The sequence below is a fragment of the Myiozetetes cayanensis genome, unplaced genomic scaffold (genome assembly GCF_022539395.1).
Source record: "Myiozetetes cayanensis isolate MyiCay16 unplaced genomic scaffold, myiCay2020 scf19, whole genome shotgun sequence".
Classification (NCBI taxonomy): domain Eukaryota; kingdom Metazoa; phylum Chordata; class Aves; order Passeriformes; family Tyrannidae; genus Myiozetetes; species Myiozetetes cayanensis.
The window spans coordinates 9,918,048-10,062,226 of record NW_026087400.1 but is presented as its reverse complement, the minus strand read 5'-3'; the positions used below and the strand labels follow the sequence as shown (position 1 = coordinate 10,062,226).

The following is a 144,179-nucleotide window of genomic DNA, read 5'->3' as shown; positions in this document are numbered from 1 at the left end:
TTTTCTTTTAATTCTTCTGTTGTTATTGAGACCTAAATGATCTTGTTTTTGTTTTTACTGCTCTGTAATGAGTCACTGGCTTATTTAATTTAATTTTATTGTAATTGTTATCTTTTCATTCTTGTTTTTTTCCAGTCAGTTACTCATAAGACCACAAGACATAAACAGGACACTGTTGCTTTGACAACTTCTGAGGGTAATTTTTTTTCACTGTCGCCCAAATGCAAAGCAAGTTACTGAATGGTCCTCACTTCCTAAGAACTTTCACCTTAATCCATGTATATTTTTCCCACATGTCATGTTTCTGTTGATCCTTAAGTTTTCCAGCTAAAACAGATCTGCCCATCTGTTTTGGTTGTTGTTTGGAAGCTTTCTTGGGCTTTCTAAATGTGCCTGATCTGAAACTTTCCATGGAAATTTTAGTGATAGAAAATCAAGTTCAATTTCATGTAATTTCCTTTGCAACAAATTAATTCTGCCAAAATATTTTGATTGAAAATTTGGGAGAAGTAGTTATCCAGTGAAATGTTAAATTTTCCTTTGCCATCTCCTCCATTTTCATGCCAACTCCATCCTTGGCAGAGTGTTCTGCAGTGACTCTTCCTTGCCAGCCTTCCTATCTTTAACCTGATTGCCCAAGGAAATGGGATTTATGTGGCTGTGCTATTTTTGCTGTGTTGCACACACGTGCCTCTTTACCCATCAAGTCTTTATAATTTCAAAACAACTGGCAGCTTTCCACCAGATCTGATATAAAGAGGTCTGAATTATGTTAACATTTTATGTTTCCCTGTAGTAGTCAGATAGAAAAGAGGTTGCACTCACCAGCACAGAGAGCAGATGAGAGAGAACAGCAAATGCCCAGCTATGGGAAAATGTCCCACTGGAGTTCACACCCATCAGAGCAGACACCACAGGGCATAAAGGCACAGAGAACCAAGGCTCTTTAGTCCTGCTGCCTTTTGTACTTTGTTTCCTACGAGGCTGGCGATCCTCAGGATCTGTGAGACCGACTGTTTGTAAATGTGCCACAGTTTGATTGAGGATGGTTCAGATTTTGGGGCAAAGAAATTGTGTAGCGCTCTTGTTTAAGGTGATCCCCAGCTCTGAAGCTGCATCACCCTCACTGGTCACCAGAGCAGACTTACAGACTTAGAAAGCTGGAATCTCCTCCAGTGTCCCTCCACTTCTCCCGTTACCTGAGCCACCTAAAAGGTGTTCAGAGGTCCCTGTATATGCCACAATTACAGCCTTAGGCATTCCCTAAGATGCAAACTGTCTGCCATGAAAAAACATCTATTTGCATCTTTTACATGAAGTAAAGTTTACAGACTGTTCTGTAGTACCCCAGAACTTCATCAGCCTCTGCAATTGTCCTGCATTAGACCAGAAATGATCAACATAAGTGGCCCAGAACTGCTGCAGAGAGTGACCATTTGTCCAGCAGCACCAACAGGCTGGATATGCCCTGTGCAGAAAGCTTCCCTAAGGAGGAACCTTGGAATAGCCCTGGCAAGTGGAGGCAAATTTAGGTAAAGGCTTTGAGAAACTCCAAGTGGTGTGGAAGAGCTTCAGAGATTAGTAACAGTGATTTTCTCTGAGTCAGCAATGAGCCAGCCCACCCCCCCACAGCAGAAGGTACCAGGATGTTTGGAATGCCATCCATAGGACAGGAGGTCAGACTGAACTTCTGACCAGTGTGATCATCGAAAAATTTGTGGCTGCTTTTGCAAGAGTTAACACCAGTTAACTGAAGTCAGATCCCAGCTTGGGTAATTCCATTCTACCTCCCTAAAATTCCCCATTTATTTCAAACAGATGCAATATTTTTCACTTCCCCCATTAAAGGCAGCTGAGCAGTTCTCTGTGTTTTGTTGAGCACTTGGTGTGTTTTACCCCAGGGGTAGCTACAGTTCCCAGGGAATGACCCAGCTCAGGGCTTTGGTGCATTCAACACTATTTGGGGGGATATTTGCTGTTCTGTCTGTACACAACCAGAACTGCTAAACATTCTCCCACAGAGCCATGGTTTGCAGCAAAAGCCAGCACTGAAGATTTTGTCCTGTGACAGATCAGTAGAACATGAGGCAGACCTGGCCTCTAGTTTTAGCTCCTCTATTTATTTCAATTAGCAACTTGGTCATGTTCCTTCGCTTTCAATAATGCCAAAAAGCATGGTAATTTTAGTTCAGAATAAGTTGGCTTGGACTCCTAATTTCTGTGCCTCAGTACTCATTAGTAACAGTGGAACAGCAATGCTCATTAATGCATCATTAATATTTACTATAATGGATGCTGTAGGGTCACTTTCAAAGGGAGATGAATTCCTATTTCCCATTTCTTCTGACACATATAAACTGATGAATGAACAAACTGATCAATTTATACCATATGCTGTGCTAGACAACTCCCAGTGCTTGATGGCAGCAAGAGGAAACACAGGAGCGAAGCCAGAAACACTAATTGAAAGCACGTTCAGTGAGACAGAACTGTAGCTTGGTCTTAACGAGTGTGTGGTGGAGATAATGTAAAAGCAATTACTTTAGCAAAGGCAATTTACTGAAAAATTGTTTTTTACAGAGCACCAACTTACTCAGCTGGTGGGCTTGGTGCCAGGAAACACAGCCAGTTAGTGCCACTTCCACTGGGGCCACGGAGATGTGTCCACGTGTCTGCTGGGACTGGCCCTGTATGTTCTCACCCCCTCGGTCCCTCGGTGTCCATCACGACCCCTTCCCAACCTGTCCTCACAGTACACCTTGGTATGACCTCTGTCATCCTGAGTGACAACCCTGCACACCACCAATGGAATACACTCACTGGGAATTCTCTCTGCTTTTACCCAGGGCTGGTGACGTGCCCACTCTGGATACTATAGTTCTATAAGACATACTGGTGTAAATCTAGGATTTCTCCACTCATTCCCGAATTTCCACTGGTATAACTGAGGCAAGAATACAACCTTTCAATCATGATGCACTTCTAGGACTGAAGTTTCAGATAACCCTGCAGTTTACCAACAAACTGGAAAGGCAATTGAAAAATGTAAATGAAATTACTGAAAAATGTAAATGAAGGGTGTGCTCAGGTTTCCTTATCGAGGACAACTGTGAACTAGCAGTGACATAAAAATCAGCAGGAAGAAAAGATAACCCTGAGCGCTTTTGCTGCCATTCACAGGATTTCCAAATTCAAGTAACACTCACAAAGTTTTTATTAAAAAAGTCAATGTGTAGCCTTTTGGTTGCAATTCAAGTTCTAATAAAACTGTTTATTGAACTCCTTGACCCCTTCCTGGAATCTGCTCGAGCTTCCCAGAACTTTGTGTCATGTGGTTCTCGGTCATTAATAACTAAGTATGACACAGCAGTTTAGACACACAGCAGCCTTTCCTCCGTGCGAGAGGCGCCAGGACAGAGCCCCGGGAGCACAAACAGCTCAGCCCGGGGCTCACGATCCAGTCCCAGAGCAGCGGGGCTGTGATGCAGCACCAGCAGAAAGGGCAGAGGCAGGAAGTGATTCATCCCAGTACAGTACAACGTGTGGGACATGATCACAAAGATCCCAGACTGCAGCCAGGACGAGTACAGTACTGGGCAGAGGGCTCTGGATATTAGATCCATCTCACAGTCTGTTTACACTGAAATCCTCCTCCACCAGCCAGCTGTGCATTAAAGGCAGCATCTGGTGCTAAAGAGGGTCAGTGAATCGCAGGACCTCTGAATACACGGCTGATCTATTCTGTCCACCCACTCATTTACGTTTATAAAGCCCTTCTGGCTTCTGCCTGGAAATCTTTGGCTTTCATACTAGAGATCTCTCCAGCAGTTCTCCTCCAGCTTTTGGCCTGCTTTACTGCTCCTTGAATCTGTTTAGCCATTTCCCTGCCAGTTCCCAACCCCTCAGCCCCCTGTCCTGCCCCATCCCCATGGCCAGTTAATCATCTCTTCTTATGACAACTGGACTGTACTAAGAAATCCTGACTGTCACTTTCCAGAGGGCAGAGCTGATGTGTGTGCTGCACCACGATACATTGCAGGTACATTCTGCCTCACCAATTATATACTTAAAAGAAAGAAAAAAAGGGCAGGGATGTTGTGTGGAGAAGCTAATCGCATTCTAGGGTGAGATGCTGCGCTTCAGCTACAGTGGAATAAATGAGACTCATTGTGAATTGATTCAAAAGCCTTATCTTTGCCAAATTTGGATTTAGTTCCACATATGCATTTCCTACAAAACAAAGAAAAAACCTGTATGGACCTACTGGGAAAGTGGGTTTAACGTTGATCAAGCTCCTTGTGCTGACAGTCACTATAATTTTACTAGAGAGGCTCAAAACTTGCTGTAGGAACATGGGTGGGAGGCAGATGGAGGAGAGAAAATTGAAATCTCAATTTAGGTGGGAAGGAGTAGATTAAATAAAAGTATGATTTCTTTTTCCTTTCTATTTGTGTCCTAAACTGTTTCTGCCCATCTCCCTTCACAGTATTTACAATGCATATGTGCAAACACTGGAGCCCTGAGTGCTCTTCAGTTAAAGTTCATTTGTTATGGTCCTGCATCCCTGGAATAAACTCTCCAGCACTCCATTATTACCTCCTACTCCAAGCATCAAGACATGCTTTGACCCACCTTCTCAAGCACAAGCACAGGGTAGAAATGTCATTTTCAAAAAAAAAAAAGGCTGCAGGAAGAAAAACATCTGCCTGCAAAGCCAGTTCTCCCTCTGGGGACAGATCAAGAGAATGAACTGGACATGCCAGGGCTGATCTGTGTGCAAGGCTGGAAGGTGTTCAGAAGGGATGGGGATGGGACTGGTATTGACACTACTCTAGAAAGGACCCAACATTCATTTCAGAGGAAAAAAGGCCTCATCTAAACACTAACATATTTAATATCTTAGTATGTCTGAAGACACTTTAAAACAAGTCAAAGGCTCACTGTCTTATCTGCTCTACTGTAAGCTGGTGTTGGCTAACACATCCCACACCCTGGTCTAGACAAAGCCTAGAAGCAAGGGAAGCAAATAAAGGACACAGAGAGTGAGGACTAAATGAAGGGAGACACAGTTAGAAAAGAGCAGAGAGAAAGGAAGACAATGAAATGGAAAAAAATGGCACTATCTTTATACTGAACAGGACAGCTGAGCTTTCGAGGGGTGCTCTTTTCCCTAATCCATAACACATGCTGGGTCTTAACTCCAGTGATGTGTTTGTTTATTTGTTGTGTGTTTTTGTAAAATGAATCACCCTTAGAAAAAAACCCCATGGATTTAAATTACAGAGGGCAAAAATCTCATTGTACGTCAGCTACTTTGGCAAAGCCCATAGGTAGTTCAAGAGGAAAAGCTACTTGGGAATTTTCTGGTGAAGAGTTTCTCTGTTGGTTTTCTTAAAGGAAAATGACACTGTGTTGAACCTGAAATGTTTAACAGGAAAGTGGCATTGGAACTGTCCTGTTTTGTATAAATATTAAGTAGGCATTGAACTTGGTCTCTCACATCCCACAGAAGTACTTTTACTACTGGGCTCACTCAAAGTGATCTCTTTATTTAGGTCCAGTGATCTGCTGACCATTTCATCAAAATAGAAGAGCACAACAGGAGAGCCCTAAAGCAACCACTGCTTTGGTGAATAATACATGAGACATGGGGCAGAAGTTCTACTCCTGGGTTTGACTTAAGAAGTCTCTCACATCCCAACTAATTGTGTGAGGCACTGGGCTGTATACTTATTTTGGGGTGACACTTGCATGTTCTTCAAGGAAAATTTGGGAAGGTGAACATTTTAACCCAGTGGAGAGAAGAAAATGTTTTGAGAGCTTGAAAATTTTAACTAGGCCAAAAAAACCCTGCTTGTCCCACTGGATGTGCACAGGCACAACCTCCATGTGAGGTTCCCATCCTCCAGAGGCACTGATTGTCCTGTGGGTTGTGTTTGCCAGGTTTGGTGTGTACCTGCTGCACACGTGCATGTCACGGCTCCAGGATGTGGAATGTGTGGCCAGGTGTTTGGGGACCCATGTCATATGGAATGTTTATTCCTCCCAGTGTGGGTTACATGCTCCGTGCTCCTTTGTGCATAGATGGTTTCAGTGGATATATCTCAGCTGTCCAGCACAATGACATAAACTGAAGTCGTATTTAGCTGATCTTGATCTGGATGGGTTAGTGCACCAGGCTTCTGCCATGGGCCCCTCATTTTTCATGAGCTCTCATGACTTTGTCACTCAGAACTTGGAAGTAAGAACTAAAAGCATACAAGCAATTGGCATGAGTTTCAGTGCTGAACAGTGACAGCTTGAGAGATAAAAAAATCACTTTTGGCACTTCCTAATTAACAGAAATGAGTAAATATGAAGCACCTGTACATAAGGGCAACAAAACATGCCTCATATGTCTAGATCTCTATCATAAACACATCTGGAGAAAATCTTCACGCTTCATTTTGCCTCTTTAATGTCACATGTAAAAACAAGTACAAACACATCATTCCATCCAATGTCCTTGCCCTGCTGATGTGAAACAAGCAATAAAACAACAAGCATGAGGTAAAACCACTATTTCTCTGTGCTGAATCCCTATTGAATAGAAGAGTTTGTCTTGCCACCTTTGTTAAGCAGAGTTCTGTCCAAATGCTCCAGTTCCTCTCCATCCAGAAGCAACAGTGTCCCCAGGTTTACTCAGAGCCACAGAAATGTATGTGGGAATTGAAAATAAAACTTGATCAAACAAGTACTCACTGGTGAATAATAATGGCAATATCAAGACTAAAATTAAAATAGGTAAAAATGTTTTTCCCCCAAATCCTTGGGTGTTTATTCAGTTTGGAGCATGGATGGTTATGGATTAGACCAGTCGATGCCCAGTCTCCTGGGCACGGTGGTTCCTACTGAAAGCTCTTGAGGACAGTCAGCTTTGGGCCTCTGTGACCAGGTGGCCAGACAGGTTTTCAGGTGACTGAAATGGAACCACTTCTTGTAGGTTAGAGTGGATCTTCTGTCACAAGATGGGACATATTCGTGTCACATAACCCAACTGAGCACTGCTGTGGTGTTGTGAGACACAAGGGACATCCTCGGTCATGTGGCAGAGAAACCTTCCTTTAATTTAACAGACACATGGCAGAGGACAGGCTGAAGGCAACAGGCTCATGATCTTCTCCCTGAGCCTGTGTGTCCTCGGGAGAAGTGGCAGCAGGAAGAAGCCAGGAGGGCACAGGAAATTCAGGAGATTTCACTTAACAGTTAAAACCTCTATGTGAATGAAGCCTTGAGCCTGTTTTGCTTCAAACAATGTTCCATTCAAAGTATGACTCAACTTTTGGGGCCTGGTCCAAAGCCCACTAAAGACAATGAGAGTTTTTCCATTGACTTGAGCAGCCTTTGGATGAGGGCCTTGATCCTGATCCTGAAAGCCTGATTCACATGAGAAAGGCTACACAGAAAATATCAACTCTAGAAATCCTTGTTGAGATTGTACCTAATCCTTCCCTAGGTAGGTTTTCCAAACTAAACCAATGAAACCAGTTTGGTCTGATGGTCTGCTCACTGTCTTGAAATTCACTTCACATTTGATGGTCTCAGGGATTTATAAGAATAAATCCTTGGTCCCACTCTTCTGCAGAAGTGTTCATGTTTTCAGAGCTGATAAACAGGTTTTCTTTCTTCTTGACTTTATTTTTCTAAGGGTTTTATCAGACTGTAATTCATGAACCATTTAGTGCAGACTTCGGTAGATACCACACAGTTCACGCTAAATCTTTTTCAGTTGCTTTGGAAGATAAAATTTATTATGTTTGAATAAGATGCCTTTAAACACCATTATTCAACCATAAAAGAAGAGGAAGACCAAACAATACAATATTTAGGCTTTGAGACTTCCTCCCCATACGCCACAGACCCCATAGGTCGTTTCAAAGCCAGTATCATCTGAAATTATTTTATTAATTCCTATACTATTCCCAAATTCCTATCCTCTGTATACAAACATCCTGTCCAAGTGCAGCTCTTTGTCTGGGCAGTTATCTGTTGTGACACCTTCCTTCTAAACACATCTGGAGAGCTCATTGTGTACCAAAACCTCTTGGATGCACTAAGCACAGACTCCACTCAGAATGTTTGGTTTGTGCCCGAGAAAGCTTTTCACACAAAAACTGTTCCCCCTTCTCTTCAGTTCACACTATATGGTACATAAATAATATTTGGTTGTCCTGGTGGAGCTACAACATTGAAAAAAAAAATGTTTTTATTCATCTGGTTTGTATTAACTTTACAAGGGAAACGCAGTATATGGGGAAAAATATTTTTTTTCAGCTTGTATAACCATGTCTACACCCTGGCTGCTGCCAGGCCCATCCTGGAGCACACAGGGAATGCCCCTGCCTTGGCACCAGCGGGGTGCAGTGTGGCAGAGCATGAGGGATGGAGTTGGGAGTGCAGGTGAGGGGAGTGGAGACACAACAGCTCCTTCACCTCCACACCCACCCTTGCCGAAAACCTGCCCGGGTGATTTCTGTCAAAGCTTTTCCTTGCAAAGCTGCCACATTTTTAAGCACAGCCAAAACCTCAGATTGCCTCACAGGACTGAGTGCTCCAGGATCCATAAACGTCATTTCCCAGGATAATCCTTGACTTTTGTTTCAGTCTGTTATTTCCCACTTAATACCCACAGCTTTTTAATTGGTTATTATTATTTCTTATTATATTTGAAATTTTTAAGAGTCTCTTAAGAAGCAAAAAGAGGGACATAATTAAAGAAAAATGTAGAGAATAATCCCAATCTAGTGTGACTTTACAGATGTGACGGACATTGACTTTTATCCCTGGGGAGGGAAACAGGAAGCTGTGGTGGGCCAGAGACCTCAGCCATCATTTGACTGCAAAATGTTCCCTCAGGACTAACTTTGCAAACTCCAGGCACACAATAACCACCAGCAGCTCCTGCACACCAACTCCCCGGTGCAGACAGACTCTTGCTGTGCTTAGGGTAGGATAACCCTTTCCATTATTTTGATGCCACTGTAATGTAACATTTATTTACTTGATTTAAAAGCAATCTCTGACCTGCCACATGGTCAGGTTACTTCAGTGTGCTGATTTTTCAGACTTTTAGCTCCTCCTCTAATCATAAATAAAATATAAACAGTGATGACCAGAAAAGGGGAAGATGCAATATGAATACTGTACATGGAGAATGAAGAAGGTGATACAACAATTCAATTTCCAAATGGCATCTGCACCCAGACGATACAAAATCAGACTACTTTTGTATGTGTGGTTTCTTTCACACCTTGTTTTGAATGTTTAGCTCTTGAATTGGTTTGCTACTTCAGTTCATACACTGCCACTACAAGTGGTAGATACAAGACCAAACCTCAGCTTTAATTTAGATCGTATTAAAAAATAAACAGAGATCTACACCACACTCTTGCCATTGACTGTGGTGGGTACTGAGTTTATCTAAGAATGGCATTATTACATCTGAACTGGTACAACATTTCATATGCTGTACTAAAGACTCTACTATAGTTTGTCATCACTGGACTTAAGGACAAGCACAGACAGTTCCTTGAATGCCAGATCTCCCACTCAGTGGGCTGTGCACAGGGACAGCCAGACAGGCTGGACAGCATCTGTAAGGGATCCTGATTGGGCTGCTGATTAAAATTCAAGCTACCTTTCAAAATACAGCTTTCAGACTGAAATGCTGCTTATCATGAACAGAAGATCTGTAAAAAACAGAACTGGGAAGATGAGACTGGTGAGCACAAAGAGTCTCCCAGTGACTCCCAGTGCTGGAATGACCCCAGTTTGAACAATCCAAGATGGGTGACTTGATTATAAAACAGAGTGGTAAACAGGGAAGGATCATGGCTGGAAAACACAAACATCAAGGGCTCCAATAAGGCTGATGCAGAAATGCCCTCACTGGCTGCTGTTCCAGCGCGTGTGACACATTCCCACCATGGCAGGGTGGGTGGGGTGGGTTTGATCATTGCCTGATTGACGTTAATGACATTCCCCCAATGGCTGTGGCTTTCCTCATACCACACCCAGGAGGGTCAGAGGCACATTCCTCATGAGTTCTAATGTGAAAAAAACATATTTTTTACTCAAGTTAAATGATGCCAGGTGTTTGTTCTGGTTGCCTTAACTAGGGGCATAGTCAAGCTCAGCCTGCACTTCCCAGCAGTGTGTAACTCAGCTCTTCAGACTGCCCCAGGTACCTGCTTGGAATCCAAGTCCAGCTACTGAAGGGATTAGACTCATCCCTATGATCATGCCTCCTGCACAGTGGGAGACAGCAACATCTGTGGGTGTGGATCCAAGCCCAGTGTGGTGTTGTGAACTGGCATGTTTATTTGTGTTGCCTGGAAGCCCCATTTAGGGATCAGGAGCACATGTGACAGACACAAACCAAAAGCATGGCACTTTCCGTGGAAGTGTTATTTACCTCTGTTGCTTTTGTCCTGCCTGTCAGGAAAAGCCTGACTTCTGCCAGTGACAAAAATGCACCAGCAATGGAAACGGGAGCAGGTCCCTTGCCCTAAATACCACAGTGCAAGATCTGAAGTGTCACCCAGTCCAGATGATCAAAGCATTCTGCAGAGGTGAAACCTTGCTATAAGTTAAACTCTGAGCTTCTGAGGCCAATCCCCAAGGCCACTGAACGCCTCTTAAGAAAAGAGAGGTGCATACAAATGCATTGCTTGCTTTGAAAGTTGAAGTTTTTGGAGGCTCTGAGCCTAAAGAAGAGGGCATATGGCCATGATAAACACTCAGCAGATCCCAGGAAAGCTAATGGCAACTGTTAAAGCTTAGAATTCCTGAAAATCTGAATCTTTCTCTGTTAGGATCCTATTTCAGTTTGTAAATAGTCGAGTGATGCCATCCCCAAACATAAGAGTGCCAATGTAAAGTCCACGTGCTGAAGGCTCCCAGAGACAGTTTCGTAAGAGCTCTGCAGGGTGTCTGTGAAACCTGTGTGCCATGGACTCACTGGCTGGGCTCCTCCAGCCTGGCAAGGCTGATGCTTGCATGTTCTGTCCTGTTCTCTCTTCCACCCTTGCAATCTCTCACTAGGATCAGCACCAGCCCTCTGGAAGCAAAACGCAGATTAGCCCGGATTGTTCCGATGTCTCCCGACGTGTGGCACAGCAGCGCGTGGCACGGCTGGAGGGGGCACAGCACTGGGGTGGGCACCTGCACTTAGAGCCACAGGAGGTCCCAAATCCCACCCTGCAGACCCTGCCCAGGGCACAGCCCACGGCCACGTGGGCCTGAGCTCCTTTCCCACCGACGGGTCCATCACTACACATAGACACAACCAGGAATCCTTCAATACGGAAACACCTCCGGGGTCCGAGGGCCTGGCTGAGGGTGTCAGTGCAGGTCTATTTATAGCAACATAAATATTTGTGTAAACACGTAGAGGAAAAGAGGGCCAATCTTTAAATTAATTAGAACACACCGAGAAAGGGAGATTAAACAGTGAAAAACTTTCATATCCATATTCTGGATTAATTTCCTAGTTAATATTTTTTAGAACAGAGATCTAAATCAGTCTTTTAATAGTCTACCTCTTTCCAAAATTTGCAAGAGCAATTTTTTGATTTTCTTCCATTTCCCTGGTGACCCAGTCACACATATGCATTTTCTAAGAATTACCACAGCGATTCCTTTGTGGTGATGGTTCTATTCTGTACTTTCTATTAGGGCTGAACAGTGAGGCTCAGAATGTTAATCATGAAAAGAAGAATAACAGGATAATCAGTAGTTGCTTGCAGAGCAGTGAAGCTGCAAATCAGCTGCTGAAGATAAATAACAGACACAAACAGGCTTCAGAAGTAGTCCTGAAATGCTTAAACACAACATATTTCCCTTAACATAGGCCTTTGAGGTCATAATCTTGTCTAAAACAAAACCTCTTCCATACAGAACACACTTGACACCCATGTCAGACCTCTCTAGAGGAAAATGGGGATGGGGCACAGGCTTTCACTGGGCAGTGGGTTCCTCTTGTGAGGAGCCAGCTTCAACAGGTCACTCAAAACACACCTTCTGTGCACATCACTCCAACAGGCAGCTGCAGGCATTTTTCAGCTGATCACAGTAGTTCATGTAGATCATGTTCAACCAATTAAACTGAACTCCGAAAGTAACGGTGGAATTTTGTGTTCATGTTGATATTAAAGAGGGCAAAAAACCCCAGGTTTTAACATTATTTCTATGGTAGAAGGATCTGCAGAGCAACAGAAGTCTGGGGATCATAAAATGGTATTTCATGCACACAGGCAGCAGTCAAGAATTCCAGGCAGCTTTGCTCAGGGTGCAAAAGGACATGCCAGCAGAGGCAAAAGTAGGAGAGCTGAGGGATTAGTGCCCACAGATTACAGCCAGGAAAAATGAAGCTCAGAGAGTTAAGTGGGTAGGAGCAGGATAGTCTGTCTTTAATGGCCTGAGATCTCTTAGTTGTGCTCAGAGTGATCTGGGTCTGAACAGAACTTGTTACAGAGCAGAACCAGAGCATGGAGTTGTGTCTTCAGACGGGTTTTGTCGTGAGAGCAGGAAAGAGCCTTCACCCTGAGCAGGGAACTCAGGGAGCCTGGGGCCAGAGTGGGTTCCAGCTCTTCTGACCCACTCAGAGTATCTGACCCCAGGAGTGAGGTCCAGCCAGCCCGCTCCCTATTGCAGCAACGTGCTGCAGAAAACCAGGACCAGAAATCATTCCCATCCAGTCCACACTCCCTGAGCATGGCTTCTCCCACACACCAAACATCTGTCAGCTGACATCGAGGGTGGAGTCACTTCCAAGCTACACTGATGACAGGAGACTTGGGGGGTTTGTGATCTGCCTTGTCTCATTGCTCTGCAAATCTGAGTCAGTCACAGAAATAAGAGGGAGACAGGAAAAAATAGCAAGGGAGAAGTGGTTAAAGGCATTCCTGTGTGACGCAAAAGGCAGTGATGTCAGAGTTGGAGACCACAGACACCTCTGCCAAAATGAATGGGATTCCAGCAGGCTCCAGCTGGTCTCATGGTTTGTGCATTCTGCGTTGTTTCCTGGATACAAGCGATTCCCAGCTGTAAACTGACAACCATTAACCCTTCCCTGGTGTGGGTTTCCAGGCAGTCACTCACGGGGAAGTTTTTCCCTCGCTGGTGAAAGATTCCCATATTTCATAACCAGGCATCTTGTATGAATCAATGGCCAGTTTAAAAATAACCCCTTGACCCCAACTGTCTGGGGGAACAATGGAAAAGAGAACCTTTTATACAAAGCAACGTTTCTTATCTGATCCTTCAAGTGCATCTCAGTGCCCTTGGGTTTCATTCCCCAATCACCCATGTGACTTACTATCTTTTTCACTTTTCCAAGACCTCTTTTTCTTTTTTTTTTTTTTTTAAATTTTTTCACCCTCCTCTTCCTTCAAGATGATTTTTTATTTCTTCTCTGGAATGAGTAGATGAGGTATGGCTTTAGCACCAAACTTACTCTGGGAATAGATCTGAAATCCTGGACCTGACATACAACTCCCAGAAATTTTTGTGAGGGAAAGCATCCAAATTCTTAATCTAGTGCCTTATTCCTTCCTGGCACAAACTGAAAACCTAATTTTGGATCTCAAATGCCTGAACTTCCCGAAAGTAAAAATCTAGGCATGGACTTTTTTGGCTGAACGAGCCCTCCCACTGCTGGGAGAGAACAAGAGCCTGAACTCAGGCCAGACCAAAATAATCAAATATCTGATTTGTTAATCACTATCAACCAAATTGCACCAAAGCTGCACAGGCAGGTCCTCCACTCGTCTCTCTGGGTACTGACTGAAAGAATAGACAGACAACAAAAAACTTGGCACAGAGAAATCAGAACAAATCTGAGCTGAGAGCAGAAAGTGCAAGTGGCTTTGAAAGTTGGTAGTGAGACGACAAATACATACAAAATCAGAGTAAGTGAAAATGCAGTGATTACATTGCTCAACGGGGAGAGTATACACTTGTCCAAAACATAAAGATGTGTGTAACTCCATTAAGGGCTAAATTGCATTCCCAGCCAGCCCAGCACAAACTGCTGCTGCTGTCCCAGAGAGTCCTTGTACACTGTGGTTGACTGATCTGACAAGAGAAGTGGGCAGTGATTCCCAGCCAAGGAGCATCACAGTCCTGCTTGGGCCGGGAGCTCCACACTTCCCCTTGCTCTGGGACACCACAAAGGACAGGCTGTCCCATCCCCACCTGCTTGGGTCACATTGCCTTCACCATCTGAGACTTTAAACAGGTCAAAACTTAGGTTCTTTTTCATTTCCTGGCCAAGTTTTGACATTTATGGTTCGCCCATTCAAATTTTTCTCTACTACCATGAAAATTGGTAATTGTCATGTGGCAGGAAAAGTTCAACTTTAAGAAAATAATAAAATAATGACATCTAGAAATGCTGACCCTGCAACCCCCTCTTCCTTGGCATGTGGTCAGGCCACAGGGTCAGTGGTCAGACCCCCATTCACTGAAGGGGCTTCAGCCCCTAGGGAGGTACCACGAGACAGCTTTTGTGGCAGCTGAGCACAAAGACACCCATTCTGGCACCACTCCTCAACCTCCAAAGCCTCCAGCTCATGGGGTGGCTGCAGTACAGTCAGGGAGACTCAGAGCTTTCAATTCCTGCCTGTGAACCACCAGGCACTGGCCTGTTTGCTGAGACCAGGGTCTGCAGGGCTTATTCTGCAGAACATTTTATTTCTTCCTGCACCACAACAGGGATGTGTTATTTACCACAAACTCAAGCAGTGGGGAGGTATAAATCCAGTCCCTCAAGACTTCTTCAGAAATAGTAAAGGTGAATTTTCCTTCAGCAAGAGAGTGGTACAAGAAAGAAGGTCAGTAAACTTAGCAAAATGGAGAGTGAAAAAGAATATGATTTCTAGCTATAAATGCATCAAATAAAAAAAGGAAGGAAAAGAACAGATTAAGCTAAATGCTATTGCTGGTGTAAGAGCAAATAGGCATGAACTGACTACTAATAAACTAAAGCTGAATGAAAACTAGAAGGCTCCCAATCAATTCAACAACCTGATTCTAAAGCTGTCAAATGTTGGAACAGCACAGACAGAACTCTAGCCTAAGAATAAAACTGTTAAGGCAACAAAACCAATTGTACAGCCTGATACCCCTTGAGTCAGCATCCCAAGCAGTCCTTTGTAGGGCTGTATTTCTGAAAGTTTCCTTTTTAGCTGCTTTAGCATAGTAGACAAGTGTTTCCCTTTCATTTCACTGGCAGTACTGTTTTGATTTCTGAGACCAAAGAGGAAGAGGAGAGGTTGTGTTACAGTCCATGGAATGCTCAGCCCATTGGGTTTCTATCCCCACCTCCTCAGTCTCTCAGTCACTGACTTCTTGCCTGTTCCTTATCATTGTTTCCACCCATTTTGACTCAGTTTATTTCAGGTCAGAGTTAAAAATAGATGCATCTTTAATCCTTCTACTGTAGCAGTGCTGCAGGGCCAAACACTACTTCTCGTGTGGAATACAATGCCCCCCCCCCCCAGTATTTATTAGTAGGTATATGTACTAAACAAATATTGGGAGTAAACATAAGTCATAAGGAGTTGATCCCCAACAATGTGATGAAGCTGCCTTATGAGCTTTGAAAAGATCTTGGGGACCTTTGAATCCTAGAAAAGTGACACCATTGATACAGGTTAAATTATTTCTACAGGGCCTAAAGATGCACACATATGACACTAGTAGTAAACAGCTAATGTTAAACACAACTATGCTAATGAAAACAGTATAAAAATCTGAACTGTAGAATTATAGGACAATTTAGGCTGGAAAAGGCCTCAGGAGGTCACAAGTCCAACCATGTCACTCACAGAGCGCCAGCTCAAATCCCCCTGAATAGAAAGGCTGTCTGACAAGGCAGACATGCCAGAATAGGCCTTTCCAGTTCCTCAGTTGCCAAGGAAAACACAGTCCTACATGGCATCAGCAACTCCCAACACAAAGCTTCTGGGATATTCACTGTGATGTTCACACAAATCTCTGGGTTCTCCAGCTTGGTGGAAATTAATTTCATTTGAATCTTTCGCTTAAAGTCATTGGTGGTCCTGTGATAATTATCAACATGGAACCTCACTGGAAGACCACAGAACCACAGAATGGTTGGGCTTGGGAGGGACCTCTGAAGACCATCTAATCCAAGCCCCTGCCAAAGCAGGAAGAGGCTGCAGAAGGCCACTCAGGTCAGTGATACCAAGGTGTTAGAGCAGCCAGCCCAGCACACCATGATTAATCACAGCAGAGATGAAACAAACCTGCTCGGCCTCTTTCCCCTTTGCTTTGTACTGATGTTCACAGATAAAGCCATGCGGGAGCAGCTGGAAAGAACTGCATGTCCTGTGGGAGCTCTTATCAAGCCCAGGGAGTGAACAGCCAATAACCACTCAGCAAGTCACCTTCTAAGTTTAAAAAGCAGCCTGATGTTTTAAAGTATGTAAGTTATCAACAAATTGGCTGGAGTGCTCTTCATTCCCTCAGTTTCCCCTCTCCAGTCTCCTCCCTCTGCTGGGATTAGCCAGATGTTTGTCCTTAGGATATTTTATAGACAAGAACAAAAGCCTTTTGCCCATTTTTAGGATCTAATTTGGGTCACCTTGTTTGGAAGGCTGACATTTGTTTTTTTCTAGCATTGTTTGCTCTTCCTCCTTTGAACTGAAACCTCTTGGGACAGGGACTTTTTGTCATCCACTATTTGTCCAGCACAACCATGTTCCTCAGAGCCTCCTTCCACTCCCGTCACACCAACAGCAGCTCCAGCCAACACAGGATTTGCTTCTGTGATTCTTCACCACTGGAAATAGACCCAAATCCTGGCAGCCAGGCCCTGCTTAGAAAAGACCACCATGCAGGTCAACTCCAGAGCGTCTCGGGAGATGTCTGAGACACAGGACCAAGTGCTGACCATGCCCTTCTCTCTCCATTCCCACTTGCACAGAGACACAATGGTACGTTTCCCAATATAACACAGTCACTTTTCTCTTTCCACATTTCATTACTTACAAACAATAGGGGACATAATCTACACAGGCTTGATTGATTGACACGTCTCGTCAAATGTGTATTCAAAAATACAAACATCAGTTTTTGGCACACAGCCAAGCTGACCACAAACAGCAGGACAACAGGGCTTCCAGTGTCAGCTTTGCTATTCCCAGCATAGCCTATATTGTTAGCAATTACTATTATTAATCATCTGTAATTTCAGAAGTACAGTTGGTTTGCTTAGCAAGTACAAAACACGGAATTGGCTGGGACAGTAGGAGGTAGATACTGAGCAAACATCTCTGCCCATAGTTCTTATCATGGTTAATTCTTCAGGGTGGCTTCTCACCAAAGTTGCAATCACTGATTATTTTTTTAGCTTGCCGGTTTGGTTGTAGAGTTTGACTGCAACGTGATTGCAGGATCTCTTAGGGAAAATGCCACCACTGCCCTCTCCTGTCCTTTCCTTGTCTCCTGTTTTCATTCCTTCTTTTCCCGGTTTTTCCTTAACTCTGGACCTGCAATCTCATGCATGTGGCACAGAAGGATGCCTAGGAAATTTTCTGTGCCCTGTTCTTTGTTATGTTTCAAAGCCCTCGAGACACGAATTGTCTCTTCCCTGTGTTTGTTATGCAGCACAGAGCACAAAGGTCTCGCCAGGGGCTCCGACTGCCAGCACAGCACAACACCCACTCCTGGGGCTGGAGCTCAGCCTGCCCAGCTTTCCAGCTCTCCCTCCTCACTGCTCTTAAAGTAAGTTCAAAATTGGCACCATTAGGTTGTTGTTTTTCTGGCATTTCACACCAACACCTACTTCTGAAAATTTCTTTACTAGATCATGGAAGAACTGTGGGCAAGCCTGTGTGCTTTATGGAGCAAGAAGTGCATTCCAAGAGTGAAGACAAGTTTTGGGCATCATCCCCTCTCCCACTGATCCGTAAAGACTTGGGTCTGTGCTCTAATCCTGAATTTTGCTGAGCAGTTAAAAAGTTATAACACCTGTGATAGATACTGATAGCACAAAAATATGAAAAATCATAGGCTAAACATGCCACCAAATCAGGGGTCAGTGAGATTGAGAGAACACAGGCAGTGATCGTAAGCACAGCTAAGCACACAAACAGCTCATTCTGATTCCTTGCACAGTGCCTTAGCTACAAAAAAATCTGGGAGTCACATATAAAACTGTACCACATGCATGTGCTGTGCCTGCCCAGGGGCTGCTCTGGGGAAAGGGGACCCTCAAAGTACACAACTGTCAGACTCAAAGATTTGTTGAAGAGCTGTTACACAGAGACAGACTATTGAATAATTAGGAAAATATTCTTCAGATGTAATATGACCAGAGTCTCATTTCATCCTACATAAAAAAGGAGAGATGCAGCATTTCAGTCTAGCCTCCTCCAAAATAGCTGAGAAACAGCAGATTCCACATTCCACCTCTATGACACTGATGATAAAACGAAAGATATGGATGTGCAGAAGGTATGTGAAGACACGTCCCTCCTGCCTGTGAGAGGCTGGACAGAATCATGCAAACCTTATTTCATGCTGGGACCAACTGGAGGTCAGGACATACCCTGAGCACCACACTCTGCAAGCAGCCCTTTCACCTGGAAGGACAAATGCAGTGAAACAAGAAGCGATTTCTGGTTATTCCCAATTTCATAAGCAGGAATTACTAAAGAGGAAAGAATGTTGAAAGATTGTTTCTGACCACACAAACAGCAAAACTCACTGCACAGGCAGACAGGAGAATGCAGCTGAATTCCTAACTACATTTCTGGGAATGGGAAGGATCAGAACACTATGAATGGCACCTGGACAAAGCCTCCACCACTACCATCAGCTCAGTTTCCATCAGTGTTACTTCTTGGATGGAAAACAACTGGGAGTAGCAGGGGAAAGGTCAGTCCAGTGGACACAAAATAGGATTTTAAGTTAGAAAACAAGGAATGGAAATTTTTACCTTTTTCTTTAGAGAAACCTTGTCATCCAGGTTTGGTCATATCATTTGGCATTCCATGTCAAAGGCAATGTAATATTTTGTGACATTTTAAAGAACAAAACATGACTTGAAATGGGGTCACTGTGTGAATGGACTCAGAGAAGGCAGAGCCCTATGACACAATCCTAAAAAAGTCACCTGCTCTTAGAACATAACAAGCAACGAGAAGGGAACAGAGCAGGGATTTTATCTATAAATCTTTGTGACTTGTTTCCCTCTTATCTGACATTTGAATCTGTAACATCTGTCACATCTCAGACCTTGCCCTCTGCATATGGCAATATAGCAATCTGCATAATGATGCGCACACCTACAGTTTGGGAAAAAAAACCCCAAACATTTTAAATATAGAATCAGCCCGTTGATTCTCCACCTACTTAATTCTTGTAGTGAGACAGACCATGAAGTCACTAGTTCACCATAAACACCTCTAAGGATCAGAAGGTGCAGAAGCCCTGCCCCATCAAGAGTTCCTGTAACAAAATCAAGTTGTCCTTCAGCTACAGAAGGAGCTCAGCTTCACAGGACATCCTGAAACTCCAAACCTTCAGCCTCCAGCCCAGCAGGAGTTTCTCTGAAGTAGATTTATAGATCCAAAGGCTGAAAGACCTGGAAGGGAATATTATGGTCCTTTAATTTGACCTGAATACAGAGGCTGTAATTCTTCTTAAGGCTAAACTAACACACATGTTCTTGAAAGGAATCTAATCCCATTGTGATTGTTCAAAACTGGGTGAAGCCACTGCTGTCCCTGATAAACAACTTAATTACCTTCACTGCTGGCAAGTTCTGTGTTGTTTATTTTAAAGAGAATTTTTTTTTCCTTTTCTTTCAAGCATGAAATCTTGTGTCTTTCTCTGCACAACTGAAGTGCCCCAACTATCCCAGGGCTTCCATTGCAAAGGTTACTCAGGGTGGGCAAGTAATTTCTACAATCCTTCCTTGGAGATGAATTTAGCTTCCAAAATTTGTTTACCAGCTACTGGATTGTTTTGTCTTTTCAATCCCCTTTGGGATTTTTGCATCCTGGCTTGAGTAAGTGGACATCAGAACGAGACATTGTGTTTAACTAAGAGCATTATTAACATAGAATAGTTCTCATTTTTCTGGAGGTCTAACGGCTTTGTAAGCCGTGAACAACTGTGTAACTTAAAGGGACAGCCTGGCTCTCCAGCCACCCCTGTTTCCTGATTCTGGGTGTTGAAATTATGTTGTTTTGGGGAGTTTCTTTGTTGGTTTGGATTTTTTTCCCTCCTTTCTTCTTAGACTTTTTTTTTTTTTTCATGCTATGAAAAGAAACTCTTCATGAAAAGTTAGAGGAGAACAATCTCCCTTGGCCTTTCTCCAGTTCCTGGAGGTAAAAGCATGACAAGCAGCTTTATTTCATAAAACTGACAAATAATCTTTGCCAGATTTTTCCCAATTAGAGCCTATCAATCTTTACAATGAAGCCCTTTATTCGCCATAAACAAAGTCCAATTATACCTCAGTAGGGAAAAGGAGGAGCAGGTGCTTCCACAGTCAGAATATGAGCACTAGGAAGATGGAAGGGCTTTGGTTTTAAGTGTTTTAACTCTTTGCATGCTGCAGCTGTGTTGCAATAATGATAACTTAGCTCTGGATAGCTGACCAGACAGTCACTGATGAACTTTGATGATCCCATCACCCAGAAGAGAGAGACTATCCAAACATTTCTAGTCAAGGGATCTCCAAAAGTTTCTGGCACCATTTACAGTCAATATGAGTGCAAAGCACATCTGGAAACACAAATGGGGCAGTTACAAAGTTCTGTTGCTCCAGGCACCCCCAAGATCTTCATCACATGAAGACTCACCAGTGCCTCCAGGGTAGATGCACCCTCAGAGCTGGACTCTCTGCCCTCCCTAAATGTAACAATTCTGGATGCCATGGGAAATCAGGGAAATGCACTTCAGAAAGTGGTCTGGCTCATGACTTCTCCTAAAAAGCATCTCTTTTCTCTGTTATCAAAGAATCACCACTGGACTGGCCCTGAAGGACATTACCTATGCTTGAACATTATATTCTGAGGTTATTTATTAAACACAAAGTATCCAGAGAGCCCTGTATCACAACTGTCATTTTTTTATGTCCAACATTTATTTCAGTGAAGATTGTTCCACTTTGAAATAATTTTTCATTAAGATACATAGTCACAGAACTTTTAGGGACTCTCTTCTGTCACGGAACGTGATTCACCACTCTACCCGTACAGGCCATGATTCATGTGGGCTGGTTTGTGTTATGAGTCTTATTTTAGGACTTGGCTGTCCTTAATCCATTTGGATTAGATTTGTTTGCCAAACTAGTGCACGGGATAACTATAACCTGTCACATATAACAACCACTCACCCTCACGCTGCTGGTGTTGTATTTTATTTCAGCTTATTGAAACATTACAGGGCATTTTCCCCCATTTTGTGTTTTCTTTGTGATGCATTGTAAAAGGAAACATTATGTTGCATGTGCTACTAAAATAAAATTCTTCTTGTTCTCATGTATATTCAGGAAGAAAGTTACTTCACTGGAAGTGGAATGTGTTCAGAGTTCCTAAGGTGCAAGGCCACAGGTTGGTATGACATACATGAGCACTTCCCGAGTTCCTCTGGGACTGCAGTAGATTTGCGTGCTAGCCCCCTGCATCTGGAACCACACATCTGGGAGACCAAATTAAAACCAGAAGTTAAGCAAGTTGTAGCTTCCCAAGTATGTAGTTAGAATTTTCCAGAGTGACAGGATGTTGTGGTATCTCCCTGAAAGCTGTCCTCACCTTGCCCATGAATTACAGTTCCTGTAATTTTTGCCCACATGGCATCATGGGATCCCACGGTGTCCAAGAGAATCACGGGAGGATAACCCAGCTTGGCTTCTGGGGACTGCAAAAGAGCTTGCTAATCACTGGTGTAGAACGTGCATGTCAAAGCATCTACTACAGATGGTGTTTGTGTGACTGGGCTTCTCCTTCTTAAGAAACTAAATATAGATTTAAGTGCACTGGGTACTTTACTGAGCCCAAGTAAAAGTGTCCCAAATCAAAAATGGCAATGGAATTGGAAACATAGCTATTTCCACTGACACAGTTGCATTTCTGTTCCTGCTTGGCTGGTAAAAGGAATAGTAAAAGGCAAGTGTTGAGATGCAGGCAGCTCAGTTGCTGCTCACAGCCTCACAGCAAGGGTTTCCACACATAGAGACTACAGGAGTGGTCTTGTTTTGTTTATTTTTTTTTAATGATAAATACTAGAAGAGGAGGGGAAAGTGATAACTTCTGTATTTAATTATTTATGTAGCTAAGCAATGGTCTGATGGCCCGGCTTACCTATTTTAAAAATCTGACTTCTCAAGACAGTTTGTTATAAAAACTGGACTTTCTTTAGAACTGTCTCTCTGATCAGCACACTGCTGTAACTGAGACCAGTGCTGCACTGTGTGACACCTCTTCAGGGCTCTGGACACCCTGCAGGAGCTGCAGCAGCCCAGATTGCCTCTGTCCAGGCAGTTTCAGGAAGTGATGTCTACTAAACCAGGAATGGAACACCTCAGTAGTTCCATAATTTTAACAGTCTACTTAAATGTTGGACACTTTTACAACAGGGCTTTGAATTCTGAGCCCCAGTGAGTGACACCAGGTTAGAACTGATGACAGTATTCCAGCTCTAAACAATTCAAACTTCTTAGATTTGCTTTTTTTATAACCAGTACTGGTTTCAGAAGAAGCAATGTGATCTAGCAGACCACATGTCAGTGTGGAAGCTGGCACAGGGATAGATTTGTGCCTGATCCTACCACTGAGCACAGCTGGACAAGTCTCTTGCCTCTCCAGCCCTGCTTCCTCTCCTGGTATTTTGGTACTAAGGCATGTGACTGTCTCTGCTCAGCTTTGGACAGTGATGAACCTCCTGAGGACAGGTCCTGTTTGGATCAGCTGGGGTCTCCCAGGCATCAGAGGACACAGCAGTGAGTTTCAGACTGCAGAGGTTTTGCTGCTCTTTATTGCTGAAGCCCAGCAGAAGCAGCCACAGGCAGTGAACAAGCTGAGGGGGTTTATCCCAAACAAACAAAGGTTTGAAATACAGCACACATAACCTTCCCTTTCTCTTGCCTAATAAACCCAGCTCAGGCTTCATGAGGTTTCCCACTCTCGCCAAAGCAAGGTGTTCATACTCTGGGTGTTTTCCTTTTGTACAGAATAGTGGCAAGACCATCAGGACTGAAGTGCTCTGTGTGGACATTGTAGAGCGTCACACAACAGCCTGTGAATAATTCCTCCAGACTTCCCTATGAAAACAGAATTTACAAAGAATCTTCTCACCCCCCAAGCACTCCAGGCAAGAGTATGGCATTATTCAGAGAGGAAGCATACCCACAAACCAGACAAAGGATACTGGCTTTAATCCTGCTTCTGCCATAAACACTTAGTGGGACTTCAGAGGAATCACTTAAATCTGATCTTTATTCAGTGTGCTATGGACTTCTGTGACAGCCAGTATCTGTTTGATTTGTCCCTACTTTGTGTGTTGTTTTCCTTTAAAAAATAAGTGACTGGGTCTGAAGAAATCCTGTGGACGGAGTGAGAAATTGCTTTTTCCCTCGAGGAGCAATTGAGCCTGGTCAGGGACAGAAGCTTCCAGAGCAGAAGAAAGAACATGACAGAAAAAAGGAGCGAGACAGTCACAGCAAGGAGCTACGAGCCTGTGGCTCCAACAGTGACACTCCTGAGGGGGATGATTGCGCAAGGACCAGGCTCGGAGGTGATGGGAAGAGAACAGAGGAGCCTCTGCCCATGCAGTGGGCAGGGGAATTTGTCTATAAGTTACTTCATTTCTATCCTGTCTCAGCTAATTTGGAGTTTTCTTCATTGAAAAGGTTAAGCATTATAATTCCTATTCTAACAGAACTTGGCTTTTTCGGATTTGTTTTGTTCTGGCTACTCTGGGTCACTCGGTAACAAGTTCAAAAAAGATACCACAATTTCCAGAGTAACTTGAGGGATAGTTGGTTCTTCAGTGATGTATAAGTTCTGCAGATGGAAGAGCCTGACTTCTCTGGCCCCTGCCTCTTGCTGGCAGCAGTACAAACTCAGAATGCTGCTCCTTATAGGAAGTATTAGTTTGTAACATGATAAGAGTCTTGGGTTTTAAATTCTTTTCTCTGAAACTGTTGATTATTTGCACTGGTTTCAATTACTAAGATGACATGAAAAAGCTGCAATAAATTTCTGACAGAGCTGAGTGGAACTTGGGACAAGGGTCTGGACTTTTCAAAGCCTTCTGTCACTGCTCTGTTCTCCCTTGCTCTTGAAGCTGACCAAGAGGCTTCCACTGAAATGGCTTGGAGCATCCAGCTCTGGCTGTCTTTTTTCCCTCAGTGACAGAGGGCACCATGTTGAAAGACCCATCATAATTTTATGCTCCATACAAACAAAATAATAAAGCATTTGAAGACCAGATCTCCAGCTGCTGTTAACAAGTGACTCCAGGCAAAAAAAGGAGAAGCAGTGCCTGTGCAGGGGGGTGGAACTAAATCCTGTGAGATGATTCAGCTCTCTTTTGGCAACTGCTGTGTTAGATCACATGTTTAGGCTCCCTGATGTCCCTATGGGCTATTCCTTATACAATTCCTGGAACACTTTTCCTTAACTAGTTCTACATTATTATATAGAGATCTACCATAGCTTTCTTACAGGAGCTAGTCCTTAGTTTCCAGTCTCCTTATTAAGAACTTTATCCATCTGATAGTAACGTCATGGTTAGGACACTTAAACTTATGGTGAGTATCATAAAAGACAAAATTAGCATTTTCTCTCCACAGCATTAACTGGTTTTGCTTTAATTCTATTTAATTCAATTCAAGAGAACTTACAATTTCCTTATATGGATTGTAAGTACCTGAATAGTTTACTTGCACATCCTTCACCTGGAAATATCAAACTCTTCCCTGTCTCCACTTCCTCCTTCATGTTTAATCTGTTCTCCTCCCCTTCTGAAGCCTCCAGCCCAATGTGAGTGAGAGCAGGACCTGTATCTGAACTGAGCACACAAGCCATCCAGTAATGTAGTGCCAGAGACATCACACTAGGGACAGTTATTACTTTTTATCTGCCAATCTAAAATATTTGGTAAACTGATAGAGCCTGAGAGATTAGGGAGGCCACGAGGGTATTTCTTTTTTGCTGCTAAACTTGCTGCAGAGCATTTCTGCATCCTCCATAAAAAGTGTGTGCTTGGTTCTTGCAGGTATGTTACTAAACCTCTCAACTTGCTGGAACTCCCACCTTTGTCTTGCCCATTATTAGGAAGACAGCATTAAAAATTCTAGCTCCTCTAATCTGCAAATAATTGTATAACATGAGAAGCAAAATCAGAGTGGAATTTCCAAAGAAATGGCCTGAGGAGAATTCAGCTGCATCCTTCCCTATCTTCACAATCATCTTACAATGGAATTCATTACGTTACAGGGGTTTATACCACAAATTACCTGAGCTGATATTTAGAATATTTGACTGTGTATTCAGCAGCAGCACTATTAAATGTAGCAGCATCAAAAATTATGGCAGTCTCTGCATAGAAATAAGAAGGCCACTGTAATTCCAAATGCACAAAGTGGCTGTTAAGGGTCAGTACCAATCTCTCCACAGAAATACACTTCACCTCTTGCTTTCTGATTAGAGACTGCTTGGATTCCTTATTCTTTTATTCGAGATGGAAGCAAAAATCAAACCCAGCTTGATTAACTGCAAAATAAGCACTGGATAAAATTAGAACAACTTCTGTTTATTCTTTCCTCAAACACCTTTAAATGTGGGGTTGATCCCCTTCCACAGAAGGGAGTGTTGAGACTGTGTGACAGGTGCTTTTACCTGTAACTCCTTATTGCCTGTCTGCTTTGCCACCTACACGCATCCTCCTGCCGGCAGGTGCCTCAGAAAGGTGTGTCTGAGCCCCAGCCATAAATTCACTGAAAATCTGAGATATGAAAATCCCATGAGGGCAGTGAAACAGCTCGTGCTGTCAGCACAGCAATTAAGCTGTCAGGGTTCTGATGTCTAACGCTTTTTACACGATCGTTAACTCTTTTGGTTCCTCCTCGCATCGATCGAAGTTTTACTGTGAACTGTAAGACACTACAGGGAACTTTACTCGCCCAGATTCAAAAGGATGAGCAGTTCCCTCTTCCTGGAGAAGAGAAATGGTGCAAGTTCCATTCAAAGTCAGGTCTGCTAGAGCACCCTGCTCAATATCCAGTGAAGCAGTAGATACTGCACTTGTATTTTATACATCCCAGATGAGAGGTGGAATGAATGGATTGTACAGCACAGGGGAAGACAAGCACACAAGAGCAAACACTCCCCTCTTACCTCTCTCTCTCTCTGTCAACTAACAGGTTCCATGAAATGCCTCAGTCAGCACATCCCAAAGATAAACAGCTGGGGTCTGATCCAACAGGATTTATCCTAGTAAGTGTTCCTTATTACTCTTCTGTAAGAGATCAGGACAACACCTTTCGTTCTGGAAATATCTGAAAGCACCCAAGTTGATCCTCAGCCAGAGTGAGAAAACATTGCTTCAGTAAAGCCAATTGAGCTAAACAACTGGAGTGGGGAAAATCTGGATAAGAAGATTATTTTTCTATACGAGCTCTGAGATGATTATCTTTTTAAGGATCCATTTGAAATTGAAGTGACAAAGCTCTTACAGGACCAGGCCCTAAGCGCCAGAAAAACGCTGCTGCTACTACCCAGCCTTACCCTTTGTGAATCCATTTAAGGATTGCTTTCCAAGGACTTTTTTGGCCATTGCTATAATGGGTGAGAAATTCCTTAGAGCGCAAATTCTTATATGCAGTTGTTGAGTTTGGGGTTTAGTTGTGACTAATGGCACTCAGCTGAAGCTGACAAAAGCTGTATATAATGCAAAGCAGAGCCCAGCAGTGAGGCAATGGGCAATAGGGTGAACCAAGTATAAAGAGAGCGTGAAACTGAAAACCTCCTGCCAGTCAAAACGAGAGTGAAAAGAGGGTTAAACGGCAAAGGAAGTTTTGGTAAGATTCACACCAAACCTGGGGGTGGGAAAAACTGCTCAGCTTTTTGCTGCAGAGTTTACCTCAAGGTGTTACTCATCAGTCTCCCATCCAGGGCTGTTCAAAGCTTTCTTAGAAAGCACCAAATGCAACAGCTAAAAAGTCCAGGACTAACAATAAAATGGGGATCTAAGATTTGCTTTCACCTGAATTCTTTGACCTCAGGTGAAATTCCAAAGAAAGCTGCTATTTTCTGTGCCATATGCCATGTAACACAGGATTCCCTGCTTGTGAGCCTAGTTGGTTCTTTATATGGAGAGGAACATTCCCAGAGGTTCTGCCTTTGTCCCTTGCCAGCTCTTTCCGTGTGCCAACAGGCTGAGTTCCTCATGCCTCCTCCAAACTCTCCCTACAACAGGTGCTCTGCCCTCCAAATTCATGTGAGCTGCTACATCTTTCCTTTTGAGCGTCACGTCGCTCAGAGATTTGTTTAAGCACTGGCTTGTCAGAAAAGCACAGAAAAGATTAGAACCCTGCAGTCTGTCATGACTCATTCCTGTGGAAAAACAGGGGTCACATCTTAGAAATGTGGTGCTCTCCAAATCAGCCTCTTCTTCCCTCTTTCTGTTACTGGTGTGGATTCAGGATGTGGTTTTTCACCCTTGACACTTTGACTACTCCTCTTGCGCTGGTTGTTTGTATGATGGTTACAAAAAGGTTTGGTGACGGTAGGAGACCTTCCCACATCCTCTCTGGGCACACCTCTGCTTCAGCAGGCTGGGAAACAGATTTGGGTCCTGGAAACCAGCCTTTTTGTCCTGGTGCTCCTGAGTCGTGAGAGAGGGATTCCTTCATGTCTGCTCTGCTTTCAGCGTTAATCTCCTGGATATATTTACTGTTGACTCAGCCTTATATTTATCTTATTAAACATGAAGATCTGTTTCTAAATTTAGACTTCCCCTCAAGCTGTTTTTCCCCTTTAAAACCCCCTTTCTTCTCAAATCCTGGAAAGAACTCCCTATCACTCTTCTCTCTGACTTCATGCTGAGAATTTTCTACTGTTGCATTGCAACCAAACTCACTGTTTGCACGACGGCAAACGATGTGCGTGTCAACTACCATAAACTTCAGGTGATTGCATCTTTTTATTTCCACGGGTTTCTTATCAACACACAGTATTTGCCTACTGACCTCAGGCCTGCCGTGTTGTAAAGCCCAGCAGTGAGTCCAGTCCTTGAGGCTGGTCTGTGTTCAGAGAGTGGCACTGGCTTTGCATTGCAGGTGCCGCTGGAGCTCAGCTCAAGCCCACTGGTCATTGAGCGTAGCTGCAAATTTAGGAATCACACCACTGGCACCTCCTTTGGGACTGTGTATTCACTGGCAAGACCTTGGATTTGGTGTAACTGTTTTGCAGAGAGCACTTCTTCACGGGAAATTCCGGGATTCTTGGTCACTGTACCTGGTGCTGCTTTATTTCAGGGGATGCTGCTGTGGCACTGGGACATAATATGACATAAGATCATTTTCCACATGCTGCATTCCTGCTGGTAAAACAAACATCAGCATCTCCACCTTCTAGACCATTTCCCATGGCACACATGCCAGAGCACCATGGATCCTCTAGGATGAAGCCTTTAAAAGGGTCCTGTGCTTCAGAAAGAATGGAATGCATAGGACCCCAAAATACCAGTGTCATTAGAGCAGGAGGCCAAACCCTGACTGCAGGAAGATTCACTGAGACCAAATCTTGCACATGAAGTGGAAATATCTGTACCTACTTGTCTAAGGATTTGGCTGCAATTATACACTAAGAAAAGCAATGTTACAAGAGTCTGAAGTTGAACATTTTGAACTTTGGGAGTCAGAGAAGCTGAAATGTGGGTACATAAATTTAATGTCACTGTTGGGAAAGGGCTGCAGAAAGCTGGAATTGGCCTGTGGCTGCCAACCCCATAATTATAAAGTCACCTACCCTTCATCTGCTGCACCACAGGAACGTAAGTATGAACATCCTCACTCTGCTCCAAGTAAAACACATTTGTTGCAGCCACCATGGCAGCAGTTGGGGACCACAGGTCTCTTTCCCTAATTCATGGTTTACTCTTTGTCTTAGTTTGAGGGCAGGACCTTCCACCTCTATCCCAGGACATTGAACCAGTCCATAAGGAATGTCATGCCCTTTGTCCAGCACCATGGAACCCTCCATCCTGGCTGTGTCCAATGAGAGAGGGACCAACAACCCTAATCATTGACATCAACAAACTATGATCACAATTAAATTTAAAGAAGATGTCTTGTACCACAAACACAAGCATGAACTTATCCTCGTTTGAACCAATAGTAGGTAAACAATGAAAGCATTTGGGGAGGGCTGCAAGAAGGAGGAGAAACAAAACTGAAAGGCCAAAACTGAAGAGGCTTTTTTTTGCAACGGCAATTTATAAGCACAAATTCTAATTAATGAGAACCATAGAAAGCCTGAAGGAAAGGCCAAGGCAAATCCAACCACTGCCAGTAGAATGAGGAAAAACCCATAGAATGCAGAGTGTCTGGTCTGGCTTTTGATTACATTTGCTGTTCTTGTTGTTTGCATCAGCTTAACTTTAATTGCTGGTTGCTGCGTTACTGTGGCTTCAGTGTGATTTCCCACAAACCAGGATTCCACCTAAAAGGCTTTTCAGTCAGGTGAGGCAGGAGAAATTCTATTAAAGGAGACGGGAAAGGAACGATACAATTCTAAGGAAACATGCTTTCAGTAATTAAAGACAAATTAAGTATAATTTGTGTGTATGTAAATGAGATGTTAAATCATATAAATCTAAACTGTCTGATCCCACGTGTCTAAAAAGAAAGCCAGAGATCAGGGCTTTAGAGTGTTGGGAACTGCGTGTGTATAGATATCTGTAGATATGCATAATACAGATATGCATGCATGTACGTATGCACATACCAGGTATATTTAAGCACGTACCTGATGACACTTCAGAAACCTGTGCTACTTTTTATCCTTCTATATTGCCTTAAATGCTGTTTCAAGATGTAACAGTGCATCGAGTGGATCATATTGAAATACAGAGAAATGAGAATAGAGTATTGCTTTGAATCCCTGTTGCTTGTGATGGCTTTTAAAACCATCCTGAAGAGAGTAAAATGAAAAATCAGCCATTGCATCAGTATTTCTGCTTATATTCTCTCCACTGTTACAGGTGAATTTTCAGGAGTGACAGGAATTATTGCAGCAATTGTCAGGTATAAAACGATACTCAGGTTGCAGGCAGTTACAAGAATGATGCAAAATCAGGAAATCAGTTTTGTTCAGCTTGTAGTTTTGATCTATCTGCCTTTTGATTTTTCAAATCCACCCCCTCATCCTTCCAAGCTTTGCATCACATTTCATATTGTCACCCCCCCAGGAGGTTTTTGCATCATGTTTCATATTATCAGCCCCCCAGGAAATACAGAAGGAGACAATAATATTCTGCAGGTGCTTATTCACACTTCTGGCTGCTTCAGAATCTCCAAATCAATCCTAATTCTGCATTTTCCCAGCGTATCAGTTCTGCTGTATCCCATCACATGCTCCTCTTCCCACAGCTTTCTCTTGTTTGGTTCTATTAATCCTCTCCACAGACCGTGTTGCAATGAGGATGAACACAAAAAGTGATCCCAGAAAATCTCAGAAGTAGGGAAGGGGAGAAATGAGCTTGCCTTAGATTTTGTTTTCTCTTTTTGTAAGAAAGTTCCCTAATGGGATGTTCCTGAAGGAATGCCTGCCTTGTCATTAAGCTGGGAGTTTACCCCCAGGTAGGTCTGATCTATTCCAGAGGGCAAAAACTTCTAACAGGACAAGTTGTGACTCGGTCCAGCCAAATCCTGCCACTCACAAAACAAGGCAATAAATCATCAGCATTTACAGCAGTGCTGTCGTTCCCTGGGCAAGAACTGTGTGGATCATAAACCGCCCTGCTGGAATCACAAGCCACCATTTATATTCCAGATACTGAACATACAGAGCAACTTCAGAAATGTCAGTATCACTGTTTCCATCAGCATAGACAAGTAGTGCTTACAAGAATAAAAATGAAATAAGAAATGTTAAAAATAATTGAGTTGACTGAGGAATGCAGCTAGATGAGGAATGAAGCACTCAGCACACAGATGACTCAAAGCTGATGGAAATAAACTAGTCAAATGAATACTTGCCAGCAGTATTCACCCAATTCTTGGCCAGATAACTCATGATTTTGTTTTCAGTTTGGCAATATTTTAGTATTTTTCTGAACGTGATCCTCCAGAAGTGTCCAGCTGGTTCTTGGACATACTTTTACAGTTCAGACTCAATCCTGCACAGGATCTGTCCAACATGTGATGTCCACAGCAGGAGCACATTTCTTTCTGCCAAGATGATGCATGTTTTGTCTATCTTCAGCCATTCTCACAAACCACATTAAACTCCTCGCTCACTCATAGGCTGGTGACTGGCACATTGGCCTCTTCCACCATGTAAATGTAGAAACAAACAGCAACCCTCGTGTTGCCCTTAAAAAATCCAGCCTTCATGAAGTGTGATACTTATTGTCAATCTTAAAACTGCAGCTACAGAAGGTAAGGAACACAACTCTTCAATTGCCATCACTGAAATATCTTAAGGCTTTGAACCCAATGAAAATATGAGAAGGGGCTGGCTGGCCATATTTCATCCCTGCCCTTGGCTGTACCACTGGTGGGGCAAGAGCAAGTCTTGACACACGTCTCAGCTCCCCCGGCTGTTTTGCTCTCCCAGCTACCAGCAGGTCCAGGCATGGGTTGTTTCTTTGTGTACAAAGGGTGGTATTGATGGAAACAAACAGTTGAGGCTCGTGAGACAAGTTCTTCAGGTGGCTTATGGGAAGGTGCTTGGGATTTTCCCTGTTCCTCTTCCTCCTCTTTGTTGGAACTGACTCCCTCTATCCCCGGCAGAATGTACCTGAGAGTCACTCCAGCCCAGAAATGCCAGTACTGTGTCTGCTGGAATTCAGAGGTGGCCTGTGAGAACTGCTACTAGATCTTTATCCAGACATGGCTGATTTTGCAGTTTAAGCCAGATGCTCAGTAAAAAGGGTTTTCTCTTTCACCTTCTTGGGTTTTCTCTCACTATAATTCTTTTTCACCATAATTTCCACAAATCTAATTCATCATCTCCCTAATGAAACCTTTTGCATCATATATTATTTGCACCTTTAAATTGTTTTGCCATAAATTCCAACCTGAAACTTTATTAGTTTACACTGACATGACTCAAAGACAGAAAGGGCTATCCCTGTTCTGGACTGACCCTAATAAATCTTAGTCCTTACATTACCCCAGTGACATTTTAACATGACTGGTAATATTGTTTGGCTACAACATGCCTTTCAGAAGGGTATCCAGTATTCCACAGAAAACAAGTCATGGAGAATCTTCCTCTGTGTTTGACAGTTCCAATGGTTTCAACAGTCACTGTTAAAATGTTCTCTCTGATACCTGGGTGTCTGCCTTCATCTTTTACTCAATTCTTGCTTTACTCAACTTTGCATCTTAAATATTCTCTTCACACTTTTTCCCCCTCCAAATTTCTTTTGTACCATGTTTGGAAACTGGAGGCAGAACATAGTACAAAGCTCCTGAGGTAAGAGGTAGGTGTACCCCTGCCAGCCAGCCCTGGGACATGAGCCCTTGTGCTCAATACCCCACGCAGCAGGGAGCAGGAGGATAACCCATGTGCCATCACATCTGTTCCAGCTGGTTCCACACCATGTGCAGTTACACCTTAGGTATGAAACTCTGCCCTACTTCCACATGTTCCGGGAGCAGTGGGAACAGACACCTCACTGGTGTGAGCAAGCGAGAAACGGGAAATGCTGAAGGTGTGTGCAGGAATATCTGAAGGACACACAGAGGTCAGCTATTTGAGCCCATAAATTAGATGACATTTGATATGCCAGCAGAGTATTTTCTTTAAAACAGAGCCCTTAGAGAACACACAGACTGAAACATTTCAAACTTATTTGTAACTGCTACAGAGTCCTGTAAGGTCTCCTATAGCTTCTGAATTGCAGTAATTTCCAGTGACTAAGTGATTCTTAATCATACAGGTACAGTTCTTTGGTGATAATGTTTATTCACTGGGAGTTACTTTGGAGTTTTAGTATGACATCATATATTCCAGCTGTAGAGACAATAGACCATGACTTTTTTCCTTTCTTTATTTAATGTGGACTGGAGATGTCTAAGGTCAGGTCCTCTAAGGAGAATTTGGCCTTTAAAGTTTTTTGTTTCAGACTCTGATTCCAATTATAGTTGTAGTTCCACCCAACTTGAGTGTTTTTTGTAAAAAATAAAGTTATGTGCTAAATTAATTTCTGGTTTAAATCAGTGGATGTGCACTGGGATAAATTTGCCTCAGTGCAATAGTGATGGCAAAGCAGCTGAGCCACATGATTTACTATGCTAAATACAAAGGTTGGATCTAACTGTTTCTCCCAATCCTTTTTTCTAGACGTGTGAAAGCAAGAAAACAAACAAGAGACCTGCCTGGCAGAAGAAATAAAGCTCTATCAGAGATGTCACATGCTGACTGCTGATTTTCATATTCTTCATATCTGTTTTTTCTCTTTAAAATACATGTAGAGTACAGTTGTCTCTGCCTTGATCCACAGCAGATTATGTTAAATTATCCATATTTCTAATAAGCTATATAAATAATTAGGCAACAGTACATGACAAGAAAATTACATTTTGAGCTACTGCTGACATGCCTTTGGTGTTGTTGGCAGAAGCACATTATTGTGAAATGAAATTAAGTTGAAAAACCCCAGTGAGAAGAACTGGAGAGAGCACAGCACGTTCAGTGCCAGGTAGTGCTGCTGCGAGAGTGGATTTCCTGGGAGCAGGTCCTGGAGTCCCTGCTCACTTCCAGCAGGAGCAGGGACCCCTGCAGAGCTGCTGAGCACCCAGGTGTGTGCTGCTGAGCACCCACCTCTCCTGCTGGCCTGGAGTGTAAAGCTCGCCCCAGAGAGTTCAGCTTTGAGAAGAGTGCATGAGACCTGAGAGAAATGGAGAGCAAGTGTTTGTTTCAGAAAGTTCTGTTTCCATTTTAAGCCACAAGGCCACACTGTAAATAAACAGTGAGGACAAGCCAAGGCCATCATTACATGAGTAAAAGTGTATAGAATTGGGTATTTCTGCTCATGACCTTACATAACACCCCCCCCCCCCAAAAAAAAACAAACCAAAAACAAAAGAAAAGAGTCTGAACAAACAAGAGTTCAAACACCGCAGCTACTCGTCAGCAGGGCAGTGGACAATTATCCACTGCATGCTAGTCCTGCTTTTAATCACCACAAGTCCTGTGAATGGTGCCTACAATGTTATTCCCCTCCCAAAACTGTCACGGATGTTGATCCTCTAAGTGTGGTCAGCAAATAGTCCAACACTTTCCTGCCCCCAGGACCAGAAGGGATGATTCAGCAAAGCTGGTGTCTGCAAGATGCAACATTGCATTCTGTGCTTTCCTCTGCGAGGAAAACATCTCTGAGGCTTTCAGAAGGGCAGGAAAAGCTTCATTCATCTTTTCTCTCAAAAGCAGGCCAGAGACATGAGCACAGGGCCTGCCATGGAATGTTCTGTGTCAGGGTTCCCATGGAGGAGAAGCAGCCTCATGATCATCTGTCTCCCAGTGATACCCCAAACCATGGCAAGCAGCAGCAACACGAGAATGCAAAGGCAGGGACAGTATCACATCGTCCTAGTGGGCTGTTTCAGTAGGTTTTGGTGAAAAAGAAAAGGGAAATCCTCCCCCATGGCAGGGAGTGGAACTAGATGACATTTAAAGTCCCTTCCAACACAAACCATTCTGATTCTATGGCATTATTTCCTTATGTTAAGTGGAAGAACAGCTCAGGAACTGCAGTCCTGCCTGCAGCCGAGTATTTCATAACCAGGCACCTCTGACACAGACACCTTCAGGCATCCAGTACTTTCCATCTTGGTCTTTCCTCTGTTCCAAATCATTTCTTCCACTGAACGTGCAAAAATGTATTCATCCAACAGGGGTAAAGTAAGGCAGCAAACACCTCAGGAGAACAGACTTGTTCCATTTTTGATCACCAGTTTCAAGGCAGACAGTATAGACCAGGAATGAGATTAGCATGGAAGAAGGGAGTTTATACAACCCCCTGGTAAAGCCCTGGTTGCACTGGAGAATTCCAGTTGCTCTCCAGTAAGAAAGGACTCAGAAAACATTGTAGTGTTGTTGTTTTGGAAAGGCAGAGCCAGTCAGTGCTGCCGTGCAAACTGCATGGATAACCTCAACCACTGATGGGAATCTCCAGCTCCTGAATCACCGGTAATCAGGCTTCAAAGAATGTTCAGAAAATCATCTAGCAAAGTGTTAAGGTGGGACTGTTTTCCCATCTCCCATCACACTGAGAGAGGCTGCAGAGTCAAGCTTATTGCAGGTGCTTGACATTAAGCCTGATCATTTACCATTACTAGACCACAGTATTCTCTGGCAGATGTTCCACTTTGCTTTGTCCCCACCTCCTCCCACTTCCAAAAATTTCCTCTTTTTCACAAAGAACACAGTATTGCAGGTTTCCAGGAGTTAATGATTTACATTAAACAAACAAGAGCATGTCACTGAAAATCTTACCAAAAGAGCTAAAAAAGGCCATGCACACGTTAGATTGTTGCACGATTTGGAGAATGAGAAACCTGCTTGAGTCTTCTGGGCTATTGCCACCAACAGTGACCTTGGAGAGAAGTCACAGTTGGTTGTCAGACCTCAGCAGTGGTGTGTGACACACAGTCTTCTGGGACAAGCTGCAAGTCTTGACATTTGGCACACTGCTCACCTGAGTAGCCCTTGCCCAGTTTAAGGAGTGGCCGAGGGAGTGCACTTCATTTTGTTACTTTAGTCAACTGATTACTAAATCTCATTTCCCAAACCAAATAAAAACAAATCTTTCATTTTCAAACCATTATCACAAGTGTCATGGCTTTGAAATGAATTTCACTGAGCTCTTACTCTGATCATCGTGATTAAAGCAGTGTCAGAGACCTTTGCAACTGGCCTGAAGCTGAGCTCGAGGGGAATCAGAATCTAAAGCCTGGGATCGAGGTACTCACAGGCTTCAGGGATGTTTCACTGCACTCAGATATATGTGAGGTTAAAATCTTCTGTCTTTATTAATGCTCTCTCTCAGCAACATATAGACTGAAACCATGCTCTATACTTTCTACTTTCATTCCACTCTTCCAAGGTAAGACATTTGTCAGATGGCTTCATAAGTTATAGTCCATTTGAGTTGTTTTCTGGTTTTTGTTTTGTTTTGTTGTTGTTTTCTTTTTTTAATCTGATCTTCTGTAAGGTTCAGGCAAAACAGGTCTAATGAATCAGTGGCTTCCTTTGGAACTATGGACTCCTGTCAGCACACAACACACAAAACCAGCAAATGTCCTTTATTTACCTAAGAGGTGGCCTCCAGAGGGTAACATCAGCACATGCTGTGCACACACGTAGCCAGATCATGGTGAACCTACGTCTTTGTGGTTATCTTTGTGGAAGCTCAGTCCTGGTATCACAAGCCAACACTGCCCCTCTCTAGTACAGGGTTCCTGTGTCGATACTGATGATTTCAGATTATATCCCACAAAAATGTTTGGTTTCTGAACAGATGTGGCCTCCAGGTTTACAATTTGACAGCAAAACAATATAAATTTGAAAGGTTTCTCTATTGGTTTTACGTGACTCCACTGTTTTGTTCTATTCTCTTTAGGTTTTCATGATGAGTCCTTGACACCAGTATATGATAATGCAGCCAGATAAACAGCTGGAAGTCAGTATTAGCTGTCACAAATTAAGTAAACAGAAATATTTGTAAACACATGTAAGCAGCCTTGAATAGTCAGCTCAGATCATCTGCATATCTCACATATCAGTCCCTCTTGGATAATGAAATAAGCACTTTACAAAAGGTCAGTTAGCAAACCTACCAACCACCTACCAAAAAAACCCCACACAGAGAGGGCAGAAGGCAGCTAAAAGGTTTAATTTGACAGGAATAGCAATCTATTTAAGTTCTTGCCTTTCCTTGTGGAACCAGTTTTACTTTGTTTCACCTTGCTTCGACATTTTGGGTTCCATCCCCACAGTGTTTCCAGACTGTTTGCCTCAAAAATGTTCTATATGTCAAATATATTAAAGTTAAATGGCACTGGGAGCTTTTAGCTTGTTCTGAAGTACTTGCAAATGAGCTTTTGCTATTGAGTTCCCAAACCCAAGGATAACCCTCTCTGAAATTATCAAATTAATTTATATGTTATTAATTTATAACCTCTGAAGCACCTGCAAGGTATCCTGGCTCTGAGCAGGAGCCACCCTTTGCTGACAGGGTGACTGCACAGAGCACTCCCTGGAGCTCAGCGCTTTCTAAAAGCAAGGCCCACACTCACCAAGGCATTTCTGATGTCTCTGATTTTTGCCTCTAATAGTATGGAGAGTAACCCTGAAAACAGATTAACTCCTGGAGGCCTTGTTTCCTGTGATAACTGTGAACGTGCCATACACTGCAGGTACAGGATTGCTGCCCTCTCTGACTGGAAGAGTGGAGCATCCCTCAAATCTGGAAGGTCACCCACTGCAGGATGCAGAAATAAACCATCAATCCAATGTAGCTGCCAACTAACGAGTGGCTAAAGCCTGATTCACTGTGCAGTTGATGCAGATTAACACACACAAACAGAAAACCACAGCCTGACTTCCTTGTCAGCTGTAACTGCCTGTATTTTCCCATCTCGCCGGGGCACTTGAGAAAGGTGCGTCAGAACCTTCTGCTCACTCCTGGCACAGGACAAGATGTAATTCAGCACATCACAAATAGATGCAGTTAGAGGAACCTCTTCTGGATGTTTCTAAGCATATCAGCAGGTCAAAAGGAGATACTGCATAACCTGACCTACGACATAAAATAAGTTATTGGATTTCTTCGAGTTAATTGAATATATCTATTTTAGAGAAATATTTCTAGAACTTTGTAAGTGAAAAATCTAATAAAATGCCTGGTAATTTTTTTCAATGTTATATTTGTTCAGTTTCACTGTTATAGATGTTTCTTGTTGTTCACTGAATGTCTGACTTCAGATCCCAATATTGATTCATATTTACAGTGAGGGGCCCTGAAATCAGATCTGGTCTAGTGTGGGATATGTGAAATAAATACATCGCTTTGAACTCCTCCTCTGGACACTTTAGTCCTTTTCTTAGCTTCCTCTGAATTCTCAGATTTTCTTGAATCTAGAGCAGGAATAAGAAAGCTGATTTTATAATACAGACATCGTTGGCCTCCAGAAAGAGAAACGAGACAAACTGTCTCATTCCTGTAGGCTCCAAATGAGATGTTCAACTAGGATTATAATTTAAGCAATAACTACCTGTTGGATTAGAACTGATAAGATGCATACAAAAGCTGTCCAGTCCATTATCAGGACTACTGAGCCTGTTCTCCAGCAGACATTTTACATTTGCTTTGTGAAACTTTTTTCTTTCCTAAAGCTCTCCTTGGAAAATTCTTATTTATGAACAGAAACAACTGAAATTGGAAAAGACAAGATTGCAAGATGACCATAAAACTGTCTTTAATTAAGAAATGGACGGAACCAAATCCAGGGCGTCTCTTTGAATCTGAGACAGGCAAGAGAAACAGTTTTAAAGCCACATGTCTCTTATGACAGATAAACATTTCACTAGAAAGAGCAAAGTGCTTCCTTCCTTTGTTCTAATTTCAAACCAGAGCAGCACTAAAAAAATCCCACTTGATATGTAGCTCCTCCACTGAGGTCATTATGAGAGCCTGTACCTAGTTTCTGACTTGAAAGGATGTCACACACGTACCCTCTAGTGAGCAGGAAACTGTGTGAATGCTTCTTGTGGTTTTGAGTCTCAGATCACACTATGGGTAAGAGAGCAAGGACATGTTGCCTTTACATTATTTGGGTTTTTTCCAGTCAATGGCCTATTTTCTATAACAGGGCAACTAAACAGCTTTACAGAACTTCTGCACTGCCGGCAGAGGCACCATTGCAACCATAGTTAGTGAAAGCAATGGGACAGCAGAGGCCTGAAATTCAATACAACTCATCATTTGCACACATGCACCAAGTTCCCTCTATGCTTAGACAATCTTCTGCAAAGTTTATGCTGCCATTCCATCATTGCTATTGTTTAAAAGTAGCTTACCCAAGCCCCTACATGTCACATTCGTGCCTCTGAGTTAGTGTAGACATACCCTCAGGGCTGTTTGAATTAGGATCTCAGCCATGATTATGCTGAGTAAAGTCCAAGCACCTCACACAGACGTGACCCAAAATCGTGCTGTGCTGGCCCAAATTGCTGCAGTTATTCTGACACAACTCCACCTGCTTGTAAAACCTGCAGCCAGTGGCAGAGCAAACTGGACTGAGGGACTACTGAAGACAGTTGCACTGTGGCCTGAGCAGACACTAAGGCTAAGTCAGCTAAATATGAGTGGCTGCAGTGGGAGTTTATTTTGAATAACAACCAATGTCCCTGGGCTCACAAACTGGGTGTTTTTGCTGGAAAAACTTCAAGCAATATATTGGGCAAGGATTACTACTCTGCATTTTCTCACTTTCAGACTAAAATTTCAGAAGTACATGCCCATCCCATCCTTCCTTCTTTGCTCGTAATTCAATGAAAGAACATCCACTAGTCCTGCCACATATAAATATAAATATAAATATAAATATAAATATAAATATAAATATAAATATAAATATAGCTCATTAACTTTGTCATTTACGATGCCGTCACGAGCACCTTGGCTAAGATGGAGTTCAGCTTTTCCCCCGCCATAAGTTTCATTTCACCACATACTGCTGCAATTGTCTTCTGAATTCTGGGCTTTTCCCACCTGAGTCACACATGCAAGCTGGACCCACCTCCAGTATTCCAGTCCTCCTGATCCTGGTCCCACTGTTGCACACTTAGGACAGTAACTCTGTATCTCCTTGGTGGGATATTCTGAATATCCCTTCACAGTTCTATTATCAAATGAAACTCCCTTCCTCATCATATGAGCTCACTGTCCCCCTGAAATGATCAGGGACTGAATCTCTACAGAACTTGGGTACTAATAGCTCAGATAAAGGTACCCAGATAGAGTTACAGTGGTTTTGTCCCTCTTGGTTATCTTTGGTATCTCTGTGTCAGGATAAACCAGAGTCTACAGAAAAGGCATAGATTCATCATTTCAATAAAAATATAAGCTGATCTCAGACAGGAGTCTTCAGTGGAACCTCACACTTGTATACATTTTAGCCATAACTTCATTCACTCTGAGCACAGTAAATGTGAAGCTGCACCCTGTGCACAAACAGCCCTTGGCCACTCATTCTCCCCCATGCCACGTCTGGGAATGCAAGTCCATCCTTTTGATGGTGCAGTGAACAGGAGTCACCAACAGATCCAGCTACAAAAAGGGAGGTTTGTGGTATTTTATTTCAGCTGGATCACTTTCTCCGATCTGACTGAAAAACCGTCATTGTGCGCATGTGTGATGGTACAAGTGATAAAGTGACTACACAGTGCAGGGACACTGGCACTGACAAACACCCAAAACTGCTACCAAAGGCTCTGCCTCATGAAACCACATCCTCACTGTGTTCAGGGTCAGAAAATATCAGGTACATCCATGTTCTGTGCCATATGCCCCAGCTCAGCCCATGGTTAGACCTCTGGCAGTAACACTCAAGAATTCTCCACCCTGTGCCAGCTGCTCATTTCTATCTTTGTGGTCCCCTCTCCCCTGCTGGCACAACTGCCAGGGCTCGGGATAGCGAGAAGGCAGAGGTAAAATGAAGCATAAACCAGCTTCCTGGAAAGAAACACTGATTAATATACAATCCTTATGCAAAGATCTCCTGCTACTCCGAGGTACGTCCAGGACTGTTCTGGATTCTGAGTTCCAGGGATTGGAAGGGAGGTTAATTCTCCCCCACCTGCCAGTTGCAAACTCAGCACAACTGAGGCTACGACCCCCTGACCCCTCTCTGATGTAGTCCCAGAACACGGCCATTGCCAGCCAATGACCCTGAGCTATGGATTCAGAAGAAAAGCTGGAGCATTCTGTAGAACATTCCTATGAATCACATAACCCCAAAAGTATGTGGTTTTACAATCTTTTTTACCAGTGGGGGAAGAATTCACTGGCATCAAAACTTGAACCCAGATGTTTTCATCAGGCACGATTTTGTTTTTCTTTGCATTCAATCATGACACTGAGTACTGCCTACAGTTGCATTAAATTAATGCATTTACAAACAGGCAACATTCCTTACACTTTTCATTTACTTTGCAATATGCATTTACTTAGTTCCAGCAACACAATTTGCTCTGGCACCAGTTCAGCTTAACAGTTCAAAAGGACTCAAATTTAGCTAATGGTAGATTTACAGCACAGTAATTTCTCCTGCATTTTCCCTTTATGTAAGCCCCTCTGGTGACCACATACAGAGGCACATAGATGTGCCTACACATTCAAAGGTTTCTAAACTGATTAGGTATTTGAAACTCAATAAAAATGAATTCTTGTTCCAAAATCCAGCAGCTGGACAGAGTTAAGTAGATCTGATACACCATAAAAAGAGGCAGTCGGTGGGATTACCCGTACAAAGTTAAACACAAACTCTCTCAGTCCCGAGAGAATAAACTTCGAATTCAATTTCCAAATGCACCCAGACTAATAATAAACTTCCACAGAAAGTCTTCACAGGAACCCTCATTAAATAAGCATAAACTAACCAGCTGAAAGACATTTAATGACCAAATCAAGTTAATTCACAAGTGCTGGGAAAAATACATGCAAAAATTTCATAGTTTTGGTTCAGCTAATAAAAAATCATGAAAAATTTGTTGATATCTAAATTTTTTTTTAAACTAGTTTTTCCTCACAAAACAGCAGAAATTTGTGTAGAATCTAATGTGCATTTAAGAAACATAAACTCAGGGAAGAAAATCAACTTCAGGAAGCTGCTGAACCTCCTGGAGAAAGCAAAGTTTACCCTCTCAAAGCTCTATCATAAGCACAAGGTCACAGTGTATGTTGGCACTGCAGTAAGACCTCCTGTTGCAGTTCTCCTGCACTGTGTGAAACATTAAACAGGCCCTCAGAGAGAGATCAACTGAAAAATGAGTTTCTATTGAAGAGCATGAAGATTAATGGGAGTTGGATACACCATTCACGTCTCCATGTCTCTGTACTGGTGAGTCCTGTGGTGTAACAGAACCCTGTCAGTGAGTGGGACCATTTACCAGAAACGGCTGGTATGGAGGACTCTGGAGTAGCAGCAAGATAATTGCTGAAAGATAAACAGCAAAACTGGAACAGATGGTAATGTGAGCCAATAGAGTGATGAGATAGAAAATAAATCAAAAGCAATCTTCATTTTTGAAAGGTGCTCACTTGCCCATATTTAGTTTGAATTATCCAACTGGACTTTGCACATGTATGACCCCAATTTTAGATAAATTCTGAAGAAGGCAGTTATGGAGCAGGTGACCATTGCACCAGTATCTCATGGCATTCTGTGGAAGATGTAACAGGTCTAAATGCAGCACAGTTTGTGCAGTGATGTCAACTCACCTCCTTCTCTCAAAGATCCTGAGAATGTATAAATTGTTCTGATGGCTTCCTCAAGCTAGTTGCAACTAGTCTCTCATGAGAGAAAAACAGGCCTTAATAAATCTAGTGTTTATGCACAAAATAACTTCCCTATTATTCAAGTTGTACCCTGGCTGATTCCAGAACTGGTCTGTGCTTGTGTTAAATGCACTGAGAGCTAATAAAAACCGTCTTGGATTAGAAATAGGACTCTTTATTCAGCATTCCAAATGGAAACACTGAGATGACTGGACAGTTCATTTAGCATTTTGATTTCATTCAGAAACATTGTTTCCATTGCATGCATTTATGAATTGGCAGAAACCTCCATCCCAGGATTGTACAATAGCATTTTCTTTGCTGTTTCGTCCATGCCAGCCAAAATGATCTCATAAATGCAAATATCCACAATATAGAGTGGAAGTGGAAGCTTCATCATTTGGGGTGTGCTTGGTTGCCTCATGACCTTCTCCCCACCATGCTGGGATGCCTGGTGTATTCCATGCAGTTGCTAGAGAGCTAAGGCAGTTTTCTTGAATTTAGTCTAGAACTACAATTTAATTTTGCATAAATGCAGCTTTCTAGCGCTATTTTTTCATCTTTTTTATTTTTATTGTAGCATTACTTCTGCTTGCATCCACTGAACACCGCTGCACTGAAAGCCTTTGCCATGTTTTTTAAAATCACCCCGTACCTGGAGCTCAGTTAAATCTTCCCAGCACAGCACTTTGCTCATTATCATCCTACTTCTTAAACATTCCCTCCCTCCCTCCCTCCCAGACCCCGCCCTCTGTTATCTTCCCACATGGAACACACCTGTAGGACTCCTAAGATAGAAAAGCAGAGTAAACAACCTCAGTGCACCGTGACTGTGCTCCCAGGGTACAGCATGTGCAGCACTCCCAGAGCTGACAGTTGACAGCACTTATTTTGGACACTTTTGCTGATAAGGATGACTGAGTTTGGGCATTTCCTCAGAAACTCCACGTCCCATTAATAAGCACCTGAGAGAAATGACTGGTCTGGCAATAAGTCTGACACCCCACTCCTCAACTTCTTGATGTACATATTGCAGAGAAGCGTGTAGTCATCCCATCAGGAGCACAGGAATGCTCTGCTTGGATACCTTTCTGGCTTAACACAGAGTGAAGCTTTTCATCTTGAAGCAGCACCTGCCATCAGAAGGTGTTGGAGGCTGTGACACATTTCAGGCATGTGGTTTAATCTATAAAAGTCTCATGTATATATAAAATTAGTTCACATTTTTAACCACTTCAGGAGCAGACATTTTGTGTTTCCATGACATAATTGCTATTAAAAGGTAGGAGTTGGAATGGACAATCCCTTCTTTTATGTCCTCTATATCTCCTTAGGCCTTCACATAAAAGGAACTTTGATCTCAGAGCGATCAGAAAATTCCAAAAGCAAGATGTAAGCAGAGCTTGAAAATGGCATTCAACAACACCAGTATGAAAAACCTACATGGAAAAAAAACCTTTTCCTTTACAACTCCTGCCTGTGGACATATTACTACACTGATGTGAAATTTGTATCACTGGAGATAAGTCTATAGTATGAAAAAATAAAATAAAATAATGGAACAACTCCTAAGAAACAGAGAAGGCAGTGGGTAACAATGAAGTATCTCAATGGGTGGCAAAGATGTGAGGTACACAAAATTTTTCTCTTTGATCTTCCTATGTACCCAATACAGACTCCAAGAAATAAGGAACATAAATGGTGAAAGGATATGCCAAAGACTGTTAGGAGAAACATAAGGCAGAAATAGTTTATCCAAGATCACTCATGAACTCAGTGGCAGTCAGGAATAACCTGGACATTTTTCACATCACAAGTTGGTGACACAAATACAACAAGCACTGAAGATAAAATTCTAAATATTAACCTGAATTCTGAAATTCTGGTCTTTGAAGATTTTTAACTTCATGATGATATTGTTATTACTGGAATCCTTCTGTGTATAATCGCTAAGGAATGAGAAGTATCTGGTAATATAAACATCAGCTTTGATCAAAGTGCCAGATTACCATGTAAATTTGTGTGTCCCATTTACATCCTCTGTTATTCAAAGTACGGTTCTGAGATGGGAGGGACCTGCTGTACTAAGATAAAGACACTGAGAATTTAGAAGCCCGGGATTTGGTACATTTACATTTCCAGCACCTTTTCCATTAACTCTAATGAGTCAAAATCTGTTGCATTTTTACAGATGGATTTTTATACAAATAAGGATTCCATGACTGACCAAGGGTGAGGATGATGGGAGCAGCTTGCCCTGGGAGGTGCCTGGGGAGTCTCCAGCCGTAGAAACAGTCAACTGGACACGATCCTGAGCAAACTGCTCTACCTTGGTCCTGCTCTGAGCTGGGGAGTTGGACTAGATGACATCCAGATGTCCCTTCCAGCCACAAACACTCTGTGATTCTGTGATTCTTTCATTTAAAAAAAGAAATCCCAAACTCCTAACCAAGCCACTTCTGCGGATTTTACAGCAATTAAGTAATAAGAAGATTGGGAAACCACAAACACTAAGCAAATATGTAAGCTTTTTCACTACAAGTAGACTCATGATGTCATGAGAGTAAGAGATTTCTGCTGGTGTAGACTGTAGGGTTTCGGGTACCTATCCCTTCAACCAAACCTGGCTTTTTCAGATTTCAGGTACTTATCCCTCAACCCAACCTGGCTCTTCCAAACACATTTTTCTTTGGACACATTTTTGTGATAAGGTCACTTTTTTCATTGTCCTTGTCCATCCTCAGTGTCCCTTCAAATGGGCTCTGTCTTTACCCAAGAGGGACGTTTTCCCAACATAATTTTGTAAACCAATACATGTTTTATTACATCCCAAAACTTACAAACACACACCTGCTCACAGCACAAAGCTTGTAGAGGCTCACCTATTAACTGAGCTGACTTCCTCCACATTCCTTATACCTAATCTGTGCACACAGGACTGCAAAGTCAGCAGACTGGGTTTTTTCCCTTCTTAATTAAAATAATCAGTGCAGTCCTTGACAAAGCAAATTCAACTAATAAACAAAGCATTTCTTTTTTCAATGTTCAGTTTTCTAAGGACAAACCTCACTATACAGAGTTTACCTTTGACTCCTGAAGCAGCAGGAGGAGTTGTAATACATACAGGCTCAAAGACAGGAATTGTTCCCTATCTCATTTATCATCTCATTATCAATGACATTTACATTTTTCAGTAGAGGCTGTTAGAGCAGGACACAGATAATTAGGTGCTTTGGCTGTTGGTAGGACCTGCCCTGTTAATTTTTGTACAGTTTGTTTGAGCACATAAGTATGTGAGGCTCATGTGGGGATAAGAAATGAATGTTCCACTGAATGCTCAAGGAAGGAAAGAATTCTAGTTTGGGTGAGAGAAGGTGAAACCAGGACACAGTGACAGAATCCAGGGTGGAGAAACTGAATTGCTTCTGATGTGTCTGCTTGGGCTCCACCTGGGTCCTCGCAGGACAGGGGGACACCGACCCAGCTCACTTGACTGTACTGCTGTAGAATTCCAGGGAGACTGGATGAAACGATGGCTAATCCTGACTAAAGGTGCCTAAAGATAAGTTTCTGACAGAAGGCACATATAGAATAGTCTCTCAATCAGAACAAATCCAAAGTTCTGTCTCTTTACACTGAGGTTCCCTTTCATCATTTCATTTCTGTAGAAGCCTCCCTTGCAGTATAAATTAATTGTTCCTCTTTTCACTGTGGTGACACATGAAAGGGAATCTTCCTGGATGATGCTGTTGTAGGTAATTCAGCACTCTTGGAAATGAGTGCTAACTGATGTTTTACATCTCTCCCTCCAGGAGTTTTCTCTAGAGCTGGTTAGCTTACCTGTTGCTCTGCTTAAGGCTCAACTTGCTTACAAGTGACACCACAGAGCACTCACCAGGCAGCCATCAATGAGCCTGATATAAGACACAATCTTTTGAACATGCCAGCCTTAACTACCATGGGGACTTTGCAAAGTTTATAGGACATGCATTGGAAAAACAGGAATAATGGTCCAAACTCACACTTGTAAAGACTTTGTCAAACTGAGAGTGAGCAGCAAAACAGTAAGTAATGCCATGATTATCTTTTACAAATGTAAATGATGAGACAGTGTAGAGTTAATGAAATCTCAATCAGCTATCTCTCTGGAAACATGTTGCAAACACTTGTATTTCTTCTTTTCCCAGCTCTGCATTCTCTGAAGGACATTATAATTTATTATCTCAAGCCATATTTGGTATTTAGTGCCTGAAGAAGCTTGTGAAAAAAATCTGTTTGTTACAAGAAGAAGAAAACATGTTGTGGTTTCACCTCAATTTCTTTCCTTCTCCCCCCCCCCGCCCCTGTTTCTAAAGAGAAGAGACAATTTTAAGAAGCAGGAAAAGTAAACAAATAAGATAGAAGAAATATACAAACACAAATACAAACAAAACCAACTCATAAGTTAGGAAAAAACTGGAACTTGTGCCTGGGGTAAAGCATGTAAAAAGTGGTGATTTATTCAAGGGTAGAATTTTGGCATTTTTCTTTAGCTTCAAGTAAATAAATAAGACAAAGAAAAGTCTTTTCATTTGATTGTTGTGCAGTGCCCGGGGCTATGTACATTGGACACTGTTTGCAACTGTTTTCATTTAGGGATGAGTGAAGTGGTTCAATTAAAACATGAGCAGTTCTGAACCTTTGCTGAGAATAAAACAGAGTATTTCTGGGAAGGTTCAAGGAAGACCAGTTAATTGTCATTATTCACCTCTTTGTACTCATGTGCTGTCACACTGTCTGGATTCAGAAGTGCCACCATACAAGCCAGTCCTATTATATTATGTTGAACTCTGCTGATCAAACCAGTCTGAATTGGTTGGGCAGCACGGAAATTTGGGGGAACTAACCCAAATAAAACACAAAATTTTGAGGTCCACCCATTACAAAATTCTCACACCCACCACTGAGACCTTTACTTCTGTGGGAAAAATAGGAGCTGTTGCAACTTCTAAGGAGAGGGCCCTGGAGCATTAAAGCCTTAGGCTGGGTCTGCACCAGGGCCCCTCTGGAGGTGAGAGGCGTGAAGGGGTGCATGAGAAGTGCTTGGAGAAACCCATAAGATAGGAACAAAGCAGTAAAACAGCACTTGGCTGGTGAGAGCTGTTTTTCTCTGGAAGGACGGTTGTGTTACACTCCCTTTCACTGCACTGCTGCAGCACGAGGTCCCAGCGCTGGCACAGTTACTCTCAAATGCTTTGGCTCCGTGGCTGAGCAGGATTTCTTTCCCAGGAAAGGCCCCATATTGGAGGCATCAGCAAGAGCCACCTCACTGCTCTGAAGCCAAGTATTTCTGTGAGCTACAGTCAGTGGGACGCTCTCCCCTGCTCCGGACCCAGCTCTGACAGCTGTTTCCCAAACATGTTCATCGCATCCCCGTCCACTCACACTCAGCTGAAAAAAAAACCCCTCAAAGCTACAATGTCAAAACTTCAAAAATTACAGCCCTGCTAACAGACAGAAGTGACTGCAAGCCCTCCTGTGGATCCCAACCTCCCCAGCCCAACAAGTTCTTCTGGTTCCACTCAACGTGACCCGAGAGATTGGCTGCTCACCGGCTGACACCCCGAGTGCTGTTATGGGTGTGAGACATCCCACCCACATCTGTCACAGATCATACAACCTGGCATGTTTTCACTGCCAGTGTCCTCTGAGAGGATCTACTGAACCATTTTGCTTTGTTTGCTGCTGGTTTCTTCAGCAAAGGGTGGAAGCCACTGCTGCTGCTCCTGTTATACCTATTTCAAACAGGAAGCATGCATTGGCCTGGACTATTTGCTCTGTTTGCTCCTCCAGTCTTTGCTCTCAATCCAATTCTGCACTAAACTTTACTTATTTGAAAGGTCAAGGGTCTACTTCCCTTCCAACTGCATTGAAAAGAATTGTCTCAGAGCCTGTGTCATGGGCATGTGAGATCCTTCACCTCTGAAAGAGCTCTTGTCCTCAGCTGTTTGTGGTGCACCACTCAGAGGACACACAGTTACATCCACAAGAGCTGGAGGTGAACTGTGATGGCAAAGGGATATGTAAGACACATCTGATAATCGTGCTGGGGCAAGAAAGTAAAAACATTCATGGCAGTCCCACTTAATAATTCCCAAAATAAAATGCAGAAGGAAATGGGATCTCCACCTCCTTGAGGGACTGGGTGTCATTCTTGTTATCTTCATTATTATGTTTTTATCATCCTAATTACAAAAAAGGATGACAACATATCTCCTTCCTCCATAAGATGTCCAAACATGACTAAGAAGATGGATGCTGAAGAGCACAGCCGTGATTTTTAGAGGCTTGTATTTAAACTCAGACCTTTTCAGCTCACTGCTGCAAAAGCTTGTTTATGTCCTTAACTCTAATACGAATAATCCCCCTGATTCCAGAAGCATGGCCCGAGTGAGAGGCGAGATGTACGTAAATATGCGTTAGGCCTTAATTAGTGACTTTAGCCACTTATGCAGAACAATGATTTTTGTGTATCTTTGGATTTATCTGGCATGGAAAACATATTTGTCACTTTACACAATACTCAGGAAGTCACGCTTTTACTAAGATGCATTAATCCTTTGAAAGAAAATGTAAACATGTCCAAGATCCAGGTATCTTTCTACAGTAGGCTATTGTACATCTTCTGGATGCCAAAATAGTTATAACTGTTGTAATCACTTCCTGCAAGGGGAAGATTTAAAAGCGTGCCTTCATATTCATGCAAGAGCAGCAGCAATTAGCAAAATTCATTTAGAAGTGGATTTTAATCTGGATTCCACTAAAATTTAACTATGAAACAGTAAAACATTTAAAACATATGAGTGCATAGATTTGTTAGCTTTGTACTGTTCTCCTCTGTATCTTCTAAAAGAACCCTGAATGGTACTAGAAGCAGTTCCTGGTTTTACACATCAGAAGGGCCCAGCTGGGATGTTATGCCACATCATTCATCCATGTATCTTCCACGTGTGGATTCCCTCATTCCTTATAAATTGAAGAGCAAGCTCTGTTCTCCTGCCAAACCTATGCAGTAGCTGACTTTTGTCAGTGCTCTAAACCCACATTTTGTGGGTGCTCAAAATCCCATTTACTCTTTCTGTACAAGCAGCTGTTGGAGAATTCTGGGAAATGGAACTGAGGGTAAGCAGGTACAGCATCGTCATAGAAAGGTTATTCCTTCCAGTGTAAAGTCTGGCATTAGAAAGGACATGGAAGCTGATTGCAAAACTAAAACTTCATACGACAGATGTTGGTGAACTCTGACTTGAATTCTAATTTTGATCCCTCAGTTTTGCAAATGTACAGATAACAGAAGTGGATTGTCATCCGTAGTAAAGGATATTATTTTTAAAAGAAATGCATACTGCAGGAGCTCATGGGAATATTTATAATTTGGAATTTGTGGTCTGTTTCACCTCCTGAGCACTAGATAATAATTGTTCCAGGCCCAGGGTTCTTCCACTTACTATATTTAGAATTTAGCAGCCACTCTGCATCGAATCACATCTTTCTTCCTTCATGGTTCTCCTCGTTATAACCAATTCTGAACTTGAAGTTTATCACAACATTTTTCCCGAGTTGTTCTATGTATTGTGAATCCTCTCTGAAGCTCCTTGTAGTTCCATTAAGAAACACTGATAATGTACCTTAGCCAGCTGACTGAATATTACACTCAGATTCCTGGCTCTGAAAGAGGCAACTACAATGTGAATTGAAAAATCCATTCATTCATTCAGTCCTTCCCAGCAGCATTCCTTGGCCTGGAGCCAGATACCATTTGACGTCACGGCTCTAACCAGGAACATAATGTGCTGGCACTGGGACAGAAGTTTTACTATGGAAAAAACCAGCAACAAGTAGAAACTTATCACAGGAGCTGGGAAGAGTTAAGAGAAAAGGGGCTGAGGGCAAATCAGCAGAAAATTAAATGGCCTACGTCAGGCCTAACATTTTGGTTTTGCTTTTCTGCACAGCACCTTCCTGAGTTGCTACTCCAGAGTACCAATCTTACTAACCCTAACAGCACACAGCCAAAAGATGTCCTTAAATACTTAGCACCTCCCATTCTGCTTTTTGCAGCACTCGCTGCTATCTATTAGAAAAGATCCATTCTTTCTTGCTTTTTTCTTTAAATTATTTGAAGCAGGATAATCCAAGGATATGTTTGTCTGCAATAGATAGTTTTGTATGAAAAAAGCCCCATTCTGTTTATTTGAGTTAAATATTAAACAGGTCTTTAAGTAGAGATTGAAAAACTATCCTGCAAGTCTCTTCGTGAACCAGTTAAGGTGCTGGGTGTAAAGCAAAGACCAGCAAGTTTCCAAAATACTACTAAGAACAGAAATAAGATAATAATAAACAAATATAGAAAATACTAGGGAATATTTGAATAGCAACAACTGAAATGGGTGTTGTTGATATGATTTTAGAATGCCAGAGTGACAACCAAACTGTAAAGGTTCCCCAGTGTGGCACCCCTGGATCTTGAGGATCTGTCAGAGCTGTCAGAATCTTCCACAGAATTGCACAGGATGGATAATTAGCTGAGCAGGCCCAAAGACTGATGAGCTGTTAAAGTGGAAGTGGGCCCTTCAGGAGAATTTCAAGAGCCCCAAAGCCTTAACTGCAAGATTCTTTAGAGAGTTTCAGTCACTGACACCCACAGTTGTACCATTCCAGCCACTGACTTGTAGAGGCTTATCGGAGAAATTTCCTGAACTGTCTATAAATCTTATGATAGTCCAGCATGGAATTAATTTTGGGGAAAAAAATATATGCCAGTAATTTAAAATGTAATCCTCAGGCAAGGCAAATCTTCTGAGGATGTCCATCTCCTTCCTGTTCGTTGGAGTTCTTGGGCTCTTCCCAGGAAAAGCTGAGTTTCAATTACACTGGAATTTGAGGCTGCTCAGCAAACACCACCAGACTCTGTATTTCAGTGCCTCTTCAAGGGCTGTTCCTGTTCACTTCAAACAGGAAGGAGATCTTGGGAAATGAACTGTGCACTTCCTCCTGTGGTTTGAAGCTGAATAGAATCATGGACAGTACATGGCATGTACATTCCAGAAACCAATTTCACCAATTTCTTTTGGCCTGGGTTATGACCATCAGACTCACAGCATTAGTAACTGGAGTGTCCAAATCCCTGTTCAGCTCAGTATACCCAGTCCTTAGGGATATATGAAGTGGAAAAAGTTCACAAACATTGTGTTTCGTCAAAATCTGGAACTACTTAGGCTGAAATGAGACAAATCTGGACAATAGCATATCCACTCTGCATGGAAAAAATGCCCTGCCTGAAGTCCAGATATCTCTTCCATGGAGAGCTTCAACTGGGCTGCCAGGGTCTAATCAATCTCTCATATCCTCCTCTCTCAGTGTCCCAGTAACCTGCTAAAATTTACAATATAGGTAGATTTAATTATGCCAACTGATACAACTGAATACTGCTGAAATACCATCCTGTCTTGGGACAGTGTCTGTAGTGAGCTACGAGCTACACCTGCCCACACCTATACATGGATTCATTGAAGTGAATTTTCAGCCAGTCCCATTATCCCTGAGAAATACATTCAGCAATGTTAATTTGAGTTCAAACCCCATACACCCCATGGAGCACCCAGCAGGTGAGCTCTTCCAGCGCTCAGCTGTTCAGTGCCTCACTCCTCTGGTGTTCTCCCTGGTTACCACAGAGCTCAGCACATCTCCTCATGTAAAAAAAAAATTACTTCCTATCAATTTTACATTATTTCATAATGACAAAATTAAAGGTAGTTCGGAAACACAATTTCCTCATTTCATAACAGTGAAACCATAATTGTAACATTATTTTTCCATCCCCTTTGTAAGTTGTTCTTATTGACTGCTCTTAGTTTGAGCAATAAAGAATGTTTTCAAAGTAGCCACAGATTTATCTCTTCATTTGTAATAGATACTCTGCTAACTTCACATCTCATTGAGCCACTTCTGTTTGACCAAAGCTTCATTACTGAGCATTTACCGCAGTGTGGCCAACAGCAACTACCCTCACACTGACATATCCATCCTTCTCCATCCTTTTGCATTGATATCAACTGCTTCACAAGAGGGGAAAAAATAAATTAATAATTCACTAAACTTAGTCAGTTCAACATTTCCCACAATTCTCTGGACTTTTAAGCTCTAATGCAAAATTTTGATCTCACCTCAGCTGGATTTTGCCTGCCAGCAGTTTGGATTTTCTCTAATCCCTAAAAAACTGCTCTATTGCAAAAACAATTGGATGGGTGTTGCTTGTGAAATCATTAATTTGACAAGTTCCATGATATTTTGAATAACATATTTAATGGATTTCCTCTTGTTCATTATTTAGTTGGGATCAATGGCTTATGTGCAGAATGTGCAAACCTAAACACAAACAAGCCCCAGCCATCTTATTGTCCAAACACACGTTTTCTGGTTTTGGGTGTACACAGCCCCACCTATTCCAAGCCAGGATACAGTGCCAGAATTCCAAGCCATTAGGTGGGTCACGCATCCCATGGCATTGTTCATCTGGGGAACACATGGAAGACAAGCAGGATATGCACATATCCCAAAGAGGGAGAGTGAAACCAAGATGCACAGTAAGATTACAAAAAGGCTAAAAGTCGTTGTATTGAACTACTATTCAAACTACTTATGGCCAGGTAGGAATAAATATCTGAGAAAAATCCTGAAGCATCAACATTTACTGTGTTCCAGTCTGGAACACAGTGCAGACCTTCCAAATCCTTTCCCAGAGAACAAGAGAACAAAACCCTCCTACAGGCAGACAAATTTCAAACAGCCACTTCTTTAGGACACTTCTCTGAGACTTCTCAGTTTTCCGAAATGGGAGAGTCTCTCACATCCTCTTACTTTAACTAGAAATTTGCAGCACTTCAAACTATGCTCTGGCAGCAGAGATTTTTCACCTCATAAAACAAGATGTTCTAATATTTGAAAATCCTTTGCTTGAGCAAAAATGAAGTCCTTTGTTCCATCTTAAAATTCCTTGTAAAAACAAACAAACAAAAAAACTAAACAAAAAAACCCCAACCGAAAAAAAAGCTAAAATGACCCTGAAGCCAACTGTAAAATAGTTACCCTAAAATGTTCTTTAAAAAGTGAATATTTGATCTGATTTTGATGCTCTGAAAGCCAGGCACAGTCATACAAAGACATTTCAAAAGGAACTTTGTTTGTTTGCCCCACTTCTGGAGTTCTTGACAGTCCTATTGGAACAAATTAATTACTGCTGTAAGAAAATAATTGTCAAAGTCTCCTAACCTCAGTTTCATTTCCATCAAAATCAGCAGCCAACTGCTGCAAATGGGAGGACATTATGGGGGCAGAGAATCAGAAAATCTGAATTTATTATCAAGAAGAGAGGTGGAAATTCGTATTCCTGGTGCACAATCAACATGAGAGCTAAGTGGGCAGGCAGCTGTCCTTCCTTAATCCCCTGGCAGCACAAGGGGCAGCACCCTTGGAATACAACTCAAGGCTGTATTCAGCTCTAAATCTCCACCTTTTCCTATTTAATGTACAGGCAGTTAGAGCTGAGCATGTATTTGGAATGTGAGATGTGCCTGCAACTAGGAAAACTGCATGCTCTTCAATTCCATCATGTAACAGCACAGACTGACAGAAATAAAAAGGAACTATTTACCTTTAAGTGCTAAAAAAACCCTCCATAGTAAAAAAAAACCCGAAGAGTATTTATAATATATTTATAAACAATAACGTGAGCAAAGGCCTTCATACAGTTTATACTGAATGCCTTTATCTTAGAAGCAACTCCTCATTTTATTGAGAAATTACCAGAGCTTCTACTTCAAGAGTTGTTCTTGATAATCATAAATTTTCTTTTATGCTGGAAGAAATAAATATATTTCACAGAATCACAGAATATGCTGATTTTGAAGGGACCCACAAGGATCATTGAGTCCAACTCTCAGCCCTGCACAGGACCATTCCCAAGAGAATTTGTGAGATTTTTATACACACACCCACATACAAAACAAAACTGACAGCCAGATCTTCACCAAATTTAACCTGCTTCACCGAAATTCTGTAAATTGATCCAAATGTAGTTCTTAGACAACAATTTCTGCACTGATTTTCAACTTGTCAATAAACTAATTCTTTGCACCTGGCCACAGGTGCTATGTCAATCAAACCCTTGTGATCTACAAGTGACAAAGGACGTTTTCAGTTTTGGTTCTGGTCACCAAGTGGCCAGCTACCTCCCAGCTGGGGCATTTGGTTCCTCCTGTGGGCAGCTTGTTTGCTTAATTCGATGAACACGAGCCCAAAGTACAGACCCGGTGGACCTAGTGAAGAATTGTTTCCTTCCTCACCCTTTCAGTCTCTTCCTTTGGGAAAACAGAATCCTGGTAACTAAAAGGAGCTAGACAGTAGACCTCCAAAAGGTAATGCTATGCCCTACCCTAAAACTTCACAGGGATTTCATCTCCCACATTTCACTACAGAACTGGCCCAGCCTGAAAATGCCTGCCTGGTCAGTGAGTGCAGCCCAGCACAGACACAGTTTATGGGGCATGGGGACTCCTGACTGCTCTGGGTGATGTGGCCCCACCTGACCTGTGATGTACCTTGTGCTCAGACAAAGCTTTCAGAAGGAAACAACTTGAAAACAGAACACCCGAGCCTTTGCAATGTACATATGTTCATGTTTGGTTTCTTCATATTTATTTTATGTTATCTTCAATTAACATGCCAAAGAGTAGGAGCTAAATTTAAATCCCAAGTATTCATTTTTTTTCCTGGTTTTGCTATTTAGTTTCAGGTTTTAAGATTAAAGCTATCTTCAGTATATCAAGCTTTTCCTGGCTCCTGATTAAACTACAAGGGTGCTAAACACAAGTCACAGAGGTACGTGGAATGTGACCAATATCACTGGACTGTGAATCTAGGTAACAACAATTCTTTCCAAGACACCAGGAATAGGCAATATTTTAAAGTCTGTTGAAATGTTTTACCCCTTAGTCCACAGCCATACTCAGAATTTCAGTACACAACACAAGGCCTGCAAAGACTTTCCCCACAGTTACACTGTGATTTTAAAAAGCCTGAACAGGACCCTGAATCTTTACATTCCAAACTAATTTCTGGTGTGTCCACATCACACAGAGGGCACATCTATTTGTGAGACCCTGCACTCGTGACAGAGCCCTGGCACCCAAGCAGGAATGGTGCTGAGTCCTGGCACACACTTCTTTTAAACCTCTTAGTTAACAGTTTTTGAGCATGTTTTCCCCAGGTAGAGATGTGCCCACCTTCCTGCATACTGTGCTGTAATTGCATGTGCAATTGGAGAGCTTCCCCTTCACCTGTGCCTGTTAAAAATGGTTTGAAGTATCATTAGATACTTTCACTTGACGAAGATGGAAAGTGAAACAACAAGCAATGCAAATGTGTACTTCTAGATTAAATGTGCCTGTCTGTCCTGATGCAAGTTTTACTTCTGCTACAGTGCACATTTAAAAGAAGCCATCAAGATCATTCAGAGCTGTCTGATAGAAATGATCCTGCTGGGAACAGATCCCCGATGGATAAAGGTGGTTTGTGGGTTTTTTTAAGGACCTTGGATGCATATTAGTTTAGGTTGTCACACAGACCTGCTCCCTGAGAGGTCACTGTGACCCATTCATATTGATCTACAGGCAGATAGGAGCGAAATGTTGACATTTTGTAAATGTTTCATGTTTTCACTGACAATGTTTTTCATAGGAACCAGGATAAATTGGAGGCACAGAGCAGATAACTAATCTCTCAACCATCAGACAAATCTGGATGACAACAATATCAATGTACCTCTTTTCAGACGACAAGACAGGGGAAAGTTCACAAAATATTCCTGAAACCCCAAGGATTTTGTTGTGTCTGGACCAGCATAACAGTGCACACTGTGAGGGTTTTGATTTGGTTTTATTTTTCAGGGAATTTTTATTTTAGTGTTTTAAAATACAGACAAAGATCTGAAAATTCAGTTTCTGTTTTATACATGTCAGGAGGCATTTTTTTTTTTTTTAGGCTCTGTAGAATCAGATAACTGGCATGGAGTAATGACACAGCTGTTCTGTAACTCATACTGACTATTGTTTCACCTACCTGGCAGGGCAGAGAGAACACTGGCCCCTGGACACAGGCCAGCAGCTCTCCACCACCACAGTTATGGATTGTGCAATTTCATTGTCATTTGAGAAAACACTGGATACTTCCAAGAGGACTTCAGAAGAGTCAATGTAGGTTAAATGATTCCCTCCCCAATCCCACCACCCTGTCCATTCTCCACCCCGACGCCTCCTCCTGCACACGTACAAATTCTCCCTTCTGTTTATTTTTGGTTTTAAACACTCTCAGCAAAAATTGACTTTGGCTGCTCTTCCTGAACCCTGAAGTGTTTGAGCAGATAAGATTCAGATACAATGTTAGAATAAAGTTTCATAGGTCCCTCTTTTCCTGGCAGGTGGTCACCAAGGCCAACCATGCACTGAGGTTTCTTTCTCCTGCAGCAGGATTTTTCTGACTTATCACCTTCCCAAACTAGGTCAGATTTGAATTTTTACCATATCTGACTTGGAAAAAATGTTTATATACAGTGCTGGGTAAATACAATGTGTAAATCTCCCTACTGTCACCCCAAATGTGGTGGTAGTTTCTCAAGCAGTTTTATTGAGCCCTTGTTTGACTAAGGAAAAAGCAGTTGAACGGAGCTCCTCTTCCTTTATGGGAAATAAATAGTGATAAAACTCTCACACTGTAAAAGTACTAAGATGTTCCTCTGGAAATAACTCTTCTTTAGAGGACAATATGATAATAGTCATACTTTTTTCAAGGAAATACTGGTTAAAATGGATGAACTCTTATTTTCCTATCACTATGCTTTCCACTTAGAGGCTTACCTGAAACTAGAAGTTTTTCATTCTACTCACAGATAAAAAGAAACCCAGGCCATTCTTTCCACACCAGGCATTTTCTGTCACTACAGTGATCTTACTTATGCCTGGCATGGATTTTGCCCCAAACATTGAGCTCAACATAGAGTTGTGCTCAGTACAGTTTATCTGTTCTTGTCAGGGCCATTACCAAGTCTGTGTGTCAACAGGAGATGGCATATGGAAGCAGCTCCAAGCATAGTAGCAGTAATAATAATAATAATAATAGTATTGATATTAATGTAGAACACAATTTACAGTGGATCACTGTAAATCACAGTAGATTTAGCTGTGGTGTCTCAGGATGAAGTCTTTAGGGGCAATACTGGCTTATGGTACTGATATTTGTCTTCTGTTCTCTTGCTGCCCCAGCATTAACATGTTCTATCATTCTAGAAAAATTGTTGATGTGCCATGTGGGTCACTATACCGGAGACCTGATCTCGCTTAAAACTAATCCAGAAGAAAACCCAGTTTTTTGTGGGGAGTGTTGTTTTGTTGTCAAAAACAACAGCTCTGTTTCCAAGTGCAGCTGCATAAATAGTCGGGCTGGCACAACTGCAGGGGTGGGACACCACAGAAACCAGCAGCAGGTGGCAAGGGAGGTCAGTACTGCTGCCACACACTCTGCCTTGGGATACACAGCCTCGAGTCTAGTCAGCAGTTCATATGTACAATTCACTTTGCTCCAAGCTAAGTGTACTGGCAGCAAGGAATTCAGGACACACTGCAAAACCCCCTGGGAAACCCAGGGAAATTTGCAACTGGCCTGCTTGCAGCATTAGCTTTTAGGAAGCCTGCCACACTCACAACTTTGGATGAACTGTAGACATTTCCTTGAACACCTGTGTCTTTAACTTGAGGGGAAAAACATTTATGCTTTCCAGACTACAGGTCTGCAGACTTAATCACTCACCATCCTGCAGCCACGGGAAGCAGAGGTGAAGGCAATTCCAAACTCAGGTGGGCAGTAGCTGCTGAAAGGAAAAAGGATCACTTGAGGAAAGGGTGGCTGAAAACATTCCCTCATTAGTCTAAAACACTGCATAAAGTATAAACCAGTGAGTGAAAGCCTTGGGGTAAAATACCCTATAATCACAAACATACTCACATGATTTCTGACAGTAGAGAGTACACAACACCTGAGTCCCATGTGACAGAATCAACTGTATTTGGAAATCTTTATTTAGAAAACTAAGCAATCTGGCAAGATTTCAACACAGACTTCCTAAAAGCTAATGCTGCAAAACAAAAGCCAGCCCTGCAAGTGTAATTTTACTTGATTATCACATTAGCTATAAAAAAGAAAGTATATTCGTTGCTGCTTGACCTAAAATTCTCTGAAGAGTAAAATTCAGGCTGTGATTATTATGAGCAGGAAGGACTGGAGTGCCATCCAACGGTGAGACAGTCTTTAGCAGCTTTGACTTAAGGATTTCTCCCTCTACCTGCTCCTGCCACAGCCTGACATTAAACCTCCTGTAAAACCATGAAGACTGAAAAAGGTCCACCAGCAGAAGGTGCAGAGGCACACACATACATTGCACACTTCCCCCAGGGCACATCATCACCCATGGCTGAAATGTCCATGCACAGGTAACAGGTATATCCCTTCCTTCCTTTGCACACACAGATGATTTCTTGATGTCAGTCTAGTGTAAAAAAATTTATTCTTCCTCTCTGTTAACAGAGGCAGCAGAATTTGGGTATCCTGGTCCTGCTAACAGCATTCAGGTTATCCCATCCCATCCCATCCCATCCCAGGACTTCTGCTTCCTAATAGCTACAGGACAAGCCTGGCAGCTGACAGAGCAGTCACATATCCTGCCACTCCACAGTGTGGTTTGTCTATTTGCAACTTTCTTCGTGGAGTTGCTTTGAACTGCAGAGGATGAAGAGAGGATAGGAAATGTATGATTGTGACAAACACCTGCCTTTTTTATGAAGTGGAAATAAGTAACAAGATCTGACCCTTTTCTTTGGATTCTCATTTTCTTTTCCAGTGCCAGGTTGGAATGGATAATTTGACAACAAAAAACTGAATCACTCTACACTGGGATGAAAAAGCAATGTGCCTCAAGTTACACAGGTTGGAATTATTTTGGGGAGGGACTGCCTTTCCTGGTAAAGTGCAAGAAGAGTTGTGTCCTGAGACCACAGAACATTTTCATTTACCTAATCCTCCATTATTATAAGGATCTAAGTCACCAGTAATACTTTTAATCTCTTCTGTGGGTTTTTTCATGCAATACTTTGCAGATTTTGCAACTTCTAGCATTTTGAAAGGTAGATCATAAATTTCACAGAGGCTATTAGGAAATATTTTGCTTCACTGCATCTGTGTGGAGGCACCATTTGAGGATTAAATATCTGTTAAAGGGTTGAACATGTTTGTAGGGCACAGGTGTCTGATCCAAGTGGCCCCTTTCAGCCCATATTCTTGACTGGAATATATTTAAGACCTTCAATTCTACTGGGACAGGTATCCAAAAGTGCAAAGCCTGTCAAGTCCCACTCAGCATTAGGGTAAATGGGTAAATGCCCCTTTTGGCTTCATCTAGAATTCTAAATCCAGAGATTAATCTACCCTTGTTTCATTGCAAGTCAGGACTGGAAATATCATGAAAACAGACCTTCTCATAACAATTCCTATTACCTATGCTATTCTATCCCAATCATCACTGGATTGTATTGTAAGATTTATTTTTTCCATTTGTACTTGTTTATAATAAAAATGAAATACTTTAGAAGTCACTTTCAAAACAAGCCAAACTTTGCCAGGATCAGTTTTCCCTGCAGAAGCATTTTAAACTGAAATATTTTGCCAGTGGGAAAATACACCTTCACAATGAGGGATGGAAAGAAATGGTGTAAAAACTTAAATGTCTCAACTCTTCATAACTCTCCACTGACAGTTATAGCAGTTTTAAGACCCTGTACTGACGGAAAATAAAATAGAACTTTAATTATTCCTGGATTAAATGGATCAAGGATGGTCTTTTCATCCTGCTTTCACACAGAGCCTAATTTCGACAGGAACAGTCTGTGCCTGACAATAACCATGCATGATCCTACAGCATTGCTGCAACGATACTTCTGTGCTAAATATTTTTCATAAAATGAAAAGCGATGTCCATGGCTTCCACACAGGAGACATCAATTGCTCTAGGACCAGTTTGGGAGCCGAGGAATGAGCACTTACGACCTGTGGCAGTGAACCTGCAGCCTCCTGCAAGTGCATCTGCCCACAGCTTAGACGCCACAGCTCCTCAGATCCTAAATTTCTGCCTCGTCCCTGGAGAATCAGAGGCACTACGAGGAATCATGCAGGACTGGGATATAATTATCACTACAGAAAACAGGTGGCGTCGAAGAGGGAGACATTTGTTGGATTGCGTGAGCAGCTCTGCCCTTACCCACCTGCCTCCAGCAATGCAGCCTCGGGAGGCACCGATGGCGAGCACGGTGTGGGTGTTTCCTCAGCTCCACAGAGCACTCACGATGGAGGAGTGACACCAAGCGGCTCCTCTCAACGCTGCGGACATTCCGTGCTGCTCCAGGTGATGTTCTGTCCGGGCTCTCTTCGCCGGAGCTCCTCGGTGGGCAGGTAAAGCGGCTCCGGTGTGGGGAGAGGGACCCGCTCAGCCCTCACAAACCACCAGGGACCCCTCCAGCCCTCACACTGAGGGACCCTCTCAGCCCTCACACATCCTGATGGACCACCCACTGAGGGACCCTCTCAGCCCTCACACATCCTGATGGACCCCCCAGCCCTCACACTGAGGGACCCCTTGAGCCCTCACATGCTGTGAAGGTACCACATGCACGATGTCCCCCTCCGATCTGCTGACCCCCAGCCTGGTGTTCAGCCCAGTCTGATCTCCAAGGTGTTGCATCTCCTTTTCGTCGCTCTTATCTATCATCACCTCCCACCTCAGCCCTGATACCCGCTGAATCCCACTGCCAGAACGTCCCAGCTGTGCTCCCCATGAGGCCACTGAAGTGAAACCAGCCCCTCAAGGATGCTGCTGCTCTCCTGCTGATCAGGCAATGAAAGGTGCAGCAAACCAGGCCACCCCCATGCTGACCCTTCCCCAGCCATCCATGAATACCCCAATTCCCTCTCTAGGACTGGATCTCTGAAGATTGCGGGCACACGATTACACCGGAGTGTGTCCACGAAGCTGGGGAAGGGTCTAGATGGTAAGTCCTGTGAGGAGTGGCTGAGGGGGCTGGAGGGGCTCAGCCTGGAGAAGAGGAGGCTCAGGAGGGAACTTCTCACTCTCCCCAAATCCCTGACAGGAGGGAGGAGCCAGGGAGGGGTAAGGCTCTGCTCCAAGGGAACAAGGGACAGGATGAGAGGAAACAGCCCCAAGCAGTGCCAGGGGAGGTTCAGGTTGGACATCAGGAGGAATTTCTTCCTGGAAAGGATGTTCAGGCATTGGAAGAGGCTGCCCGGAGAGGTGGTGGAGTGTCCTGGAGGACATCCTGGAGGTGTCCAAGGAACTCCTGGACATGGCACTCAGTGCTCTGGGCTGGGTGACAAGGTTGGACTCAGTGATCCTGGAGGTCTTTTCCAACCTCAGTGATTCTGGGATTCTGGGATTTGACATATATTGGTATCTAATTGCATATTGTGAGGGTCTCAGATTTTTAGCCCTGGATGTCATTGCATGTAAAAGCAAAGCCAGAATTCCACAGCATATGCAGCAATTCACTGTGCTTTTCCGACATGGGAGTCACAATGTGTGTCACTGCTGCAAATGGTTTCTCACCTCTTTTATACAAACATATATATGTAAAAGCAAATATTTCTAATGTGGTCTATCCCCTCCAAAATTTCCAATTGTTTAATAAAATCATTCATTGAACCAGACTGACACATTTAAAGCGTTACCACTCACATGTATTGCACCTGTGATGGACAGAAATTTACAAAGAAATGTAAGGTACACTCCGATTTTCTGGGTTACTCTGTGAAATCTGTGATATTCAGCTGAATATCAATTTATTTGGGGCAATATCAGTTTTTCTCATTCAAGGCAATTACACTGAGCAGAATATATTGCTGATGAATCATTGACTGAAAAACCTGTACTGATTTTATCTATCAAGTCCAGTCAGGTGACAAAAGCATAAAAGATTGTGCGTTAGTTTCCTTTATATGATGCAGTAATTCTGTTCCATTTAACTGTAGCATCACAACTCTGACCTCTTCTACGTAGGATCAGGTTTATGCTTGCACAGAAAGTGGCCATCCATAGGAACTCCTCTGGTGGCATGAGAAAGAGCCATCTCTCAGTATGGAATCACTGAAACACAGCAAGACTCGCCATGTACGTTCATAATTTGTGACCCTGAAATGACAGGGAAAGCAAAAAGCAGCAAAGTGGTTTAAATTCGTGTCAGCAACATTGATGCACCTGACATGTCGGAAACTCCACCATGCTGTGCTTAGGGCGTTTATAATTGAATTCTCTCATGAAAAGTGTCGATCCTACAAATCCACTTTCACCACCTCATTTGGGTCAGCATTCCTGCTGCAGAGGTACCAGGTGTGGCAGTAACTGTGTGCTCCAAAAGGCAGTTCCAAACAGCCATGGAACAAACATGGAAGCTGTCTGACATAAGGAGTAAAATTCCTCGCTTTGGAAACAAATTATGCTCTACCATCATACTTGGGATAACTATGTCCATATGCTTGGAACATCTGGACTTGAAATTCAGGATTAAGGACACTGGCTCTCTGAGATGTGTAGGCTACATTCGTTTGGAAATAAATGCCCTTATGAAAAAGGTGGGGTAGAATGACACATTTGCCTCCTGGGATAGAACTATAGCACCTGGATAGTAATGGCCATTTCAGAGTAGGAATCCAAGAGGCAAGGATAGGCGACCAAATGCCAGCAGAGCTTGTGGCATTCCTTTCAATTAAAGGGTATGGGTCAACAGGTAGAAATACATTCATTCTGCACACTGTGTAAGAGCGAAAAATCTCTCCATCTGACTGCAGCAAGAGAGAATGTCTTCCAACCTCACACGGACTCCCATCCAAGCGCTCTGCACTGCCAGGTCAGGCACTGCCACTACTCCGCCCGCTCCCTGACGGCCCTTCCCCTGCAACCAAACGGCCGCGGGAGAACTTGGAAAGAATCCCGACCCTCCTGCCGCCTCTTGAACACACGACTCCGAGCCCTTCCCCACGGCTCAGACACCAGAGGGGGCCCGGCCTTGGGACCGAATGGCTCCGACCCGCTGCGTCCTCGCCGCCGCCTCCAACCTGCGGCCCCTCGGCCGGGCCGGGCCCGCCCTGCCCGGGGCTCGGGGGCGGCGCTGGGGGCCCGGGGAGAAGGCGCTGCCCCCGGAGCCCCCCGGCCCGCGGGGCGGGCGCTGCCCCGGCCCCACCGCCCCGGACGTCGCGTCGGCGGGGCGGGTGCGCAGTTCCGGCGGCGGAGCGAGGGCGGGGGCCGGGCAGAGCCGCCGCGGCCTCGGCAGCAGCTGCAGCCGGAGCTGCCGGAGCGGCGCGGGGGGCCAGGCCCCCGCCATGGAGATCGAGAAGGAGTTCCAGCGGCTCGACCAGGCCGCCAGCTGGGCCGCCATCTACCAGGTGAGGGGCAGCGCCCGGCCGGCTCTGCCCCGCGCCGAGCGGCAGCGCTCCCGCACGCTCTGCCCGGGGCTGCCCCGGCCCCGGGGGCTGGCCCTGCCCTGCCCTGCCCGGCCGGGGACCCTGCCCCGCTCAACCCCCGCCGGGAGGCACGGGAGGCCCTCCGTGCCCCTCGGGAGCGCCCCTGCCCCGCGGGCACAGCCCCGCTCCCCGGGACCCCCGGCCGGGCGGGCAGCGCGGGCAGCGCTGGGCGGGGGCCCGGAGCGGGAGGAGCTGCCCCGGCCGGATCCTCGGCCGCGCTCCGGGCTCGTCCAGGCGCCCAGCGCGGACATCAGTCCTCAGCAGCCTCTTAGAACTGCGCCTTCCGAGCCGCGGGGGAGGGAGCCTGTCGGATTTGCCTTTTGTTTTGGAGCAGAAAAGCGGTGATGGGCAGCATCGCATGCACCCAGCTTTGCAGTCACCTTAATCGTAGAACAGAGCCTAAAACAGCGTGTTAGTAGCACTTGTGCAATGTGCTGGTACTGGTTTTTTGTTATGTCTTTTATTGCATGTAGGTTTTTTGTGACATTTTAAAACACCTGCGTAGCAAAAGTGAACGCTTGCAGGGGTTTTTGGCTGCTAGGTCCAGTTTCACATACAAGCCACAGAAATTAGTGCTTTTATCTTTAAAAGTTCTTCGCACGTTTATCTAAAATGAAGTTTAAGAGAAGATGAAGTATATGAATGGCTGGGCGGATGCGTTCAGTCAGATCGGGCAGCATTATTGAAACATCCATTTGAATGTTTAGGCTGGTATATTGCATAAATTAATGAGTTGAAGTTCATATTTGCAACAAAGAAGTTGAGCTTTGCTTCCTTTCAGTATGAATTTCTCTGGTGATAGACCTCTAAAAGAAGGCGTGAAGTTGTATAAAAGTGAAATAAATGGACTCGCGTTTCAGAATCGCAGCAGGCAAGTTTTAAAAGTAATAGCTTGCAGGATGAACGTCTTCAGCTGTTTGACATTTAGAGGATAAGCATGAAATGTTGAGCATGCTTTTCAGAAGGTCCCTTTTTTATGTTTCCTTCCCTGCAGAGTGTCTGTGCTTTGCTGACTGTATCAGTTGAAAGTCATGTGGATATATGACGTTATGTTTTTGCTGAACTGTTCTGGACGATTTGGTGTGTTGCAGGCTTAGTACTCAGGAAATGATTTTGAGTAATAGAGCTTTGTAATGGAATAGGTCTAATTCTACAGGTACAATTTAATTACAGAAGTGAAGTATCTAAGGAGAATGAGGGAATGGCCCATTTTCAATGAAGGATCAGCATTCAGTGATATTTTTGTCCTACTCTCTTTGAATGATGTGACTCAGTAGCTTGCCTAAAGTGTGGCACAGCATGAGCTTTGGTTCAGGATTGAAATTCAATTAAAAAAAAATAAAACGACTAAAGTGATTCTTTGATTTGCATCCAACTATTGATATGCACAGTGGGTGGGGTTTTTACTTGGGTTTTTTTTCCATAAGATTGATTAGTAAATATGTGAATCTGTGTCATGAAATTCAGTTTCTCAGCTGTATCCTGCTTTTAAATCAGCTGTTGAAAATGACATCTTGGCAGGTCATGTACATCTGGAAGAACAATGTGCTTCTCTATAATCCATGCTTTTGATGTCTGGGCCGTGACATTAACAAAGCAGTTTTCCTACAAATACCAGGCTTTGCCTGAAGAATGCAGTAAGTAGAATAATTACATTATTGGTGCAGAAAGAGAAGCCTTCCCCCAAGTTCATTGTACCACAGGCTTCTGGTAGCTGGTGTTATGATTGTAGCTGCTAAAATCCAGAAATGTTCACCACTAATCCAAGTGAACATAATGCAATTTGCCAACAGGCCCTTCTTCTTGCTCTTGGCTAAATCTGTTACCTAGAGATACAGAGCTGCACAGCGTCTGGAGGAAGAGTTAGGAATACTACAGGGAGGTGAAGCTAATTGAAGGTATGGCTACAAGGGGACTTGTCCGGGTGCCACGTGACTTAGAAGGGTTAAAATTGTCCAAGCTTCTTTTTTTCTTGGACGAGCGGAAGCTGTGTTCAGCTGTGATAGTACAGTTGTGACAGAATAAAATTTAGATTACTTTTTTTTTTTTTTTTTCCCCCCAGCAGAAATAATCACAGGATGGGGACACAAACATTTCAAAATTAAGACCTCGTGTGGGTGATTTTGTGAGGACATGACTTGGGTACCACATGTGTAGTGGAACATTCTCCACTACAGCTGGTCAGAACAGGGTGAACACTGATGAAGTTCTTTGTGTTTTGTTGGTTTTGATTTTAGTTTTGGGTTGGGTTTTTTTTGTTTGTTTGTTTTTTAATACCCATTCTTGTCCGTTTATTTTCTTCTAGATTTACTTACTACAAGAATTCTGAGGCATGAGATCCTGTCAAGGTTGTTCAGGGATCTGAGTGATAAAAAGAACTGCTCAGGCTCTGGCTGTTGCTTGTATTTTAGAGAAACATACTTAGAAGATAACTAATAAAATAAGACCTGACCTAAGCATAAGAAAGGCCCATTCAAATTCAAATCCTCTTCCATAAAACAGTAAGTTAAAGGAACGTGATTAAACGTGAGCTCTGCCGTGTGCTCACTGTGCTAAAGGTGGGCAACAGAAAACAAATGCTTAAGGGTAAGTGAATGATACATATCCTGCATAAGTATCATTAGAACTATCTATTGGAATGAAAAGCATTCACTCTGGAGATGTCACAACAAAAAACCCATAGCCCAAAGCTAAGAAAAACACAGTTTAGGCTTGCTGTTAGAGCAGGTGAGAAAAAGGTAGATATTTGTCCAGAATATCAAAGTGACATTTGATATTCATTTACTCACAGTGAGTGCAATACCACATTTTCACAGTAATTTTATATGCAGAAATCTTTCGGAATTTTAGGAGGTATTTTAGTTTCTAGCTTCTTACACAGTGTGATAGAATGAGATATTATCTTAAAAACACAACCCTCAAATACAGGTAGGGTTGCTTCTTGTGTTTATATAAACTGAGTATGTTGACTTTAGCATGTTGGCCAATGATATTAATGTTGATGTGATTATCAGGAACAGTAAAAATACCTCTGAATTATTTACCATTCAACTGGGATTCCATACACTATGGACAGAGGCAGAGCTGACATTTGGGGACAACTCATGCAGAGTTTTCTATGTGAAGGGGCAAAATGAAACTAAAATGTGCACTCTTTTCTAATTTTTATAGTTAGTAGAATATAAAGTAAGAAAGAACTGGGCATAGTCTACATTTTCAAATGTATTTGGAAGTGGGTATCCTGAAAACAATTAACTGTGCTGCTGTGAACTCTGGAAAGCTGAAGTGTAGTTAAGAGTTGGGTTTGAGGCCTGTAAGAAACACATAATTGTTCGAAGTTTATTAATTTTTGAGGGTATTTTAAATATTAATGTGATCGTCAGTTTTTCCAACCCCCTCTCCAGGCTAAACTAAAATACTCCACATTATGAAAATGAATAAGCTTTACTCAGATGATGGGAAGAAGATAGAATGGTATTGTGGACATTTGGATCTCTCTCTGTGCAGAGAGAAAAGGCATGGGAAGTTTTTTACGTATTTACTGTCTCTGGGAAATATTTGTAGAATATGTAGATAGGTTTTGATGCTGAAAGTAAACTGTGAAATGGTTGACCCTGTAGGTTTGTAATAGTGTGGTTGTGTTGTGTATTTAAAGTCAGTGAACAGGAAGTCCTACAAGTGTTTTCGGTTTAGGAGCTGCAGGAGGGTTCAGATGTTGTGCTGCTGCATTTGGGTTACTGCTTTGCTCTGGTGCTGAGCAGCAGATAAACTGAGGCATGAGCATGACTTATTATAAATGCATCTTTGGGCTTTATTCTGCCAGTTCTTGCTGCTGCAGAGTGCAGGTCTCTGCATGCAATGCCTTGCCACTGCCTCATTCGTGCTCTGTTGATTCATCCGAGGCTTAGTGTAATTGGCTCTGGTTATGGAAAGCTGGTTTACAACTGAGAGTTGCAGGGAGTCTCTTTTCCTTCAATAAACTAGACATATTCCATGTTTTTCAGGCTGTGCAGCCACTGAATCTTGATACATGTGTGGAGGGGCAAACAGGGATGGAGTAGCAGAGTCTCCGTGGCTCCCAGAGTCATTATCCTCCCCTGAAAACCAGAGTTTCTGTTGAATTACTGGTCATGGTACATTTTGTGCTGTTAAAACTGGTTCAGAGAACTGTTACATTCTTCCTAGTGACTTTTTCAGGTCAAGATCAATTGTGTCTACTGCTGGCAAATGTGAGTTTGGGAGAGTCCTCTTACGTGGAGCTACTGAGCTGCTTAGTTTTGCTTGGTTTTCAGAGTCTAAAATATAAGTACTTGAACCCAGATCTTCTGTGATAGCATGCTGAAAGTAGAACATAGAAAAATGTTTTGGTTACCATTTGCTAAAAACCTAGGAATGGTACAATGTGCACACAGTGCTCCACCTGCTCCTGAGCACTCTCAGAAGGGTTTTGTGGTGTTGGTACTTCCACATGATACTTACTCCTCCTTCTCTGGGTGCTCGAAGGATAGATGTATAGAAGAAAACTTAAGGAGAAAGCAGTGTTGGCCACATGCCAAATACCCTTAAATTCAAATAGAAATAACCCTTGTAAGCAGAGAATAAAATGTGGTAGTGGTAGACCCAAGCATTTTTGAAACTAAAATAACTCTCTAAATATTCTGGGTAGGTTTGAAATAGTGGTACATCCTATGGTTAACTAAACATTAAAATGAAATCTTTTCTTGTAATGCTTTGCAGATGGACTTTCTCCATGAGTTCTCTTTAGCTGAGACTTTGTAAGCTGTGGTTTACACTGAAATATCACTGCTACTTTCTTGTAAACATGAGAATTATCAGGTTTTAGATCAGTGTCACTACTTATCTGTTTGGATTGTGAATTTAGCCTCATTATATACCTGCAGATACTAAGTGATTCCTTAACACTGAGAATTCATGTGTGATTCAAAGTGGACATCTTTGATGTAAAAGAAAATTAAGGAGGTAAGAGTTTGCAAAAAACAAGACCTGTAAGAAAAAGTACGAGCTTGAAGTCATGTCATTGCTTGTGCTCCACTGATTGTGAGATTGGGGGGGGTTGTTTCAACCACCAGATAATGCCACTGAATTTGTTTTCCCACAGTTAAATGAACTAGTTTTTCCTTCAGTCTCCACGTATGAAAAATGATATTTATATTCAGTGAAGTGGTAGAGAGCTATTTTTTTTTTTTAACTTTCATGCCCTTTTATAACAGAGGGGAAGAAACAAAAGACTTGCATTTAGTATCAGTATTCTGTGACTAATAATGTACTAAGGAGTTTTCTAGTAGGGTTTGGGAGTTTGGGGTTTTTTAGGTACTTGCACATGAGTGTGAAAGAAAGGTCAGCTCCTGTAATGCTTCAGACAATTTAGCATCATAAAGAGGTTTTATTCCTTGCAGTTCTGTTATTCCCTGTTCAGGCAAAGGCCTGTTGTCCAGCATGGAAGGGATAAGTTCCCTGCATAGGGGGAAAGTCTCTCAAAGTGTGACTTGAGTAGGAGGCTTATTAACAACAAATGGATAAATGTTTGAAAATTTAATATTGTGCCATAAACCTACCAAATTAGAAAAATAAACAAAACAAAACAAACCCCAGCCCCTTAGCTGGAGTGCTTAGAATGTTCCCAATGATTTTATATTAAAGTTTACTTAATTCTGCTTATTTTTGTAATACTGATTTGGAAAAAGGACAGCACGACCTGAGACACAAAACATCAGAGCCTTGCTTAGGGCTTGGTGTCATCTTCAGTGCTGATGTGAAGCGCTGTCAGTCTTCAGGCATTTTACAGAATTGCATTCGTTTAAAACTTCATTTTTTTAAAACGTTAGACTAGACTGAAATTATTAGAGTAGAATGTTTGTGTCTGCACCTCTGTGGAAGTGTGCACAGCATCAATGTCAGAGGAAAGCAGCTCTAGTGAGAGTTTTTCTCAAAGAAGTGAGTTTGTGAAAACCCAGAAACCACCTCTCTGCAACGTTCATAATTAATACAGACTCGATCTGCTCTCTAAGCTTGGCTGTGTACACCGCTTACCACTGAGGGTTTCGGGGGGTTATTTTAGTCATTGGTCAGCTTGTTTCGTGTTGATTTGCACAAGAAGTGTTTTTTTCACTCTGGTGCCAGCAGACATGTCCTTGCTGGTTTGACTGGGAGAGGCACTTTGATAGAGCATCCAAGTGCCTTTGTGTATTCCCTCTGTAGATGATGTCGTACAAAAGCCGATTCCTTTTCCCCCAAACCCTGTGCATTTAACTGTGCTTTTTCTCTCACCCACGCTGAGTACAGCTAAGATTCAACAGCTTGCCTGTCATATTGTACTGAGGAAAAGTGATAAAAGTGATTCTTGGAAATTCATGTGATTCTGCTAGTAGTGATAGCTGATCTACTTTCAAATTGAGTTTGTGCCTTCTGCATTTAAGAAAAAAGGTTCATAGAATAGCAGTGAAAAATCTGATGTCGTTGTTGGGAAGGAAAATGACCTGGCATAATATGGAACTTTTGGAAATGTTTTTAATGAATCCTTTTTCTCATTTTTAATTCTGTACGATCTCTTCTCATGTGCTTTCATGTTGGACAATACTTTATCCTAGAATATGGGCTTATTTATAGGTAATTTAGGTTTCCATAAGTTACTCGGTTTTGCATTCATAAATAGTGGAGTAATAAGTTAGTAAAGGGCTGCTACTTGTGAGAGCAACATAAATCCAACGAGCTTACTTGAGAGGTCTGTGGTTTAACTTGTAGCTAGTGTCTGTATGTTTTTAAACTCAAAGTATTTATCATCAACACCGAGTCAGATGCGATTGCTTCCAAACTGTGTGTTATATATTTTTCTCCAGTGACTTTTGTTTTTAGCATATACTCTCCTCCTGTCTGCTACCAGTCCTTGTTGGCATGATAAATTACGCTGTCCTTTTAAGCAGAATTCTTTCGGTGTCACTGATACTGAACACGTACCTTATTTAGTTGCTGATTTGTTAGTCTCTGGAATGAAAAAATACTTGGACGGTCCCACCTCCTAGTTGGGTGTATCTTTCATGGAAGAAATAAAAAGACCTTTGTACTGCATCCAACATTAATCTCACATTGAATTTACTTCAATAACACACTGATACCTACGTTAAAGGTCTGTTTCCATTGTTAGGAACTCAGTCTTGATTCCTGCTTTGTATGTGGGATGTCTTGTTTCCTTCTGTTAGGAGTCCCATAGTTGTCTCAGCTCTTGGTTGTTGTGGATGCTTTGGGAACATGTGGTTTAAGGGATCAAAAGTCACCTGCAGCACTGAGGGTTAAGAGATCAACCACGAAGATCATTTACCTGTTTCACTGACTGTGAAGAGATGGTTGAATCAGATTTGTATTGTTTGGTGCTGTCTTTTTCTTCTCTTTAGAAGAAGGTTGAAGCAGTTTGTACATCAGTAGACACAGAAAATAAGAAAATTTTGGTGCTTTACCAGGGGCGAGTGTGGAGCTGGGTGGATCCCGCTGCAGGCAGAGGAGATTCTCCCCTCTGGGCTGAAAGCTCACTATACTTAATGTACTGAAATAATACTACATAGTACTATTTTTAACATAAAATAACTGTTCTATTTGTGGTCTTTCAGGTGCTTTTTCTTGTCTCTGAAGTTCCCAGGATTTTATGCTTCTTATGTGAAGTACTTGATTCATGGAGTACTTGATGCTATGAGCCGTCCTACAAAAGACACTCTGTTTCTCAGATTCTTTATTTTTATTTAGAACAAGTGTTCTCCACATAAAGAGGAATGTTCTCATAACCTTCTTCCCTTGTGCACATTTGAATGAGAATTGCTTGTTTATATCATTTCTGATCCCACAGTAACAGGTTACAGTAGCATAAACAGTGTGACCTTTTAATGTGATGGCAGGAAGTTAAATGTGAAATCTATTTTAAAAATGCATCTTTGACTAAGGAAGAGTATACTTCCTTTTTCTGACAGGAAAAATAACCCCTACTAGTTCAGAAGATCTCGATTCCATTATACTGTGTGGGGCCTATTTTTTTCCACTGTCTTCTGTACAGTCATTGCAGCTGCTGGACGTAGGACTAAACCTCTACCATCCTTGTGTGGAATTGTCTGTCCTTGCTTGGCATTTGCACAGTCATCAATGACTAAAGGTGGGGGCTACAGGAAAAGCACAACTGACATGAGCAAGAGGGTTCAGTAAGAGGAACTTCTTTTGGAAAGAAGGAAAGGGTGGGTCATTGGAGCAAGAACAGGAAAAAAACTGCGTAGCTTATTAAACAGCTAAAATACATATTGACACGTTTGACAAAACTTCTGGGTATTCCAGAAATGGATAAATAATGGGGAGTTTTTACCCAGTAAAGAAAAGAGGAGTGGACAGCCACCCAGCTCTAGAAAATGTAATTGTTTGTTTCCTTAAGAGTTTAATTAAATTGGAAAGCAATATTGTCACTTGTTTTTTAACCTTGGGACAGTGGAGAATTTTCACACTAAATTGTAGTTTCTCTTAGATCTGTAGGTTGTTATGAACAAGAATCGTGTTTCAGCCTGTATGTGTTTTCATGCCCAGTACTGAAACCTTCTCAGAACTGGCCTGAAGTGTTTCAGGATCAGAGCAGATCTGCCCCTGTGCTGTTTCAAAGCTCGTATAGGAAATGTGTGAAGGGCAGTGTGTGCTGTGAACCAGCAGACCCATTCCTTTGATCCTTGCACATCACAGCACGAGCCGGGTCGGGTTGGTAGTGCCCCAAACACCCAGTGTTGGGGTTGGCAGTGAGTGCTGTTACCTCGCTGGCTCATTAATGATTTCTCTTCAGGTAGCAGTTGCTTTCTGTATCTCCCTGATTACTGACACACCTAAACACACAGAGATAAACCGGGAGGGAGCGTGTGGCAGCGTGGCCAGGGTTGGGAGCAGACAGCAGAGGCACAGACAGGTGGTGAGCTTGGGTAGTTGTCTTGGGGAAAGGGAAGGTGTGAGCAGCCCAAGGGTGCTCTGTCATCCTCTGGAGAAGGGCTCAGGAACAGGTACCCCCATGTTCTGGAGCTGCTTTCTTCTGTGTCCACCTGACTCATCTTGTTTTCACTAGAAGTGAAAGATTGGAGCAGGAGGTTGAAAATACGTGAAATCTTTACAGCTGCTAAGTTCCTGGATTTATTAGCCAATGTGAGAGCATTAGTGGAGAGGTCTAATCTTACCAGTCTTTTTTAAGGTTGTCAGGAAGCAGACAGAGCAGAAAGGCTTCATGAAAATGACTGACTTACGTCTTATTTGTCATTGATTTCGTGTTTATAATTTGTGTGAAGCTGACCATCAGGAGCCCCTGTTGGAGCCAAGCCCGTCAGGCAAGGCTTTGCTTGGTGCTCCATAGTCCAGTGTACAGGAGACTTCTCTGTGACTGACAGCAGGAAATTCCTTGTTTGCCATTGTTCTGCTAAGTTCTCTACCACATGAAATAAGGATTTGGGGTGGTAAAACTGTCCTGTGCTTATTATCTTTTAAGAGTAGATAAATAAGGTAATGTTGCTACCCTTAGTTAGGAGCAGACACTCATTTATTGTTTTCATGTAATAATAACTACATCTTTAGGGATTTCTTGTGCACAAGTCTTTGCTAACAATGTGTTCTGCATATAAATCTCTCAATACACAAAAGTCTGTCTTGGGATACTTAGAGAAAAAAAAAATCCAATCTTCTGGTAAAAATGTTTTGCCCACGGCACTCTTGATGTAAAAGGAGGCACTTGTGTGTGATTCTGATAATTGATAACATTATTTGTGGACCAGTGCTGGGAAGCCTTTAGTGCTAACTGTCTTTGAGGGGTGGGGAATGGAAAGAGATGTGGTAAGTATGAAGGTTTTTCTTGAAGATGTTTGGAATTTATTGCATTTTATACTGGTGGGTTTTTTTCTGTAAGTGTTCCAGATCTGTGCTAAGACTGCAAATGAGGGTTTGAGGTAGACACCAAGTTACAAAGCATGTTTAGTCGAGACTGATAAGTGGCTCCGGCTGGCAGGAAGTGGAGCATGATGAGCAAGAGCCTGGTGGAGCCGTGGGGTGTGGTGGGTTCGGGCAGCACTGTCTGGGCTGGGAAGGGGGAGTGGAGGAAGCAGTGGGAGCTGTGCCTTTCCACACAGGCTGCTGTCACTGTCAGAGGTAGAAGTTATTATGGTTGCTTGGCTTTGCTAAATCAATTGGTGTTCTCAGATTTAATTATTTTAAACTAGCAGGATGAGTAGATGCATTAAGTGGCAAAACTGTTTATCTCATCTGATCCATGCAACTTACTTTCACTCAGCAGTCTGGTTCATTAGCATGGGGAGGATTAACCAGCCCTTTGAAGGCCTGGCTCGTCGAGTTCTGCAGTCTTTTTCATGTGCTGGGGTGCACAGTGCTAATCTGTCCTGCATTAGGATGTCTGTGAACGCTTATCTTGATTATGTGATGTGCCTGTTAACACTGACATTTGTTTTTTAAACTCTCAGTTGCTTTCAGATGAGAAGATGTCCTGCACAGCTGGAGGTGAAAGCTCTCTCTCACTGCAATGACGGTTTAAACAACCTCTAGAAACAGGGTTGGTTCTGTCAGTGTCTTACAGTATTGCTTTGCAACTTGGAGAACCAGTAAAATACTGAATACATTCCAGCACGGAAGGTCTGGCTGGTTTGGATTAAGGGAGGGATTGTGTCTTTCCACTGGAAGCTCTCAGACCTGTTGGCATGAGGTAGATTTTCTCACACATTGTCTTTCCTGAAGACATACTTCTGTTCACCTTTCCTGTGTGAGGAACTGTGCTTATGACAAGTAAAATGCAGTATTGGTATCCACTGCAACTGAAGACTGAATGTGCATTTTTATTTTACTGCGTGGAGGGCTGTCAGTAAAGAGAAGTGCTCAGAACTGACCTCAGAACTGAGTAGCTTAGCTCCTCTGGATGTCAGTGAACAGTACATCTCTGCTGTAAGTATTTAGGGGTTAAGTTTCTCTTTCCAAAAATGTACTGACTTTTCTCTCTTATCCTTAGAACAGTTTACTACTCTGGAAGTAGTTGCATAAACATTCTACTTTTAAGAGCAACTTCTTTTAAAACTTGGTGTAGAACAGAGGTGTCCAACCATTCCATCCTGGAGCATGTGGGGGCTGGACAGTCTGTTCTGCCCCTCTCATCAACGAGTGTGGCCTGTGCAGCCCTTACATGACATGACAGTCACATAAGTCAGGTAACAACACGTGTGGGCTTGTGTTTGTGGGGTGAGGAAATGGAGTCAGTGTTTGACTTTCCCCCAAAACTGGATTTGGGCCACATATTGTGAGCTGAACGTCTCAGGTTCAGAGCACTGTAAAGTTTAATATTAACCTAGCTTGCTTTCCTGAACACATATTAGACAGTCATGTGAAAAACCAGGAGTATCCCAATTCTGCTTTATCTAACATCTGTTTTCAGCAGTACTGTTTGTTCTCAGCAGGTTTTTGTGTGCATTGCAGTAGCTTGGCAACCTGTAGGTTGCACCATTCAGTGAATTCAGTGCGCTTTTAATCATCACTACAATTTTCCTTTCCAAATTTGAATATTCTAAGTACAGTGAATTGGGCATCTGTGATTATAACAGCAACTGCCACGTTAAACAGATCCCAACCGAAACAAGCTGCTTATGCAAATCTGTAACCCAGCGACTTTCTTCAAATTTCAGTCCAAATGTCTTTCTTAAGAAAAGATTCTTACAACTTCTTTCTGGGAATGGTAGTTAAGCAGTTAGAGTTCCCAAATAGGGATTTGGGCAGTCTGCTGAAAAACAAAGCCACTAAAAGCATGACTGTTTGCTGGTTCTGCTGTAGGAGCAAAGCTTGAGTTTGACCTTTCCCTGCATGCAGAGGCATGAACAACATGGATTGTGCAATCCTGTTAATTGTACATTCTCTTTAAACTCTTTGGCATCTCGTTAGGTTAGAAATGATAAAAAGCTTTTGGTAGCAGTGTAATGGGCATGCTTTGGCAGAACGAAGCTCTAGTTCCATTGCTTGTGTACTTACTAGTGGCCAACATGGGGAAATATCCTTTTGCCATAGATTAGAACTTGCTGGAATTTTATATTATACCCTAATCTGTAGGGAACAAACAGAATGCAGGAGGGAGCCTCACTTACCTGGGAGGGAGCTGGTACCTGTCACATATGGTTCATCTTTTTTAGTGAACGGGGGTTCTTGATGCTAAATAAATGCAGTTTCCCCCCTCACACTTCTGACTTGAAATCTGCATCTCAAGAAAGCCAGTAAAGCAAAGTACAGTACAAATGTCTTCAAGGAAATGAAGTTCACCACTGAATAAGATGTGGATACCTTTTTTTTTTTTAATAGGTAATGTGGAGTTCACAACTTCCTATTAAACAATTCCAGCCACTTCCTTGCTCGTGTGTTTTAGTACTTCCTTTACATATGAGCTCATAACTTGCAGAATTTTGATGGAATAAGTAGAAAGTTGGAAATATGGCTGTTGCCTGCCCCATAGTATTCTATAAATACAAAAATAATACTGATGTGGTCTGAACATGTGCCCCATTGTAGTCACGATGTGACCTTATTCCCTTAACGTTGTCAAATGCAAAGACAAATTTAATTTAGCTTTTAGATTACTGGAGATTAAATAATAATTAGTAATAAAGATTACTGGATGAACAAAACCATTCCTGAAAATCTGTGTGTACTGAATAGATCTACTTCATGCATAAATTTTGTTGCTTTAAAAAAAAATCAGTTTAATTTTAACATAGCATATGGCAAGCTGGTGTCTAAAACTGCTTGAACTGACTGTACTTTCTAAAGGCATATATAACTTCTTAAACTCCAGATAAGAATTAAGTCTTAGAAAAACTATTTTAATTCGTATTTGCTTCTGTGAACACCAATAGCTTGTTTATTCTATCATCTAACATTAGATAAGATCTGAGTTTAGTTTTAGTCAGTGGTGGAGGTAGAAAATGAGGCTTGCAAGCGTGCTCTGTGTCCATAAAATCCTGTTTTCACGATGGTGAGAGACTTTCAGACCAACTCAAATCAAGAAAATAAAAATGAGGCAAACTCCAGAAGTTCCGATTCCTAAGTGAGAATCCTTTTGTTTCTGGTTTTGTGTCATCACGGAAAATAGGCCATTGACAATTATCTAGAAGTGCCTTTGTATTTAGGAAGAGTTTCTCACCAAAACCACCAGGGGAATGCAGGATTCCCAGGCCTGGCTCCCTGTCCCCTTCCAGTGACAGTTCTTTTTTCTGTAGTGCTGTTGGTGGGGTAGGGGAGCTGTCTAAAGCTTTGTTCCCTTGCCTCGAGGGACCAGGGGAGACAAAAGCATTCCTACCAGAGCCTAAAAAAATGGCTCAGAGAAAACGGCCTCCCTTCTGCAAGGAGAAATCCAAAGTTGTTCCAACACAGCTGCCAGGGCTACAGCGAGGGGGTTGGATTCCTGAAATGGGAGTGAGGAACATTGGCTCCGAAGTTAGAAACCTAATGAGTTCGAGCATCCCAGATGAAAACTAATCTGCCTGGAGAGCACAAGTAGCATCATCACAGCAACCAAGAGGTGTCTTCTGCCTGTCTTCAGGGGGGGAATTCCTTAACTGGGGCGTTTGCACCACTCCTGAGTGGCTGTTCAGAGAGAGAGCAGATCGAAATCACTGGCCTGTCTCCTCCTCATTGAAACCCTTTAATGTTTTAGCAGTTCAAGTAGACGTAAATGTTTATTTTGGAATGTAATGCCAACAACAACAACCAACTTGACATTGGGGTATTCAGAGGACAATAACAGTGATATGAAAAATGTGTGGTATTTTCCTTTGTGAGCCCTAGAAGTATATTTTTGCAGCTCTGGGTCTCTAATGAGCCAGGGGTTATGTGTGTGCACACTCTCACATTCAGCCCATCTTTTCCCTTTGCATGCAAATGCTGATGTGTTAATAGCATAACAAAAATGAATTGATGATAAATCTGGGAGTGTCTCCCACTTTCCCTATTACTCATTGCATTGACTGTGGTTTTAGGTGGTGTTAAGAGGTGCCAAGTCAAGTTATTGAATTTGTAAAGAGCTTGATAAGTAAATACAAGAAGAAGTTTATGGCTCTGACAACAGGATTTGTCTTTTCAGGTGCATTTAGTGCTGTAAGGCCTCTCTGACATGGATGAAGTTTTTGCTTTGGTCAGATGGTGGCTATGTAGCCACCTGTCATTCCACCTACTTTGTAACATTCATTTCCAGCAGCCACCAAAATTTCTGAGGTCCTACTATTTCCTGTTTTCAAGTAGGAATGTAAACTTCCTTGGTCTTCATTACTGGTAGCCCCTTTAATGTGCACAGTGGCACCATTCACAAGAGGTGTCTGTTTTCTTCTGTTGGAACCTCATCTCTCTGTGACAGAAAGCATAACAGGCTGAAAAGTGTAAGAAGCATCGTCCTGTTTGCTAAATCCAGTGTTAAAAATCCATGTGATCTTATTCAGAGAATTGTCCTGGTGCTAAATGTATGGATATAAAATCAAACTAAGAAAAAAAATCCAACCTCACCACTGGGAGACTCTTAGAGAAACCTTTTCTTTCTCTGACCTGTTAGGATTGCCTCGAGGATTAGAACTATAGAGTGCCTCAGAGCTTGACAAATAATTTTTTTTATCTCTGCTGGATGAGCAAAATGATGGATTTAGGAGTGACGATGACTTTGTAGTATCTGGCATTTTCCCACATCACGGGTATTGCTCAGGTCTTGTGTATTTTGTAGGTACTGTGCCTGTCCCCAGGGCTGCATCCTGACCTTACTCCTAAAATCCCTGATGCTCCATGGATGCTCCCTAATTAGTTTCAATTAGGGACAAAAGGGAAAGCTAATTAGTTGGTGAGGTTGTGTTCTCAACGTATTTGTGGTTGGTGTTTTGGGAGTGCTTTAAACCACCTTCAGCTCCTTTCCCAGGACTGACCTCTGGTTTAGCAGTGGGCTCGTGCCCTGTGCTGGCAACCCCTGCACTGTGGCTTTCCCTGGGGAAGGAACATGACCTGTGTATCATCCCAGTTGGAATGTCTGGGGAATCACCCATTGTTTGGAAGCTCTGGTTTGTGTTGTGCTTTCATGGATAATTTCATAATACATCAGGAAAGAGGCTGTGGGAGCTTTGGATGGGCCATGTTGTGATGGAGCTGCATGTGTACCCTTAGAGCTGGAATGGTGTTCTCATGCTGAATTTGGTTTTCTCTGGTACCTGCTGGTTCTGGTGTGTGCTGGGCAATTAGATCTCTATCTCACATATCGTATCTTAATTTGAAAATGACCTTGACAAAATGAAGATCATTGGGGAATTGCAGCCTACCCTTCTCTCCTTGACAGTTCTGGTATTTTAACAAGTCCTGCCTGTTATTGATGAGCAGGTGTCACTGTCCCTGGGGAATACTGGAATTGTCTAGTCGTCTGTTAATGTGACCAGTATTTCTAAGATACAGTTAATAATCTAGATGTGTTTAACTCATGTCATCTACAAAAGGATTAAAAATAATGCTGTGGTAGCTCTGCAGTTGTTTGAGTTTAAACTGCTGCTAAGACAACTTCTCAAATGTTGGCCTTTCTTTTTAAAAAATTAAATCTAACATTTGCAATCTTACTTTGTTTCTCTAAAATGTTTGTCCTGAGCAAAATGACTGCGGTGTTTGTCTGCTGAGCTGCTAAAGTGCTGTGCTGTTTGTTTGGTTTTTAGTCAACATACTTTCCAGGAAAAGGTGAAAGGACACAAACACCACAGACAAGTTTCAGTTGCAGCTCAGTGCATGTGAAGTGTGTCTTAATCTGAAGTGAAGTTTCTTTTTAAAAACCTTACTGGAGGCTTAGTAGGAAGAGTCAGACTTGAGCTCCTCAAATGCACAGGGCTGGTTGCTTTCAAATTCATTTGTGATGTTACTCCTCAAGCCCACAGAGCTTGCTCTCTGCTTGAATGCTCTTGGCAATTGCAGTAGTTCTGTACAGTTCATTAGATGAGCCTGTTAATTGTCTTCCCAACACATTTAAGGGGCCTTAAACCGTGATGGTAGATCCAGTACTAAACAGCTGCCTGGAATCTCTGTAGGCAGAAGATGATGATGTCCTTCTCTGTCAGTTCTCTAGTGGCCTTTCGAATTTCTTGTTGACTTTAGGAATAATGACACCAGATATTCTGAAAGTTTGTATTCTTTTAGTTGCATGCCCAGGCAAGTGGAAGAGCAGGATGTGTTCAGAACTAAAAACCTTAGAGCAGACACATGCATTGGGGTCAAAAATGGGAGAGAAGGAAAAAGAATCTGTAAAGATCCATCCAGCTTTTAACTGGTGAGACCTCGAGTCTGTTGCCTGGTGAGGAAACAAGTCTTACGTTTGATTATCTTATCTATTAATCAAAATAGTTCATTTAACTTAAGATTAAATAGTGGTAATGGATTATGCAAGCATTTATGGCATTAGTACAGTCTTGCTTTCTTAACATTAACTGAGGTTATTAATACTAGCTCTGAAAGAGAGTAGAGGACTCTGAGTGACTATAAATAAAGTTATTCTATGGTTCCATTTCATCTACAGTGTTTTCAAGTGCATCTCTTGTCCTTTCCAGTTTGAAACATGTCATTTGCAGCTTGTCTAAACTCTAGAAAATACCTTGGTTATGCTTTGCTTTTTTTTAAAGAGCTACCACCACCAAAAATAAAACCAACAAACCCCAAGGCTTTGTAGGCTTCAGGGAGGACAAAAAGACATATAAACTGTAAATACCAGAAGGTAGGGGAGGAATGAGAAAAGCTTCTTCTCACACTTTTCCATAGCAAAATTTGATCTGGTTTTGTCCTCCCCAAAGCCTGCAAAGCCTTGGGGTTTGTTGGTTTTTTTGGTGGTGGTAACTCTGTAAAAGCTATAATCCTCTTAGATGGCTTGTGAGATGTCAGAATGAAAATATTAGGTAACTAGGAAAGCAGGTCTCTGTTTATAACCACAGTTGTCGGTCTGTGAAGCCTGGAATACCCTACAGGCCAGGAATGACACGTTTTTAAACTCACACAAAACCTATGCTGCAAACAAATTAAGGTCTGAATTTGCTAAGCAGGCTGAATTCCTCTAGGAGTTATGTGGATATCTGGGCTGTCAGATGCACCAGTCTGTTTGAGAGGAGGTTAAACCAAAACTCTTTGTGTAGAGATCTGTAATGTTTGGGCAAATCAAGATCTGGATCTCATCTCCGTGGTTATTTTTCTTCTTAGAGAAGAAGAGTAACTGAGTTAGAACCTCTTGACACTTTAATGAGAGTGTGGTTTATTTCCTGGCACTGACTTTGTTTGATGAGACAGATAGCAAAGCTTTTCTTTTGCACAACAGCTGTCAAGAAAAAAGCCATTTTGTCTTCTCAAAAGTCTATCCTTCCAATAATGTCCAAGATGCACTCCTGGAGCAGATTGACTATCTGGGAGGAAGAAAAGGAATGGATGTGAAGAAGAAGAAGGGAACTTGGGTTGTTTTCTTACAGTGACGCTCCATTCAGTTGTTTCCTGTTTTGGCAGTGAGTACATGGCTACAAAACAGCAGAAGCTGAGTGTTCCTGCCAGCAGCTCTGAACTTCTTCTGTTATGGGTCATAAATTTCAAGGACAAACTGTATTTTGAACTTACTGATATTTGAGAAGTTTCATGTAATTCTTTAACCTGATACTAGAGTTTCCCTGGCTCTGCTGCAACCCTCAGAAAAATCAGAATTGAGAAATCAGTTTTCACTCGTTGCAGATGACATTGGAGCAATACAAGAATCTGAGCAGCTGAGCTGTGCAGAATTGCAGAGCTTTATTCAGCAGTGTCTTCCTTCTGGTAAAGGGCAACATAAATGTACTGTTAAAATTTGGAAGTGACACAAGCCTGTGTCTCTCCCCCTTCTGGAAAGAGATGCCCAAGGTGTAAGTAGGGTTCAGGTGCAGGTGTTTAATTGAGCATTTACAGGGTTTACTTTCATAAGTCTCTCCAGTTGGGCATGTTGAAACTAGTCAGTGGTGAGAGGCAATCTGTAATACCTGCTAGCTGGGATGAACGTGGGCCTAGGAGAAATGAGTCCGCTCTGCCACGTGTGGATATGATTTAATATCGCAGTCATGCCCAGTTTACATTCTCCTGGGGGGTTATTTCCATGCCTCCAACCAGCTGACCGGTGTCACAAACTCTGCATGGCTACATTGCTGCAGCCCGTTCAGATTGCCCCTGGAGTGCTGAATTAGCAAGTGGCTTTCTAGGAAAACCATGGTGCAAGTGTGTGACTTGTTTATTTATTTATTTACTTACTTGAACCTGGCGTAATAGGTTGTTGAACTTTAAACAAGCCTATCCCTTCCTCTCTCTGTGCTGTTTGACTTCAGGAAGAAGCTTGGCGTACCAGGGAACTGGTTTCTTATTTTTCACGGAGATTAATAAACAAACAAACAAAAAAAAAAGTGTTTTACTTGAGAGCAAAACTAGGAGACCAGATAAAATGCTTTTAAGGAGTATTAAAATCCACATTTATTTCACTTACGTGGCTAAAATTCTGCAGCTGCTTAAGATTAATGATGTGTGATGCAGCTGTCTGTTCATTTATCTGATCTTTGGATTACCTTCTTCTTACCTACAAGTTATATCCTCATTTCTTGTGCTTGCCCAAATATCCTGATGTAAAGCTTAACGTAGGATAAGAAATCAAATCTTCCTTGTCAAAGCAGGTTACTCGAGCAGTTGATCTTTGTGTCCTTTACATCTTGGCAAGGCTCCCTTGCTGGGGAGTCAGTTTGCTGCTTTTCAGGGACTCGGTCTGCTCCCTTACATGCTGAATCTGAAGACCTGTTCCTGTTTGTGGGTGTTTATTGTGGATCCCTTGGGACTGCTTGTTTTTTCTTGGGGTGTTCTCCGCAGGTCTTTGCCCCCTCATTGAATCGTTGAGGTATTTCCATTCTGAAATCAGTCAGTAGTGACATCTCAGGAAAAAGCACCTTACACTTGATTTTATTGTAACTTGGGTTTACTCCTCCACCTTTTACAGAAGCCTCATCATTTTTTTTCAGTGCCAGCTTTAAGAGGAAACCTTTTTCTTTTTTTTTTTTTTAAGCTTTTAAGCTAAAATTACTTTTTTATTTGTCTTTTTATACTTGTGAATTGCTTTCCTTAGTGTGACTGCCTGAAGTAGATGGATTGGGTGCACTTCTGTGGCCCCTGATAAGATCTTGGCAATTGCTGCTTCCCGAAGGAACAGAACTGTTAAAATGACAATATATCGTTATCTCTTAGTCTGAGCTACTCCAGAGTTTATGGTGCAATTAAATAGTGTGATCCAATTGAGCCCTGCTGCAAGGCTCCCAGGGAGGCTGACTGATGAAGCTGAAGGCCTTGAGACTGCACCTTTAGTTCCTCTTCTGGAAATACTGATATGTAAATCCACACAACGTTGCAGTGTGTGTGAATGACTGCCCTTGCATTCGAGTCCTTTCTGTGCTGCAGGAATTGTGAGGTGATGGGCCAAGTGGAACCCATTGGTGCAACTGAGATGGATGTCACTGAAGAACTTCTTATTCCAGTCACCACTGCAAATTAACAGCTACAGGAACTTCCCATTTGAAGAACAGGGCTGCAGCAGACTTCCTCTTTCACCTCTGAAGAGTTTGGGGCACTTGCACAGGGTACAGGACTAAAAGCCAGGAGATGAGTGGTGTGGAGTGACTCATGCTCCAAACCCGAAGCATTTGACTTGGGAAAACTGACTGCAGTTCTAGCCCTTCCTCTTTAAAGTTTTATGTTTCGTGACCTTTGAAATGAAATGTCGAGCTTCCTTTTTAACAGACAGGATCTCTGCAGTGTGACTTGGTGTGATTCAAGATTTGTAACTTTATCAACCCCTGCGTTTTCATCCACTGCCTTCAGTTCTGATGGCATCGCTGGCTCCAAGTTCCTCATAGCATAATAATTCCTCATAGCATAGTAATTCTTCATACCTTAATAATCCCGTGCTGTGGATGATTCTGCTTCCTCCAGCACAGAAATCCCATGGTGCTCTTAGGAACATACTCTGAGCCTGCCCAAACTCCAGTGAGTCCCAGTAGTTACGTGACTCCAGCAGGACCCAGGGCCAGAAGTTTTTGACAAGCACGCCTTTAACGTGGCCACAGGACATTGGAGTAACTTGGCACTGGGTTGTTTCTCTCCAATAATTTTCTCCATTGAAGGCCATCTGATTTTCACTGAAGTCAACTCTGTATCCTGGAAGTGATCTGGGATGATAAATTCTTTTGATCACTTCAGATGTTCTAGCAACTGCTGTAGCCAGAAAAAACAAAGGGGAAAAAAACCACCCAAACCAACAACCAAAACCCCAAACCACTTTTATCCCATGTTGCTGAGCAGAGTATGCCCCATGTTTTCAGCATGGATTTGATCACTGAGCTCCAGGATATTCTATTTTATCATGACTATTACACTCAGAAATGAAGTGTTCTGTGCTGGTTGGATTTTTCACACAAGGCAACAGCTTGCCTGTTGCCATATCTGGATCTCTCATTCCCATCCCACCGCCACCCCATGTTTTTTCCTGTTTGTTGAAACATGCTCCAGAAATATATTGCCCTTTTTAAATTGTCTCTTGAAAGCACATCTTTCTTTTCATTTTCTCTGTGCCTGTGGGAGTTATGCATCTCCTAGAGCTCCCTTATTCTTTCAGGACCTTTAGACATTGTTTCATCTTGAAAAAGATCTAATATTTACTGGTGAGGTAACAGCCAGCTCTCTATTCCCTGGACAATAAATTACAGCTTCAATTCCTTAAATACTTCGATGTAGGTGTTTGAGTCTGTGAAACTCTCAGAGACTGGGAGGAGATTCTATGTGCACATACATGTGCATGCCTAAGTATAGTATTTTTATATTAGAATGTCTTTGTATAATTCCATTTGGGTAAGGAAACATTTGTTCCATTTCTGTTTTTTAGAAGAAGGGACAGTTCTTTTTAAATTTGTTAATGCTGTGAAAGGAAACAGTGTACATTATTGCTGCTGCTAATTTAGCCCAGTATTTACAGAAAAATGCCTAAGGGATTTTGGTTTGGTTTGCATTTTGCTGATTTTATAATATGAATCCTGAGTTGTGGGGTAGTTGTGCTGGTTTGGTGTTGGTTTTCTTTTTTTTTTTAACTTTTAAAAAAAAATAACACATGTAGGCTCTGTGGGAAATGTGGTCAGAGATCTAGAAAACCATTTTTCCTTTTTCCCTGGTCTTGTCTCGTGTTAATCCTCTGCAGTCATGACAGAAGAATAAACCCCTGTAAAATACAAAGTCCCCAACCTGGTGTCAGAGACAAATTTATGAAAACACCCATTTTAGCTGCTTCATGTTTGAGATATTAGGCTGTGGCAGTGCAGATCATGTTCTCCAGACTGCATTCCTCACAAGCAGAAATACTGGCAGCCATGTGTTAGGTTATAAAAAGCTGGCAGCTGATGTCAGGGCTTATTTCAGTGAGGAGCTGTTTTGGAATACTGTACTAATTTTGGGCAGGTTTATGTAAATTAGAACTCCTCTCAACATGTAGCATTCAGTGTACATTGATACATACCTGAATAATGCAGCAGAATAGATAAGCAGGTAATGTGCTGCAGCAGATAACCCATTTTAGAATAATCTTTGGCACTGTACATGATTCTCTATGCAGAACTGTGTTTACACAGTGTTTATGTGCAATGGGAAGTTCTGTTTCAACAAACTGGGATTAATGTCCAAGGATGGCAGAATTCTTTTTATTTTAACTTCTGAAATTGCCTCAGATAGCTGAGCTACCACATGCATCTGAAAAAAACCCGACTGAAAGAATCCCAGGTGTATGGTTGAGATGATAGGTGTGTTTTAGCTGAGCATCTGAGTTGGATACAAATAACTTTGGCCATTTGCAGCTTTGTGACATCTTGCTCATAACTCCAGGTAAAGGTGCAAGTGATCTTAGACAAATCACCACTCTGTTTGATGCCAAGGGGGGCAGACAAGATATTTTTTTTTATCACAGTGAATGTTTTCATTGCTGCTGAGTCAGAAGCACAATTGATATTTTGACTGATGCTGCAAACAAGTGTCTGTTAAATGTTCTACTTTGTTATTATGCAAACTCACAATATTTTAATACAGAAAGAATGTTACTGTTGTATTCTGATACATTCCAACTCGATTCTTAATTTGAAGCCTGAAGTGTTCTCTGGCCAGAGCTCCCACACGTGAGGATGTGAAATCACACGGGTATTTGTCTTAAAATAGCTAATGGTATGAAATTTGATGGATTCAGATCTAACACTTTATTTTTTTGTTCAGGACATCAGGCATGAAGCCAGTGATTTTCCATGTAAAGTGGCCAAACATCCCAGAAACAAAAATAGAAATAGGTACAGAGATGTCAGCCCCTGTAAGTACACTTTCTTTTCCATTGTTTGTAACAGACTGTTGACCTCTAATGACTTCTAACACTTAAATGTTCTTTTTAAGGACAAGAATCTCTTAGGTGGATAAGCATCCAAGACAGCTCTCTGTGTTAATGTATTTATTTGTGGGATAGATGTCACAGGATGCCATTATATATACTAGAGCAACATAGAGTCTGTATTTGTGGGCAGAAAGCTGAAGAAAGAAACTCGTTTTACCTCTGAATTCTTCTGCTGGAGAGGAAGGGTGGCTGAGGCAGCATTGCTGCAGTTGCAGGGGTGGTTTGTGCTGCAGTGTGTTCACTCCCCAGGGCATCCTGCTGGTCGGCACAGATGGCAGCACTGCCCCTCGTGGGAGGTGGGCAGCAATCTTGCATAAAACATGACTGCTAGAGAGAAATCTAAGCTAATGAGCTGATTGGAACAGAGAAGGGGATGGAGGCATCCTCTGTCCTTGGCCACCGTGTTCCTGTGTGTCAGAGAACTTCTGTACTTGGTGCTTAAAAGTTCCTGAAGCCTTTGGGGCAGTCAACCAGAACAGTAATGCTGCACGTTGTTTTACTGAGCAGTTCTAATATCTGGGGTTGTGAGTAAGAAATGGTTCCTTTTTTTTTGCCTTTAGATAAAACTGCTTCCAATCTGTTTGGCTTTCTTGCAAAATGTGGGAATCCTTGAGCAAGCTGGGTTTGAGTGTTTAAGCTGCAAGAGATAAGCAGTTGTGTAACTCTATTTATTTAAAACCAGTAACTCGGTAACTGTACAAATAGGTCAGTGTGGTCTGGTTTGCAGATTACTGTGGGGATTATTTCAGATGCAAATGCTTCATTCTTGCAGTGTGTTCTTGGAAGGTGAAGGGCAGGCCTGTGTTCCCTGCTCTGCTGTGGTGCTGTTCTTGCAGTACCTACATTGTATTTCCAGTTAGAAGCCCAGGGAGCACCTGAACTACCTGGGATTATCAAACCCTTTTCATTCTTCAGAACAGCTCAGTTTTTTTGACCCTAACATCTTATGGGGTTGTGCATGGATTCTGCTGTGTTGCCTATACATTAACCAGTGTTTTCTACTTATGCTGCAGTTGATCACAGTCGAATTAAGCTAAACCAAGGTGACAATGACTATATCAATGCTAGTTTGATAAAAATGGAAGAGGCCCAGAGGAGCTACATTCTCACCCAGGTAATTGCTGGCAGTGGTTAATAAAAATCATGTGGTGGCTGGAGTTTTTTCATGGGTTTTGTTTGTTTTCTTTGTTGTAAAGTCATTTAAGTGCATATAAACATTTGTATGTGGATAAACATATGCTCAGCTCAGAGAGGAAAGCCATGAAATGCAGACTTCAGTGATGGGAATGTGGGAGCAGGAGGGCAGTGGCTACTTTTCCCTGGATCTGTGAATTGCACCCCTGTCTATACAACAAATTTAAAAATACCCAGATACCCTGTTGCCTTACTCTGAGAGCCAGCAACTGTGCCAGGATTCTTGTTTGTCCTAAATATTCCGTGGAGACTCGTTCTGATCTCTGATCTTGACTTTTTTTGTTTTGTTTTTTTTTTATCCCTTCCTCCCACACTTTAGATAAAGGTAGATTGGGATTAATATTTTCAAGTGACAGCTCTTCCTTCCTGTTTGTGGAGAGTAAAGATAAATCTCCTAAGGAAGGAATGGCCAGCCCAGTTTCAGTGTGGAAATGGTTCTTTGCACACAACTCTTACTGCACCGATTCACGTACACAGGGAGGTTGATCACGGGGGTGAACTGGGATGTGGGATAGTTGAATGTGCAGCTGACTGGTACAAATTCTCTGTTCTGATCTGGAATTTATTGGCTTTGAATGGCTTTATTTGAATCTGAGGACCCTGGCCTGCTGTTCTGTTGGAGCAAAGGGATGGACAGCAAATATGAGGCACAGTAATGCTGGTTTGTGTTGCCCAAAATTCAGAACAGTAACTTTGGAGTAGAAAATAGCGAAGAAACATAGCACAAACAGGAAGTTTTAAGGAAATCTGCTTTGTGAAATGGATAGTACTCTTTAAAAGGAGTTATCACTTCGCTCAGTCCCAGAGCAGATCCATGAAGGTTCTGGAAAACCGTGTCATTTGTTGCTGATCTGGCATCATTTCAGTGTTTTGAGTGTTTATCCATTCAGTCACGTAATTTTCAAGTATCACGAATAAGGTTGATGTATTGCAGAGTAGTTAATTCTGCTCTTAGTCAGTCAGTGGGGTTTTATTTCCCCATGACCTTTGTATACCTTTCCTAAGAAAATGCAGCATTTTTCACTCCCAGTTCTGTTCTCACAAATGAGACTCCATCTCTCTTCCTCTTCTGTGTGGGGAGAAAAGATGAACCATGCTTTCATGGGAAGATTCATCACATGGAACTTAGAGCTGTCTCACTGCATGTTTTTACAGTTTTAAATGAGAAGTTGCTTGTTACTTGTTTAAATCTATTGCCCAGCGCAGTAACTGTTACTGGGGAACAGTGCACTGACAGTTACAGAAAATAATGCTTATTTCTGGGGATTCTGTCTCTGCAGGGACCTTTGCCAAATACTTGTGGTCACTTTTGGGAGATGGTTTGGGAACAGAAAAGCCGTGGTGTTGTCATGTTGAACAGAGTGATGGAAAAGGGATCCGTAAGTACTTACCCAGCTCTAGCTCGGCGCTCGTCACGTGGTCATGGGTTTGGTTTAATAAAAAACCCAACTAAAACCAACCCAGAGAACAGGACCAGATGACTCTTAAGTAATTTCATCTAAGCAGTTATGCCTAGAATTGAATACTTGGGCAAACTGGTGTTATTTTAAGTAATTTACCATCAGATAAATAGAAAGTGTAGTCAGTTTAAAGACATTTGGAGGAGGGATAGTGAGCATGTTGGGGATCCACCAGTGATAACTGGGTGGTACATGCTTTTGCATCATCAGGAAAAAATTCCCAATAATCAGGAAAATTCTTGGGCAGTGAGTTGTGCTCCAATAAACTGCAGTCCTAATTTTTAAGCGTTTTGCTGTTCTTTGTAGTGCAAGTGTAATTTAATCTTCGGAAGAGACGCAGTAACCGTATTTTTCAATATTTTCTTCATTTCCAAGCATTCCTGCTCTTTCTCAGCACGTTCTCAGTTTTGAACAAAACGAATTCCTGTGATCCCTTGGGCTGCTTCCACTGCTCAGCAAACAGCGCTGGGAGCCTCTCAGTGGAGCCCAACAAAATACTGTTTACAGACACGTTTGTGGAGAAATCAGACCCAAAGCCAACTGCTGTGTCCTTAATACAAAACCAAACAGAAGTGCAGAGAATTAGAAGCGCATTCTACACCCCAATAAACACAGTGCTTCCCTTCTCTTTGGTTGGCTCACTTAAGGCCCTGGCATGCAGCAGTCTTTGCAAAACTAATCTCTCTGGGAGACTTTTTGATGAGAAAATTGAAATTCAGTCAGAAGTAGGTAATGGGAATGTTTGCTGAACACAGGAGGTTTTTGTTTGGCACTTCACCTTTAAACTGTGCCATGTAAAATCAAAATGGTCTCACTGCTATATTTATTTTCTGTGGTGAGTGGATGGAGTAACCCAAAATCTCGTTTGATGTTACCCCTGGAAATTAGCAATGTGGTCATTTCCTATATGTAGCTTATTCACAGAACTCATAATACTTTTCACAGTGTATTCTGCTCTTTTTAACATCTATCTCTTCTTTGAAACTTTAAATCTTTGACGTGACAGTAATACAATGCAGAGTGGGCTTAAAATTCAGATTTTGGCAGACTGTTATGAGAGCTTTTGTACTTAGTTATTAGATTTTAGTTTAGTTTTTTTTGACACAAGCTAAAATAAATAACGACTTTGGAGATTTTGATTGGATTTCCCAGCTTCTCAGTCTTTGAGCTTTCAGATACCTATCCTCAGTCCTTAGGTGTTTTCGTGAGTTTAGAGTCAAGGTCAAAATAATTTGGCTCTTGCAAAAGTGGAGATGTGGTTCTGCAACATAAAGGAAGACTGATACTCTTCACACTGTAATTTCTGGTCCTTATAATAGAAGCAGATGAAGAAATTATCTCATAAGAAAAGGTTGTATATAAGGATGTTTCTTCCTTACCTTTGACACAGACATAAATGACATTTGTATGGCTCCTGTTTGTTTTTAGATAAAGTGTGCACAGTACTGGCCACGGAAGGAGGAGAAAGAAATGTTCTTTGAAGACACAAACTTGAAACTCACATTGATATCTGAAGATATAAAATCCTATTACACAGTACGACAGCTGGAGTTGAAAAACACCACCGTAAGTACAGGATCTCATACAGTCCCATCCCTGGCCCTCTCAGGGGAGGGATCCACCTCCTCAGCAGCAGGGGCTTGGAGAAGATGGTCAGGAATTGTACTGAATTTGGTGATTCTGTGTGAGCCTCAGTTTGTGTGCTGTGGAAAGGAAACTCTCAGATAATTTATTTAACGTACCTGGGGAAACTCAAAGCCTTTCGGTGTCTCAGCCATACACTGAGCGATACAGACTTCTGAGCTGTACTGAAAAAACTAAACCATCTTGTAAAGAAGTGCATTTACTTCCCCAGTTTGCTGTGCCCCAAAAGGAGACCTTCACAACAAGAGATAATTATTTGTAGTTTCTTGGCTGCGCGGCTTCGAAAGCTCCCTCAGACTGGTGGCGACTTTTAGTCAGCAGTTCCCAACACTCCTGGCTTCATTTATCTGCTCTAAAAGGCTTCCCAAATGCTGTTTTTCCAGACCCAGGAAACTCGGGAGATTCTGCACTTTCACTATACCACATGGCCTGACTTTGGTGTCCCCGAGTCCCCGGCCTCCTTCCTCAACTTCCTGTTCAAGGTGCGGGAGTCGGGCTCGCTGAGCCCCGAGCACGGCCCGGTCGTGGTTCACTGCAGCGCCGGCATCGGCAGGTCCGGCACCTTCTGCCTGGTGGACACGTGTCTGCTCCTGGTAAGGCTGCCTGCTGGGGGGCTGGTTCTGCAGAGGTGTTTTGGGGAATGGTTTGAGCCTTGCAAGAGCTGTTGGCAGGGCCTGGGAAGTGTCGTCACCGCGATTCCCGTTTTTTCACTCGTACTGTTTTGGGAGTGTTTTCCAAGGCAGGTCTCATTCCTGAGTGGCCCTTTGGGGTCTGGGGAAGAGAACTCCCTAGTTTTCAGAGTGATTCACAAAGACAGGCTTTACCTTCATGGTTAAGAGAATACCACACTAAATGTCTGCTAAGTCATAGCGTGAACTGTCCTGAAACAATGCGAAATCCATCTGATGAGTTTGCTTTTACAGAGCCACCTGCTCTTGTGGGCTGGAGAAAATTGTCCTGACTTCAACATAAAGCTGGAGTTCTCCTGGCTTTGTTCTGTCACTGTGTGAGAACAATAGAAAGCCAAGTCAGGCCTAGGCTAAAATGTCACCAAAAAGAAAAAAGGGGGAAAGGGACAACATTTTGGAGTCCCATTGGTTTCCCCTCAGTCTTTTCGGGGATCCAATAAAAAGCTGCTCCTACCAGTTTGCTGGGAGTTCAATAACTGTGTCATGTGGAGGGCAGTGTGAATGTCACCAGAACAATAAAGCATGTTTCGTATTTTTCAGATGGACAAACGGAAAGATCCTTCCTCTGTGGATGTCAAACAGGTTCTCCTGGAAATGAGGAAGTACAGGATGGGCCTCATCCAGACTGCAGACCAGCTGCGCTTCTCCTACTTGGCTGTGATTGAAGGGGCAAAATTCATCATGGGAGATGCTTCAGTGCAAGTGAGTGCTGTGGGCAGCTCAGCCAAAGGAGGAGCTGCAGCTCCATGGGAACTGCAGCCAGTGTGTGGGATGGACAGGAGAGAAAGAAGCTTCAAGCTTGGTGCTTATTTCAGCTTCAATACATGTTTATATTATGGGGTTCTTCAATACAGTGCTTTATAACCTGGCACAACCTAAAGTGTTGTATTTAAGAACCTTCCAAAGAGTACCTAACAGGTGCCTCGTGTGCTTCCCAGCACAGTGACCAGAGTGTTGCTGCTGCATCAGCTCATCTGGCATTTCGGATAATAAAAGTTTGCTAATATGCCAGAAGTCTGAGTATTCTGATTAAATTAATCAGTTTTTTTGTAGTAAGCAGAACTCCAGCAAACCAGATTCTATTTTGTGCTATTGAAGTTTTCCAGAAGTAGATTGATATCTCTTGCATTTGTATCTGATGTGTTCTGTGTAGTGGATGTAGCTTGGGTTTGGAGTTCTTGTATCTGGTTTCTCTTTTTTATTCTATGCAAATGAAGAACCACTCTAAGAATCAATTAAAAGGTAGAGCATAAAGATTCTGCCATGGTACCAAGTTTAGAGTTAGAGCAGCTTACAGAGAGGAGAGCAGAGCTTAACAGGGCTTGTCCTTCCCTGAAGGAGCAGTGGAAAGAGCTCTCCAACGAGGACCTGGACCCCCCACCTGAGCACACCCCCCCACCCCCCCGGCCACCCAAGAGAACCTCGGAGATGCACAACGGGAGGATGCACGAACACACGGAATCCTTCCCCAAACACCCCAGAGCAGAGGAGGAGATCACATGCTCAGTGAGCACCGTGGAAGAGACGCTTCCAGACGGCAGAGCTCGTTCACCTGCACCGCTGAGCACAGACAGGTAATTCAGGGCTTTTCCCGCTGGGAGGTGTCCCAGGATCTCTGTCCACTCTCTGTTTGTGTGGAGGACATTTACACATAAACAGCGTTTCGTACAGCAGGGCCTGGACAGAGCGAGGCAGTGTAAGAGTAGGAGTCGTAGTTTCAACCCAAAGTTCTCTCAGTCAGGGTCTCACACTCATGAGCACTGAACTTCCCCATGGGCTGGGACCTCTTCTGGCACCCTGCTAAAGGAGTGACAGCTCATGGGTGTGTGGCTCTGGGAACTGGAGATCAGTGAGAGCTTCCCATAGTCTTAAATCCACAGAGCTGGGAGGCTGCAACCAGGACCTGAGCCTGGGAATTTCTGCTGCAGGCAAGGAGATAAAATGGAAGTGTTTTCCCTGCCCAAAAGAAACAATGTTTTGATCTGGATTTTTCTTAATTCGTTGGGGAGCTTCTGAAAGGAAAATACTCAAATTCCAAACAATCTTTACTAAAAAGAAAGGAAGTCTTGGAAAGAGAAACACACACAGGTGGAGGCTTAGCAGTGAAAGAAGGAAGTGTTGCACTGGTAGCACCTCCCTCTTCCTTTCTTTGGTGGCAACGTAGTTCTGTTAGCAGAACATTTGTCTGGAGTGTGAGATGCCTGGTGATGATTTCCATACCCACTGAAGGTATGGATTTAAAACTGGTGTCTTGTGTCTTCTCATTAGTGGGATAAATCTGAATTTCTCAGTGAATAAATCATTTCTTAGAAATTATTATTTACACAGTTTAGTGTAAATTAACATCAGACATGTCCAGCTCCAGAGAGCTCAGAGATCAGATTGATTTTATTTATTATAGTCCCTTGTGTGAGGATGGAGCTGAATCCTTGCTCTGGAACTGCCCGTCTTCATTGATTGGAGGGGCTTGGACTGGACATCGGCCTTTCCCTTTGCTCGAGTCCAGTCCTGCACTGTGTCAGGGTTCAGGAGGGCTCCATGGCCAATCCAGTGAGGAATATTTGTGTCCAACCAGTACTGAATATTGATTTCTTTGTCCTTAAGCACTAGTCAAGACACTGAAATTCGGAGGAGAACTGTTGGTGAAAATCCGCGCCTCTCGCCCCACAAAGAGGAGTCGAAGTCGGAGAACTCGGACGAGGAGGACGAGAACATGGTGACAACGTGGAAGCCATTTCTGGTGAACATCTGCATGTTCACTTTCCTCACAGCAGGAGCTTATCTCTGCTACAGGGTGTGTTTCCACTGATGGCTGTTCCAGCGGGATGGACCGGCGGGGAACACGCCCGGTCGGGGTTTGTGGGAGCTCCTGTGAGAGGGAGCAGTCCAGGCAGGGGAGCCTTGTCTCAGAGCAGGTAGATTTAGGGTGAAAGGCCAGAACTTTGGGTAGGGCTTAAAGAGAGAATTGATGCACTAGGGTTTTATCCAGCCCTGTGGTCCCAAGAACATAATATTCTAATCTCAGGGCCTTAAAATATTCAGGAGTAAGCAGAGAAAATGCCAAATAGTTGGTTTCCTTTTTTTTTTTTGGTTTTTTTTTTTTTTTTTTTACTAAATAATAGAATTACAACACATTGTTGTTTTTAGCCTTTTTTAAAAAGCCAGTTCATTTTCTTTTGTTTCAGAAAAAGTAGGCACAAGTGAAACTTGCTTGTACTCTCCAAGTGTAACCAAATACATGACTTACATTGACGAGTTCCCAAAAAAGAAAAAGAAACCCACATACCTGAAGAATGTAAACCTTTGGAAGGGGAGGGGTGTTTGTGATTGGTTTTTTGTTTCTTTTTTTTTTTTTTTTTATTTTTAACTTGCTTCATCATTAAAGACTGAGTTGTGGGCAGTGCCTGTGGTATTGATATATTTAATCTTGGCATAACTGTTCTTAAAGAGCTGATTGTTTTACTTGTGTTGATAGAACCAGGCTTCTGCATTTGCTCAGGGTATCCCAACACGTCCAGCTCTTGGATTTTTTTCCTTTTTTTTTTTTTTTTTTCCCCTTTTCTAAGTGTATCTCCTCATTGACTTTTGTTGCACTCTACTTGCACATATGGCTCTTTACATTGCACCATCCTTTCTAAAGCTGTTTTTACTTTTTTATATTCTGGGTTAGGAGAGGTTGAGGGGAGGGAGAGAAACAGGAAGGGAAATTTCAACCAAACCATGTCCACCAGCACTCTGCCATGGAAGGACCAGTTCTTAAACCTCATCATTTGGAATGTAAAGTGCAGTTTCACTCTCCGTGTGCTCCCTCAGGACCAGCGATGCTTCCCGCGAGGGGGGAGGCCCCGGGGGCGCCGGGGCAGGAGAGCATTTGGTAAATCCAGAGCAATGCAGGCTGTGGCAGCTTCCTTGAGACACAGACAGTTCACCAGGAGCAGGGGTGGGCTGTGAACATGTCGGTTTGTGATGCAAGTGTTTGTGTGTTCTGCTTTGTGTAAAGCCAAGATTAAAGTCCTGGCTCGAGGTGGGGGTCCTGCAGCCAGGCTGGGCCCAGCACTGGCCCCGCTGTGGGCCTGGCCCGGGGCTCCAGGGTGTAAAGTGCTTGTAAATAAGGATTTGGGTGTGTGGGTAGGACTGGGACTGGAAGGCAGCATTGCACTGAGCAGCCGATGCTGTTCCTCTCGGTAGTACCAAATGATTAATAGTTAAAACAATAATAGCAAAGATTTCTTTGCTTGTGTTATGGAGCAGAGGGCAGGAGCAAACTCACTGCTGAGAGCTGTCGTGACTGAGCTGCCCCAGGACAGCTGATCTGCAGCACTGTTACTGATCTGCTCGTTTTATTTCTCAAGTCTCTCTAGATTTAGAGCACTTAAGCACCCCCTCAGTGCAGCCCTTGCTGTGGAGGAGCCCAAGGGAGCCCTCTCCACTCAGTATTTATTTTTGCCAAGCTGGCTGTAGGTGTAGCTCTTCCTTCAGTGGGTGAGTAGGTGAAGGGGGTAGGGGGGGTTGGAGTTATTTCTATTTTGTGTTTGGTTAAGCTTGCATCAAGGGCTTCTCAAGAGTACAATAATAAATCCTCAGGTAGTACTGGGAGTCAATCCTTTTACCTGTGAGACTGTTGGTCAGACCAGTACTTGAAAGGAGGAATGTTGTAATCAGTCAATATTTAGTTATATTATTGGAAACAGGAAAAATGAGTATAGAAAAATGGTAATATATAATGGCTCATCTGTGTATTTAAGATACATTATGTGATTGCTTTGTCCCCACTGTTCTCTCCAGCACGGGCAGGGTCCTGCCCTGAGGCACCATTTGTACCCCTTTGTATTAAACTGCATGTGAAGTCTCCGGTGTCCCGATGAAACACCACCTGCTTGAAAGGTGAAAGAACTTATATTTCTGCTTCCTGATGTGCCCAAATGATATTTGCATGACCTGATCCTTAGTGGCTGTGGTTCAGAGGGTGTTGCTGAAAGTCTCCTCGTTCAGCGATGGCCTGTCGGGTGTTTATCAGACAATATGTACTCGCCTAATCCTTGGCATGACTTCCCGTGGGATCCCGTGTGCCCGGTGGTAGCATGTTCCTTTCAGCTGAGTGAGTGTAGTACAGACATTCCAGAGTTTAGCCAGCCCTATCCACACCTCCCCTGGACTGGGGGCAGCAGGGGCACCTTCGGAAAGACACGAATCAAACCCCCCCTCTCTGCACATGTTCCCAAGAGAGAATATTTTAAGGTTTTGGTATGGCAGGAAAACAAAGGCCCCTTCCTTTGATTCCACATTAATTCAATTGTAAATGATTCTGCCAAGAGAGAGTTCCTGCAGGTCACAGACAAGCTCTGAGCATCCCCCTTTCTGCCTGTTCCTTCCCTCTGTTCCAGCTCCAGCTCTTCCCCTGTCCCAGGACACGCAGTGACTGCTCCCCAGGCCCCTGAGGTGTGGATAAGGCTCGGAATACTGAACTGTTCCCATTTTGTTTTGCTGTCCTGTACTGTCTGTGGTAGTTGGGGGGTGTAAATACCGTGGGTTGTTGGGTAACCTGTTCTTGGAAATGGACAAACATCCATGTTAGACTTGGTAGGACGTTAGTGAGCTGCTCTGCTATCTGCCTTAAGCAAATATTTACTCATCAGGTCTTTCTTTTTTTACAGATTGCCATAGAATAAACTTTTATAAAAAAAAATTTAAAAACTCAACAAAAAAGCTGAATGTTTTGGTATAATACAGTTTCAGGTATCTTGTCTTTTGTGTAAGCCGCTGCTGGGCCTCCCAGGTTAGAGTACAACTGTACAGTTTTTCAATCTCCCATACAAGTTTTCAGTTCTCATTTTAGTTGTAACAATAAAATTCTTTTTTTAAAGAACTTTGATGGGTGTCTTATTGCTTTGGGGCTGGAGCCACAGGCTCCTGATTGACCCACATGCACGGGGGGGCAGGAGGGGAACGTTGGGGGGGTCGTAGAGGAAAGTGATTTAAATGTTATTGTAAGAACTTACTGCAGGCAGAGTAAGAGATGAGATGAGTCCCCTGTGTCTCTCCCTGACCCCTCCAGCTCCCTGCTCTCATCTTCCACATTAAACAGTTCAATTTTAACTCCAGGGGTCCAAGCCTGACCTGTCCCAGGCAGGACAGGGATCAAGCCCAGTGCCCTGTGCCTGTCCCCAGGCCTGCCAGCACAGCACCACGAAACACTGACAGGAACTTGTCTCAGTGGTTTATTAGAACTTCAGAAAACAGTATGAAATCCAACAAATAAATACTGAATAGAAAAGTTTTATACACATATTTATATATATAAATATGTACACACAAGCCCAACCCTTTCAAGTATTGTACCCGAAGCCAGGCCTCTCTCCACAGCCACCCTGCCCTGCCAGCCAGGGGCTGAGGAGGGGCCTGACAACAGGTGGATGATTATGAGAAGTCTTGATCTATGACTAAACTCCAAATTTAAAACCAATCCAAACCTGTCCCTCCCTCAGTCAGACCTGCACCTGGCAAACCCAACACAGACCCTCCTGCTGAGCACACACACCCTGTCAGTCCCTGCTGGAACGTGGCCTAAGCTGCAACCATGCTGAAGACTTTGGAATTAACAAGTTTTCCTTCTGAACCCACTGAGCAATTCTGCTGGATCTGTTCTACTGGCAAGGCAGGTGGTGTAAAAGGCTGTTTGTTGTCTGCTGGCTTCCAGAGGGACTGTTGGAGGGTGATCATTTCTCCTTCAGGAAATGCCAAATCAATAAAACACTTCATGGGAAAACAGACTGTACTGGATTTACAGCTCATTCCAGCAAGATGGAGATTTTAACTCCACTGACAACCTGGTTCCACATTCCAAGAGATCCCAGTTTTCAGTCATCCCAGGCACTTGGTATTTGATCATGTGCTGAGGGACGGTGAGAAAAGGTGTTCCAGCCTGAGCTGTGGAGCCTGCAAACCCTGCCCTTTGGAAATGAGCCTGTCCTGGGGCTGGATGCAGCACGGACAGAGCAGGGATGGCCAAACCCACCCCTGGGGTACCCGTGTGGACAGTGGGATTCAGCTCCTCCCATTGCACTCCTAAAACACGGTGATCTCAATCTCAGCCTCGTGCTGTGCAGTTTCCCTCAGCTCACAGCAGATCCTGTCCATTTTCTCGAAGGCTTGGCGGCCCCTCTCCCCTGTGAGAAAAGAAAGAGCCTGTGCTGAGGGAGAGACACAAACACCTGAGAAATGGGATCCTCTGGAAACACTTCCACTGTGACCTTGTTTGGAACTAACAAGGACTCCCAACAGTGGCAAGTATGTCCCTAAAGGGAATGGTTTTCCAAAACCTGCTGGAAGCCACCATGGAAAATCAGGCCTCCTGTCAGTACTTCCACATGAGTAACAGTTTGGAGCATCACAGCTGGAAAACGTGCCATGCACGTGAGCCTGAGTGTTTTCTGGGAAGCAAGTCTGGAGATCCCCAGAACTAAGCATGGATCAAAGTGGCTTTTGGAAGAACAGAACAGGGAAACAGTTCTCCAGCATCACTTCCAGCATCTTTGGTCCTTACCTGCCACCTTTTCAAAAGGTTCAGCTGTTCCTAAAGCACTTTATCCTGGAGAATTTCCTTGATCTGGTTCTATAAACCTCAACAGGAGGGCCCCTGGTTGGTACCTGTGATACAAAGTTTGCCTCCATGGTATGAAACAGCTGTTCATGAGGTATTTCCACTGTCCTGGATGTGTTCTGAGGCCTCTCCTGGTCCTGCACTATTTCACATCACTTTTTCAGACTCTTTGAAAGCCTTACCAAAGGACAGCGTTGTTTCCCTGGCTGCATTCCTGACTTCCTCTGTCTCAGACTGGCACAGGTGGGCAACCTGCTCAATGCTCTCCACAGCCTGTGGGAGAAAGGAAACATTGGCCTCAGCAGCTCCTCAGCAGTTTGGTGGATGTTTTTCACAAGGCAAACACAGACACACAAACTCCCATCTCCTCCTGCACCTGAATGGTACCAGGACCTTTCTCTTCTCCCCCAGCACATCAGCTTGCAGTTACCTTTCCTCACATGTTCTCACCTCTGTCACCTCCTTCTCTCCTGTTTTAGGGCCTGAGAAAGTGTCAAAGTCCCAGGGTACAGGTCCCTGCTGCAGGACCATTAAATCAGCATCACCCAACCAGGACTTCACTGAAAGGGTTAATCCCAGTTGTTGCTTTGCAAATTGAATTTAAGGGCAAGACTCTGATTTCCTGCTGTGTGACTGGATATCACAGGAGTTCAAACACATCCCCTGTGTCCTTGTGCTGTGCCTGGCACATCAAACAAGATGCCCACAGCTCCCTCTCCTGTTGCCTTTGGAATAACGGCATTAATGCTTTGGAACTTTGGCAGCCAAAGAATTCAGGAATTCCAAAGAGCAGGAAGCTGCTCAGGTGACCCTACCAGCTTTAAAATCCCAGCCAGACGCACTTGTGCATCCCTGATCGTGGCCAGAGGTGCCCAGCAGAGCTGTGAGCACTTACCCTGAGGTTCTTAAGAGCCAAACATGCAGCTTGCTGAAGTCTTGCATCACAGTCAGATAAAGCATCAGTGTAAAACAACACAGCCTGGAGGGGAAAAGGGAAGGTAAAAATGAACACCTTGAGTGTAATCAGGCAACCAAAGCAGACCGACAGGAGCAGCCCTGCCCACCTGAAAGTGAACAGAGACAAATCACCCGAGCGCTGCTGTGGTTTAGGGGTCCGTTCACAGCTAAACCAAGCGCAGGGGGAGCAGTGCCATTCCGGGCTGAACCCACCCGTGGCTCTCAGCATCCCGGGAATGCCGGGGTAGCTGCAGCGCTCACCTTGGCCCGGAGGCTCCTGCTGGCGGCGGCGCGGCACAGGCAGGACGTGGCCGCTTTGCTCACCCGGTGGTTCTCGTCCAGCTGCAGCTCCCCGAGCAGCCGCAGCGTCTGCGGGAGCGGCTGCAGCTTGTTCAGCCGCTTCCCCTTCAGCTTCTTCAGCGTCTTCAGCCTCCCGGGGCACTGCAGCTCCTCGATCAGCATCACTGCGAGGGAAGTGCTCGGCCTCACTCACCCGCAAACCAAGACATTTTCAAGGAACTCCTCCCTGGTCCAGTCCCCTCTCGCCACAAGCAGTGATTCCCAGGGCCAGCGAGGAAGCCAAGCGTGGCAGGAAGCGAACCGGGACAGCTGCCCCTTTGCCCATCCTGTCTTCTCTCCCTGCCATTGTTCCATTTCCTCCCGTGCCCAGGCTGGGGCAGCAGAGCAGCCGATCTGTGCCAGCCCCGGGGGCATCAGAACAAGAGCCCAGCCCACAATAAGGAGCAGGATCAAGCAAAATACCCATAAACAGCCCTGGAAAATCTCACTGTACAGGACAAAGAAAACCCTCTCTCTTTTAAAAACTAAGAAATCAGGCACTGGATTTACCCCTTTCAATTTGAAGAATATTCCAGGTGTTTTTCACTGACTAGGAATGCTCAAGTTTTAGCCCCCCTCCAGATGAGTCATCTACATCAACATAAGCCTGAAGATGCAGCCAATATAAAGACTATTTTTAAAATCATTCTTTTCTAACACAGAGTAGGTTTTCAAGTACTTTCACATGTTGGACAAGACTCCAGTGAGGCTCTGGCTACCTCAGGCTAGAAAGTGCACGTTAGTAACCTCTGCAATTTTATTGCTATTTTCTGTGTCTGATTCCAGCTGCAATAGACACCCAAAGCCCCAGACTTTACTCAGTCCTTGGATCCAGCTGTAGATTCCTCTTGACTTTGCTTCTGCTTTAACTGCAGAATATCCCTGAACCCACTTTTCAGGGCACTTAAGATAAACCCATCCTTCACACCTGGTTTGTTTGTACATGGCCAGATATGGGAGTCAAGCACATCTTTCCTGTTCTGATTAAAATTACATGGTCACAAGGGCAATTAAAATGGAAGCAAGTTTTCAGTGCACTGGTTGGGGTGCTTCCTGCTGTGGAATTGTATTTTGAGTGGGAACCTGGAGGGCAGCCCTGAAGGAGGAGTCAAGCACTGCCATTACCTTCCTTGGCAAGTTTTCCCAAGTGTTTCTCCAGGCTGGCAATGTGGTGCTTCTCCAGGTAGCTGTAAAACTGGAATAAAGTAACTGGTTCTGTTTGGAGGTTCGGAGTGGGGAGCAGCCCATCACAGGTGAGGATCTGCTCCAGCAGCCTCTGCAGCACTGGAGGGAAGGTGGACAAGGACAAATGAGAAAACAGCAGGTTAATTTGTTGGAAGCTGCTGAAAACAAGTAAGAGGTTTGGTGTGTGGTTTTTTTTAATGCACAAGGACAATCTTTAGCACTGCAGTGAAATGCAGTCTGAGTGGCCTTGAGCTCCAGTGGTACCTGCTTCCAGCTGCCTGGGGTACTTCTCCTTCACTCTGAGCATCATGGTGTATTTCAGGGCATGACGGAACCTTTCTGCTGAAGCCAACAAGATGCTGCCAGGCTCTGCAAGGTCACTCCAGATCTTCAGGTAGTGCTTCTTCTTCTTAGTCTTCTGAATAACTGAAACCCCACATTTGAAGAAGTCCATGAGCTCCAGCAGATTTTGGATTTCACATGAGAAATTAGGCACCAGATGGATTATCTAGACATGGGTCAGCATTAACTTGGATTTGTGTTAGAGTTGGGTTTGTTCAAAATGGGGCATTTCCTGCCAAAATGCTAAAACCTGCAAGCACTGATCTCATCAGGCTTAGGCTGAGCTCCTAAACTGTCAGCAGCAGCTCTTCTGGCCCTTATTGTTCATTTTGTCCCAGCATGTGAGTCCAGAAGAACTCTCTGTGAGTTTAACTGGCTGCCCTTCTATCAGCCAAAGATGTGCCACTGCCAGGTTTTAGAGATCCTGCCTCACGTTCCTTCCTCAGGGCTCTCTCTCGTCAAACACTTCACTTGAAGCCATACCCTGTGGTTTCTCACTACCCTTTGGACCCTTCATTTCTTGCTCTTCTCTACAGAGAGACTGAACTCCTGCATTTACCACTCCCACACCTCCCCTGTCACACTGTGCCAAAGGCCCTTTGGAGCTCTGCTCCAGGGAGCGGGTTATTCTCGCATCCTCCGGGATAAAAATCTGTCAGCAAATGCTTCCAACTAAAATTTAGTTGGTAAATTCTTGCTGCTGTATTTACCAAGATGAGAACAAAAGCCCTTCCAAATCTCCCATTGTGCTTTATCATTTTGTCAACAGTGTATAGAGGAATTTAGTATTGGAAAGGCCTTGAGGTGGGAAGTTTGACTGCAAACTCCATCATCTACAACATCCCTGTTTAAGACATACCAGTTCAGCTACTCTTTGAGACAAACTTCTCCAAATGTTTTCATATCTTGCAGGAAAAATCCAAAGCAAACCACGAGCCTTGTTTTCTCTAAGAATCCAGATATAAGAGCTGGTTTAATTATGTGAATGTTTGCAAGGGATTTAGAATGAAACCCTGATGTGTCTGGGGAAGCTGGAGCAGGCACATCAGGGATGCACCTCTGGCTTGCCTTGGAATAATGCAGCTACTCACTTTCTTCAACAGACATATCCAGGACATCCCCCAGCACTCGGGTCTGCTCCGATACTTCTTCCAGAATGCTCTCCTGGACGACCTGGGCTACATTTGGTGACCTCAGTTTCTGAAATGCAACATTATGTATCTCAGCAGCTGAAAACAAGGGCAGTATCAAGCTCAAGATAAGCCAGGATTTCTTTCTTGGAATCAAACTTCTAAGAGCAGTGAGAAAACACCAGCTGCTCTGAGGAGGCCCCTCTGCCATCACAGCACATGCTATTGGTAGTATCAGTTTTTCATTCATTCAAAAATTGATCACCCCTTGCACAATTAGAGCCAAACCTGTCTGTATTTGCAGCCTGCTTAGGGCACAAAGTACTAATTAGAGCTCCAGCAAAACCCAGAGGCTGAAGAAAGGCAGCAGAGTTTTATGTGACACCTTCTGTGTAGACACATGAAGATGCTGCAGTTTTTGGACTCTATTTCCATTCTGAGTCTTTCTGCTTTTATAAAACAGCTGCAAAATCCCTTCTGTCCATAATCAGAATCAGCAATGACATCCAGTGCCCTGGGAATCCCCAGGCTGTTCAATACCTGCAGAAGACCTTTGCACAGCTTCAGGTGAGTTATCAACAGCGTGTCTAAATTGTCATCACCAGTAGTGACATCTTGAGTTTCTGGTCTCGTGTCACAGCTCAGGGACTTCAGTGTGTTGTCATTGTATGTGCTGTTGGGATGAGGGGAAAAAAAGAGTTACAACTCTCCTCACTAAATAAAATTGAAGATGTGCAGTCTCAACAGGAGCCTTCAAAGCAAGTCGTAAAAGTACAAACCGGGTGGCATCAAACAAAACAGCATTTTTTTAATTTGCTTTTATAACCTTCTTAAAAACACGAGGACATGTTTGTGTGCTGTGCTCTGAGCTGTTACTCAGCCAAGTGTTCCTGGGATCAGCCCCCTCAGCCCTGTCCCCAGATCCCCACAGCACTCACCTGACACTGGCTGTCCTTACGCTCCCAAACAGCGAGAGCTCATCAGCGCTGCAGTCGGCGTTCAGGAAGTCAAAGCTTTCCAGGACTGTCTCCACCATTAAACTCTCCATAGATGAGTGTTTGTGATGAAGTGGCTTTTGCTGTTGGTGGAGTGGAGGGGAAAATGCTGTTATTTGTACTGTCAAGCCATTTTGCAGGAGTTCCTTGCTGGTTTTGAAATCATTCTCAATAATAAATTAATTTGCTTTTCTGATTTCATTCTTAGCACATCAGTTTGATGAACTGATGCAGTCACCTCGAGCTATACCAGAGTTTAAAAATATCAATAAAGATTAGAAGCAAACCTAAATGCTGAGGCTCTGACACAGTTCAGGCTCAGCTTAGCCCAGACTGGTTTCCAGTTGGACTGCATTGGTTATTTCTTTGCCAGCCATTGCTCAGTGCCCAGCACTGGGAGCTGCTTTTCCTGAGTCCTGCCTGACCTCTGGTGGCCAAACTCCTTTTGGGAACGTGCCATTGTTGCATCATTAAATCAAATCAGCCACAGGGTCACAGAGTGTCTTCAGATTTGGGGCTAACAGAGGAAGCTGCACCATATCCCAAGGGTAAAACATTCCCATACCTTTAATTTATCCCTCAAAGATGAAACCTGGTATTCCAGTTTCTCCAGCTGGGCTTGCCCCACATCATGTGATTTCAGCAAATTCAACACTTCCTGGAGAGTCTTGTCAATAGACTTTGTATGTCCATCCAGTCTCGGGTCACCTGCAGCATTCCAGCTTTTCTGGCTGCTGTCCTCCTGCTCTGCCAGGCGGCGAGTCCTGGGCTGGCTCAAAGAATCCCTCCTGCCCTTGTGACGAGTCGGAAAACTGGACGGGTTACTTGGAAATCCATCCCCACATGGAGTCTTCTTCAGGATATCCAGAGTTGTGTGATCTGGGAGAGGGTGCTGGTGCTCTTCTGCACCAGTCTCTTGAATAATCACCAATGGCCTGTGGTCCAGAGCTGGAGTTGTACTCCTGGATTCTGCCCCTTTCTGGTCCTCAGAGCTGAACGAGTCTCTCTCGCTGGTCTCCGCAGGATTGTGAGCTTTGCTCCTCCCATGATCGTCAAAATCACAGGCAGCCAAGTAGCTCAGGATGCTGGGGGGCTGGGCTTCATCACTTACATCCCCCTGGTTCTGCCTCAGCTGCAAAAGAGACTGCAGCAAAGAGATCCATGAGTGAGTGTGGACACAACCTGAGATCCCACCCAAGAGATACAACTCTGGTGCCTGTTGTTGGAAACATGCACCCAAATCAGTCAAAGCACAGAGGGCCAGGCCAGCATGATTGGACAAAAGGTACTGAAACCAATTTGTAAGAGCCCCTGGATGAACAGAGGAGCAGCAGTAAGCACGTGGTTGATCTTTCAGACTGAGAGTTACTAAGGCAGCTCAAAACCTGTTTCTGGGTTAAATGAATAGGGGTTAAAAGAAAAACATAACAAAGCCCCAAACTGCAAAGGCCCAGGGTACTATGCTTTCACACTTCTGAGTGTGCTCCTGAACAGTCTAATCTAATCCAAAATCAAGCCCTAGGTCTGTGGTTTGCATCCTGCTTTCCTCAGGTACTCACCAGGTAGTATTTCTCTCTGAAGCTGGGGGTGTTTGGGGGGGTCCAGCTGTATAACGAGCTCTTCCTGCTACCCACAGAAAACTTGGCAGTGCTTCCAGGTGACAAAAACAGGTTCTCTGTGTCAAAGGGGCTGCAGCAGAAAACAAAGGCCTAAGTGTCAGTGAGAGCAGAAAGCACAGAGGTGTTCAGCTGCAGGAACAGCTGGGAGGATTTGAACTGTGACATTCAGTCAACGCCACAGTGAATAAAAGGAAACAGAAACCAGCCCTCTGACCAGTAGCTTGGCTCCAGGAGAGAAAGAGGTAGGCAAGAAGTTTTTTACACAGAATTCTCAACACCCTTTAGACAAAGACCTGTGCCAGAGTGTTTGGAAGAGTCCAATGTTCCAAGAAGCTGAAGTGCTCCCTGCCCTCCTGCAGAGCCTGCACGGGTACTGGTGCTGCCCATCCAGCACAGCCTGTGTGTGACAGGCACTGGGCACTGTGGGACAGGCACCACTCCAGGCAGGAAGGAAACAGAACACATGTAATAAAGGAAAACTGCCAATTTCCCTCCTGCAGAGCACACAGCACCTGGAAAAGCCAATAAAGCCCCCTCATTATCCTTCACTTACTAATAAATGACTGGTTGGCAGAGGAAGCTGTGCAGGGCTACAGGGCAGTTCTGTGGCTCACACCGGTGTGGATGAGGCCACTTTCAGCCCCAGAGGGTACTGGCTGAGGGCTGCAAGAGCTTGACAAGTCCTGCTCTAAAGAGTTCCCAATTACCTTCTGCATGACAGCCATTAATTTCCCAACTCCTCTGCAAAGCAGTCTAAGGAAACTCGGACAAACTGTGTCCCCAAATGCAACCCAGCTACCCGGGAGAGGGAAAACATACTCCAAGTTCAGCAAAGCAAGTTTGTTTTTCCTACGTGTTACTTTTGTTCCCCACTGATATGCCTTGTGGCACCAAAAGAAAGTTTGTTTTTCCACTTCAGGACTGGCATTTTGAAAAAAAGTGAACTGTTCCCAATAAATCTGTAACCTCAGCAATAGGAACATGAGGACCAAACAGCAGGATGAAGTCAGCTGCACTCAGCTGTACCTTGCAGAAGATCCAGAAGGTGATGAGGACAAATCAATTGCAGGGAAAAGAATTTCTGCTCTCTGGCAAAAGCTGAAAAGCAGAGCTCCCACTCTCTCTAGCTGCTCGTGTTGCTCAGGGACAGCTCTCCTCAGCACCCTGCAGAGCAGCTCCTCAGCACACAGTGACACTCTGAGCTCCCCTAGCACAGGTTAATTGGCTGAATTAACCAGTGTCACCCAGCTGGGGTCCCTCACACAGCCCAGTCCCAACCACCACCATCTGCACTGACTCACTGGGCAGAAATAAATCGGGTTTCTGACAGCCAGAGCCTTTTCCCCAAAGCCTGCTGTGTTTGCTGATGAAAGCAAATTACTCCTACCCGTGGCATTTCTTAGCAAAAGTCACAGGGATCCATTCCTCACATTTTTCACTATTAGCTTTTAATATAGCACTGCAGTAATGCAAAATGACACTTCTGGGAAAGGAACAACAACAAACTAAATCTGTTTCACCCCTTTGACAATTCCTGGAACCCTCCAGCAAAATGCAGCTCTTCAGCTGCCTCCAGACAGGACACACTCCCAGTCCCTGCAGGGAACAACTGAGAGCAGAGGGGAAAGAAAGAATGGAGTCTGCTCTAAAACTTCTATTATCTCTTGGCTCTAAGCTCTTTGGGCACGATCCATCATCTCCTTCCACATTTCCACAGCAAACAAACCATCATACTGGGACAGATCTGTGAATCCATCTCTCCCAGCATTTTGACAGTGACAGAATCCAGTAGGGGATATTCCAGGGGAAAACACAGGAAATGAGTCAAATAGAGTGGGCTTTCCCCAGACACATGCCCAGGTTTGAGGCAATCCATGGCTGGGATCTGTCATGCACCAGACTTTGCAAGCAGACTAGTGCCTTTAATTGTCAGTGGCTTTTCCTTAGTTTGTCTAGAGGCTTCCTGAAATCATTGACACAAACCCTCTGTATAGGTAAAAGTGTGCAGAAATGTCATTATTTAACTTTAAACCGTGGAGCAAGTACTTTGCTGCAGGGGGTGGGGGGTGTCTGTGGCTAATCAGATCCTGCCCACATTCCCCCCCCTTCGTGTGCCTGCACAGAATTATCCATAGACACCTTTTCAAGGCTGAAAAATTCTATTAGGAAAAAAAAAAAAATCAAAGTGGCCCACCCGAGTTCTGCCAGCCCTGAGCATGAATTCCCAGGGAGATGTTACTTTGTCACACCCACCAAACCTGTGGAGGGATGGAATACTTGAAATTTCTATAATTTATCTCCCCCTGCTGCACTTTCTGTTGGGTGAGTAAGGAGGACACTGCCTGGTTTATGCCCTCAGAGGAGCAGAAGTGATGAGAGAGAGCTTAAGAGCAGAAAACAGTCCAGCCTTCAGCCCCAGAGGATCTGCCTTCCTTTCTCCCACTGTGCCCTGAGCACTCCCTTTCTGTCTCTGGATTAAATACCACCAGATCAGAAGGGCTCTGGGTGGGTAGACCTGCCTGAATCCCAGTGCTCAGCCTCTGAATCCAGACTTACATTAACACACAGAAAAGCCAATTCTAGTCAACTGACTGGCCTCACTGTTAATCATGAGGTTTCTCTTGCCACTATCAAACCCATGTGAAAATGCCCATGCAATTTAACAGTGAGAAGGGTGTTAGTAGGTGTTTCACCTCCCCCTTAAAGCATAGCAAGCAGTTTCCAGGTTAGTACAGCTTGTCACAGCCCCAGGCCGTGAGTGCACAGGGATGCACTGAGGGATCACTGCCTAAAGATGCTGCAGGAGTGACTACATGTCACCTAAGCTTTCACCTATAAGAGCAGCACTGGCAGCAGGTACACATCCAAAAATAGAAACCAGACTTTCCTTTTTTATTCTCCCTTCAGGTTTTCTCTCACTCCAGGAGTGAGCCAGGCCAGCACAGCCCAAAGCAGGCAGAGTCACCAGGGCAGTTCTGACTGGATGGTGCCCTTGGATCCCAGCACAGGGTGCTGCTGAAGTTCTGAAAGCAGAATACAGCTTTCTCTTTGTCCTGCGTGTGAGACACAGAATTCAGACTGCTGTTTAGGTTGGCAAAAAACCCGAAGTCTTTTGCCAAACTGGCCAACAAAGCTGTTCTGCAATGGCCCCAAGCTCATTCACACTCCTCATGGCACAATCTATAAAGGAGCTGAAGGCACTTTTGTTTCAGCCCAGAAGACTGGAGACCTATTTAAAAGAAAATATACATTTAGAAGCGGAAGAGAGAGATCTGCATTTGGATTCCTCACAAAGCAGGTCTAGACTGAAAGCTTGTGCCTCAGAGAAGTTTGGGCAAATCAGATGGATTTGTTTAGTTATTCTTAAATCAAAGAGAAAAGCAGCTGTTATTTTGAGTGCTCTATCTTTGAAAACAGAAACACCCTGAGTTATCACCACAAAACTTCTCTTTTCTGTAAACAACTCCAGCAAACAGGCTGTCAGAGGAGAGGCCAGCTCTGCACAGAAGTCCTCTGGAGAATCCACTTGATGGGATACCAAAGCATTTCACAAAACTCCAACACAGCAGAGACGCACAGCCGGGGTTTTCTCATAGGCTGAACAATTCCAAGTGGGGATTAACTCCCAAAGAAAATGAGTCACGACAAACCCTGCTCCCAGCTCAGCTGTTGCCAACTCCAGGGGCTGGGATTGTTGTCCCAAATACCACAGACCTGCTGCTTTTGCCAGCCCAGAGCTGCACGCTGAGCTATCGGACACCACAGCCATGGAGGGTCAACAGCATCGGGATTGGACTTTTCCAGAAAGTTCTGCCACAAATGTAATTTGCTTTGGAGGTTCAGGCTGTTATGAGGATCTATGCAATATCCCAGAATAGGGATGGGCTTTGCTCCTACAGTCCTTTTGCAAGAACAGCTTGTGTGCATAATTAGTTATGGAAGCTATGAAAGAGAGCAAAGGAAGTGAGCAGATCCAGCAGCACTAAGTGAAGGGACTGTCAGATGCCATTGGTGTGGGTTAATAACAAGAGAGTAGGAGGGATTTCTTCTGAGCACCTCACCAAAGCAAACCACATCCTGATGCCCACTGTCAGATCTCGGGAGGAAAAAGCACCATAAACAGGTGCAGCCAAACACTGCTGGGTGAGTTTATTTCTCATTGACTCTGAGCAGTCTGGGTGTTAGAAAATCGTTTTCAGGTGCTGTGGGCAAGACACATTTTTCAGCCCAGTTGCAGGTACAAGTCAGCAGTAAATGTCAAGAACCACAGCATGAACAAGAGACATTCAGAAAACTGTGTTGATCAATAAAGCTTTTCTTTCCCCAGCCCCAGAAATGGAACCTGAAAGCTGTTCCTGCTTTTCCTGGAGAGAGCCTGGATCCCAGGTCAAAGTGGCCTTTCAAGAGGGTCCTTATAACAGAGGAGTGTTCAAAGGCCTCCTGGCCATGGAGGGCTGGGAAGAATCAAGGGCTGCAGTAGCCACACACAGAGGTACAATAGAACAGCACCCACTGTGTAACTGGGCACTTCACTAAGGGGGCTACACTTAATCCCTGGACAACAGTAAATGGAAACAGGTTAAAAAGTCTTGATTTGTTGCAGATGGGCCTTTCAGTGTGGAATAACAGTCCCATTAAGCAGAAACAACAGTACTACCTCAAAAACCTTGGTCAGTCTGGAGTGAGGAATAAGTTTCACTGCAGCATCCACAACAGTGAGAATTTGCTTTTAATACCATCAGTAATCCACAACAATAATCAACTTACAGATTTAAATTATAAAACAGTTTAATAAATCACAGGCACCATGACAATGCTCAGCTATTTTAAAAGCACATCTGTAACCAAGCTTCCCTGTAGTGCACAAACAGGCCTAGTTTCCATAACTACTCACAGTGCAAATATGAAGGTGCCAAGTCTTTGGGAAAGCTTCATTTTTAAAAAATTGTGATCTGGTCAGAGTGACTGTTCTAAAATTTCAACTATGTATTTTTTTTTCATTGTGCCTACAAGCTGCTACTTCCAGTTTCACTTCATCATCTTCAAGATTATTTTTCATATTTTATAGATGCACATATATTGCTTGGAGCTGGACTGAATCCTCACAGTGAAGAGGGATGAGCTAAGAAAGGCTCACTGAGTCAGCCTAAGTCAGCTCCCATGGCTGTCCATGGTTTGGTGAGCGCAAAGAAAGATCTGAAAGGTCACAGAAACAGCTTGTGTCCTTTCCCCTGCCCTCCTGAGGACTGGTCCCACAGAGATCAGGCCCAGCAGCCGGGGTGGCTGTGAGGAAGCACAGGGCTGTCATCCATCCTGCACCTTGAATGGAGAGAGGACTGTGGGGGTGAATGCTGCTCACTGACATACTTAGCAGCCTTTGATCATTCCCAGTGTTTTCCAGCTTCTCCCATTGAAGCTGTACTTACTTCCAGAGGACCTCCAGCTGCAGCTTGATGGTGCCCAGTTCAGTGATGTCCACGATGATTGCCTGAGGCTTGGTTGTAAAGAAGTTTATGCTGTCACATGTCACGACACCAACTAGAATAGTGGCCAGTCCTCGCAGCTCTGTCACCTGCAGAGACAGACAAACATATCCAGTCTCATCCTACCAGACAATCCTCAGTCACCTGCACGGGAAGGAGAACACCCCAGGCTCAGATCTGCTCTGAGACTCATAGCAAACCAACCCCTGATACTCAGTCCTGGGCTCCTAACCAGCTGTGAGCTGATATCCCCCCTGGGAACATGGGAACACCTCCCAGGGGGCTGGCAGAGGGGACAGACAGAGCTGGACAGCACTTCACACAAGGGAACTTGGTGGACTATGATTTTAAGAAAAATCAGTCTGTAATTCTTGATCTGGTACTGGAACTATATCAGCACTAGACTACTTCAACTCTCAGTTGCCTAAAGGATCTGGAGGCACAACTATCTGCAGCCACTGTGACCTTTCTGACTGTCCTGAGCTCAGCAGGATCAAAATCAAAACTTGGGTCATTCTTTCCTCCAGCTCTGCAGGTGGCTCCAGGTTTGTCATCAATGCAGGCACAGGCCTGTGTTTTTTCCAGGCTGGCACTTGGCTTCTTCAGCTACTTTTAAAAAAGCCAAACCTAAATCGAGTATTTGTTATAAAAACATACTTTCAGCTGAAGATCACATTGTTCTAGAAGTGCATGAAGCATCAGACTCAGCACAGAACTTTAGCACAAGTGCCTGAAGTCCACTTTGGAATTAGTTGCATGCCTACATCTCTTTTAAGAGCTGAAGTCGTGCTGCTGGGCTCCTCTTGGAACACTCTTTGGCACTCATCAATTTTCTTTTCTGTTTTTTTAAACCTGCTATGTGTTTGCACTGGGCAAAGATCATTAAGCACAAAAGTGGAAAGAGCAGGAGGGTGTGGGGGACATTCATCAGTAGACTTTCATAAGCTGACAAAAGGAGTAAAACTGTCACTGTCACACAGAGGAATACAGGTTTTAACAGCCGTTATGGGAAAACAGGGATCTGAATTAGCTTCTCACCTGATCTTCATTGTGCAGTGACAGTAAAAAAGCACATTATGAGCACATTTCCAAAGCAGTGCTGGCAAGATGCCAAAGAGTGTCTCCTGTGTAACCCAGTTCTTGCTGCCAGATAGGAGGAGAACACTGCAATAGCTGCTTTAACACAGCTGCCAAAGCCCCAGACCCTGCACTGGCACAGTTTCCCAGTAGGACAGGATCCAGCACAGCCTTCAATGGCAGCTCCCTTCAGGCTGACAGGAGTCATGCTGCACAGTCCAGCCCACTAGAGATGCCAGACTACAGTGGAAATGCTGCTTAAGGGTTAATTCCACCTGCAAGGGAGGTGTCAGAACCAATGCAGGGGCAGCTGCACGTGGGGCTGTGAACACTGCAGGCTTCCCCCAGTGTCAGCTACGGCTCAAAGGCCACTGCACCAGTCCCTTACTGTTAAAGATGTGACCTGTTCCAAGGCACTTCTAAAAGAGTGTCAGAACTCTAAACCCAGATTTAAAGTACAGCCAGTTTGCAGCAGCACATAAGTGCCATTGGTTCTTCACAGATATGGAGCATCTCTGCAGTAAAACACAGCAAAAGCAGCTGCACTGCACCCTGACAAAGGGATGTTTAACCCCACATTCCAAACACACACAGGTGCAATGGTACATTTTCTATGCATTAATTTCTCTCTTTCAGTAGAGAACAGAACTGTTGGTACTACATACACATCTGGGCCTCCACATCTAGACTTCATCCTAGAAAATCTCAGATATTGGTCTAGGATATTTTTTAAAAAGAAAACTCAACCAGACAAAAAATCCAAAACACAACCACATCTACCAGACTCCAGAATATGGGAAAGCAGATGCAGTAATGCAGTTTCAAGTGCCAGGAGCAAAGGAAAAACAGAACTAGATGTCCCTTCACTAGACAGAACATGCATTAACTGCCATTTTTACACGGCTAGAAAAAGCAAAAATATTTAAGAACTTTGAGAAACACTTGGTAGCTTAAGAGGTAAGAGGCAAGTGGCAGAAGATGTGTTAACCCTACTGATTCCAATCCAACCATTATACACCACACCTTGATTTCAAACTTCTCGTGGAGGTTGGGTATAAAAATCTTCTCCTCCTCATCCCATGTCTGGCTGTCATCGGTCTCGATCTTGCCTTTCAACCTCCATTTCTGGCGCCCCAGTCGCACAAACACCTGGAAACCACAAAGAACAAAGGATGTCAGGTCAACATATCCCAGAATGTTCCCTGCATCCCTAGGCCTCTCACTGTTCCAGTCTGGCAGGAGTGAAGCCACCCCCTTGATCACCATGGACTTGGGAACTTGGATAAAGCTGGAAGATTGGAGACAGGAATTCAGGATGCAGGTTTCAACACCTGCAGCAGTGCCAAATGCCACGTCCCACCCATTCTAGGAGAGCTGCAGAACTTCACTGCATTCCAGCTGTGGGGGTACTGGAATACAAGGCACACTGGAGTTCATTGGGAACTGTCAGAGGCAGGACAGCACCCAGTAAGACACTAAGGTGCATTCAAATGATGCCAAAGGCAGTCTTCCAAGAAACAGGCAGCCACTGCTACATGATTCCAGGGTAACTCTGAAGACAAAGCCCTGACAGGTTGGGTTTCACAGACAATCATTGCCCTCTTTTAAACCCTCCCATAACACCCAATTCACACCTTTCCCTCCCCAGCCTCCGAGGGCACAGTAACTCCTGAATGTGCCAAAGCACTGTTCCCATCACAGCAGTGGGTGTTTTTATCACACTCTGGTCCCTGCTCTCCTCCTACATGTTCCACCCTTGCTCTCCTGTTCCTCTATTGCAAACTCACACCAGGAAAGAAAAGGACAATTAATTGCTTTATACTGCACCTCATACTGGTCCCCCGGGCAGAGACGTGCAAAGCCCACCAGCCCTGAAAAGAGAAGGAAAACTCCTAATACTTGTATTGTTTTACAAACACCCCCCCAAAGCCTCAGTTTGCAATAAATCAAGTGGCTCTCTGGCCAACTCCCCCCTCCCTCCTCAGCTCTGTGCAGAAGCTACACCACGAGCCCAAGACACTCTAGAAAGGACAAAATTTAATTGAGCTGAGGAAAGAAAGCTTGTCAGCTTTTGTATTCAGACAGAAAGTACCATTGCAGAACTGTTTCACAGCACTGAAGCAAACAGGAGTTTGCCAGAATTCTGTTCAGGGTGACATCCAGCAAGCCAGTGGCAGCAACTGGCATTGAATAGCTGGACTCTCAGTGGATCAGATTGTTACCTAGACCACTAAATCACTTAATGAGTCTTGAAGGAAAGAGGAAAGGAACCTACCTTTCATCTTCACGTGGAACTCTCCCAAGTGGACCTCCAAGGCCCCCTCTATGAAGCACATGTCCTACAAGAAAGGCTGCACAGTCATCACAGCTGCAAAGCAGTCCAGAGTAGCACTTTCCCACATGGGCCATTTTCTTTAGAGGCCGTTTTCTTTGGCCCTTTTGTTATTTTAAAGGACACACAAACATTATCAGTAGTAGATACAGAGTCCATTCATACTACTTTTTAAGACAGACAATCTTCCACAGAGGAGTGGAACTGCTTGAGCTGGTCACTCTCAGTTATGTTCCATTCCTCATTTTGGGAAAATAGCAAAGCTTATTCCTCCTTCAGTTCTCATCCCCTGCTTCCAATGGAGGTCATAATGGACCCCAGTATTAAAGATTTTTCAGGTTATGTATTTTATACACATATTAAGTCTCTAACCCACATCATTAACAACAACAAAAAAAGCCAGTAGCAAGTCCTAGTACATTTTGTGCTAAGGAAGTCAGGTCTTCATCACATGTGTGTGGTATTTCCTACCTCTGTGCACTCCTGGAAGTTCTTGTAAAGCTCCACTAGACTCTCTCTGGAGGCTTTGGTGGAAGGGGACAGGGAAAAGGCATGTTTCATGTTAGTGGCCCCATCTCGCAGCCTGCACTGGATACAATAAGCTTCATAGAGTTCTTCTACCTTTAGGATTTGGAAGATGGGGAAAGAAGGAACCAAAATTACCTTGGCATAGTTTTAAGAAGTTTTGGAAAGGAACATCAGCATCTTTCCTGGCAAAAAAAAACCAAAAAACCCAAAAAAAACCAAACAAAAAAACAACCAACCAAATCCCTCTGTCAGAGCATTGCAGGGTGCTACAACTCCTGCATTTTACAGAGTGTTACAGTTCGCAGAGCAGGAAACCAATTCCTTCAGTACAGACTAAGCCCCCTCCACCATTAGCTATGCCAGAGGAGAGGTTCCAGTCCTTTGGAAGCAGCTGGCAGACAGCAGACAAACTCCACAGAACTGCCCCTTTGGCCCCTCGTGGGAAGGGGGAGGGAGGACATGTCAGTGTTCCCAGAGCAGCATTTTCTGAATAAACTGGCAGAGTGTGCAAACTGGTTTCACAGGAAAGCTCAGGTTGGGTCGCGCCCAACATTCAGTTTGAATAGAACCATTCAGGAAAATAAATAAATAAAAACCCCCTCTTTCAGTACAAAGAGTGGCTACAGCTTTGAGAGAGTCCCCAGCATCATTCCCCTTCAGATGAATTGTAATCAAAGTGGTTTCCATTTTGCTAGGTCACTTACAAAGCAGTGTGAGCCTGACAGGTACAAAGGTAGGAACCCCCTTACCTTGCTAATGTGAAACTCCAGTTTTCTGATGTATCTCTCCACAGAGCGGATTTGCTTTTGAAGAGAGGAGAGAGAGAGAAGGGGACTTGAGAAATTATTTCCTAAACATGCCTGTAAGTTACACAGCAGACACATCACCCATTTTTCTCTATTTGCAGCATTTCCTCTCATCCCCAGTAGCCTCACCTTGTCCAGGTCGTAGTAGAAAGCCTGAAAGAGAAATGGCACAGGCTGAAGAGGAGAGCACGTGTATTTGTACCTATTCATGACACTTTCATATGTACTGCAAGACTCACTACCTTAAATTACACTAAACTGAGATCATAAACATTGACCACTGAGCAGACACAAGGGGATATCATCCCAGTAAAGAAACAGGATCTGAAAAACACTGCAGGATGTTGAAAATGAGCAGTCTCCAGTTAAATTCTCACATGTGGGGCTACCTTCCTTGGGAAACTGCTGACTGTGATGCCTTGCTGGATCCCACCTCAGCATTTTAACTGGAAAACTCCTGGGAGTTCCAGGTGGGAGAGAACATCTACTTTTGTGACTTTAAATAAATATTTAACATTTAAAAAATCTTACCAATCTGGAGTTCCTTTTTGTATCTTTGTGTCGACCAGAGAGATAATCTAATTCAGCCTGATGTGCTTCCAAGTATTCACTGGAGAGAAAGAAAACCCACTGTTAGATTCCTCTGGTACAGTCATTAGAAATTCTTTGGGGAGGTGTTTTCAGCAGAATGTTACAAAGCAACTTCCTTCTCCAGAAGACTTCCCTTGTTTTACTCTCTTGAGATGTGAATGGCTACAGGGACATGGGCCAAGAGATGAGAAAGGCTGGTTTCCATAGACAAATGCTTGTTCTAAATGCCAAGCTGACCCTAGAGGAGCATCTGTACCCCACAAGTACCAGAAGATGGTTACTGTCACCCAAAATTTAAAGATGCTTTACATTAGGAATCCTCCTGACTCCTTCTCCCTCTGACAAGGCGTGGAATGCTGCAGTGCAGTGCAAGGCCAGTGTTGCTGCATGAGTGTATACAGCACACACACACTGCACTCAAACCTTCACAGGCTCTTGTTTCCCTCCATTTAAAATAAATCATTCAAATGAAGGATGGGCTTTATTCTAGAACTTGAAGCAAAACAAAACAAGACTGTAGAGCTGGTAGTACTACTAAAGGCAAGAGGAAAGGAGGGATTAGGAGAATAGCAAGTTCTAACACATAATAATAACAACTCACAGATCTTTTCAGATTTCTCTGACTGTTCCTACCTGAACCTTTCCTGTCAGTTCTTTTGTTGAGAAAGTCTCTTCTACAGTTACTGAGGAGAAAGAACCAACCCCACCTTACAAAGAATTGCAATATGGAACAAACCCTACAAACCCAAGCTCACAGAAGTGCTGCCCAGGTAAGAAGGGCAGATGCCACCAGTGTTGTAGCAAACAGAGCTCAATACCACACTGAGACAATTTCTTAATGCAACCATTACTTTTTCCAGAACAAGAACTGTTTTGCAAGGTGTGAAGCACTTGGTGCCAGTTGGCTTCTACAGACTTGCACACATGGGCTGTGCCTTAGGAGTTTCCACAGGGCCTTAAACTTTTTCTGCTGAGACCATCTTCTTCCAACTTTGCTTTTAATCCAGAGCAGACTTAGGTAACTTTTTCCTCTTGCGTTTAAGAAGGAGCAAGAGTCACCCAGCAAAGGCTACATTATTAGACACGGGCTCTGAGTAGTCAAAATAACCATTTTGGACAGCTGCACTTAGATGCATTTCATTTTCTTACTGTTTCAAAACCAGTTCCCCTCAAGACACCCCATGTCTCCAGCATTCAGCTGTCTGCCCTTGGCACCTGCCCATCGACAGCTCAGTGCAGAAGTAGCCAAGGCTGGTGGCAGAAAAGTGTTCACTTACCTTTCAGAAAAGCTTCCTCACTTTTAGATTTAAGCATGTTGGAATTACCAGCCTGATGGAACGGCACCCAGATGGTTAACAGAATAAAGAGTTATTTTCTCTAGCTATAAAGAAACAGGCACGTAAAACATGTTCTGCACTAAAAATCAAAGTCACTCCAGCACCAAGTGGACTTTGTCTGCATCTACTTAAAATTTGGACTTTGCATTGCTATTTGATACAGTTGTTTTCTGTAGGTTACTTCAGTCAATTAGTTGCTACTCAGTTTTGGCAAGAGGCTGATCCTATGGTATTCACTGCAAAACTGGGAACAAATTCTGATCCACTTTATGGTTTCTCCTCCCTAAGCTCTGATAAATTCTAAACTCTGCAAAAACATTTGGTTTCATAGTTTCTTTTAAATCTAAATCCTCTAATAAGACGGTGTTGGATATTTTTAGGGCTAAGACTTCATAGTCTTTTACTGGACTAAAAATGTGACACATCTGACTTTACAATGTATTATTACAGTGCATTTTATGCTCTTTGCTTAAGAAAAAAATCTGTGACCAAAATTAATACAGTAGCAACATTTTGAGGACAGCAGCAACACACGTGAAGGAACTGTTAGTAGGATGCCAGCAGAAAGAGCTACAGGGTTTACACATCCAAGGAAAGGTATTTTATCTTCTGACAGGAGCTGCAGGGTGTGATTGAAGCTCTGTGGTAGCAGATGGACCTATCAACATCAGCTGTAATGCTTTAAGATGTGCATTTTTGTATCACAAGACCCGGGGACTCTGCTGAGGGCAGAGCAGTGTCAGTCACCCAGGGAGGCTCAGCCCTTCTGGGCCATCTCTGCTCACCCACAGCCTGTTGGCCCATTCAGCACTGAATAATATCAGTGTTCTCTGTGGTAACTGCCACCCTCCCCAAACCCTGAATTCAGGCTCCCAGCCCACCCTTTGCTCCCCATTGTCTGCTGCAAACACCCCACACCAGACAGACAGAGCCAGTGGGCACACCTGGTCTCCTGCCTTTTCACTCCAGTCTGCCCTGATGCAGCAGTGGCTGTGCAGTCCACCCTGATAAAGACTCTGAAATAATGCCACATTTACAGCAAAGGAATGTTATTTACAGCTCCATAAGGAGATGGAGCTGTACTGCAGCTCTGCTTCATCACCCTGAGTCAGCTGAAATTTTCAGGTGTACTTGCTTAGACTTCCCTTACAAGACACCCAAAGATGACTCTTGAACTCCAGACTACAATTCCATTAAAAGAGGATGAAAAAAAGAAAGGAAGAAAGAAACAAAAAGCCTCCACCCCTCCTAGAATAGCTAATTCTGCAAGTGCTCCCTAATTAGCATAGGGACAATAGAAATGGTTGATGAACCAGCCTCCCCACTGTGTCCTTGCAGGGCACACCCTCACTTGCACTCGATTTTAATTCAGCTTTTTGAGTCAAAGCAAACTCCACATACTTGCCTTTCCAGAAACTTTCTGCCAATCACCACCCAGGCCTGGCTGTCCCATCCCTGCCCTGCCACCCTGCATGCTGGGAAAGCCTCCCTTCCTCACAGGAGCTCAGCTGCTCCCCAGGACATGGACAATCTCCCCACTGAGTTCTATCTGTCCCTGAGTTTTTTGAGTAGTGTAATAAACTGGGAAAAACGAAAACATCAGAGCATTTTGCTTGCAAGCAGACTGGGAGTGAATGGAACTTGTTTTACAAGGTCCCCAGAGACAGAGCACAGTGACAGACAGAGTTAAGCAGCATGACGAGGTGAGGCAAATTGCAATATTTAAAAAGTCCTTACTTAAGTCCTTTCTTCAAAGCTTCAAAAATTTTCTTCACCTGCAGTGGCTTTGGATCCCAGATCAGTGCCCCCTTCTGCAGGGAATTATAAGCCTTGGGGGGTTTCAGAGACATCCTTGATCTCACTGAGCTTCTGCTGAGAGACTTGCTGTAGAAAGAGAAAAGAAATACAGGGAAGATGCAAACCCCATCACCTGGGAGAAGGGAGATGCCCAACCCACGAAGCTTCCAGGCTGCAAGTTGTATGTCCAACTCCACAGGCATTTACTCAAAGAACAAAGCTCCTGGACACACCAGGAACACTTTCATAGGTAACATCAGAAACTTCACACTGCTGGCAACTGCTCAAGGTCTGCCTGCTCAAGCTCACATAAAAACCTTTAACAGTGGCCATTCCTCTGCCTGCACTCCATCCATTTAAACCATGGCTCAGAGCCCCACCACAGTTTTGAAAAGCAAACTACCCAGCCCAGATTGCATACAAGATAGAATCATCAAGGTGTTTTTTCAGCATCTGACACCTCCCTTAATTACTTTTAAAAGCAGCTACAAACCAAAATGAAATATTGTTTCCAACAGAAGTCCCACACAGAGGATATTTTGTGCCAAGCTACAGAGTTAGAACACTCTGAGCCATTACTTATATATATGTTTACATCATTTAAACCAGAAAAGGAGCTCTCTGCAGAGGATTCCTCCCTGGTTTACCTCTATCTAAATACTTCTCTAAGTCTTGGCTGGTTTTATATAGTTTTGTTAATAATCCCTGTAAGTTAAGCTTTCCCAATCTACCAAAGCAAGCCAAGCCAACTGGTGGCTCTCAGGAACTTTCTACCTTCTCTCCAATCTCTATTTTAAATTCAGGTCACTTGGAAAAACTACCAACTTCCACAGGCTTACCACTTAAGCACTGGCTTGACTTAAGTTCCAGGCATGTGACTGGAGGCCTAAGGAGATTCTTGAGCTTGGTGATTACAGCCCAGACCCAACACACCTGAGAGCTGTCCCTACTCCTATTATAGAAACCCTTGAGTAACTACTTTAATTATCCTCATCCTAAATGTCCACTTGCCTCCATTTTTTAGCATATGTTCTGCAAAAAATCTGATAAATTAGGTGTTGCCAAACTTTACTGGATATTTGATTTCTTCACTACAATGATTATCTTCATGTAAAGTGTTAATTAACCAAACCATTTGGAGCTCAGGTTGCCTATAACAAGGAACCCAACTCTTAAATTAGAAACTTGCATTAATATTGCTTTTCTTTATTAAGATAATGAATCTTTGAGAGGGTTTCAGCAGGAATAACACTGGAAGGGACAGTCTAGCCAACAACAGCAGTTGAAAGAGTCCCCTAGAAGGTTCATCACTTAAAATCCTTTCATGCTAAGAAGAAATAGCATCTCATTCCATGAGTTACTCTAATTAGCAAGACACTATATAGGACAGATAATCCTGTATTTTGAAATTAAACAGACCAAATTACTCCTGGGTTTTGTTTCATTTTGGAAAGCAAAGGACTTTGAAATTCACCTTCAGATTTTTGGACTGCGGATCCTAAATTCAGGAAATCACTTCCCTTCAGTTGGAAGTACAACATCTAAGTACTGCATCCACACAGGTTGGGATTCCAAACTCCCCCTTTTCCTCAGCATCTCCCACCGAGTGCTGTAGCCCCCACGAGCACTGATGTAAGAATCCCATTTTCACACATTTCATACAAAAGTTCAGTGGCTGACGTGGGCCTGGAGGGCCCAGTAGCTAAAAGCTGGATGCTGCTTTGCTGCTTTCCCTTGTGAACCTCATAATTTCAATATCAGATTTCCCACTTTATGGATAACAGTAATAATATTTACTTCCTGTGGAGCCCATTGTGGAGAAATACCAAGTCGTGTGTCTGACTGAGAGGCTCAAAAGGAAGTTGCTGAAGGAAAGCAAAAGTATATTTAGCATCTGCTTCAGAATGTCCATGTGGACCTGATTTGTGTGTCATCCTTTGGACAGACCTTGCACAGGGCCCCTGCAGGCTCCTGCTGTGTTTTGCAACAGTGCCTGAGGGACAGATAAGTTAGGAAAGGGTGATTAAAAAATGCTGGGGAAAGCTCTCATGTTCACTGGGCTGTGACTGAGTGTCTAAGTACACAAATCTTCCTTATTGCAGTGATTCCTGAGCAAAACTGTCTGTCTAAACACTTACATGATGAAAAGCAACATCTTAAAAATGCATAAAGAGAGGCATTTGGTTAGAAAACCTTTGCAGCAAGAAGTAACAGGATAACCTGAAGGGACAGATGAACTCCTCTGTCTGGAACACTCATACCCCTGCTGCAGACACAGCTGTTCAACACTGCTCCTGGTAGAGCCTTTCCCTGCTAGAACTCCCACTCTGCACCTAAACTCAAGTCTGTTTATATCATTTGGCAGAGTTTTTCTCCAGATCTTAGTGATTGGTGTGATTTTAGATGTCTGATCTTTGCTCGGGGTAACATTCATTTTCAGTTTCCACAACAAATCAGTTTATTCAAATTGAAGAGTTCTTGATGGTGTCACAATCATGTTGGGATTTCATTTTTTGGTCCTACTTTGTGTTTAACTAGAAGTTTGATCCAGTCATTTGGTTCTTTGGTAAGATGTTTCATTACATGACTCAGGTATTTTCCTGATACACAACAGTATGTTTTTGAGTACAATATTCCAAGGGGCATATTTCCCAACACTTCTGTATGATACTGCTAAATGATTCCCTTTGATATTATTTTAGCATGCACTGGCAGTCATATTAATTTTACATTTGTGTATCATATCTCCTAAAAGCACTCAACAGGCTTTACAGGATTGGTAAATTCAGAAAAAGCACTTCTAGTGGAAAAGCTGCAGCTACCTACACACAGCAATGCTGCCCAACAGCTTGTGAAAAGCCAAATGAGAAGATCAGTGCAGGATGGTTTAGCAATTATAGAGCCCAGCTGAAGGCTGGGCTCAGCCTTGGCTGGATTATGGATTGTTACTGAGAGCTGTGAGTTTGCAGTGACCTCCTGGCCCGTTTGATTCCTCCCTTCCTCCCTCTCCCTTGTGGCACTGCCAGGACACAGCCCTTCCTCTCATGAAATGCTGCTCTGCTTCAGTAACTCAGCAGGATCTGAGCTGGCTCCAGTGACAGATATTGCCAGGATTCACCATCAGCATCCCCATCTGTTTAAAGCTCTAGAAGGCTTTTGATTGCCATAACTACTGGGAAGGCTTTAGTCATCAGTCACTATTTGGCTGCTAGCAGGAAGGGTTGCAGCCCTTCATTTTTCCAGCAGAAATGGACACTATTGACAGTCTGATCCATACCCTCTGTAATCCAACCATCCCTGCAGTGCAGTGTGAAGAGCAGGGAGACAGTCTGGGCTGAAGTACAGCTGTTCAGCAGTGACCCATGGCAACACTCAGTAGTTTTAAGATGAAAATTGAGGAATGGCACCTACTCAGAGCTGCCTTAGGTTAAAAACTCCATTCCCAGGCTCCTGCCCAAAGGATCAGGTGCTTTGTTGTGGATGTTACTTACGCCAGCTTTCTGCTTTGCACCGTGCTGAACCCAGTGAAGGAGCAGCTCCTGCTGATCCCACCCCCATCACCAGGGGACACAAAGGTGAGTTTGACAGACATGGTTCCCAGTCAGGGAGTCTGTTGGCTTCTGAAATGAAACACAAAAACAGATGAGTCCAAACCTTCTTGGCAGTTCAGGCTCGTGCTGCTGCAAGGGTTGAGCTGCATGGAAGGGGAAAGTCAAAACAGCAAACAGGAGAATAACCTGAAAAAAAGGACTTGCCTGCAAATCCCGTTTCCTCTGTTGCCATCCACTATACAATTAATGAGGGACTGAACAGTCTAAAATGAAATCTCTCATGCCCTCTTCAATTTCTGATTGATTTTACAAACTCACTATGCAAAAGCCAGAATAGCCTCAATTCACAGGCTCTCTCCATTTGTGATTTTTTAAAAACCCTGTAATTGTCCCACTGCTTCAGGAGTCCAGGCCAACCAGTGTATTTCCAAACCAGCATGGATGCCAGAACAATACTTAAGCTCCAGACCTAGTGAGGTCCAAAAAGCAGTTCCTTGCATGTGTGCAGGGCCACACTGCAGTCAATGGTAGGATTGGCTGAGTGTGGTGCTTAAGCCCAAGGCAGAAGTCTGGTTTCAACAGTATATTTCAGGTTCATGCTCCTCCTCTGGCAGGGTTTCTCTTGGATTGCTCTCTTGTTTTCCATCAGTCAAACTCTTTGGCTTTCTGGAGAGCTGTGTTCTCTGCCATGTGTCTATAGAATCCAAGTCCCAATATAAGTAACAGACATATCCTTCAAAGCAGCTGTAGAAAATCACCCGGACAGTTCATATACAGAAAAATTCCCTTCCTTCCCCCCTCAAGCTGGTGTAATGTAAACACCACAACTGAGTAAAACTGGGTCAAACAAAAAGCTGCAGAATGTATTTGTAGGGAGAAGTACAAACTCCAACAAAGGGCTCTCTGTGGCCATGCAGATGTTTGTCCCATAATGGAGTGTGCTCTGAAGAACAGCGAGCTCTGAACTCCATCAGTGGATGCTCCCTCTAGCATGGCTACCAATGGTCACACAGAAGGCCAGAAATGTCAAGATAAGGCTCTTTCCCTGGCTCTGCCACTAACCTGGAAAGCAACCTCCTCACTGCTCTTCCAGAGTGCAGTTCCACTCATGAGAACTGAGTGGTTCGAGGTACTTCCCGAGAGGAACGGGCTTGGAGGGTGTTTTGCTAATTCTGGACTAGTCTACAAATACAGAAATTACTGCCAGTGGCTAAGGTTAGGTATCATCATCTCCCGAAGCAGGAACAGTTGCCCTGGATTTCCAGAAGCAGAGATCCTGCAGTGAGACTGCAGGTCTGGGAGAAGCCACTCAGTCAATTCCCTGGGCTGAGGTCTAAGACTCTTTGTCTGTTCTATGGGCTGTGCCAAGCTCCTGAAAACATCTGGGAAAAACAGGCAGAACATTTTAGAACAAGATGTGAAAATGATACATCTGAGCCAAACAGCTGCCTGCTTCGCAAGCTCACTGGTTTGTCAGAGGTGCTGAGCATGGCAAGGTATTTCACATCTCAGAGGATCAAAGTCCATGGGATTCCACAGCCTCAGTAGTATCCATGGAAATCTGCTACATGGAAAACATAGGTGCATCTAAATCACCTTTTAATCAAACTGCACAGCACTTACATACTCTTCCTTTGAAAAGATCCTCCTTAACACCCTTAATCAGACTTTGTACTTGCATCATATCACAGCTGAAGTTTCAAAATATTTTCCATTCTTTCCTCTAGTTTTCAGATGTTTGTGAGTCTGTGAACTGTCACCCCATCAAAAGGATCATTAGCCTGAAAAAACATGCAACTTACTGAAAAATGTAATTGCATAACAAGCTGTTAAAGGAAGAAATAAAAGGAATAGCCTCATGGTTATTGACCACATCCCTCAGCAAGCCTAAGCCAGATTCCCAGGATCTATTTGTCAGCTCTTTTAACCTGGGAAACTTAGTTCATGGGTAAAAAGGAGGAAGAAAGTGCAGGAGCAGCTTGTCTAATTTTACAGGACCTCTAAAGCCTGCATAAAGACTGACAGCCTTTGGAGCACCTAGACATGGAACAAACAAAACCAGGCAGGCCCTTGGCAGGGAACAGAAAGCAGAAAATGATGCGAAGACTCCTGAAGAAAATTCTGTGGCATTGAAGTCTAGAAGTGAAGGATTATGTTGGAAATATCCAGACCCCCAAAACTCAGCTGGGGAAAGAAATAAATCGTTCAAACTGCCCAGTCTCGATTCTGCTGCCACATGTGTGTTTATAAATCAAATGTACTTCTGTACTGCTGCAAATCAGTAGGAGTGAGAGATGACTTGGGCCTCACTTGGACATGGCCAAAAGCATTTTAGCTCCTCAGGGTCATCTCCTTTCTGTGACTGCACAGAGCTCAGTCCCGAGGCCACTGACCGTGTCACTCTGCTCTAACACAGCCACTCCCCAGAGCGACTCACAAGCACATTTCCCCAGTTCCCCAGGAGTGAAGGGAATTTCAGTCACGTTAGGAAAGCACCATTAGAGGGGTCATCTTTCTTACTCTGAAATAATGTCCACAAAGTCAAATACCTCTTGGTACACACCTATACATATATTTTTTTGTAGTAATCTAGAAATTTGACAGCTCCCTTCACACTTCTGAGCAGAGGACCATAAGTTGGATGTCAAGACAACATTTTATTTATAAGAAAGACTTATAAATGCAGTTGTTTAAACAGAGGGTTTTTGTAGCTGGAGTGACTGAATGAAGTGCTGAGCTATGCTACAAGTGCCCCTGAGAAAAAGCATCTGGACACATCTCAATTTCTATCCCCCCTTTAGGGTAGAAAGGATAAATCAGATAAGGACCCACAACAAATCTCAGTTCAAATCTGTCTCCTCACCTGCAAGCTCCGCTGTGCAGGCCAAAGTCTCCAAATCTTGTAAATACAGGGGTTCTGCCCAAGGGAGTAGAGGAACTTCCTCCGTTTTCCCCACAAGCACAGGATGCAAGGACAGGAGCTGGGCAGGAGCTGGCATATGCAGAGCACAAAAATATCAGGCCACAATGAGGGAGTCTATTGCCAGGGGCAATGAAACACCAAACTACTGCAAAAACCATGGAGCCTTCAAAAATTCCTATAAAGCTCGTGAGTGTCGAGCACACACCTCAACTGCCAGGGACCCATCCACTCAAATGTTTCAGTATCAGTTTTGTAGGACTGAGCCTTTGGGTCTCAGAGGGGTATTTTTAATATAAATCAAAAAAGGTTGGGTTTTTTTCATATTAAAGGAGTAGGTTTGTTTGCCCCTGTTTTGATGATTTGCCCTAACAGACTATTGGCATTTAACTTTTGGTGTTACCAAGTATTCAGGCATGTAGGGCCAAACACTGGGGCTCCTGTGCAGCAGTGAGGACACACAAACTGCGTGTTCTGCTCTGTCTCTGTTAGTTTTAGGATATTCCTCAAGCCAAATGACCTTCATCCTTTACAAACAAAAAACTGGGGTCTGTTTGTGTTTATGGCTAAACTTTTCCAGCCCTAGTCACATCTTTAATTGTTTCTGGGCACAATGGTTTCAGCAGTTTTATGAGGAAAATATGACTCACTGACTTCTTGCAAAATATTTCTTCTTGTGTTTTGTGCTTTAAATCAGTGGCCATGTTTTTGTGTCAGTACGTCCGAGAGGTTCACTTGACCTTGGTGAACTGCTGCTACAGTAAAGAATCTGTGTGTCCTTCAAGTTTGTGGTGCTCCAACTGTGAGTGAGCAGTTGGGTAGGAGACACACACTTTCTCCTGCTTGTGTGTCTGCAGAAGCTGTCCCAGACTTTGTCTCCCTCAGCTCATTGTGGGCACACACAGAGCTGACAACCTGGACAGCCAGATCTCCCCAGTGGGGCAGTACCTGCTGCTCACTGCTCATCTAAACTATTAGTCACTACAGAAAATAAACACAACTACAGACAAGCTATCAGTCATTAATAACTCCCCTTAGTGGGTTTCTGCACAGCACTGGACATGGGTTTATTGCAGAATTGCCACATGGAATCTACATCTTTCATAGCGTGGTTTTATAAAATTCAAAACTCCTAAGGTAGGGGTAGGGAGCTGGCTGGGTGAGGAGTGAAGTGACCCCTGGGCACAGCAGTGTTGAATCCACTGGGAACAGACACACTGTATTTAATCTTTGCTCTCCAGCATTCCTCCAAAAACCCACTGACCTCAGTAGCAATGTCTACTGTGCTGGATAAACATTCCAAATTTATCATTACAACCCCTTAAATTTTAAGCATTTTTGTACAACAGTTGGACAAACATTCTATTTATATACTTATTGGCAGAACTGGTTATTTTTCTAGGGAAGAAAAGTCATTTGAATTAGGGAGACAGTGCCCTTGATCTCAAAATACACCTCAGAATAGCTATTTTAACACAACATTACATGCAAATAGGGATCCTTTCTTCAAACAAATCCTGTTTTGATATTTAGCTTTTCTCTGGTAAAACAGATTTGTGAAAATGGAGGTAAGGGAGACAAACAACTGCCTGTGGTGAGCTTTTTGGAAATTCCTCCCTCAGTACTTTTGTCATCCATCTCTGAGGTACTAAGAGGTAAATTTTATTGCTCTTTTTCCACAGAACTTCTTGACCCAAACCTATTTAGCTCAGATTATTAGATGGGCCCTTTATTTTGCACCAAACTTACATCTGTCAGGTCGTATTTTGAAAATCTCACATGATTCAGGAATATAATCCCATTCTTGAAGGTACTTTAGGCTCTTAGGAGCTGGTTAATTGATTTTTAATAAGAATTACATTCAGAGCACACATTCTTTAGAAAGATGAGTCTTCAGTGTGTAACTCACTTTGGCACTTCAGCAGAATTTATCCAGGCAGATTCAGCTCTTGAGTATATACTTAAATACTGCATATCAGCCATACTTTCCTCCTGGCCAAACTCAAGCCATTAAAAGAAAATCAGATAAAGGGCTTTGATCCAAGTTATTGCTTTAGTCATTAAACCTTGCATGGGTTTATGCCAGCTTCTGGAAATGAAGTCCTGGAGCCCAGGTTTCCCAGGCAGCAATATATTTAAACATCATCAGCTGCTCTCAGACAGGTTCTCCTGTGCTGGAGGTTGTGTCTCTAATGGACCCATTTCTAGGGTGGTGCTCTGAAGACAGGACTCAACTTCCAAGCCTGGGATGAGCTGCTATTCAAGCTTGTGATTCAAAATGTTACTGTATTTCTAATCCCTTTCCATCTTAGCACACAGCTCCAAGTTCTATTCTCAGTGATAGTGTGCACATCCAGAGGAAATTCATCAGCCACCTATTCCAGATTCCCAGCAGAATCCAGCAGTAGAAGCTGGCCTGACTCAGTTAATGACCTGGAAACTATTTTTCAAGGCCTGGTGTCGGGGTTCACTTTGTGCCTCCCACCAGCAGCAGCACCCAGAGCACAGAGGGGACCTCTGCATGGAGCATCCCCACAGATTGGGCCCTTTCCCTCCCGGAAATCTGTCACTTGGAACCACAGCTGGCTGTAAATCCCACCGTGGCATTTGGCAGTGCTGTGATAAGAAAGGAGCAGTGATTGTATCTAAGCAAATCCTGGTTTCCCCCTTTGCCAGCCCGAGGCAGATCCCAGGGCCAGGTGGCATTTCCATGCCTGTGTCACAGCTCTTCCAGGTGCTGGGAGGCTCCTGCAGGGAGCTTGGCTTTCCTCCTGGGGAAAGGCACAGGGCAACCCACCCATTACCAGCTGATTTGGGAGCACAGGCCTTGCTGCTAACTCCTCTGGTTTCAATTTCCAACTTGATGACAAACTTGCAAGCCTGAATCAGGGACTCAGGAATGTGGCAGGCTCCTCAGGCTGGCCTGACTTGCAGTTTTCCCAGTGCTGGCAGAATCTGAGCCTGCAGTTGGCTGTGCTGTAATGGATCCTGAAACCCAAATTCCTGATGGGAAGAAGCAGATGGCGCTGAGGGAGAGCAGTTTACAAGTGAACAGGCTCTTCCATTTGTGACAAAAGAAAACTTGCCTATGCACTGAGTCCCACCAGTGCTGGCCTTGAAACGTTCCTTCTTCTTAATTATGAGCCCCAAGGATGATGACTCTGTCACACACACCTCATTCTCCTTGTTTTCCCCAGTCTGTGCCTGAATGAGTGTTACAAACAGACTTATCAGGTGTGATCATGTCTCCACCCACCCATCCTTCTAATGCAGGAGCCCATTGCCAGGTGTATTATGAAATAAGGAAGGTCCTTTATCTCAGCCTTAGGGCTGTGGAGAGTCCAAAGGCTAAGCTTCAACAGAAACCACCACGACGGATAGAGAAATGTTTTGATTATTACACTGAGAAGAATATATTAACCAGAGCAGACAACAAACTTCAGTAATAGTGAAATCTGATGTTCAGCGGTAAGTAGGATGTAATTTGCTATCTTCAAAACTTGAACCCTGTGAATCACAATATCCCAGTGCTTCTGAAGTGGGACAAGCTCTGTCATTTACCTGTCTGATCAGGAAAATTGTCCCTTTATTAAGAATTAAAGCATCAAGTCCACTTCCTATGGCAACCTTGGTTTATGCCCAGAAAGGTTACCAAGACAATTCTTGTGCCATAGAAATAATAAAGTTGCTAAATTAGGATCAGTATCCCAAGGAACACTGGGGAAAAAGAGGAAAAGTTTACCAAATGTCATAGAAGAGAGAAATAGATGAGACAAAAAGCTTATACTTTAAAGCCAAATAATGTCTTAAGTGCTGAGTAGACATAGAGTTAGTTCCTTTCAAAGTCAGTATTTCCAGTCCTGGCTAGTGAATCTTGGTACTTATCTTAGGATAATGAAAAGGAGTGTATTTTTTAGAAGGAGATATCAAACTCAAGAAAATTTAGAAAGTCTCTCATTGAGCCAGCTAACAACTGCAGAGTCAAAGAATGACTTGGTGTGTTGGAACATTTAATCTAGGCTGAATTTATTCAGTATCTTCTAACACAGGCTTGAAGTCATTATATTTTCTAACAAATTAGGGTAGCTGTCATAGCATTCTTAACACTGATGTCCCCTTTCTCTAGACACTCCACAAGCATGTAAATCTACTTGTGGAAAAAAACAAGGACTTTGAATATATGTGGCTATATCTGTACTTTCCCCTTCCCTTCTTACCAGTTCCTAACACACATGTTCTGACATTCAGGGTCCACATTTTTTATGCTGTTATTCTCTGCTTTTATTTGGTTTGGGCTTGTTTTTAATGAGGTGAACTTTGCACAGCCCAACTTTAGCTCCTATAAAATTTGTGTCTTAAATGGCCAGATTTAGTGATTTTTTTTTTTCCCCTCTGGAAAGAAAAAGCCCTCCATACTCACCACAGAGCTGTACTTGGAACCAGATGTCTGACCCCCTTTCAACTGAACTAATGAGGACAGGAATCTGGTCAGGAAAACTTCTGTCTAGGTTTTGACTTTGGAATTATGGAAAGAGTACTGCAAAGACTGATGCTTCCACATAAAGAGAGGGGAAGAGGATGGTGATTCCACTGATGAGGAAAGTTTGCACTTCTGCACTGGCTTGAAGGCACTTCCACCCTCCAGCCCTGTTCATCCCAGTGTCACTCCTACCCTTGAACTCACACAAGAGTCCCACAGAGAGCAGGCAGAGCCTCAGGGGACATGAACTGTGCAGCTCTGTTCAAAGCAGTCTATGTACAGAAGCCCAGGGTTTGGCTCTGGGTCACCTTTGCATTTGGCAGGTGTGAAAAGACTCTGCATCTTTCTGTAAGACATAAAGTAGACCAATTATTGAGGTGTGAAACTACTGATGCTGCGAAAACCAAAACTTCCAATAGAGATCTGACTGAACATGAACATTTTTAAACTAACTTTGCCCATCAGTGTGTTTTTAAAGCACAAAGTGTCTCCTGCTGCTAGCTCAGAAAGGTTTTTAGGACCATCACTTCTCTGCCCAATCTTGCTCCCAGCAAAGTCACTGGGAGCATTGCCATAACACAATGAACAAGACCTTTGAGGTCATCATTTGGCACTCCAGCTGGAAAAATGCATTAGTGTGGCTTTCTAGAGAAAAGATGCATCAGATTCTCCCTCTGGTTCCTATCTTAAGCTTCTTTTAAAAAAATGATTCTTGATTTGTCTTTCTGTGTCCTTCATCAGTAGGTTCCTTGTGGCATAGAGGGGGTTCCTTGCACTGAGCCACAGCAGCAAAAAAAGAGTCTTGTGAGACACAGTCATTACATGCAGAGTAAACTGGGTTTAGTGGGGCCCTAGTTCCCCTGGGGACTACCATAATATAAATTATTAATAATAAAAATAAACATTGGCTAGCTTGAACTTCTCTTCATTCTCTCAGAGCTTATTTTTGTGACAGAATTAGCTAAATAAAGCCCACTTGAAAGAATGTTTAATTGCAAACTATCCAAAGAAAACAAAATGGAACTAATTGGTTCTTAGATATTAAACATGCAAAAGGAGATGGCTTTGGAAACAGCTGAAAGACTAATGTGTCCTAAGCTACAAATGGTGAAGTGAGCAGTTAAGCAAAACGCAGTCTAAACTGAACCACATTTGCTTTTAAACCAGATAGTCAAGTTTTGTCAGTCTGGTCCTGCCTAAGAGACAGCTTTGAATTGTTTCAAGCCTAAACAGAATTAGAGCAATAGTCTCTGAAAGTTATAAAATCAGAAGAGCCAAACTTGTGTACTGACTTGTGGACATCTTTTGCCCAGGAAACACTACATAATCTACAATGCTCATAACTTCATGGAGTGCCCTTTCACTCTATTCCAGCCTAAAGAAAGCATCTTAGCAAAGACAACTGTTTCAAGTGGTTTTTCTAAAGCAGCTATTTTCTTGCAAGTTGGGTAGGGAGAGCTCACAAAGCCAGTTCTGACAACACATCTCCAAAGGAGAGTGGTGGTTCCTTCCATCAGAATAACTGACTGCAGATCTGCCTTGGCCTTTGTAAACCTCCTTTCTTCAGCACTGTGTTTTTGTTATTGCTATTTAATTCAAATATTTCACAGTCAGCAAATAGAAAGAATCTCTTTGGTCGTGTGAAAACTCCCTCTTCATATTCATTAAAGGTTAAATAGTTGCCATACTTATTTCAGAAGTATTTCTAGCAAGGCCAGGAAATTATATCTCTAATATATTGAAATTTATAAACAAGGAAAAAAAACCTCTACATTAGAAGGGAGCAAGAAGTAGGTACATTATAACCAAAATCATACAGTAAAAAAACCTTAAAATATTCATTAGCGGTAGAAGAATTTTTCTCTGCAGGATCACTACGTGCAGCGAAATCAGACTGGTGCTCAGCCATTGAAGGGGCACTGCCTAATCAGCCACATGTTTACCTTCCCACTTATCAATAACTGACAGTAACAAGACTTCTGCCAGAGATAGCAGATTCCTAGAAATGCCAGGCCCCCCTACAACACCCAGCCCAAGCACACAGAGAGCTACTCACTGCAAAAAAAAAATGCAGACAACTGGAAGTGCTAAGTAGGAGCCACTCAGCAGGATCAGTCGAGATCAAACCACTTCAACATTTAGGCCAAAAGTTAATGTAGTTTTAAGGTCCCTTGAAATGTTGTGAATATCATCAACAAACACGGCAAGAGTCACTCATGAAAATGCATTTCAGCTCTGTGCACAAAAAAAAAAAAAAATCAATCAGCTCTGTCTCCTTCAAAGACTGTGAACCCAACTGTTTGTTCCCTGAGGACTCAAAGCTTTTACTGCAACTAACACATCTGCTTAGTGTTTCCTACTTTTCAGCATCACAAGGAGTTTTTCTTAGACCTTGGACTGGTTTACTCAGCATCTATCTATGTGTAAGTACCAAACAAAACTCCAACAGGAGAAAGACCTGAGGTCTCCTGCCAGTTTGTTTCTACCTTTCTCCCCAGAAGACTCAGGCAATCCTGGCAAAGGAGTGTTCTTAGAGGGGTGTTCAGCCAGCATAGCTGTGTCTGTATGGGTTTCATTATTTCACATTCCTCTTAGTGCTCACAGCTATGCCAGAAACTTTGTAACACAGATCTACACAACTACACAAGAGAGCTTTGCTGCTTTGAAACAACTAGTGCAGTCTGAAAGGTATTAACAGTCTGCAGATCATGAAAAATCCTCCACTGTGAACACTGTCTGTACTACCAGCACCTCTCAGCTATCCAAATAATGCTGATCCTTAGTGCATCAGCTCCTACTGCCCCAACAGAATGAGGGCAAACAACAGCCACCTTCAGAATATGCTGTGGAGAGAAGTGACATTATTATAGTCACTTCTATATATATATTATTTTATATGTATATAATATATATATTATATATGGTCACTTCTATAGTCACTATATATAGCTTTGCATTGTTATAGTTCTTGGAGCTGCAGAGAGAGGGAACACAGAAATGGATGGTCAAATGCCTTATCCACACTCACACTGCTTAATCATAGAGTCAGAGAATATCCTGAGTCAGAAGGGATCCTCAAGGATCACCAAGTCCAACTCCTCCTTGACTGATAATTTAAGGAGTCGTGGTAATGGATGAGAAACCTGCGAAGAGCATTAAATTCAGGACAACACACAGGCAAACCAGTTAAATCTCAGTATTGTGATGAGTCCAGTGATATCAAAGGCATTACATGTTACTGATCTCCCCTTTTGGCATCAGAGAGGCCTGATTTGTGAAAGAGATAATCCTCAGCATCCTGCCAGATGGGCCTGAGCCGATGGCAGCAGTGTCTGAAATGCTGAAAGCTGCTGTGAGCAGTGACCAGCCTGCCCATTAACCGGGAACCATGGCTGGCTGGAGAGGCAGGAGGTAGAACAGGATGTCCCTGGGATGTTCTCTGTCCCCTGGCAATTTTCCCACACTTGCAATCTGACCCTCCAACCATCAGCATATGGACCATTGATCTCATGAACTCACATTTGTGATCCTCCACAGAACTGCCATTGAGAATACACAGGCCAGAGAACTTCCTGGCAGAAAGTCACCCTTGGGTGATCTTCAAAATTCAGAAATGGCCATTCAGATAGAAAACATGTTGACAAGTGATTCCAACAATACACTAATTCAGGTCCAGAATTAAATCCAGATTCTGACACAGTTACAGCAGCAGTGGCAGTCAGTGCATTCAATGTTCTAATAGAAAAATGGTGTTTTGCTCCATTTGACTTGGCTCACTCGAGAGATATTTACAGTAAGATACAGTTTTACTGTATTGTAAAGATAATTTGACAATTACAGGTCAAAGTATATTCACTTATTGTTTTAAAAGGAACTAGAAGCAGTCAAACTCATACACAAAGGAGGAAAGGTTCCTCATGTGTTACTACAGCTCTGGAGAAAACAGACACAGAAATTATGTCTGGACTGGAGGTCTCACCAGAACACACAGTATATGTTCTCATCCTAAGCCTTCTCCTGCAGAGCATGAGCTCCTTACAGCTGTGGGTTTGTTCTTGAAGAACCCAAGCTCAGGTCATTTTGAGATACTTTGCACTGCTCCCTAAATGTTTTGCACTTCTGCTGTTTGTTTGCAGGCAGCAGGGATGCCTGTGATTTTCTAAGGTTATTTAAATTCTCTATTTGTTAACAAATTACATCGGTTGCACAACACATTGGCATGTAAACCCTTCAGAAAAAGGGAGAGGCACAACTGGGCCTCAGTGGAATTGGGAACAAGCTCCAGTGAGTTCAGCAGAGTTACACAAAGGCCAGCTCTATTGTCTCATGGCAGTTGTGGTTAATTGAAGGAGTAGTTCCCGTCAGCTTTCTACATGCCAGGACTCTTCAAAGGTGGCATTACCTTGGAGATCCCCGTGTGGGTTCCAGTTCAGACAATGAGTAACAAAGGCCTAGTGACAGATTTCCATACAGTCTGGGCATTTGCTGCTGCACTGAAAGCACTGTAAAGGCACACAGAGAGGTGCAGTTACATGTATTGATACAACAAATGTACCCAAGGCTGTGGTGTTACACGTGGAGTCAAACCAGGTGTTTGCAGACATGAGCCAGCCTCTTGACCTGCTCTTTTTTGTCTTCCACTGCAAAAAACAGGTAACCAACTTCCTACAGATCAGTTCCTTCAAAACTTTAGACAAGCCTCAGAACTTTCTGCGGAGATCAAGTCTCAGCCACATCCATACACTGGAGTGCAATGATTGCTCCAACAGCCGCACGTGCTTTGGGAACATCTCGGGGTGTCAGTTCTTTCAGAAAACCCCTGGCCTACCATTTTAACTTTACAGATCTCATCAAAGAAAATCCTTGCTCATATTCTGGAGAAATCTTCTAAACCCTTTTTGTAAAATCTCAGTTACATAATGGAGGAATTGCAGAAATTCAGTGCCCGGGTGAACTGAAGGTTATTGACACCGGGTTTTTTCTGCACTAGTAGAAATATAAACCTATTCATGCCAACACTAAAGCAGTAAACATTCAGATTTTAAAGCACACTGAGGCCTTTGAATTGCCTCTCTGTTTATCTGTTCAGGTCCAGTATTGGGAAATTATGTTTCCCTCTTCAAGTCTTCGGTAATTTAAATAATAAAACACAGGTTATATAAGCGCAGAGAATTATGGAAAACCGTAAGTAGAAAGTACGTAGTTTTAAAATGTATTTGAATAACTCAAATACAGTTGAACTGACATTATTCAGACTTTCCAGTCTTATTCAATATTGGATTGAAACCAATCCCAAGACATTTCAGCCCAAAGGAGGTTTTTAAGAAAATTACAAGTACCTACATTTCCAGTTTACAAGGTCTGTCTGGGAAAGCTCTACCGCCCAAGGAAAGACCAGCCTACCTTCTCATGGGATCAAACAGAAGAGATGTCAACTAATTAAGGGGACATTTGGATCACCTTGTAAACATAAGGACGCCCCAAAGAGCACCCAAAGCAGAAACCTGGATGCAAATATCTGCGGTCTTGGAGCAAAACATGGATGCAGATTCCAGTCCCCATTTTACACTGGAAGTTCATTTCTAACCTGTGCAGACACAAGCTGTAGGCCCAGCTCTGCATTCCTTCCACACCCAGGGTTGGAGTTCTGCCTGAATAAGGAATGCAAGAGAGAAATGAATTCCTTATCGGCCTGGCAGATCTTGTTTGGTGATGTACATGCCTGTGAACCTGCCAGAACTCAAATGTGGGACGTGGCACCCAGCCGAGCTCCAGAGCTGGGAGACTGCAAACCACTGCTCTGCTCTGTAGGACACTTGAAATAGGTAGAACTATTTCCATAAGTAACTGCTCCTAACTCTGGGATACCTGGATATATTCTGATATTTCTGTTAGAAACAATTTTCATCAATGGAAAAGTGAAGATCCCTCCCAGATTTGTATAAAAATGAGTAACAAAGGGAACAAATTGTGTATTTCCAAACTGAGGGGCATTTAAAAAGATAGCTATATGGGAAAAGATTTAATAACCATAAATCCCACAGTGGGAAACACTAAACAAACAAATAGGAAGAGAAGCTTTCTCAGCAGAACATTGTGTGTCCATTGCCCTCCCAGATCACAGGGCATCTTGTACATACAGATGCTTATGGCAAAATTTTTCCATCATTCCAAAGAGACACAAACTTCACCCTGGCTTTTGATAAGATAAATCAATTATGTCTCCTTCAACTCCACAACCAGCAGCATTTCAAAATCTTCACACAGAAAGACCTCCCAAATGCACAAATGACAAGGAACTGTGGAAACAAATCTCTTTATGTGTGAATCTTGGTCTTTTTTAAATTTTCCCAGGGCTGGGGCCTTCCTGGATGCTTTTCTCATTCCTGTCCCCAAACAAAATGCAAAACTGTAGGACAAAGATGTGGTCAAAAGAGTAAAAAAGACATATTAAGGTAATTTACGTTGCATTTTGTTCAGACAAATATTTTCATAATAGTTGAGAAAGGAATATGTTTAATAGAGCATCCACTATTTTGAGAAAAAGAAATGCCAGCTAAAATCAAGGGTTTTGGCTACTTTAAGGCTTCCTAGGCAAGATTAAATCAAAATATTTCCTGTAAACATTCCCTCTTTTCGTCAGCATGTCAATTGTAGTAAGTAAAATGTGATACTAATTCTCAGCATCAAAATCTGGGATAACTTTATAAAGTCAAATGTTTCCTTACTTTCACAGAAACAACTATTACTGGAAATATTTTCCAAAGCATGTTGCAAGTGGAGGTAAGTAAATCAGATAGCATGCTGCACATTTTTCAAGGAAAAAGTTTCTAAAAATGAGTCAGGATTTAATAAAAAATGTCTCTGAGGTACGTAAGTCATGCCCATAATAGAATATTTTTCAATTTTCAGCCCTGTATACAGCATTTTAAACCACTAACAGATGTATTGAAACAAGAAGCAAAACTGTCCCTAATTCTTTGCTGTGCACACACATGGACAGAAACATGGAAACCAATGGGAGGCTCTTAAACATTTTCCACGAGAAAGACAATTTGCTCACAATTCCTTTTCCCTTTAAATTGTTTCTGTGGAAACACATCTGGTGCTGTAATTCTGGGCCAGACCATTAACTATCCTGAAAGAAGAAAGTTATGTTGTTGTTCTGGTCTGCAAGAATGTGCAGCAGAGAGAGATCTGTGAATCCACGTAATCAGGTCACCCTTATTGCCTTCACAGAACATCAGCTACAGACATTTATGCATAGCTGAAAATTACAAGTTTTAAAACATTTCAGCAAGGGTTAGAGAACACTCTCATGGCAAACACGCTGTCTATAAGCCAGGGTTTTTTCAACAAAATGATGAGTGCTTTGCTACTGCTGTTTCTACCACGTGAGGTAGGTGAGGGAAGGACTCAGCTAAGAGGACCACGGTTCATTCCCTAATCTCAAACATAACTCTCCCTATGGAATGGAGAGGGACTGATGTTGATTTCTTATCATCCCCCAGCACTACGTAAACATTGCTGGATTATCACCATTTTCCAGAGGAGGTATTTCAGGAGCACAGAATGCCTGGAGTGTCTGTTAACTCAGCTGCCCCTGTGGGGAGTTACCCCTCCCAGAATCACGGAATCACTGGGGCTGGAAAAGCCTTCCCAGACCTGTCCGATCCCCACCTTGTCACCCAGCCCAGAGCACTGAGTGCCACATCCTTGGACACCTCCAGGGATGGGGATTCCACCACCTCCCAGGGCACCTCTTCCAATGCCTGGACACCTTTTCCATGGAGAAATTCTTCCCAAAACATGCATCCTGGAAGCTCTTGAGGACCAATAGATTTTACTGGCCTTACTTGAAATCATAGGAACCTATGGGTGCTTGGTGTAAGTCCTGGACGTCCCAGCTTGGGCACATCAGCAATCTCAGGATGTGTCATCTGAACAACTTAGTTGTGGAGACAGGAAAATAAAACAAGAATAAAAGCTTACAGCCCCAATTCAGCTTGCTCAGTCAACAAATGAACAGGGTTTTAATCACTAATAATCCTGAAAAGTCATTCTCAACTCTTAAATCACACTGCATGACTATAATCTAATGCAAGATATTACGGCTATTTTACCATGCAACTGAGACTGACATCTCAAAATATAAACTCTGCCATGGACATAATTCATGGTCCAAGGGCCAGGGCAATTTCCAAGGGCTACAGCACTCCCTGAACTCAGCCTGTAGCAACAAGAGTTAAAAAAATAATGGAAGTGGATTTTTGCTACTTCATCAAGCAGATCAGGGACGAATTCATGGAAAGAACATATCTGATGAATAACAAAGTATCACTGACACAGTCACTTTTCCAATAATAATTGCACTTTAAGTTCTCCATAAAACAATTTTTATTATTTAACTTGAAACAGCTAAATTCAAATCTAGAGCAGTTACATATAAATCTGTTTGCTAACTGCACTTAAAGTATTTCTGTATTAGTGACAGAGAACACAAGATCATCTTGGTGTTCTGACCTTCTAAATTACTAATGATTAAACGCCTTGATTGGCTGAAAACCAAGTTTTGCCCTAAAAAGTTGAATTGAATAAAAATTACGGTTTTCAGCCACTCTGTCTTTGAAGACAGACTGGTTTAAAGCAGTCTGTCCTCAGGGATAATAAACTGGCAGCAGAAATGGAAAAGTTGAAAAAAGTGGATAGAACCTGGTATTTCATAAATATGTATGTCCCTTTTGTGCTTCCGGAGGCAGCATCTGAGGATGGGAATCGAAGCCAGGGCCTGAGCACCTGTAGCCATTAAAGGCTGGCTGATGGCCCTTGCACGACTTGCTGTCTGTATAATTTTGGATTGTCACCAGCCAATCACCTTCCAAAAATCCAGTTCTGGGCAATAACAGTCTGGATAATTCAGCTCTGTCTGTTCCCTCTTTCTCAGCCTTTTGGCTAAGATCAAGTGTGCAGATTTAACTAATATTAAACCTACCATTATACATAAAATATCTCCTTCACTTCCAGTCTTTCTATTTATTTCATCCAAACGAAACAAATTAATAAGCCTTCTGAGACAGTTCTCCCTCCCTCGATTTATCTTGTATAACCTTCTATGGCCAGAACCTCTGTTTTGTCCTGGTGCTCTGTAACTCCACATTATCACTCCTCAAACCCCTGAGAAAGACACACAGTAAGATTGTAACTTTCCCTTCCCCACAGACTGAGTCTGGTTTCCCTTTCTAGCCATAGTGGCTCTATTCCACTTCTGAGGCTCTTTATGAGGATATTGCAAAGGAATATTTGTGAAGGAATTAGCTGTGGAAGGCAATAAAGTGCTGTTGGTAGATGTGATATTACAGGGTCCCAACTCCCTGCCTGGATTGCTCCTAAGAAACCCAGGGTTAGAGAGAACGTTGTAGAGAAACTGTACAGCTGTTCTTTGTCTTGACAGAAGGAAATCATCTCATCTTTACACTACCCCTTGGGGAATGCCATTACATAACTCACTGTTTGGCCCATATCTCCATGGTTCTGGCTCCGTGCTGTTAACAGAAACACCACTGCTCCCCTGCAGCTCCAGAGTGGAGCACCAGATCCAGATGCATGATCTGTCACCTCAAGGAAGCCCTTTCTTTCCTCTAAAGAGTATCCAGACTCTTAACTGCAGGAAAATTTTACCAAGCTAGTTGTTCACTACCAGATCACAAGTGCTGGATGTCACACATCTCTCTCTAGACCTGGGGCATAAAGAGGCTGGACCTGCCACTCAACGGCAGCTCCAGCCCATTTTGGCAGGTTTTGTGCAGCTTTTCCTGCACTAATACATGTGGTGCTTATGTCACTCACTCTGCAGACTTCAGAGAAGGAGCATGGAAGGGATCAACTACAAAGGGACACAACAGAGAAAGAGTTTCACTTATACACGTTCCTTTAGCCACTACATGTCTCTCAGATGTACCTCTCCACTCAACACCAGTGTATGCACTGCACCTCATCAGTAGGTGCAGCTCCCATTTTACAGCTGTGAAAACACAGGTATAGACGGATTAGGTCTTGATCCCAGCAAAGGAAATGACTGAATCAGGAGTCTGAGCACTGGTGCTGGTTCAACACTAAAGAAACGGCTCAAGAAATATGTAGCCTTATTTTTCAAATTCCTTCAAGTTTCTTTGGTTGATGAACAACTGTATTTCCATATGGCCCAACTTATTTAAAACACTTTTTAAAAGGGGAAATTAAACTCTGTGTGAATCAAAATGTAACTGGGCTGTGACCCAAAACCTCAATTCGTATTTATGAGCAAATAAAACGTAAACTCTGCACAGACAAAAAGAGTTAACTAAAATATAACCAGTCCATACAATGACACCTCCAAAACACAAACCCTACAGGATGGCATTGTCCTGCTGCTCTCACTGTTCCACCTGCTCCAGCCAGGTGCTCCCCGGGTGTTTCCTGGTGTGAACAGCTTTACCCTGGATAAAAAGCTACCAAACCTCTTTGCACCAGTGCAGTCTCTGTAGGAGTATCAGCATCCTCTGAAGCTTGTCCACTTACAGATGCCTGCAGACTCCTCAGGAGATCACCTGCCCCACAGGTGACTATATCCCCACTATAGGTGACTGCATCTTCCCACAAGTGACTGACATGTCCCCCTATAGGTGACTGCGCATCCCCCCCACAGGTGACTGCCATGCCCCTCCATAGGTGACTGTATCCCCCCCACAGGTGACTGCCATGCCCCTCCATAGGTGACTGTCATGTTCCTCCATAGGTGCCCGCGGCTCTTACCTGCCGAGGCCGTGCCGGTGTCCCCGCGGTGCCCCGCACGTCCCAGCCCCGCGTCCCGGAGTGTCCCTGCCCCGTGCCCGCCGCCGGTTCCCCCGCGCCAGGTGTGTCCTACCTGCGCTGCCGGCGGGCGCGGAGCGCGGCGCGCCTGTCGCGGCTGTCGCGGCTGTCGCGGCTGTCGCGGCTGTCGCGGCTGTCGCGGAGTGGCCGGGCCCGCCGGGACGGCCCCGATACCGCCGCTTATCGCCGCCGCCTGTCGCCCAGCTGGGCTCCGCTTCCAGGAAGCCGCGGCTCCGGAGCGCTTGTTTGCCGCTGGATGCCGATGGCCCCGTCCCGCTCGCTGCCTCTGCCTTCCTCCTTCCTTCTCTCCTTCCCTCCTTCCCTCCCTCCCTCCCTCCGCCCTCCTCCGACCCCCCTCATCCTGGCAGGGGGGCTGGGAACGCGCCGCGCGGCTCCAGCACATGCCGAGCCGGCGGTCACGGCCCGGACCCTCTGCTATTAATCAGGAGCATCCCAGGCGCCCTCCCGCTCGCTCCAGCTGTTCCACTCCGGGCCCCACAGCGCCGCAGGGCAACGACAAACCGGCATCACACGCGGGGACACCCGTCCCTGCCCCCCCGCCCTTTACTCCTCCGTTCCCCTGACCCCAACTCTTACGCCTTTGCTTCTTCTCAGGCCTTTTCTCCAGTGCCCAGATTCCAGCCTTTCCCATCTTCCCCATCCATTGCTCACTCCTCCTCTGCCCTTACCCCACGCTCTCTCTTCACTATCCCTTTAAAGGTTCCCTCCCCTTACAGCCCTCAGTCATACAATCCTAATCATCATCTTTCGTTTTCCTACTGCCTCCTCCCTCTCACCATCCTACCCTCCCAGAGGTTTGCTAGGACTGAGGAGATGTAATTTGCTCTCTTTTTTTTTTTGTTGACCAAAGCCTGCTCCGAGTCCTTCATGCTGCACCCACTACTGACCTCCTCCTTGCTTCTGCAGGCAGATACCGTTCCTCGGGAATGGGTTGCCTTCTGCTGGCTTTGTAGACACCTTCCAGGCGATCCTGGCAAAAAGAGGTGAAGCTGTGATACAGAAAGCAGGCTGGAATCTCCCAGTTCCTCATGTGCCCCCAGGCACCCCCACACTCACACCTCTCTCTTGAGGAACACCTCACACAAACACGTCCCTGCCCTGGGCAGAGCACCCCAGGTTACACTGTGGCTCATCCATTTCCATTTTCCCCCGGTTTTTAGCACCACTTCCCCATGCTGACTGACTGACAGCACAGGAAGCCAGACACTCCCCAGAGGGAAAAAGAGCTGACTGTACGGAATTTGGACATGCCCTTACGATAACTTATTACTAATAGTGTTTGCTCCCCCTTTGACCATGCTCTGCAACACCCAGGACACACACCAGACTCTCCCACCCTGTTTCAGGAGGATAAAACACAAACTGAAGTTCTCAAAGCACCCGTTGACCAGAGACCCCATCCAAGAACCTGTGAGGACAGAGCTACCACTTTGTTTTGCGGTACTTTATCAAGTTGATTAGGATTTGTATTTTTCTGTGCACATGCTTAAAGGAAAGTCTTGAAAGAGGCAAGAGAAGATCTTTTGCACAGCTGAACGTGTTTTTAAGGAGATGCATGAGGGAACTGACACACATGAAAGGGAGAGCAGTAAGAGACAAAAACAGATGGGCTGATGGAGTTGGCTGAGTCAATAATTCAGACGCTTCAGGTTTTTTATATATGAGACAGAACTGTGCTGAGATGCAGTAAAAGTGGGTTTCATACCTCATCTTGAGACTGGATGGGGCCTGGAGCACTGGAAATGGCAGTGGTGATCCACCATGGACACGAGAGCTGGCGTACCTAGGAAAACAGATGAGATGCAAACACATGGACTTGTACAAGTAAGTACAGAATATACTCTAATAATTGTGACTCTACTAACTCTTACCTTGACTTTCTGGTGTTTGGGGATTTTATGATCAATCACACTGACTGCCTGAAGATCTCCTGGCAATTATAACTGCAGCAGCTACATGTCCTGCCACTGTGCTCGGGTTTTCCAGCCCCAGTCAGCAATGGGTGTGTGCTCAGCCCCAGCCGTGCAGAGGGTCAGGGCAGCTCCTGCAGAACTGCACTGAACGCGGGCTGGGAGCTGCAGCAGTTCCCTGATTCCATGTGACGGTCCCACAGCAGGGTGGGGCACTCTGGGACTAGTTTAAATCAACTTAACTGGATTTGCAGGAGGACATTTGTCAGAACACCAAATCTCTGCAGGAGCCCCATGCAACCAGTTGACCAAAACTGTTACTGTCATTTCCTCCTGAACATGA

The 144,179-nt window shown here is 43.5% G+C and overlaps 2 protein-coding genes across 8 annotated transcripts; one reads left to right on the top strand and one right to left on the bottom strand.

The window, feature by feature from the left end:
- Positions 1-64,262: 64,262 nt before the first annotated feature.
- PTPN1 (protein tyrosine phosphatase non-receptor type 1) lies at positions 64,263-97,855 on the top strand. Its single transcript, XM_050314105.1, has 9 exons — positions 64,263-64,410; positions 86,833-86,923; positions 88,015-88,115; positions 89,476-89,574; positions 91,084-91,221; positions 91,683-91,892; positions 92,529-92,690; positions 93,327-93,562; positions 94,593-97,855. The coding sequence occupies exons 1-9, from the start codon at positions 64,348-64,350 to the stop codon at positions 94,795-94,797; spliced, it is 1,305 nt and encodes a 434-aa protein (XP_050170062.1). The 5' UTR covers positions 64,263-64,347; the 3' UTR covers positions 94,798-97,855.
- A 320-nt stretch (positions 97,856-98,175) lies between these two features.
- On the bottom strand, positions 98,176-143,877 carry RIPOR3 (RIPOR family member 3). Of its 7 annotated transcripts, XM_050314087.1 has the most exons (24): positions 143,798-143,877; positions 143,632-143,709; positions 142,814-142,896; positions 123,598-123,726; positions 120,047-120,193; positions 116,913-116,991; positions 116,511-116,534; positions 116,325-116,378; positions 115,519-115,668; positions 114,991-115,054; positions 114,543-114,586; positions 113,739-113,864; positions 111,582-111,727; positions 106,096-106,225; positions 105,102-105,680; positions 104,480-104,619; positions 104,082-104,214; positions 103,503-103,611; positions 102,334-102,495; positions 102,010-102,168; positions 100,807-101,009; positions 100,484-100,567; positions 99,771-99,861; positions 98,176-99,154 (listed from the first exon to the last, which is right to left on the bottom strand). In XM_050314087.1, the coding sequence occupies exons 4-24, from the start codon at positions 123,696-123,698 to the stop codon at positions 99,054-99,056; spliced, it is 2,826 nt and encodes a 941-aa protein (XP_050170044.1). In that variant the 5' UTR covers positions 123,699-123,726; positions 142,814-142,896; positions 143,632-143,709; positions 143,798-143,877; the 3' UTR covers positions 98,176-99,053. The 7 variants fall into 7 exon arrangements, with proteins under 7 accessions (XP_050170044.1, XP_050170047.1, XP_050170048.1 ...); XM_050314090.1 differs by lacking the exons at positions 142,814-142,896; positions 143,632-143,709; positions 143,798-143,877 and adding an exon at positions 142,503-142,634; XM_050314091.1 differs by lacking the exons at positions 142,814-142,896; positions 143,632-143,709; positions 143,798-143,877 and adding an exon at positions 141,961-142,021.
- Between the last annotated feature and the right edge of the window lie 302 nt (positions 143,878-144,179).

Excerpts from the sequence above, each read along its gene's own strand:
- RIPOR3 (XM_050314087.1), bottom strand. The coding sequence starts at position 123,698 with ATGTCTGTCAAACTCACCTTTGTGTCCCCTGGTGATGGGGGTGGGATC. Across the intron at positions 102,169-102,333 it reads CCCCAGGCAGCTGGAAGCAG|TGCTGCAGAGGCTGCTGGAG; the intron begins GTACCACTGGAG and ends CCTTCCCTCCAG. Across the intron at positions 99,155-99,770 it reads GGAAACAACGCTGTCCTTTG|GGGAGAGGGGCCGCCAAGCC; the intron begins GTAAGGCTTTCA and ends CTTTTCTCACAG.
- PTPN1 (XM_050314105.1), top strand. The coding sequence starts at position 64,348 with ATGGAGATCGAGAAGGAGTTCCAGCGGCTCGACCAGGCCGCCAGCTGG. Across the intron at positions 86,924-88,014 it reads GTACAGAGATGTCAGCCCCT|TTGATCACAGTCGAATTAAG; the intron begins GTAAGTACACTT and ends CTTATGCTGCAG. Across the intron at positions 91,893-92,528 it reads TGGACACGTGTCTGCTCCTG|ATGGACAAACGGAAAGATCC; the intron begins GTAAGGCTGCCT and ends CGTATTTTTCAG.